The sequence below is a fragment of the Bacillus rossius genome, chromosome 5 (assembly GCF_032445375.1).
Source record: "Bacillus rossius redtenbacheri isolate Brsri chromosome 5, Brsri_v3, whole genome shotgun sequence".
In the NCBI taxonomy this organism is placed as follows: Eukaryota; Metazoa; Arthropoda; class Insecta; order Phasmatodea; family Bacillidae; genus Bacillus; species Bacillus rossius.
Genome location: NC_086333.1, coordinates 59,416,224 through 59,552,788, shown reverse-complemented (window position 1 = coordinate 59,552,788; position 136,565 = coordinate 59,416,224). Strand labels below are relative to the sequence as shown.

Below are 136,565 nucleotides of genomic sequence, written 5' to 3'. Positions count from 1 at the left end.
GCAACAATTTTTAAAAATGAATAAATAAAAAAAAAAAAGCCAAACACACACAAATTAAAGATAACTTTAGATTTGGAATAATTTTTTTAACGTCACTCCTTTAAAACAAGATATTTTTGACTTATAAACATCTTGACCCTCGGTATACAGCATTTGGTAAGAGTATTTATGTGAAAATGGAATGGAAGTTGATGAATGGAAATGTGACACGAAGACGGACTCACGTATAGGAATGTAAATACTCTATGTATATACGGTAGTTACTTTCGTAATTATTAGGGTACATACCAAATGTATCCGTGCGCCAAATAAAACTTTATGATAGTGAAACTAACCTGCAATATATTTGGTAAACTAAAATAATCATAGTAAACAGTAATCCCAAGCAAGTTTTAAATTGCATAAGAAAACTGCCAATATGCTGTTGATAATACAAAGTCTCCATCCCTAACTCTAGCTGTCTCGACAGCACCGTGGTAGAATATGTGGTTGATAAATACAAGGGGGTAAGTTATGACGTGGTTTAAACCTCACCACCAGAAAAAACTTTTTTTCTCTTCCTTTTTTTAATAACAGATTACTGGATTATAACAAATTATGCTTTAAGCAAATATATGCGAATAATTTTTATTTGTTTATCTTATTTCTAAAATATTATTAATTACATAGCTCAGTCCAGTGGATTGATTGTTCCATACTAGAAACTAGATAGACCTATATCCTTATTTTTACTTAAAATAATATGAATTACGATTACTAGGTAATGAATGTCCATGAAATCACATAGGTATTTAAAAAAAAAAAAACACTTTATATAACAGTTCAACTATCCTTTTAATAATTTATAATCATCTAAAGTATGGAGAAACTTTATAATCTTAACTGTTTAGTGAATTTTAACCAATGGGGCAGTATTTTAATAAAATTCCTTATTGAAAATGGGGTCCAAAGCTAGGTTTTAGTATTTTTTCAAGTCTTTTTCACTTTTTTCGTAGTCGTTTCATTATGGATACAATAGTTGACCTAGCTGTTCCGGCAATGAATTCTAGTGACGGGTGCGGAACTCCGTGTGATTCGTGTCAAGAAATGTATTTGAAAATACTATTTACGTGTATGTATTCATCACAATCTTCAGTTTCCAAAGATTTCTACGTTAAATTTTGTGTCTTGAGTTCCGTATTATACGTTTATTTGCAATATTTGCAACATGAATTTGCTCGTTACCGAGGTTAGATGTTGCAAGTATGGAAAGACTTGCTCAATTTTTTTAGATAGTTTCAGAGTCACTGAATAATTAATGGTTCATTTAACACAAATTTTTACATCAAGTTTTGTGCAACTTTTTGAAGAAAAAAAAATCTTTTTAATCCCAAACATTGAAGAGATCATATGCCATTTTATTCATACCAACTAAGCAATCGAAATACCTAACTTAATGCCAACAAACATAAACTGTAAGTAAAAGAGAAATAAAGTACTGTAAAATGTCTGCCATATTTATCATTTTCTTGTTTGTCACAAAAATGGAAGTGTTATTAAAGAGAAACTTTACAACCAAAGACTCCTACAATCCAGAAAACATATGCATACATTTCAGACTTCAAAAACAAATCCAAAATAGAAAGGCCTTAATTATGATGCTTCTAAATGATTAATAGAGGTAGTATTTATAAATTATATTTTGAATATAAGTGGATTAGTTTTTAACTGTAATAAAATCCACTATACCTAGGGACCCTGAAAAATGGTAAATAAAAACTACCAATAGCGGTGCAAAAAAACTAGTGAAAGCGGTGTAAAAACCCCTGGTAAGAGCGGTATAAAAAAACCAGTAGAAGCGGTGTAAAAAGTCAAAATTTTTAATAAAGCGGTAAATAAAATTTGTTTCACTTAACACGTAGTACATTTATGTAAGGGGGGGGGGGGGAGGAGAGAATACAGGAAAAGTGAAAATAACTTAACTGTTAAATTTTAACTTTCATTATGAGATAATATTTAAAACATCTTGCTATTTTAAACACTTGAACATTTACACATTTAAAATTGTAATATTAATATAAACCCTTGTTGGGAAGTTGCAAAATTTGCACATCAATATTTGATTCTTTGCATCAAATACATAAAATCCGTCAGTTGCAAATTGATACAATTTTCGGCATGATTTAAATGCTTGTAACACGTTTAGATATGGCGAATTGCAATTGTATAAAAGTTGTTTAAATTACATGCTTCATTCGAGGGCAAAGTACTAGCTAAATTACTGTTTCAGATAAATGTGTGAATATATAAATTCAAGAGTAACACTTAAATCCACTTTTCAATCTAAAAAAATATATGAAAAGTGTGTATTCAACAATAAGCAGCATCAAAACAAACAAGCCCGGAGTTTCTGAGCCAAAGATAAATGTTTCTCCGAACGTCTCAGAGAAGACGAGATAAAGTGTGTAAGTTTTCTTCACAATACATCAAGGACGTCATTTTGTATGGAAGGACGCCATGTTGGTAAAATTATTGTTTTTTTTTTTTTTTGTAAATTACCGTAATTCGGTATTGACTTCAGATATATTGTGAATGTTCTAGAAAATTAAGACTTTTTTTCCGTATAAATGGGGTTTGAAAGAAAAAAGTAAAGATTCACAGCGAAAAATTAAAAAATTCAACATGGCGTCGCAATGATAAAGTGTTTATGTACTTTCTTTTCTATGGCTTGTTATGGCCGTTAGGAAACCAGTTGGCCAACGAAAGAAAACAAAACAGTTGTGTTATTGTTAGGTTAATAAACGTAATAAACCCGTTTCTTGAACCCGAGGGCGGTAAATTATGAAGTTACTTATATTATCAAATTATAAAGTGAAAAAATGATTTGCCTAGGCGTCGTTCTGTAAAATATTTTCGTGTAGTGTGGAGTTTTATCTTTGACTTGTAAACATATTCTTGCGCAAATCTTAAAAATAGTGATTTTAAATGGACTATTTTGTGCAAAATTTCGTGAAATAGAGGAATTTAGCCCTATTTCGCGCAAAGCGAGAAAAATGGCAAATTTCGTGAAATTTCGCGGAATTTCGCGACGCATAAACGGTTTGTAAGACAATAAAAATAACATAAATTGTTGGTATGTTGACCCTATATGCTTGTATAAAAATTTCGTGAATAAACCATTCGCGAAATAAAAGGGTCCCTAACTATACCTAAAACTTTTGATTTTTTTTTTTTTTTTTAATTAGAACGGCACCTTGTTAAATTGAAATACTTGTACATTTTGCTGACTTCTTCAACAATAACCACACCACAAGTTTACCAAAAAATGCTTACAAAAATGCAATTTATTCAAAGCAACTACAAAGACAATTCATCACACTGTTTGCAAAACTTTCCACAAAAAGTACAACTATTTTAGTAAACCAGTATAGTGTGAATACTATTAATACTGCAGTTGATGTCACAATTTGCAGACCAAAACATTTGGTAATAACCACTCTCTCATACTCACATTTTTTTGACTGCAATAGAAATAATCTTAGAAATGTACCACAAGTAAAGTAAGAGCAGAAGATAATTTTTAAAAATCTACGACATAAATGGACATCAAAGTCAACCCATCTCTAATCTTTAACAAAGAGAGTAACATCTAAATTTTAATGTTGTAAATATTTTAAAATGCAAATCTGGAAAGAAAATAAATTAGACCTAGAAATAAACAATCTGAACATCTTTTTTTAACATTTCATTAGCATAAGTGTGATTTGCATATAACACACATTCACTCATTCAAAATCTAATGTTCAAATGGTGTGCAGAGAATGTGAACAAGTAAAAATATCCCAACATAACATAGAATGTAGTAAGCCAACATAGAACTTGCATGTGAAAAACTGTAGCACACTACATGTACTTAAAAGGAGAAAGTATGCTACATTTTTAACCTTCGTGCATGGCTTAGAGATTTAGCAGCATCCAAGTTGTAGAATGCATATGCAAAATATGCATAGCAGCTTGGTGGTGAACTAAGATTTTGTTTATTTCTAATATGACTGAAAATAAGCTAATTTATTTTAAGATACTAAGCAACAAAAGCCCTTGAAAACATGATTGAATACATCAAAACTTAAATACATACGGTAAAACCTTTTTTCGGTGCCAGTTCTTGGAATAACTTCAGCTTGTTACTAATGCCCGTACATTGCTTACATTTTGCCTAACACAACATTTATAAGTATGTAAAACAGTCCAAATAGAAATCATCTCATAACAAAGGAGCATCACATGAAATTTACATCTCTTACAAATTGTACGTGTCGCAACTTTGCCAAACAGGCTGGCGGTGGTATGTTATTCCTGAAAGGGGCGATGAGATTGGGTAGAGTGAACGGGATAGCATTACTTGTCCCAGTTTCCATCCCCGTTCACTCCTCTTCAAAATTCAATTCAGGGTGTCAACACAGATCTAGAAAAATATTAAGACAATCCAGCCTCTCACATACCATGCACTAAAACACCTTCTGGAAAAAAAAAGTGTTCAAATTCTGGTTGATGGCTTACTGGAGCATGACATTACACCTCAAATTACTATCACTGAAGAATTTCCAAGACTTTTCCAGGTTTTGAAGAAAATTCCCTTAGCAATTTCAACTTCCCTTAATCCTCTATTATGTGAATCCCTGCAATTGTACTGTTAATGATAGATTTTATTTATTTTAACTTCAGTCTTTCATGCAATAGTAAAAGAGTGTTTTAAACAATTGAAATGATTAAATCTTTATTTTGACTAAATGATGTATAGTATTTCATACTGGTAGCTCTGTTCTATTTGCATAATTATACGAAAATTGGCCTGTTATAAATTGAGGCCCTAAATCATGTCTAATTTCCCAATGTAGTTCTCGAACCCTTAAGAGTTGGAAACTCTTGTTCTAGACCTTTTAATAATTAGATTGGCATTATTGAAGTGCAGAGACATTAGGAACCTTAGTTCAATTAAATGACAAATAAGGAAAATTAGGCTGATGAATGTGAATACCCTGTTTTACTAAACATCAAAGTATAAGTCTAATATCTTTAATAGTTTTCAGACAACAGAAACATTATTCATAAAGATAACTAAAAAATTATAGAAATCAGGTAATTAAAGCCTCAAACACTGGGTTTTGTACCACCTGTAATGTCTTCAGCACTTACAAAGTTCCAAATCTGTTGTCACTAGTTGGTTGTTTGCTGGCTTTATGTAACTGAAGTTACTCCCTATATTTGGATACATATTTCATAACTCATTTTATGAAATATGAACATATAAGATGCACTTACAACAATGTATTTTTTTTCTTCAATATGTATATATTTTTTAGTTTAAAAAGTACATTAATTTCAATTAGTCCAAAATCTTTGTATAAAGTTACGTATCACACAAAATAATTTCTACAGATTTGCCAGAATACAAATATTTTTTCAAAGCAAAACAAAAATGCCAGTATACACAAAGATCAATATAAAAACACACAACAGCATTTCACATGCAAACCCACCATACTATCAAAAAAATTTAATAACGTACTAAGTTTTTACAAGAGTTTTTTTTTCGTACACATGTTTTTGCTACCTGGATCTAATGTACATTTATGACACTTCAATACTTCAGTTGGCATTGAGTACAAAGTACTTCCCCTTTCTTTGTGTTGTTTACATTACTTATCCTTGGTTATTTCTTATATAGTTTCAATGCATAAAAAAAATCTCAAAAATTTATAAAATGAAGATTTCAAAACAATCACAGTACACAAAAAAACTAACTTTGGTGCATGAATTGTACTAAAACAGTTTTTTCCCCCTATCTGACAGCTGTCCTGAGTCAGGGTAACTTGATTCGACAGAACATACACACTAACTCTTAGGTGCAGATATTTACCATCTGTTAAATTTAAAACTAAATCTAAAAAAAATTCCCAAAAACACAACCATCACAATAAGCTACACTACAAACTACACAAAAACAAAGTAACACATTTGAAGTACAAAAACATAAAAAATGGAAACACTTGTATTTGTACTTATAAATAAAAATTCTCACTAACTACAAAGAAATAGGTAGCTTCCAAAATCACTCAACACCTATGCAGTCCAAGAGGTTTTAAATGCCTGCTAGTTAATTTATATGAGACAATAAACTTCAGAAAATATTACACAGTTTTCAATTTTTCTTGGAGTGGGCGCAAGGGAAAAAAAGTTGTTTAAAAATTTCAAATGTATGAAACTATGAACACACAGTAAAAGATATAGAAAATAAGAATGTAAAAATATTTAAATAAAAAAAATAGTAAAGTATTTTTGCCTGAAATCATAGGCACAGTTTAAAGAGACTGAAATAATATTTTATAATAAAATAAAGAAAATTTAACGTATGTAGTTACCAACTCATGAGACATTAAAACCAAGAAAATGGCAAGAATACAACATAACATAAATAAACCGTCCATAACTTATTTCCTTACAAAAAACGTATAAAATTTTTTTTAAAACATACTAAAAATAATGATGTGGACATTTCCAATTACAGTATATACATATGCAAAATCCACACAAAGTACTTAGCTCCCTGTTCATCCAATGTTGGCTATCAGCACAGTAAAAAACAACTACGTTTGCATTAGACCAGAGACGTCTGTCCCTTCCCCGTGAGCCTGCCAGATAACCCAGTCGATACAGGCAGGCAATCTCATGCAGGGCAGTGGAATGTATTGTGGAACACCCAGCACAAACTTCAGAACATATTTCTCTACGGATGTGTCCAAGTAATGAACATGCAGCTTTAATCAAAAGGTAACTATTTTAATGCCAAGGGCACACAAGTATACAGCCACGAATAAACATACCATTTCCTTTGAAAGCCAAAATCCTCTTTATCAACCAACTAAATAATAAAATATTAATTTTCAGTGGTCCTTTTTCGAGTCTTTACAGATAATTATTATTATTACCCCTCAAAACACCCCTTTGCCAAAGGCCGCATCAGCAGCTGAGCAAGAATCCTCACTACTACATACTCGGAAGGCCAACTAGGACGTTGAGAGGGAGGGGGCAAACCGCCAAGGCCCGGTTGAATTTCCAAGATTGCTAATACAATTCATAAGAAACCTTACAAGTTATGCAATATGCGTAGATCACATTTACAGTTATGGCCATGGTAAGATCTACTGGTTTTTAAATTTTTTTTTTAATTGTGCATTTAAAAAAGTTGTAGGCCTACATTAAATAATAGGGAGGGGGCTCGACAAAATTATCTGACCCCAGGCCCTTAGAATTCTCACACTGGCCCTGAGGCCAACCACCATGACAGAAATCCTTCAAAATAAACTTGCAAAAGGCCCTTTTGGCTTAAGAGACCTTTAAGGTAAATGTTTTTAAAAACAGCCAATGGTAAAGGGGTAAAAATTCCAATGAATAAAACATTTTAAAAATAAATTTACTCTGTAGCTTTTACATAAAATTGAACACATTTCAAGCCCTATTTTTCAATCTATATTTTCAAATTTCACCATACTCTGATTATTAATTTTCATAAAACAGTTTTAGCTCACCAGTGTCTGGGATACATGTGGAATACCTATATTTTTAAAATGGCATTACTAAGTTGTTTTTATTAATCATAATTGTGATAATAATGACAAAGCAATTATTATTTCCACTGCTAATTATTAATCAATCATAAACTATTCATGAGGTAAAATGGTAAATTGTATGGTCGAAGCAAAATAATCATGCAAATGGTTACTTACCTAATTTCTACCAGATATGTGTATTAACTAAAATAAAAATAAAAAAACTTTCATTTTACACTGGTTCACAATACACACAAAAAATTTTAATTTTCAATGAGGACTTATCCTGAGAACACAGTGCAACACCAACAAAGAATCGACTGGGTTATCACTAAAGAAAGATGAGATCAAATCACATCTAAACTTACAAAACAGTTGTCCACAATACCTTGCAAAAACTACACATGCTTTCTCGCACTCACTCATACACCACAGGAAATTCAAACACTTAAACAAAAAAAAAAAAGATTCAATACTCGGATTAACATCACATGGAACAGAAAAAATTCAGTCTTGAGTCTTCGGAAGAAGACTAAAAGTATAGCGAGAAAATGTGTTTTTTAAAAAAGTGAGCGGTCTTGGCAGTGCAGGAGCCGGCCAGGGTTCCCGTCGACTTCACGGCGTGAACTCCGGGAGCTTGTTGATCCGCTCGCACTCTTGCTCCGTGTGGTCCCGGACGACGAACAAACTGTGCCCCATCCCCAAGGTCACCTGCATCACGTAGACACCTTCCAGGGCCTTCACCTCCATCGGCGTCGTCGACGACTTGTGTATCTCCCCGAAACCCTGCCGGCAAACCGCCCGTCACACACTCTGCCGCACACAACCTCAATATTCGACACACCGAATTGAACAAACACCTTTGCTGGTTTATGCTGATTGTCATAATGTAAGCACACAAAAAAACAAGCCACTATCAACTGATTTCAATTGTTACATGCTCGAACACCAAAGAATTCCATTTATGTATTCATCACTGTTGTCAATTCCTGAGGTTTTTACAATGCCAACCAGCATTAATCAGAAATGATATGTTCACAATATGTATTATGTTCAATCTATCTACGCAAATGCAAGAATCGCAGTTATTCAACTCCTAAATTTAGTAATGAGGGATTGTTTGATACTATGAGTTGCAAATACCACCAGATATTTAACACATCAAATATACAAGCAGTTAAAAGTTGATAACATGTCCATACAGGATGTCTACTGGATGGTAAAAATACCATTTTTTATTGCATTATTGCCACCATATTATACTGAAATCAAGTTTGAAAAGTAGGAGTGCAATGTTTATGCGAAAAAAGCATCAAACAAAACCTATAAATGGAAAATACAATTATGTAATAATTATAGTATACAAAAGCACACAAAATTTATTTAAATTAATTAAGTCACGCAACAAAAATATTTTTTTCAACTTTAAATACAAAAACAAAAATCATGACCTGAACGTGATCCGGAACTAACGCATGACTATCATCGTAGTACACACTACGAAAGAGTGCAGGCTATCAAATGTAGTTAACTCAGCCCAAGACAGTATGCGCACGTTGCATGCAATTGGCGAGCTATTGATATCGATATTTGACTACGTCCGCACAATCTATATGGGAATCAACATAACCAAACACGAATTATGACAACTAGCACTGGCTACATTTTCTTAAGTGGTAAACAGTGGCAATGAAGATGAACAGATAAAGGTTACAAAGTTTGAAAACGTCTTTAAAAGACCATTTACGCATCAGACATCGTATTTCTGTTAATTAAATAAGAGTAATATTCAAACAGTAGATATCAACTTTCAAAAACAATGTTTTATACGGGAAAACTACCTACACAAAGCTTTCTGAATTTAACAGCGGTACCAAAAACATCATTCAACATTTATGCGAGAATTTTTTCTCTTAACATCACTCTTAACTAGTGGTGCACCGATGCGGATACCAATGAATCGTAATCAGCGATTATGGGTACTTTCCGATAAATTGTAATCGGCGATTATCTTAACGATTACTTTGCCGATTATCTACGTCCCGGCGTAATTAAGTAGGTTTTTACCATGTAATATTTTGTTACACATTTTAGGACGAAATACGGTAATATTTGTATATACAGTAAAAGTCTGTTATAACGTAAATTTATAACTGCGCCAAAAGTTTATGTTATAGCAAATTTTCGTTGTAGCCAAAATTTAAAAAAAAAATCTTATTTTTGTAGCATTTTTAAAATATATTATTTTCTCGCTTGTTTTTACTATGGAAATTCACAACAAAAGTAAAAGAAATATACATAAAACTTACTAAAATAACATTTTTAAGCTATATCAGCACTTGCCGACTGCGAAATATGAGACTGCGTGGCCGTGATAAGGCCGTCACGCACATCGTGGCTAAGCGCACAGCTGTTTGTTTACATGGTGACGGGCGGGCGGGGTCACGCAAGGTCATGCCAGCCGCTTCCTGTCGCTTTGACCGCAGCTGGTTTGCTGGAGACACGTGCGCTAAGTTGATGATATCAGGTGCATATTTGCGGAGTTTTGAATACAAAAAAAAAAAAATTTAAAAATTTCTAATTACGTTGGACAACCATACAAATTATATAAAAATAATTTTTCAGACAATTGGTCAGTAACACAAAAATAATCACTCGTACAGACCCTTGGAAAATAACACAAAATTAAAAATCACTTTTTAAAAAACGAATTAATTTTCGTTTGCCTTGATTTCACTAGACTTTCGGGCAAAATAAACGACTGGACCTCTTGGAAGTTCATCAAATCTTTCATCGAAGCATTTGTATGCTGATAAAAACAACCGATAGTGTTAAGTGCCTCCATCATTGACGTTTTCGACGGAACAGATACGTCACTTGGTTCGTCGTCATTATTGTCATTATCTTCCAGACGCCGCTTCATTTTGATTAGAAGAGACGAGCTAGACAAGTTCCGTGTTCGTCAACTCCCCGCACGCTTACGATGTGTGAGACAAGTTATGCTCATTTACAGAGCTGTAGCAAACAGTATGTATTCGTTACTGAGTATCGGGTGCGCCATCTAGTAACGAGTAACGAAACGTTACACACGGCTGCATCTCGTTACTCACATTTTTCGTATGTTTTACGCATGCGCGCGCATATTCGATGAATTTGCGTTACAAAGAACGATGTTTGTTTATTAAGTAAAGTATAATTTGGAAATTCGTCGTCCAAGTTTTTTACTGTTTATTAAAGGTATTGTGTGTGTAGGCAAAGTTTGAGATAGGAACAGAAACAACGTAAGAAAGTATTTTTTACAAATTAGAAATATGTATGTTTTTGTTTTTTATAATCTCGTATTGTCACGTTTTTTTTTGTTATCTTAAAAGAGATAATATTAAAAAGCCGCTCTAATGAGATTTGATTGTTTCTTGGTTAACAAAAAATATTAATTATCAAATATTGTTAATTGTTTATATTCTATTTATTATTATTTACGCGACCCGCAACGTCATACTGTACACGTAAGCAATACGACTGGATTCGTTGCTGCAACATAACATAGCACGTTATGCAGTATCAGAAGTAACGAGTAACTTAACAATACGATAGTAACGAGTACTAATTGTTATAGTAACGAATATATACGGGTACACTTTTTTTCGTTACTTTTACACCTCTACTCATTTACGGGCTACAGTCGGCGTGATTCTAAATAAGTAATGCTCACAGCGGGGCCCTGTCTTGCTTTCGTCGCCGCGAGGCAAGCTATGCTCGCTGTGGGGCCCCACCTTGTGCAGTGTTGCCAAGACGGCCACATCATGTGCGTTGTTCATTTACCGGACGCGTGGAATTGTGCGAAGCTGTTTTTAATTTATTAAGGAAATTGTAGATGTTTTCTCATTGTTTTAGAGCAAAATTACAGGTGTGTATTCTATCGCTATAGCGAAAATGAGCCCACGCTGCATTCGTTATTTCCGAAATTTTTATCCTACACAGCATATGCAAAACTGACGGTGCCGAAGGCAATTATCGTTATAGCGGACTTTACGTTATAGACCGTATTCGCTACAACGGACTTTCACTGTATTACAAAATTCATATAACTCCATCATATCATGATTACAGATATTTCGTTAAGTTTAATAAATCTCATGGCCTCGAACAATAAAAAATACATTTTTCCTACACGTTTACAGTCAAACCTCTATCTATCGTTTTTCAGGGGACCAACAAAAAAATTCAGTAGATGCGGACATTCAATAGATGTGGACTTCACTCTTAAGAATTTTTAAAAAATAATATTTAACTTCAAAATTAGTGTCAGAAATATGTCAGTTACTTGTCATTAAAGTTAAATCAGTTGAAAAATAAATAAAAATGGAAGTATTTTACTTAATTCAATTTACACTTGCAAAAAAAAACATAAGCACAATAAATCTACATGGAAATTAAAGTCGTTTTCAATATCCTGAAGTCTGAAATATGTTTACTCATGTCATCAAATGTAGAGCTGTCCTGAAGAAGCCGATTTAGCCAATATTTAATTGAATCGGCATTTCTGCCGACTTCCGATATGCTTGTTAATTTTCGGCCGATATTACTGAAAAACGAGAGAGACTGCCATAACCTAAAAATCCACGAGTACCCTTTTCAGTTTTCGTAGTAGTACTGCATTATTTCAGATCGCATTATTTCTTCGCAACATGTGCCAAACGTACATATAAAAATTTAACATCCTTTTTTTCAATAATGTTCTTTAATTTTAATATGTCATAAATAAATACATTACCGTCACGGTAAATAGACATTTCGGTTGTAACGGTAACTGTAGTGCAAATGTGGTAGCTTTCGTGCTTCTGTAGTAATTATGGTATCGACAAAGAATCTTTAGTTCTTTTTATGGTAATTATCTTAGGATAACAATTGGGTTTGCACTGTAGTTATGGTACATCATCCATATTTATTCGTACGTTGTTGTTCATTTGTCTTTTCTTCATATTTACGTGCGCCATTACTTGGCTGCAGATTTAAGGTGATATTTACTACTGTATACTATCATTACTGTTTTTATGACGGTTTCTTTCTAAGAAATGGTTATTTCTGCAAAATATTTATGGTTAAACGATCATCTATTATAATTTATAGTGACGGGACCACATATTTTGAACGAACAATGCGGACAAAACGATAATTCGAACATCGGTACAAGCGGACTTTTTTAACCTTAGTTGTATGGCAATTTTGCCGGGACCGTAGAAAGTATACGATAAACACGGACAATCGATACATGCGAGTTCGATAGATAGAGGTTTGACTGTATTTACATTTCGTCTTTTGTTTAGTGGCCTTGTACATTACCTATAGCCAGAGACGTAAAATAGATGGCACGCAATCAAAATAACAAGCAGTTGCAGTGGATTCTATGACAATCAATCTTTTAGAGTTGTAGTAGCGGTTCAAAATCGTGGTCCCGATACCTTCTAGAGTTTATCACTGCGTTTTACAAACTCGTTATGGGCGTCTTTGGTAACATTATCCGTTGTTGTGTTATTTGTATGTGACGTGAAAAGTGAAAAAGTATTTATAATTTTATATATTCAGTCAACATAAATAAAATCACATGTGCTAGAAAAGTTTTGAGTCATTTTTATATAATTATAGCGAGATGGCGAGTAGGGAGAAAGAAAGTGAAGTGTGGAAACTATTTTCTATAAACTCAAGTGAACAAAATAAAGCAACATGTTTACATTTTTAAACGGTAATTTCTCGATGCAACCTTATGTGATAGTCGATAATAATGCTAGTTTTCCGCAACAAAAACTTACCCATTGTAAATTACAATTATTAGACTGTAGTTCAAGTTGTTTACAATAACAAATATAAATAGAAGTTAATTTAATTTACACTTTGCAATGATTTAATATTGTATTTTATATATTTTTATACTGTTATTATAACTGTATTCTCAATTTTACCTAAATTCACATGGGAATAAAAATTTTTGTGTGCATTATTACACTTAAAAACATTTGTTCATTATAATCGGTAACTGAATCGGTATCTGCCTATTATTGCTCTCATAATCGGTAATAAAATTGGTAAAGTCATATCGGTGCACCTTTACTCTTAACATTAAAAATAGCACAAGCCGACGAGAAAATAGAAGCGATGAGTTAATACTTTTGTAATACTTAGTAGTGATGGGTCAATTCCTGTTTTTTCCCGGTTCTCAGTTCGGTACCGGTTCTTAAAAATCGGTTCTCAGTCCTCGGTTCTGACTTAAAAAATAAAATAAACATTATTCACTAATTATCAATGAGGTGTTTCAAGAAATAAACTATTAAATGTTTTGGCTAAAAAGACTGTATCCAGACTTACATCTTCAACAATTTACTGTTTATAACACTGAAAATAATAATTTGTTTGTATTGTTCTGTCCTCCATGTTTTTATTGTATGCTTACAAAGAAATGCATTGGCATAATTCAGTCTTTAATGAGGCTATCAAAGCAAATTAAAAGGTTTAGTATACAGTAGAATCCCGCTGATGCGACCTCAAGGTTCCCGGAAAAACGGACTTGACTTCATACGTGACGTGATTAGTGTTGTGCGAGATCTCGAACCTCGAGAAAAATTTCGAGAAATATTGCATTCTCGAACAGCGAGCGAGAAAAATAATTTCTCGAAAAAAAACGAGAATTTTTTTTGGTACCGGTAACAACTCAATTTGGTATGGAAACTAAATTTGATATCGATAGTTGTATTTTTATATGTTGAACATTACACACACACTGCCATTATTTTAGTTAAAATGTTCTAAAAATACCAAACGCGTCTGCCTGTTTGGATGAAAAATGATTTGGCGGAACACAAAGCAAACATGATGCAATCATTAAGAGATATTAGACTAGCCGATAGTCAACCAACCAAAACCTTTATCAATAACCAAAACTGTGAATAAAAACTGTCATATGAAATTCCAATTTATCCTGAAAGAAAAACTGCCGTATTTAATTTTTTAATTACGTAAGCGTAATACATAATAAAATACGTTTGAACCTAACCTACAAAATTGGTTTTGTTTACATACACGTTATTACGGTAAAGTTATTAAAAGCATTACCTTTAATTTAGTCATAATATTTTGTTGGGTAATGTTTAATAGCATACTGAAATGTTGATTATTACGGCAAAATACAAAATTTACTTTTTAACGAACAAAAGGAAATGGTGGTTATGCTGCCAGACCAAGTCTGCTTCGCTGTTCCGTTTCTTATTTCATTCCAATAAAAGACTGCGCAAGTAATGTGATTATTAAATGGACTGGAATGTAAAGGAATGGATTGAACACGCAGAACAATTCACGCCCTTGTAGTACGTAAAACTACGTGAATGTGTGTGTTCAAACCAACGACCTAGAGATATATAGACCAGGGGGGGGGGACACTTCATAGGGCAAGGCAATCGCATTTTTCCAGTTGCTATACAGTTTTATCCAACATCTGAGCACGAAAATTATAATCAAAATACCACGTTCATTAAATAAATATTACATTTGTTTTAACATTTTATCAAATTTATGGCATAAATTGGTATTGTTGAAATGAAAATAATATATTTACTTAAAAGAAAATAAACAAATTTTCGTTGGCATGTTGAACCACTTGTTTATCCAACAACACCATAATTAATGGGGTCGGAGTTGAATTAAGCAATATTAGGTTTAATAAAAAACTTTCTAAGGAAATTTTGTTTCAATCATGTTGAAATAGTAATCTTGTTAAATAATATCAATGATTTCATGAACTACTTTATAAATCACTGTTGACTGTTATGAAACATGCCTGATTCGGCTACGTGTTGTGTTAACTACTGGTACAACAAGAGAAGAGATAATAATTAATTTTACTTTAAGTTTCCGCTTGACGAAACTAGGTATGTGTAAATTATTAAAACGAAACAAAATAAAAGTTTTGTGTAATTAAAATAGTGATGAGTATTTTGTTTTCATGCCCTACAGAATTTCCTCTTTTTAGGCTGTGTGTAGTCGCACGTTGAGGACAAGCACACAATACATTAATACCTAGGTACTGTTCTAAATGTCAATGAGTCTCAAATTCTGCTCAAACTTGCTACTTATATACTTTAATTAGTCTAAATGTTTTGTAGGAATTTTATTTTTTGGTCGAGAGGGAGGTGTGGGTAAAAATTTTGTATTGCGTATCCAAGTCTATCCCTTGATACTAATGGCATTATCCTGTGGTAATGATTCTTGCTGTTTTAACATTAATTAAAACAGCAAGCATCATGTGCCACCGGATAAATCATACATGATCATGCCAACAGGATCAAGGGATAAACTTGGATACGTGATACGGAACAATTACCGAGGTGAGGGTTGCGATAAAATGAAGTGTCTTTTAAATTTTTATGTTATAATTAAGGTTTTTTTTCCTTAACAATTGCTATACACCTGTCTTCAAGAAGTGAAGATACGAGAATGATTTATACTTTCACCTAATCCATAAAGAATTGATGCCATTGGTAACAGCTTCATTTCAGTTTTTGTGGGAAAATTGTACAACTTAGGCAGTTAAATTTGCCAGAAATACACATTGCCTGTGTTAATGATTAAATACTTCTGCACGTTTTTTTATGCATTAGTTTTGTTTGCGATTTGTAATGCAATTCGGTAGGTACCTACAAAAATCCTAACCTTAACTTCAATCAACGTGATTCTACTAGAACAGAAATTGTTTCTTGGACATTAAAAAATGCAGCAATTTAATATAATCCAAAAATATGTTACATGTTATGCATTTTAATAAATGTTATGATACGTAAACAAAACATTTTTAACCGAAATGAGGTTAAGGCAAACACTGTTCCAAAGGTAAGAAATTTACTTATTGTTTTAAAAATATTGCTCTTCTAAATCATTTTATGTTACGTTTACCGATATTTAGTTAAATGATTTGCTTATAAGGGAAAAAAAACAATAAAATCCATTTTTTATAAATATTAATGCATGCACGAAAAAAGTCACAAGCTCGCCAACATTCAGTTGAAGCTGCAAATTTCCCTACTATTCAAATTAGTGTTTTAAGCATATTAACTGCAAATTGTACTTTCTACGAACAATGTTGTATTTAAATTAAAATTTACTTATAATTTGAAACGTAAGTCTTACTCCAGAAGGTACTTTATCTCGGTTTTAAGCCATTGCAACTTCGTTTTAATGTTTGTCAAGTTTGCGTTTTTGTATAGCAACTAGAGCATTTCTGAATAAAAAAAACGCAGAACTGCAATAGCATTGAGTGTCCACTCTGTACTAGTACTTTATTTACTCTATGATATAGACTGCTAGTAGGGGGCCATCTTTGATTCCAATTGAATTTGACAGAATGGTGGGCAAACAGTGCTTTCTTAGCAGACGACGTACGTTGACAGCAGAAAAGTAGCAGTGTACTAAGTTAATTATGTAATATTACGGGATGAATTATGTTCATTATGTAAAATTACGTGACACAACTAAAACTCGTAATGAACGAATACGACTACAATAATAACAAACACACACAAATTATTTAAAAGTGGTCATTATTCCATTGCAGTCGATTATTTTAAATTAATAGTACTTAGTGATGAGATAAATTCCATGTACTGTATCAAATTACCTACACGAAATACATATATAATAGGTTCAATAACTGATCTACATATTGGTCACAAACGTTGTGTCGAAGAAGGGTTAGCTATTTTCTAGCGCATTTAATGTCGTATTTACACATCGCGCTACGATGAAACTGTATTTAAAATTATATTTCACTCGTTCCATCTTTAAGTATTAACCGCAAAAACTGAAAAATTACGGAAAACCTACAATTTTAGGGAATTTACTAGCAACTCGCATCTTTCTCCCATAAGAACCAATGCTTTTACAGCCATGTTTTGCCCACCATTCTGTCAAATCAGCTCTCTGTCTCTCTCGCTCGGATTGTAGTTCCCCAGTATGCCGTCGACAGCAGCAATTGGCGCTGAAAGCAGGGTGATAAGCAGTCTATATATCTCTAGGTCGTTGGTTCAAACCCGTTGAAAAGGCAGAATAAATAGTATGTTCATCCCATTTCCTTTTCCACCTTTGTTTCACTCAGTCGTAAGACGTCACGAGTAATGAATCCCGCCAAAGCCTCCCTAGTATCAATTTCTTTGTTTTCATTACAGTACCAGAGTTTCCCGTTTACGCGAGCTACTCTGCGGGTATGAATAAATAATGTGACGCCTGTAAAATGTTATTAGGAATATGAGAATAATTTTCTAATACTGCTTTATCTCTAACTGCGGCGTAACCAAGTGGAAAAAAAAGTGTTGCGGGAATATAACAGTTTAACAGAAGTAAACTTCGTTGTCAAATTAAACTTTGATTTTACGGTAAAATGGAAGATGTGGACATATAAGTATGGCAGTATTACACAAAAAGTGGCGATACGTCAACGGGAACCACAATTAACATGTTAGCTACTAGACTTTTACCTAAGTGAGTGAATGTTTATTTATAATCTAGTGTAGGCTTACATAACGTGTTTGGGTCATGTCAGTTGTGCACAGGCAACTAAATTGACATTCTATATGATAAAAAACAGTTTTATGTACAGAACAATATATTTTGAAAGTGATATATAGAGTAAATCTTGATTTTTTAAAAATTTCTCATTCTCGTCTCATTTCTCGCGAGAAAAATATTTTCTTTCTCGAAAATTTCTCGAGGCCTAAATCTCATTCTCGCACAACCCTAGACGTGATGCTTACCTCTCCCATCCCCTGCTAATTCTACAAGGCTCATCCCTCCCAGAGCCACAAACCATGTAAAAACACCCTCCCCCCCTTTTCCATCGAACATTTCAACACATTCCCTCCCTTATTTCAACCTTCTGCGTGAGAAACTGTCAGCATCCTCCTCCCCTCCCACACCACGTGTGGCAAAAGCCAGGTTGTATAGTCCATTCTCGGTAAAATAAATATTTTTATGGGCTTATACGACTGTCCTTCGCCGTTAGTAAATGCTTTATAAGTTTAAGTTATTATGATATAATTTGTTTATTAGTCACACAGCAGTTTCTGCTGAAAAATCACTAATACCTCGAATTTTATTGAATAGAAAAATTTAGCAGGGCCGTAAATATATTTATTTTACTGCATAGTTACTTTTCCATCTGCATTCGAACGTGTTTTTTTTTCTCTTTTTTTTTTTACGCTGTGAAGGGTCGTGGAAAAGATAATTGCTTGAGCTGTCAAAATAAACATCGCTGACGGTAAGGGCGGGAGCACATCCTGTCGGTCTTCACTGTGATTATCTACTCCAAAAACATGTCACAGCATTTCAGGATAGCATTGTTCTTATATCTTTCGTTTATAGCCGAATGTTTTCTACCTGATCCACACAAGTTCCTTCGCCACATTTTGAACGAAAATAACAACCAGCCGGCTAGCATAGCCGAACTCGCGTGACGTGAATTCACTTAGCGTGAGTATTTATCGGAACCCATAACGAAAACCGCTGTAGATAAAAAAAATTATAACAGGCCTTTTTTATTCATAATTAAATTTACTGCTACTATTATTCTGTGCATTTTTTCAATACAAAGCACTGTTTTCGAGTTATAGTCTACAATTAAGACATTTTAAGAAGTCAGGAATATAACTTGAATGCAATTTTCTATATTCGGTTTTTACGAGTACTTTATGTTACAACAATTTATCACGCTATTATCAGCTCTCGTTGTAGCGGAGATTTACAGTACCCGTTAACTCTTTCGTGCACGGCGCGCCGGCCGTTCGCGTCTTTAAATTACCGGTGCGACCTATATGGGGGGAATCTTAAATACCAAATTCAAGACCTCAAATTATGGGTGCGACCTATATGCGATGGCAACCTATATGCGAGTAAATACGGCATTTATTAACACTGATACATAGCAATTCACTGGACAAGGTCTCCACAGAAATCTAGAAAAATTTCCCTGACTTTTCCAGTACCAAAATTGCAAATATCCCTGACAAATGTTTTTTTTTTTAATAATTAACATTTTTCAATATTTTGAATGAAATGAACACTCCAGCCTCCATCACCATCCCCATGGCTGGCATAGTTCAAACTGAACCTTGCAAACATAATATTTCTTTGTGCATGACTATGCACTAAAACACCATTTGGAAAAAAAAAAAAAAAATTTTAAAGTCTGCATGATGGCACACCAAAGCATGACACTTCCCCCCTCAAATTACTATCACCAAAGAATCTCCCTGACTTTCCCATGTTTCGAATTAAATTCCCCCGACTTTCACAGAACGTCCCGCTGGAACACACGCGGCAAGAGAGCGTCTCACCAGTTCCCCGTAGGTGGGGCTGGGCCCCCAGGCGATCACGCTGTCGTCCGCCGCGATCACGATGCTCGTGACCCCACAGCCGACACTGCGCACGTTCCAGCCGGCCAGGTCCTGCACCGGCTTGGGGTACATGTTGGCCTCCCCGGTGCGCTTCGTCTGCCCGAACAGGTACACCGCCCCTGCCGCAACAGGCCAACTCTCACCCATGCCGTTCAACAGGGTGTCCACAAGTACAGGACTGTAACAGAAGTTCTCTTAGAATTTTTTTTTGTATAATAAACCAAATTTATCTACTATTTGAATGCATATTTTTTATTTTTGTTTTAAAAAGCTAAAACCTCGTCAGAAATAATTTTACACATGCTTTTAAATGGACAGTCCCCCCGACTTTTTTTATTTAATGTGAAACTTCAAACTGAAGTGAGAGGTCAAATAAACAAAATGCACTTCAGCGAAAGGCTACTGGGAATTGAAATTCGTGATTCCAGCATCGTTTCCAGTTACTTTTTCAAGGTGAGTAGTTCATTTTCGTCACTTTTTCCTTGAATGTGACTTACTTTTTCCGGAAGACATTCTGTTCAAAGTGGAGAGATTACTTTCATTTCTGATATTTTAACATTTTATTGTAAATAACCCCAGTTTAAATATTAAAAATCAATGTTCACTATTACACAGAGAAAACTTGAAACAAGTGTTCTGATTATACTGGTGCAGATGGTAAATAAAATAAGCCAATTTTGTCATTTATTGATTTCATCATAAAATATTATCTACTAAAAAAACCAGCACAAAGAGAATGTAACATAAAAATATTTACCAAAATCATTGATAGCAAGGCTGAAAGACGCCCCGCAGTGAACAGACTTGACACCTTTCCCTTGCATGTCGAAGAACTTTATGAGCCGCGGGACCATCTCATCCTTCTGCTCTGCATGGCCCAGCCGGCCATAGCCACCGAAACCCCACGAGAACACTCTGCGCTTGGAGTCCACCGCAACCTACAGCACAGTCGCAAGTAGACTCCTCAGCGACCAACATCACCCTCAGAGAGTATACAGGATTGCTATTGTCATTCATCAAACAGTACATATTAAATCACTAAATATAGATTTTAAACGAGAACAAATTACACACATTCTTAAAGCCAATGGTTCATGTACAAGTTCAAAATTTACATCTAATTAAAAACAGTAATAAATAATTTTAAAAGCTCACAAAAATTAACCTCTTCAAATATATAATATCAGCAGACATTTCTGTACCTCAGAGTCAAAACAGCCTGATTCTCAATTTGGCAATTTATGTTTTATTGTAGGTTATGTCTTCAAAGTTGGTTTTCTATCGAATCATAACATTGTAATTCACTAGAATAAATTTTTATAAAGCATTTGGTTAGAGCTATACTAGCACAAATCAAAGGCTTTAGTTGAGCCAGACAATCATGTCCATTTACCATGTTATGGTTCTGTGGCTCTTGGAAAGTGCATCTGGAACTAAATAATAGTTTCTTCTTGCTTGAAAAATGTATGTATGGAGGTTGCTAGAAAATAACAGTATAATTTAAAAATACGATTTTTTCTTCTTCTGTTGAGTTTCCCAACTGTGCCATAGGCTCGTTTGGTTCTGAGGTACACACATACAGTAATTCAAATAACTAAAACTAAGAGTAAAACTGTAGCACATCCATGATGCAAAACAGAAAGCATCTTACCACGTGATTGGCCCCACACGAGAATTCTATTATCTCAACCACTTCGATGGGCGTCTTATGACCATCCTTGGTCTTCTCGACAAACATGACCACTTTCTTGGGTGTAGTCTCACAATGGAAACCAAGCTTCGTGCTTGTCACAAAGTACTTGCCATCAGTGTTGTGGCCTGCAAGGGAGACACACGACAATACTTATACGACTTGAATATCACAAAGGCATGATGCCATGTGGACAAATGCATTTCACAACACTTCTCAACCTGCAAACACTGGATAAATACAGTATTCACCAGAATAGAGACCAAGGTTTTAATTAATAAAATTCTCTCATAAAAACTGACCGCCATGGGATTGCACACCAATAAACTGGAGTAGACTTAAACATAAAAATAGCAAAATCTTGTAAACATACTTATGTTGGGTCAATTCCAAAAATATGCAGATTCTGATTCTAGCTTTGATTCTCTTATTTGGGAGTTGATTCATTGATTTTGATTCTGATTCCATTGATTCTATACTCTTCACAATTTACCTCTTGTCATACTATTCCTGATTTGTATACTCAGATACAAAAACTTGTTTCTTATTTACAAATGTACGGTAATCAAAAATAAATAATGATATTAATTGTTTACTAAACAACTATTGCTAATAATACTGTAAACACTTTATAAAGAAAGGGCACTATGATTTCACAAACAGAAATTTTCAGTGTTTTTATTCTGTAATAAAACTGTAATGAAACATTTGTATATACCTTTTAAAACATCAACAGAATCATGGAATTGTATGGCAATGAAACTTTTAATAAAATAATGCTTCGATAACACTTGAGTCCACAGAATTTGGTCAAATTATGAAAAATAAAGAGTTGCCCTGGTACTTAACAATTAAACTAATAAATAAAAAATACCCTGATCAATCTGTGAAAACATTGATAAATTAAAATAAAAATTTTCAAATCCTGATTAGTAGGCTTTTGTGGGGTTTCAGCTGATTAGTTCAATATAAGCCAATTAACAAGGTATCAGTTGATCAGTGGGGTATCAGTCAATCAACAAGGTATCGGACGATCAATGGGGTAACAGCATATTAGCAGGGTAACGGTTGATTAGTGGAGTATAGGCAGATTAGTGGGACATAGGCAGATTATTAGGGGTGTGCAAATACTTGAAATTGCAAATATTTGTGCGAATCAAATATTTGATTCAATTCACATTCAAAACCAATTTAGGTATTTGAAAATTTCAAATATTCGAAAGTTTTCGAATGTATTAAAATATTACTTTTGTTTGACAAAACGTGTGATACAATAATACTTAGGGATGGTGATTTTTCGTTTTCGCGAAATAGATGCGAAAATATGCTAAATTATATTTTTTCCGCTATAAAATGCGAAATCTAGACTATTCCGAGATAAATGCGAAATCAAGGTAAAAAACGTAGATTTGTCTTCACTCTACACAATTTATTTACAGATTGTATTTCGTTTCAGTTCAGTATCAAAAGAAAGCATCATTTATGGCGTATTCAGCACAAGTATCTTATTGTCACGTCATTCACAACACTATTGTTCGTAAATATTGAATGAAAAATGGCCATCCGTGCCTCGCGATGGTAAACAAAGCAAAGAACAACTAGCTGGAAGAGTGTCCGTCATCTTGCAGAGTACAAGTTTTTAGGCCGCCATATTGCGACATCTCTGCTTCGTCGCGCCCATTTTCTGTCTGTGTTTCACGTGAAAGCCGTGTTCTTGTGTAGTCTGTGGAAGGTGGTGTGTTTACAAATGTGTGCATACTCGTGAACGTGTTGTATACTGTTATTTATCGTGGTAAAAATGGGACGAAACGTAATTTCCATTCGCGATCACATAAATGAATACAAAAATGAACAGTTCTACAAAAGTGATACAAATATTTTAATGTGCAATTTATGTAATCGCCGTCTGGAGTGGAAAAAAAAGAAAGAAAAGATGTACTTGAAAAGCACATTAAATCTGAGGGACGTCAGGCTGCAAAAAAAAAAGATTCACCGAGAAATCGGATGAAGGAAAAAAATCGGTAAAACGGCAAGCAATGGTTTCTGGCATGATCAAAAACCAAAAAAAAAAAGTTTCAATAACATTATTTGTGCACTCTACATCAACTATGGCCATGAACACGGCTAAAAAATATTTATTATAATTTTAAGTATTCAATTTATTGCACTCATAAGTGCTAAAAAGTTGTTTGGAAACCTGCCAAGATAGGCTATCTTTGTAGTTGTGTTAGATCTTTATTTCTGTGGTTGTTAATAATTAATATGTGTATTATTTAATTCTTTTTAAAAAATATACTTTTCTTCAGTAATGTAAAATGAAAGAATTGACTAAATCTTGTTTTTAAAAATGCTACAAAATGCTAAATTTCAAATTAAAAATGCTAAATGTTATTATTGTTAATGCTATAAATCACCATCTCTAATAATACTGTATGTCGAACCTTGAGAAATCATTTTCCCCGAGAGACTTAATGGAAGAAAAAAAACTGTAAGCGGACCTTTACTTACATCAAATTTTAGGTTAGGTAAATGGGCATACTGAGAACTAGTGGTGCACCGATATGACTTTACCGATTACCGATTCGATTACTGATTATGAGAGCAATAATCGGCAGATACCGATTCAGTTACCGATTATAATGAAAAAATTTTTTTAGGTGTAAAATGCACACAAAATTTTTTATTCCCATGTGAATTTAATAACAAGATTAGGTAAAATTGAGAATACAGTTATAATAACAGTATAAAAATATATAAAATACACTATTAAGTCATTGCAAAGTGTAAATTAAATTCTATTTATATTTGATATTGTAAACAACTTGAACTACAGTCTAATAATTGTAATTTACAACGGGTAAGTTTTTGCTGCGGAAAACTAGCATTATTATCGACTATCACATAAGGTTGCATCAAGAAATTACCGTTTAACAATGTAAACATGCTGCTTTATTTTGTTCACTTGAGTAGATAGAAAAATGTTTCCACACTTCACTTTTTTTCTCCCTACTCGCCATCTCACTATAATTATATAAAAATGACTAAAAACCAACTCTAGCACATGTGATTTTATTTATGTTAACTGAATATATAAAATTATAAGTACTTTTTCATTTTTCACGTCACATACAAATAACAAACGGATAATGTTACCAAAGACGCCCATAACGAGTTTGTAAAACACAGTGATAAAAACTAGAAGGTATCGGGACCACGATTTTGAACCGCTACTACGACTCGAAAAGATTGATTGTCATAGAATCCACTGCAACTGTTTGTGGTATTTTGATTGCGTGCCATCTATTTTACTTCTCTGGCTATACGTAATGTACAAGGCCACTAAACAAAAGACGAAACGTAAATAAACGTGTAGGAAAAATGCATTTTTTATTGTTTGAGGCAATGAGATTTATTAAACGTAACGAAATATCTGTAATTATGATATGACGCAGTTAGATGAATTTTGTAATATATACAAATATTACCGTATTTCGTCCTAAAATGTGTAACAAAATATTACACGGTAAAAACCAACTTAATTACGCCGGGACGTAAATAATCGGCAAAGTAATCGTTAAGATAATCGCCGATTACGATTAATCGGTAAGTACCCATAATCGCCGATTACGATTCATCGGTATCCGCATCGGTGCACCACTACTGAGAACAGTTAAAGCCAATGTAGCGTGAAAATTATCATACATGCTTACGATTTTACTGCAAACCTTACGTATTGTGTAGCATAATTAATTTATTATATCCAGTTGTCCTTAGAACAATTTTTGGGCGAGCCATGTGCCATATAAAACTGTAAAACTATTTAAAACAATGCCAGCACATCAGCTTTCAATAATAACCTTTAAAAACTAATGCACACATACTCTTTGGTCACCAATCTATTAATTTTACTAATAAAAATGTAGAGAATTTTTTTTAACAATAGAAAAGTAAACACAGCTGCCATCATGGCTACAGCAAAAAAGAAAACGTGTCCGTTTGTGGTTATGGGCAGCAGAACGGCCCATGGCCAGAGAATTGTGTTGCTAAAATTGCTCCAGTGCAATCACTTTTTAAACAACTGAAAATGTTATGTAAATAATTAGATAAAATTAAAAAGACACGTTAAACAAAATTCATTAAAAATTATTTTGCCTTGACACGTATGATTCCAAATAGAGAACGGAATATTGACCATGCTTACGAGCAGTTGTAATAAACAACTCTTTGATATATCGATTGGTAATCGCTTGACTATTTATTGCGGAAAATAAAACTGATACATCGAAGATCTGTTTACTTTCATAAACTTTTTTTGCTGTTTATAATTTTCAGAAGAAGTGAAGTTCAGAACGTTGTTTTTCTGCTTCTGGGAACATTGTCACTTCCAAGAGGCAATGCCTGGATCCAGAACATGTAAAGGAATTGGTCTTTTTGCACTGCAATTTACGTAATGTTGATGGCAAGGTGTAGGCTTGGCTTTTGATGAAGACATTTCTGTATCACTGATTGTGTTTGATTACTAAAACATTAGAAGAGACATAAAAATTTACATGTTACTTGAGTAATAAAAATGTATATAAAGCTAAAGAACATTACTCTTTTAAACAACAATTTATAATACGCCAAATTTTGACTGTAATTATTCAGATTTATACTTAGAACTTAATAAGAAAATATTCGCAAATTATTCGCTATTCGCAAATAATTTCAATTATTTGATTCACATTTAATTTGCATTGAAAAAGTCACATTCGCACAGCCCTACAGATTATTGTAGTATGTATTAAAATTACTCCAGCATTTTTCTGCAGTTTCAAAAGGAAAATATGTCCAAAATGTTAAAAGGTTTTTAAAAAGGTTACGAACACATCAACAGGATGGTGGGATAAAAAAAAAAGCAACACGCCATCAAAGTACATAGGAGACCAGTACCTTACCCAATTGGCCGTATTCTGGACAGCCAAACGAGTGCAGGCTGCCTTTGCAGTCTAGAATCACGCTGAACTCCCCACCACAACTCACTTTTACGATGGGCGGGCCTTCATAACTTATCTGCGACACACACAAACACACATGGCATCATCCATGCAAAGATGCTACTTAGCATGTTTTACTCAATTAAAAGGATTAAGTAATTAAGGAACTGGACTCTAAATATTATAACTACAAGAGAGAAGAAATTAGTTTGGGATCAATTTCAAAAATATACAGATTCCAATTTAAATTTTCATCTTCATATTTGACATTAAATTCTTAATTTCAATTCTGATTCCATCATATTCCATACTTTTTAAGCAAATACATATCAAAATCCTACTGGTTTATGTACTTGGATATAAAAACCTTTTATATTACTTAGGGATGGGACGAATCCTGATTTCCTCGAATCCGAATCCTAACTCAAATCCTCGACTGGAATTGCCGAATTTCGAACCCAAACCCGAATCTTTTAACAGATGATGTCCACATATCTAATGTTAAGTGAGATGTATTCTGCTTGCACTAAAAGTCCCTTGACTTTATCACATGTAGTTTGGTACATTTCTGGTATAGCCTAAGTGTATATAAAGACAAAATTTTTTTTTTGAGAAATTTCAGTTTTCGTACAGATTAGCGGTTAGGATTTTTTCTATAAATAAGCTAGAGGTCTGCGAGCCTAAGAATTTTACTTTGAGCCGAGCTCGAGCTTTTGTGGTACAGTTACACTTTTGGGAAATTATTTTTATCTTAAACTTAGTATAATGTTTGAATAAAGTATTAAAATGAAGTGGGCTTATTAATTTTAGGTAACTATTTACAGTGTGTGTTTACATTTTGGACTGCTAGAAAAAAATAACATTTTTTTCCATTGAATCTTACCTGTTTCCATTGGTTCATTAGTAACTGATATCATCCAACTAACATAACCCAGTATATGTTTGTGTAAATGTAACATATCTTTGGGAAAATTTCATCCTTGCCAATTTTTCTGGAGTCCTTACTGAGCTTCAACAAACTTAGCAACAAAAATCATGTTGTTTGAAAAGTACTTTCACATTGTTTCAGCATTTCCACTTTTCAGCACAATAATTCTGAGAGAGATTTTCACAGAGTCTTATTAAATTCTGTTCTTTAATCTATCATACAGAACAATAATTTGTTCTGCACGTTCAGGAGTTAAATTAGCTCTACGATTGGAGATAGTGTTTCCAGCAGAAGAGAAGCGTCTCTCGCTGGCAACCTGCTTGGCTGGAATGCTTTAGTCAAATTGCTTAACCTCAAAATTAGTGTCATAAATATCTGTAACTGGTCATTAAAGTTTAATCAATTGAAAGTAATAAAAATAAAAGCATTTTACTTCATTCAAATTACACTTGCAAAAAAAACATACACACATAAACCTACATGAAAATTAAAGTTTTTTTCAATATCCTGAAGTCTGAAATATGTTTACACATGTCATTAAATGTAGAGCTGTATTGAAGAAGCCGATTTTGCCAATATTTAGTTGAATTGGCATTTCTGCAGACTTCCGATGCAATATGCTTGTTAATTTTTGGCCGATATTACTGAAAAACGAAAGAGACTGCCATAACCTAAAAATCCACGAGTACCATTTTCACTTTTCGTAGTAGTACTGCATTCTTTCACATCACATTATTTCTTAGCAACATGTGCCAACCGTACATATCAAAGTTTAACATCCTTTTTTTTTTTTTTTTTTTAACAATGTTCTTTAATTTAATATGTCATAAATAAATAATACATTACTATCACGGTAAATATACATCTCGGTTGTTACGGTAACTATAGTGCAAATATGGTAGCTATCATGCTTCTGAAGTAATTATGGTATTCTACAAAGAATCTTTAGTTCTTATTATGGTAATTATCTTAAAATAACTATTGGGTTTGTACTGTAGTTATGGTTAGGGCCCCACTTTCATGGTAAATAAAATTAACAGATTTCGTCATAAAAATATCTTGATTTCGTCATAAAAATAGTCTCATTTCGTCATAAAAAACTGCTCTCTAAAATCATGGAGAAAAATGTAAAAATACAAAACCAATACATAAAAATAGAAACCATACTACAATCATAATCCTTAAATTATACGAATGATTTTGAGTTCCATAAAAGTAATTTTAACATTATCAGAGTTTAAAAATCATTAAAAGAATAGGCCTACATGAATAAAAGACATGTTTCCAGAATTGACAATTCAGTCTCCTAAAGTATTTGGAATTTCTTATCTCCGCCGGGTTTAATGAAAAGAGGAAGTTAAAGAGCATAGAATAAAAGTATTTTCGAAATTTTTAATTTTTTTTTTTTTAATAAATATCGCCCAACTATGAAAATTAAAAAATTTGATATCTCCTTATAAAATTAAGTATTTGAAATTTCTTATCCCCGCCGGGTTTAATGAAAAGAGGAAGTTAAAGAGCATATAATAAAAGTATTTTCGGATTTTTAACATTTTTTTCGCAAATACCGCTTAACTACATATTTACCGCCTTCACTTTAAAATTCGAGTGCACGATCGAAAACAGTCACTACTTTAGGCTTTTTGAGCATACAAGGCTTACATTTACAAAAAATATCTTTCATACGAAAGCGTCACGATCTATGTAAACAATAACATAGACTTGCCTTTGTTCTTATTCTCCTCGTGACATGGCCGTAGTAGTAATCTGTGCAGCCAGAGATTAACTCACACGTTTTACAAAACATTTTTCGCAGGCGGTAATTTCATTTTAAGGTATCGATTCTCATATTAAATAAACCGTAAATGGGACCGAGTCGTATGGAAATGTTAAACTGATGAAATACAGGAAGAAAACTATGATTTTAAGCGTAAACGTGATAGCGAAGTATACAACTCGATTCTTGAATCGATACTTTCGAACTCAAAAAACGTCTCGCAAAAGTCGTATTTATACAGTTGGTACCGAAGCCATTATGTTTGTTTTGATACATGAACGAAGATGAAAAGTGGTTAATAAAGTAGTCTTTAGGTGGGAAATTTGTGTTTAGGAATCTGTACTGATTATTAAATGTTGTCTATGTTGTTATTAATTTAATTGACCTTTCCAGTCAAAAAATCGTGTACAAGTAAGCAGTTTTCGGGTCAATTTCGCGAAAAGGGTTTTTTGTGTGTAATTTCGTGTTTTAATTAAAATTGCTAACATTTCGCGTTATTTCGCTTTATTTCGCGGTTCGCGAAAATTTCAGTGCCCTAGTTATGGTACATCATCCATATTTCTTCGTATGCTGTTGTTCATTTGTCTTTTCTTCATATTTACGTGCGCCATTATTTGAGACAGGAAGTTTCAGAAAAAATTTTAACGGACTTTATATCACACATTTAATGGCGTAAATAATGAGACCTCGGGTAATTTAAACGCTTTATACGGAAAAACCTACCATGCGGAACCTCGTAAGCGAGTTTTACTGTTTTTTTTTTCCCGTAAATAGTAAAAAACCGAATCCTTTGACGAATCCTATATCAGACCCACTGAATCTTCGAATCCCTAGGATTCGGCGGATTCGGCGGATATTGGATTCGGTCGCCCCATCCCTAATATTACTATATAAATTTAACTACAAGTGATATTTATTCATTTATTACTACTCCCCCCCCCCCCCAATAATCAAAATTTATATGTGTACCCTATGAATTGAAATGTTGAAATGTAACAATTTTTGGTACCTCTAAAGTCAAAGTTTTATTTTGTACAAATCATGTGCCAGACATGTATTTTTCGGGAAAAGAAACATTTTCAAAATTAATTTTAAAATCTCTTATTTAAATTCTCCCATTAACAGTTTCGGATATTTCAATAACCATTAACAGAATTTTACACTCAACTAATTGCAAAAGACGAGATAATTAGTAAGTGCTTTACTGTATGTGCTACGAACCATCATCGGCATAACTGGGCACAATTGTGACTTGTTACATAGTGCAAATATTAAGGATGAATGGTTAAGTTAGGTATTCAAAATTGGTAATTTTGAATTATTTTACAATATTTTTAACAAAGCTAACACACCTAACCGAAAGTCCACACTATTTTTAAAGGCAAATTTAAAATTGAGCTAACCTAAACAACTTCCCACTCTATTTTTAAATATTTTCAACAAATGTAATGTAACCAAACTCAACCGACAATTTTCATTAACCTCTCGTAACCTCTCTTTAAAATGGTAAACTACTTTAAGAATCAAAGTGCCCTTTTAGAGAATGTTTGGGAAAAATATTAGGAAATAAAAAAAAAATTAAAAAACCATTTAAGATGTGCAAGCCAACATAACTGGTTAAAATAACACCACTTTAAGCTTTTTAAAAAAAAAAAAACACACACACACACTACTTTAATGTAAAAATAACATACTTTTAACTAAAAATAACACAACTTTATGTCATAAATTAAAAACACAAATGCATGTCTCTACACATTACTGCATATGCAAAGATAAAAAACATAGATGCATTGTGCAACATATCCATAAAACACACCATACACACTAAAACAGTCACACCACCCACGTACCCGGGTAGGAGTCAGTATTTGCTGCTGCTGGTTTCCCACGCCGCACTGACCTTGCTTGTTGTCCCCGAAGGCAAACACCGTGCCGCGATCTGCGCAGAAGCAAAAGCAACACAGGGTGTCAAAAAATATCTGGCCGAACAATTTCAGTACTTTTTCAGGGAATTTCAACAAAAAATTTCTTACAGTTTTTCTTTCTAGCACAAGATAATTTTTTTATATACAAGGTGTGATCCAGAAATTTCGTGAATAATTTTATTACAAACAAAGTAATAAACTTCCATCAAATTAGAACTAATATCCTTCAAAGTACTATACATGGCTAGCGATGCACTTATCTCAACGTTCATGATTGGAAGCATTTTCAGAAGGGCCTTCGGCTGCCCCGTCATGGCCCTCTCAATGTCGGGAAAGGTGTCAAAATGTTTTATTTTTAGAACTTTTTATTTTTGGGAATAGCCAGAAATGACACAGTGCTAATAAGGCGGATGTGAACGGACAGGAACATTTTTGTACTGCAAAAAAACTTACGGGTCAGAAGCGAAGTGTGGCTCGACGCATTGTCATGATGGAGGACGAAGCCATAAGCCCAGTTTTCTGTTCTTTCTTTCTTCTTTAATCATTTCGCCAACGTTGCAGTACGCACGTGTAATAATCAGAGTTTACAGTTGTTCCCCTCGGAACGAACTATGATCACATTATGCCCTAACTATAAAAAAAAAACCAATGAGCATGATCCTGAAGTTTGACTTTGACTGAAGTGCCTTCTTAGGGTGAGGAGAGCTGCTTATTTTCCACTGGGAACTCTGAATTTTCGACTCCATTTATAATTTTGGCCATGAAGACATCAAGACAATCCAATTCCGTGAAAACTTACACACGATTTTCTTTCTGTTTACCAGTAAAAATTAAAAAGTCTGGGAACAAATTTTTCACTCACTCATCTCACCTGCAAATTATCAGTTAAAAAGCTTTGCTCAAATCGCACAAGATTTTCAGTTCTTCGGCAAGCTCTTGATAGTTAATCGCCTGTCTGAACACACCATTCATGCCACTTTTTGCACATTTTTTCTGTTTTTTGAGGTTGATGGTTGTCCTGACCATTGCTCATCTTCAACGATTCATTTACGCTTTTAAATAGTTCATACCACTTATAAAGAGCCACTACATTATCACCAAACACTGATTTTAACATTTCATGAGCTTCTTTGGCACTTTTTTGCAACTTAAATCAAAGCAATGTTCGAAATCTGTGATGTGTGATAGACACGGCTCTGGAAGCTGACTGAAAAGTCACAGCTTTTTCAAACCTCACACTGACTATCTCAACGGATCAGGATATTGAGCTAGTTACTTCATTTTGATGTAGTATCAGCAGTTGCCGCTATAAAAATTAATTCATATTTTTTGATCACCCTAATAATAAACAAAACGAAGCATAATACGAAACAGATCTAAAATTCTAGAAATGTTTGACTGTTTCTTAGAAATCTAAAACCTTTTCAGAGATAATTTCTGCACAATATAGGTAAGTGGACAGTCTCCCACTATTCATATTTCATGTGTGAATATAAACTGAAGTGAAGAGTGAAACAACTAAACGAAAGTTAGCAAAAGGCAGATTGAAATTAAAGTTTCATGACTTCCAGCACTGTTACTGTTTAGTTCGTGACTTTTTCATTAATTTAGTGATCAGTTCTCCAGTTTAATTACTTTTTTTACTTTTGTGACTTTCTTTACCTGTAGACATCCTGATACAGTCCTAGCCATACTTACAACTACTGTTTGTGCTGACGTCAGCCGGGGCTACGCCCCATGAGCCTAGTCAGTCTCCGTTTCCTCAACATTCCTCTCCCCTTCCCCGGCATTTGTACCGCCATGTACGTAGTCGTGTGTTTGAATTGCGCGCCACGAACTACCACAAGAGGGCGCTTAGAAGCAGTGCGGCGATCCCTAAAATTGCTATGTTAATATTAATTGTAAGCCTTTTTGTTGTTTTCATCCATCTTCGCCCCAGTGCTGTGTAGTTTACTTGTGTTTCTTTAATTTAAATAAGTTACCTTAAATAACTATAGACGTTGCCCGGGCGGACCCGAACAGGCACGGACTTGGACGAGGATAGGAATGCTTTTATATGAATTATCATTAAATAAGTAAATAGTAACAAACTTTCCATTGTCACTAATTTTTATATATTTTTAATGTTTATCTGTAATTTACTCAACTTTCGCCGGGGCACGGAGTCGTAGAATACAGTAACGGTAATTGTGTTGGCGCGAAGGGCGCCATGTTGCCACCTGCGAGCGATGAGCTCAGCCCAGTCGATCTTCATCACTGACCGAGAGCAGACGCGCCAGCACCCCGGGGACTTCAACCTTTGTTCTGCACTGACCAAGTAATTCTGTCTCGTTAAGTATTTCTGAATCTCTTTCGCTCGTCATCCTCGGGGCAGCTCTCGGTCAGCGGACTGTTTAATTAATTAATTGTCTCAGTCGAGTTTCTTTCATCACCGTGTAATAAGTAAACTTTGCAGCATGGCCACGTGTGTGGACCATGCCTTCACCTAAACCGATTCGTGCCTCAGGCTTTTTTAACCGTGTAATGTGTAACGTGTAACGGGCGTGTAGAGAGACGTGTTAGTGAAATTAAATCTGGAGAATAAATATAAAGTGAGTACTTATTTAATCACGTGGTGAGTGAGTCTAGGAGTGTGGCGTGCCCGACGCCTAGAGCGGGCCAGGTCTGGGTAGCTAGGATAGAAAGGGCTGGTAACTCGTCCCCACTTGGGCTACGTCACGCCCTGAGTGAGAGACTCCGCCGGGTCCACGTGCCCTTCCACGTGGTGGCGCCCATAGTTAACATCTCGAAATCACCGGCAATGCGCGATCAGCCCTCAAATGGCGCCCAAGAACGTGGGGCGAGTTACATCTTCCGCGAAAACCAGACCTGTACGAGCGTGTGAGATAGGCGGTTGTTACGCGGAGCGCGCGGAACTAAAGTTCGCGCTGGAACTATTGTTCGCGCGGAGCGCATAGCGGGACTCTGGCGCGCCGGCCACGTGACCAGCCGGGCGCGCGCTTCCAGGAATTCGCTGCGAGCAGCCAGGTGGCCGCATTCCTCGCGACAACAGCAGCCGGGCCTGGTCAGTGTGTGTGTGTACCGCCATCCGCGTCGCGTCGCGTAGCGAAGGGAAGAGGGGCAATCGACCGGCCTCACCACCACACGACCATGTCGGACAACCACGGACTTGACAAAAATCCGGGCGCGATTAAGGCAAGTGAGTTGTTTCAAAAGAATAGCTTATATTGTGTTATGTGCGCGCGACCGCGCCAGGTGAGCGGGACGGCGATTTCTTCGTGGACGGACACGTGCGTGTGCGTAGGACAGTATGAAGCGCAGCCGAACCACGAGCAGGCAGAACGGGCGGATCAGTTTGAGGCGGGACACGGGAAGTGCACGGATGCGGAGTGTGAGGGCAAGACGCGGGAGGGAGGCTGGTGCCGGAACTGTCGCGCGTTCAAGCACACGGCGTGTTTCGCGAAGTCCGAAATAATCTCCTTTCAAGACGGGTGGTACACGTGCCAGTGGTGCCACCACGTGAGAATAGCGGGCCCGTCAGGCCGCAGCCCGGTGAGAGACGCCGCCGACACACCACGGAGCAGGGTACCTCTCATAGGACACGTGGAGCTACCGGAATTTGCGGGCAGAACCAGCGACGATCCGCGGAGATTTGTACACGCGTGTCGGGAACGCCTGAATCGCTACGGAGTGCCGGAGTGTGAGTGGGCGAACAGGGTGAGCACCGCGCTCAAAGGCGACGCCAAGACGTGGTGGCAGATCGTCCAGGAGTATGACATGCCGTGGACCGAGTTCGCGAGATTGTTCGAGGCCAGATTCGCGGACGTGAAGACAGAGATGAGAGTGCGGACGGAGCTGTATTGTCTCGAGCAAGGCGCGACGGAGGCGGCGGAGGCGTTTATCATGAAAAAAATACGTCTGTACAAGCGGCTGTTTCCCGGAGAAGAACCTACCGGAGTGCTGGAGCGGGTAGTTGAGCTGATGCGCCCGGAATTTCGCCCGTATTTACGCCCGATGACGCGGCGTCCGGCAGAGGAGTTCGTCCAACAGGCGCGCGTCTTAGAGCAGGACCTACGAGCTGTCAGACCGACCAGGATCCACGCCACCCTGAGCACCAAGCAGGAAGACACGACGCCCGCCGACACCAAGGCGCTGGTGCCCTACACGGCGCCCACCCGAGACCAAGCTAGGCGCGACGAACCCGGACCGAGCGGCCACGCGCAGCTGGCATGGCGGAGACGGACTACCGGCGGCAGCCCACCACCTCAGTGCCACACGTGTCCACCAGGCACGTTCCATTGGCACGAGAACTGCCCGGTGAGGAACAAGTTCCGGCCTGACTTCGCGGCGCAGCAGCCGTCGGGAAACGGACGGCAGGGGGCGGCGCGCTAAGACAGCCCACCTCCCCCGCCTCACCTAACAACAACAGACCTACGGCGGCGGGGCCTCTCCTGGGTCAAGTGGGAGCGGCGGAGGCCGACCTGTTGCGCATTCCGGTAGTTGTCAACGGGCGCGCAGTCCACGCGCTTGTTGACACCGCCGCCAGCCACAACTGTGTGGCGGCACGCGTGATTGGCCGTGACAACTTCGAGTACCACCCGGGCCAACTCCAGCTGGCTACCACGGGGGACGCCTGCTACACCCAGGGCGTCGCGACGCTGGAGGTGGACGTGCGGGACCAACGGTCCGTCACGACGGCGCTGGTGGTGGAGCAGTTACGTGATGACGTCATTCTGGGGCTACCCTGGCTCTACGAGCAGCACGCAGCCATCGACATCCGGGCCGGCTGCGTCCACGTCGGCACCCAGGGGCGGCGGACCATCCACGGGCTGGGTAAGCCTACTCCACCAGCAGTAAACCAGGTCAGTCTCGACGAGTTCCAGCACGGAGTTCCCCCCGAGTTTCGTGCTACCATCCAGCAGGTCCTCGATCATCAGTGTAATGTGTTTGCGTCCGCGGACCCGCTGAAACGTACCACCATAGCTGAGCATGCCATCCCGACCCATCCTCACGAGCCAATGTTTATCCCACCCGGTAGCTACGGCCACGTTGGTAAACAGACCATCCTAGACCAGGTTCAGGACATGTTGCATGACGGGATAATTGAGCCTAGCGAAAGTCCGTATAATTTCCAGGTCGTGTTGGCAGAAAAAAAAGACGGGAAACTACGCTTCTGTGTCAATTTCAAACCTATCAATAGAGTGACAATTAATGCCCCACCCCCCCTGCTGAACATAGCCGACACACTTTCAGGCCTGGGTAACGCCAAGATATTTTCTTCCCTCGACCTAAAATCTGGGTATTGGCAGGTGCCGATACGTCCGGCGGACCGACCCAAGACGGCGTTCACAGCCCCAGACGGGCGGAGATTTCAGTTTTGCGCGATGCCATTCGGCCTACAGGACGCCCCCGCTACCTTCCAAGGGATGATGACACGGGTCTTAGACAACTACTCGGGCAAGTTTGCGGCCGCGTATCTGGACGACATAATTGTTTGGTCTCAGACGTGGGAAGAACATGCGCATCATTTAGCATTAGTCTTGGAACGCCTGGCGAGCCATGGTCTGACATGCAATCGCGAAAAATGCCACCTGGGGACCACAGAACTAGATTTCCTGGGCTTAGTGGTTAACGCGGACGGAAACCGACCCACGGAAAAACAGCTGAGTGTAATTATCAACAAGGAGCCCCCACGCACGCGCAAGCAACTGCAAAAGTTCTTGGGGCTAGCTAACTGGCTGCGAGCCTTCGTCCCAGAGTTCTCGGTAGTAGCGGCGCCGATGACAGAACAGCTGTCACCCAAACGTCCGTTCAGGTGGACCGTGGAAGCCCAGAACGCTTTTGACGAGCTAAAACGCAGATTTCAACAGTGCCACTTACTCGCGCGGCTGGACCCAGGCAGACCCCTGATCGTACAAACAGACGCGAGCGAGAAGGGCATCGGGGCCATCCTGTTACAACTCGGCGACGACGGCGAGCCTCGGGTGATTGAATATGCAAGCGCCAAGTTCGGCGACGTCGAGCAGCGGTATAGCGTGAACGAGCGTGAGTGTCTAGGCGTAGTTTGGGCCCTCAGACGCTACCGCCCACACCTGGAGGGGCAGAAATTCGTACTGAGAACTGACAGCCAATGTCTCAAATGGCTGGCCACGATGCAGGGGCGACGTTCGAAGCTGACGCGTTGGGCCATGCTTCTACAGGCCTTAGATTTCGAAGTCGAGCATGTACCGGGAAAACAGAACGAACTAGCGGACGAGCTGTCGCGAGATCCGGACGTCACCGTCACAGCCTGTGACGATGCGGAGTGGGAGGAGCTTTTGCCACCACCCAGCGGGCGCATACCCAGGACCCCGCGCACCCCGACAACCCAAGCCGCACTGTGTGCCCTAAACCTTAACGTCACACCGACATTACAGCCAGGCGCGGAGCTTGATGACTTAGACGCCTACGTGCGAGCGGCCCAACTCACGGACACAGACACACAGGAGATCGTGCGCCGTTGCGGGAGCGGAGAATGTGAAGGCTACCGTGTATTGGACGGGACACTGCAGGCGCGACCTAAGGGGACAGCTGGCCAATGGCGGACGTTCGCGCCAGCCGCCACCCGCCGGGAGGTGTTTGACATGTATCACGTGAACAGGCTAGCCGGACACCCCGGCGCAGACCAGACGCGACGCGATCTGCGGGAACAGTTCTACTGGCCAGGGGTAAACAAGTTTGTACGGGACTGCGTGAGGAGATGTAAACATTGCCAGAGGCACAAGGCGCGCCGCACCGACGGGACAGCCCAGCAGGTACCCAGGCAGCCCACCGAGCCATTCCATACAGTCGCCATAGACCTAATGGGACCATATCCCCGCACGCCCCGAGGGAAAAGATTTTTGTTGGTGGTGACAGACTGCTACACGCGTTGGGTGGAGGCCTACCCCCTGGCGAACATCCGCGCCGGCACCATTGCACGCAGCCTGGAAACGGAGTTTTTTCCTAGGTGGGGGTACCCCCGGGTCCTGTTGTCGGACAATGCCACCCAATTTGTCGGGCGCCGGTGGGCGCAGCTGGGGAGAAAATGGCGGGTAATCCTACACACCACCCCCGTGTACCACCCCCGCGCGAACCCCACGGAACGACGCAACCAAGAGGTGAAGGTTCAACTGCGGTTGAGGCTCGCGGATGACCACGCCCAATGGGACACGCACATCCCGGACGTTCTGTACTGCATCCGGCGACGGGTGAACGCGGCAACCGGCGAAACACCAGCCACCATGGTCCAGGGGCGGAACCTCACCCTCCCCGGGGAATATCACGTGCGGCAACAACAAACGGACCCGGACGTAGAGAGCCCCGAAGGACGCCTGAGGCGATTGGCCGAGACGCACGATAGGGCGCGACGTAACCAGGCAGCTTACCAAGCACAACGCACACCCGAGACGACCCGCCCGCCCCCTGAACTGAAACCAGGCCAGCTGGTTTACGCGAGGCTCCACCCCCTCTCCTCCGGCCGACGCAACTTCTGCGCCGGCCTGGCGCCAAAGTGGTTTGGCCCGGTGGCGGTGGTCAAGGCGGGGCCCACGGCGGTCGTGATAAAGTTACCCTCAGGCCGGGCCGCGAAATATCACCGGGACGATGTGCGCTTGGCACAGGAAGAGACGGAGGCGGCGGACGAGGCGGAGACGGGGCAGGAAGAGACGGAGGCGGCGGACGAGGCGGAGACGGGGCAGGAAGAGACGGAGGCGGCGGACGGGGCGGAAGAGACGGAAACGAGACGTGACGGAGCAGGGACGCGGCAGGAAGAGACGGAGGCGGCGGACGAGGCGGAGACGGGGCAGGAAGAGACGGAGGCGGCGGGCGGGGCGGAAGAGACGGGAACGAGACGTGACGGAGCAGGGACGCGGCAGAGAGAGACGGAGGCGGCGGACGAGACAGACGGGAGGGCGGCCGCACAGCTGGTCACGTCCACCCCAACAGACGGGGGCGGGTTCAGAGGCTTCCCGGACCTGGGGGCGGGACAGGCGACGCCCCTCGCAGTCACAGATGTCCGGCCGAGGCGGCTGTTCGAAGACTCGGGGAGTGACGTCTCGCCTTTCAGGGGATTTCTCAGGGACACGCCCGGAGTGACGGAGGGCCAGTCGACATCCCAACCACTGATAAGGTGGCCGGAGGAAGTAGAGAGTAGGCCGGGTTCGCCGGACGAGCCATTATGGCCGCTGCATTACTCGTTGGCAGACTCCACGTTCAGGGTGACAGTAACCGAACCGCAGGAAGACGAAACACCGCGGGAAGAGAGGGGAGACCGGGCGTCACAAGACCCAGTTCCGGCTCCGCGATACACGCTACGACCCCGAGGGATCGCGAGGAAGCACAGCTGTTGTTGATAAGGGGGCGACCACGCCCACAGGCGACCCAGCGGAAACGTCGACATGACCGGCTATTCGAGGGGGGGGCAATTGACGTCAGCCGGGGCTACGCCCCATGAGCCTAGTCAGTCTCCGTTTCCTCAACATTCCTCTCCCCTTCCCCGGCATTTGTACCGCCATGTACGTAGTCGTGTGTTTGAATTGCGCGCCACGAACTACCACAAGAGGGCGCTTAGAAGCAGTGCGGCGATCCCTAAAATTGCTATGTTAATATTAATTGTAAGCCTTTTTGTTGTTTTCATCCATCTTCGCCCCAGTGCTGTGTAGTTTACTTGTGTTTCTTTAATTTAAATAAGTTACCTTAAATAACTATAGACGTTGCCCGGGCGGACCCGAACAGGCACGGACTTGGACGAGGATAGGAATGCTTTTATATGAATTATCATTAAATAAGTAAATAGTAACAAACTTTCCATTGTCACTAATTTTTATATATTTTTAATGTTTATCTGTAATTTACTCAACTTTCGCCGGGGCACGGAGTCGTAGAATACAGTAACGGTAATTGTGTTGGCGCGAAGGGCGCCATGTTGCCACCTGCGAGCGATGAGCTCAGCCCAGTCGATCTTCATCACTGACCGAGAGCAGACGCGCCAGCACCCCGGGGACTTCAACCTTTGTTCTGCACTGACCAAGTAATTCTGTCTCGTTAAGTATTTCTGAATCTCTTTCGCTCGTCATCCTCGGGGCAGCTCTCGGTCAGCGGACTGTTTAATTAATTAATTGTCTCAGTCGAGTTTCTTTCATCACCGTGTAATAAGTAAACTTTGCAGCATGGCCACGTGTGTGGACCATGCCTTCACCTAAACCGATTCGTGCCTCAGGCTTTTTTAACCGTGTAATGTGTAACGTGTAACGGGCGTGTAGAGAGACGTGTTAGTGAAATTAAATCTGGAGAATAAATATAAAGTGAGTACTTATTTAATCACGTGGTGAGTGAGTCTAGGAGTGTGGCGTGCCCGACGCCTAGAGCGGGCCAGGTCTGGGTAGCTAGGATAGAAAGGGCTGGTAACTCGTCCCCACTTGGGCTACGTCACGCCCTGAGTGAGAGACTCCGCCGGGTCCACGTGCCCTTCCACGTGGTGGCGCCCATAGTTAACATCTCGAAATCACCGGCAATGCGCGATCAGCCCTCAGTGCTGATGGCTCAACACACAACAAAGTAAAGAACTAATATGTAAAAATTCAAAGGGTTTATTTGTAAGATTATTTTTCAAACATTAGTTTTTATTTTTCCCCCCATACAAAAAAAACTTTAGCCTGTGATTATCTTAAAAACTTAGCACGGCCACAAGTCAATCAAAGAACGTTTGTACCAGTACGAAGAACTGCTCCCAATGCAATGCAACATCTGCAAACATTTTACAGCGTGTTGTCGGAAAAGCAGCCATCGGGAATGAAGCACAGCAAAAGAAAACTCAACCACGGTCCCGAGAATCGGGCACCTCACCAGTGAGAATGAGGGTGTGGTTCCGACCACACGCAGCACTCATGATGTTGTGTTCCTTCAGAGCTTCGATCAAGGTCGGGACGTCGCGTCGCTTGGTGTCTCCGTGCCCCAGCTGGCCCTTCTCGTTGCGACCTGGAACAACGATAACCATTCACGGAGACACCCTCACCTCAAATACATGTCTTCACAAAAAATTATGACGATAAGTAACTTAAGTCAGAGGTAGGTTAGGTTATGTCGGCTACATTAATGAAACGTAAATTTCAATTGAAGGGGCAAGTGGATGAAGGTGTTATGTTAAAAAAACTATTGTTTTGAGAAAAAGGCTCCGAAAGTAATTTGTTTGCTACTTGCTTATGTGTACATAGCACCTTTATCATGTTATTTTTGAAGTTGGAGGGAAGGTGTCTTTACCATTACATAGAAGGCATCATAACATCTTCATCCCTGGACTTAGTGCAATTTTTCAAAAAATGTAACATAACACCTTCAATTTTAACAAAGATTTTACGTACTAACATAAAACCAAACTTAACCAACCTTCAACTTAGTTACTATTCGACTTATTTCCCAAAAGTTGTGACTCTACACTTTTACCAAAATAGGTATTACAAATGTATCATTGTTTCTTAACATTTTCATTATTTCACAAAGCTTGAACCAAAATACATAGGAATTACATAGCTTTCTACCAAATAAAAGCTCATAGGTTTTCGATACCTTGCCACAGATGATACAGCATGAATCTGATAGCCATCACAACTTAATTGTATGAACAAAACTAATTGCCTTGAAAGACATCCTGATGATGTAAAGTCTACAAACATTGACAAAATAACAGATTAATATGACAGTATTATGTTTAACAGTTTGTTCAGTTACAGTGAAATGAAGCTGGTGTGCACATGGGTGTCTTCATGGTCACTTCACTTGAACCATAAAATAGACATACAACACACATATGCATACAATCATACACAAAGCAAGAGGCATACATAGAAGGGGGGGGGAGGGGGGAATGGGTAATACAGCACTGGAAATCATAAACAATCTACCATTTGAACCAAGAAAAGGAAATGACTGAAAGAAAACAACATGCAACATAGTTTTATCCAACACCCCCTACCCAAAATGAAACTGTATGTACGCTCCTGCACACAGCTATATGTACACACATAGAAGCATACACAATTTATTTTCTTTCTGATCAATACAAATTCTACAATTACATCACTTTAACAACTAATTATCGCAAAAAGTTATAGTAAATCTAATAAAAAACAATTCAGTAAATCTTAACCAAAAAAAAAAACTACTCATAACATCTACTAATTTTCAAAGGCCCAATGAATGAATAAATCTTACAATGAAAACAAGAGTAGGCTAATATTTCTGTTGTGTTTGCAACAACCCAGGTTACTTACCCTCTCCACGTCCTAAATAAGATATTAAAGATTTATAATATTTTACAATCAGAAATAATAATTGGTTAGAATTTCTATCAACATGTAAAGAACACCTGTTTGTTCTTTTAAGAGGTATTAGTGCATTTGCAACATGTTATATGAACCTAGGGTATATTTGAAGTAGCTTGGCTTCTGGATTGTAGCCGCGTCCAAGGCAAATGTCACCGACGTTTCGGTCGACATTGCAGTCGCCATCATCAGGGTAGAGTTACCTACTGTAGGCAGATGATGGCGAGTGTAGTCGACCGAAACATCGGTGATATATTCGCCTTGGACGCGGCTACAACCCAGAAGCCAAGGTTGGTTTACTTTACTATGAAATTGTCTTTTGAAGAATTTGATTACTCAATAAAGTTTTTATGTGCTTTCAAACTATTTTTGCCACTGTTATTTGTTTTAAGAATTACTAATGCAATACTTTTGCAATATGTATAAACATGAGAGACAGACAGATGTAGGTATTTGGTATGTGGGAAATTAGATCACATAATGCATCTTGTGAGTGAAACAAAGGATCATGGTCCATTTTCACGTCTGAAAAGTGTTTTATCATTAGTCCAAAATGTAAGCTGATCTGTTATTGGTTGTTGATGGCATCACGAGTGGAGTTCTTTGTCCCAGTGAACAAGAAGCTGTAGGCGTAGGTTGCTATGTTAGTTTGTACGTACTTGGGCAACTGCGAAAGTAGGTGTGATGAGTGGCAACTCTCCAAATTAATATATTAATATTGTGAAGTGAGGAATTTCACACCTGTGGTCCATGCCACACGGTTTTTAACCTTATTTATAACAGATAATTGGAATTCTGACCACAGGCACCTTCTAGTAAATCTGATGCCACGCTGAGCAGAAAGTGGTCTTTCTGCCATTTGCACCACGCTGGATTTTTGTCAACGAACTGTAAGTAAATACAGTGCGCAAGTGAGGAACCAATGTGTGTGAGAAGTTTGAGCAGCACATTTTTTTTTAAATGTAAATGTCGCAGAATTGCGACCATGTTTAATGTGTGATAAAGTAAAAAAATATATATATCTACAATATTTATTTTTGAATTCTTTTATTTTTGCAAAACCTTTTTCTAAGTAAACAGACTTCACTCTGGAAAATAATGTTAGTTAGTACACATGCACAGAATACCAAACATAGACAAATTCAACACAGAGATCCGAGGCCAAGCACAAATGAACCAAAGCTGTTATTAAGGTTTATGCCTCAATATATTTGGCAGTATCAAATTGGTATTCTTAGATAGTAAATTTAATAGGTTTATTTTGATGTAAGCTTCAACACGGAAATCAATGAGTAAGATCATAGAATTTGTATGGCTTCCCTTAAGACTGCAATGAAAACTATTATTAAAACACCAAACGGCTACTTAAACATACCAAAATTCTATAACTTAAAATTAAAATTTACTCACATCAAAAACTTTTCATAATGAGCAAGGTTTTCAACAAATATAAATACTAAACCAGCTATGAGCTAAACCAACAACTGTTGCCAACTTGTTGTGTCTGGCAAAATAAACATGTTCCAAAGAGGAAACTAATTTCTCCATTGAAATTTTTTAAATCCCTACTAATATTATGAATGAGAAAGTATGTTTGTTGATTCTTCCTTCTGTCACGCAGCAACGGAGCATTGGATCGACATGATTTTTTTGCATAGGGATAGTTTATGGGTCTGAGAGTGACAACTTTTTATTCCTGAAAAATTCACGGTTCCTGTGGAATAGATCTAGAGCATAATTTTGTAAATTACCTCTTCATGCCAAAATGGCTGAATCAAGTGCAATACAAACAGCCAGCGTTTCTCTATGTCTTTCACGTGGTCATATAGTAAGGTCTGGCAACTTCTTATCCTTCTCTTTGGCAAGACTCGTCCACTTAGTGGAGCTCGCGGCGGCCTAGCTAACTAACAGCTCTAATAACAGTTTATTTTTGAATTTCCTCAATAGATGGCGTTGCCTTGAATATAAAACGTGCTTTTGTTTGGTGTGTCCGTCACGTCTTGTCTAAGAGTTACCTGCCTTCCCACAAACTGAAAGTTGGCATCCCGTTTTTGCTGCTGCATAACCTTGATACACCAAGATTGGGCAATGGTTGTACATTACATAGCTCGTGAGAAACACACTAGAGTATCTAAAGGAGAGTGTGTGTTGATTACCCACATCCCAATAATTTACCATTACAATTTAAGAGGCTGCCATTCCTGCTAAAGTTAGCATTTGCAATGACAATAAGTCCCACTGCCAAACACTGAAATTGGCAGGATTCATTTGAGCACTCCATGCTTCTTGCATGATGAGCTCTATGTCGGTTGTTCCAGAGTACTAAGTGCCCAAAACTTAAACATACAGGTGGAATATAATAATTCATGCAATGGTGCCTACAGAAATAAATTGCATTTAATTAAGAGTGAGAAACAATATAAACTCTGCAACTCTACCATGTCAATGATGTGCAAAAATGCATTACAAATCATTCTTAACTATTTTTTTATATAATAATTAGTTTCCCTTCTATATTCATTCCTCTCTGGGTCCAATCCTTAAGTCCATGCAGACGAAGTTGCGGGCATAAGCATGTTATAAAATCAGATAGGTATTTAATGCATACAAAAAAAAAGCATACGAATAACCACTTTAAAAAAATGTCTTTCTTAAACTGTTTTGTTATAAATTAAATTATGCACCTGACAATTTTGTGTGTCTATTTCTAAAGTAAAAATGTTTGTAATTAATCACATGCTTTCTTAAAATGGTAAGATACCAGCAATACCCTGAAATCGCGCAAGCGAAACCGCGGGTTGGTGGCTCACAGATGAAATGAGTAATCATGGGAGGAGAACGAGGCTCCTACCGAAGCTCATGGCCTTGCCGGCCTCCGTGATGACGATGCTGTGCGAGCTCGTGCAGCCAGAGGCCACCAGTCGCACGCGCACCCCGTTCAGCGACCCCAGGCGGTGCGGCGACCAGAGGTTCCTGCCCGTGCCGCCCTTCACCCCTTTCGGGGGGGCCTTGCGGCCGATCAGGTCCCAGTTGGTGCCTCCGCTGATCAGCATCAGGCCACAGTCGTCCGACTTGGCCACCTGCGCAGCCAAACACCCTGTTCTCGCCTCCTGCATCACTAACTACAGCACATTTGGGGCACGGCCAAACTGAACACCAATATTGTTTTAACAGGAATAAAAAATTTAAAATGTTAACTGACATAGAACATGACACACTATTCCAGTATCAATACTCGGACCAAACAAAAATGCCGGTAGCACAGCAGCACCATCTGGCAGCCAAAATCCATAATCCATTGATACAGAATGCGCCGAACCATAAAAAGCTAGATTAAAAACCGTTCGCTGTAGACGACCATTTCAGGTTTCAATTGAACTTTCAGAGATCATTCACCAATGATGTAAATGAAAATATTTTTTTTAGAATATTGTTATCCTATTGAGTTTAGATATCATTTTTTAAATTCTGTAAACATTTTCCATCTGTAATCATTCAAGTTCTACAAGCCTTGAGTCTCTGCTGTTCCCTTATTTTAAAGAAAATTCCATGACATTCATTTTGAATTGCACTTGATTATGTTTTACAAAAGCACTTTTTTGTTAAATCCAAAATAATTTTTTATGTAACTATTAAAAAATGTAACGTATTTTATAAATAAAAAAAATAATGTTTCTTATAATTTTATAAACTTTTCATTGTGAAACACTCATAGAGTGGGATATTCAATGGGATCAAGAGCTATGGAGCATGCAGCGACAAACATTAAATCTGAGGGCACAGCTCGTGACCAGACAGCTTATCTGACCAGATGGGTGGCACTGCACACAGAACCCTGATACCCTGGCACAACAAGCCGACGCCACCATGCAGAGCCATACTGCCTCCCATGATGCAAAGGCACTGCTGAGACTTGTTACACTGCCCCGCCAAAGGTGGCCTCTTATCATACGCAGCTTGTCAGCATGTGATTATTAGTTACTTATGTACATATTTCAAGTGTATGTTATTTTTTGTGATTGTTCCGCATCATGCATCCACGTTAAACCCTTGATCCTGATGGCATGATCCTGTACACATTCATCCTGTAGCACGTGATTCTCACTGTTTCAATTCAGTCCACTGAAAAATCATGGCAAAAAAACCCAAAAACAAACAGATATCAGAATTGTGTAAATTTTTTCTTTAGTATTCAACTTAAAATCATAATTATTGTTAATTCACAAGTTTTTGATGTGTCCAGGATATTTCGGAGTACTATATTAAAACAGCAAGATGCAACTTTTACTGTTATTTTTTGTGTTCATATTTGAGAATTTTAATATTACAGCATTATAAAAAAAATAATCTAATTAAAAGTTAATGTCATGTTCCCATTTGTGATTGTGCTTGAGCAAATTTCTTCAGTTTGCATCACTCTAAGTGACCATCAGCAAGCAGTGATGATTTGCTGCTGACCAGCAAATCAACGGAAAAAACTTTACCAATACTGCCAGCAATGCTCTGCCCTACCGATCTGCAGTTACCTTTTGACCAGATACAGGCATAATCTCATTTCATGAACTGTTCTATTATGGAATGACCATTTTTGCTGTTACACCACAGTGTTTGGAACACCCAATGACGATCACTGAAACCTTCAGAAAGAACTGACTAAGATAGTGGTTAATAACAATCATCTCAGATTGACTTACTATGAGCAAACTTTATGTACAATATTAATGTAAACAGATGCAAAAATTATAGAATGTTTTAAAATATTAAAGTATTAAAAATTATACTTTTTATTATTAAAACCACCTGCTATGCGAAATACTCATATATTTTAGTTTAATACTTTTCCAACATTGTCTATAATAGACCTCTATTTTTATTAAGAGACATATTTATATTCTAAACTGTTTGGTATTATAATAAAATTTCAGTACAAATTTTTCAGTAACTATTAAAATTCAACAGACGAGCCAGCCGACCAGAGTCAACCACTTGCTCGCTGACACAAGTGATTGTCTCATACAAAATAGAAATAAATGCACCTGATATTTTTTCGACTCTGTTGGTGTCGGTTGCCACAAATAGAAAAAATAGGAAATTCAGCTCATGAGAGCGAGATTATGTAAGCCTAGCTTGTGTTAGTGCAATGGGTAATTGTTTCCAGTAGGGGCACCACTATGAATAAAAATTATTAAACACCCAAAAATATATTTATTCAGTTTATTGTTTTATTTCTAATCATTCTGTGGAGGCACATTGTGATATTTCAAGAACTTCATAATTATTAACCGTTTCAACATTCAACTGTGGAATGCGGATACCACCATTTTCTAGTCCTGGTAAATGCTGAATAATAATACTACTTTTCCAGCCACATGTGAAAGATGGTATTTTCGTGTTAAGGGTTGGTGTAAAATTTTTGTAATTAACTATACATTGTTACTATATATTGTTATGATTTTAATAATTTTTAAGTGGGAAGAACTGGGTTCGTATAGGGGTAGCCCAATTATTTTTTTTATTGCACAGTTTTATTGACTGCTAATGTTTACAACACTAATACATAATCTTACTTAAAGTGCCTACTAATCAATTACTCGCACTCAGTATCGAGTCCTTACACACCGCACACCTCGCTGGGCCGCAACCCTCGCGCAACTCTCGCCGCTGCACTCCTCATGGACCTCCGTCGCCGAACTCTCGTCGTACTCCTTCGCCGCAGTTGCACTTCCCTTTGCTGAGAATTCGCTCGACGCTTTGCTCGGAACTTCGCTCGGGACTCTCGCCGCATCCGCGACACTCTCGCCACCCAAAAAACTACCCTCGCCGAGGAGCTCACTCCAAATCGCCCAGCAACTTTCGCGGATGCCAACATCCACGCTTATATAGACCCTGGCGCTCTTATAGAAGTGACGAGCGCGGCTGGGGGGCCAGTTGCGTCATCCCGCGCCGACCGAAGCGGCGAGAAGGGCATCGGCAGCTCGCGCGAACGCCCGCGGAATTCCCAAAGGCTGTCCGGTGCCGAGGCAGGGTGTAGTGCAGGAGCGGAGAGGAGGGGTGGTAGCGACGACCCTTGTAATTTGGCCAGGCACGCGTGGCATGTTTTACGTTAATGGATGGCCGCCAACCAACTCCGAACGTAGCATCGCTGTCTGGTCTCTCGCGTTCGTAACATTATATATAAATATAATTTTTTGACAATGTAATTTATGTTGTGCTTTAATACATAGCCAAGACAGTTTTCCATAAGAGATTGAAACTGATTCTATTGTCGCTGCCCTACTGTTTTCTTGATAATAGCTGCAACTTGATCCCGCGGCTCACCAGAGATCCTTAGGAATATAGCGTAGCTTAGACTATGTACTTCCTAAAAGACAGGGTTTTTATTATCAGTACGTTACGACAGAGCCAATTCTGTTTTCCACCCAAATTGGTTTCCCATTTCAAGTAAAGACTGCTTAATGATCACTTGAAATTAAAAACAAATATTAGAGTGGAAACAGTCTTAGCCTGGCCATAACGTACTGACATTTAGGTCCCTGTTTTTTGAAAACAGTCTCGGCTACAATATGCTTCTAAGGATATCTGGAGAACCTCAGGATCAAATTGCAGCTAGTACCAAGAAAACAGTAGGGTGGCTAGAACAATCATGGCAATCTCTCATAAGAAACAAGTCTTAGCTACACTATTAAAGCACAACATAAATTTACATCACTATATTAAAATTACATATAATATTTAAAATAATATTACACCAACCCTAAAAAAAAAAATACCTTTTTTATCACATGTGGCTGGTCAACGTTTACCAGGACTCAAGCATGACGGCAGCTGTATTACTGCACAGGAGACCATTAAAATAGTTAATTGTGAATTTCTTTAACTATAACACTGCCCTCCACAGAATGATTAGAAATAAAACAGGAAACTCAATAAACCCTTAGGTAATACTTAGACATAGCAACTTTTTAAAACAAAAAAAAAAATTGAAAAACATGGTTTTCACACACTTCACAGAATTTACCCTGAAGGGATGGTTTCTTAATTTGTAATAGTTGGTGAAAAATAAGTTTGTAGCTTACCTTGCTATACCAGCATCAGACGTAACGGCTTCATGGAATGAAAAGTAAAATATGTTTTTCAAGTACTAGAGACATCACTAAATTTACCCTGAAAATGTGGTTTCTAAATTCCTACTGTTTGTGGGGGGAAGAGCCAAAATTTTACAGCTTACATTACAATACCTGTGTTTTTACACTTCCGCCGTCATTCATTGTTTACCTGCGATTGTGTATCTCTCTGTTTAGCACAATGATAGGCAACTATGGAGAATAAATAAATATGCTAATTCTTTTGTTTCATATATATTGAAGTTTATCCCTGGATCCTCCAGGTTTGATCCTGATAGCATGATCCTGTTGGCTTGATCCTGTGGTACATGATGCTTACTGTTTTAGTTCAGTACGTCAAAAGATCCTGTTGGCTTGATCCTGTGGTACATGATGCTTGCTGTTTTAATTCAGTACGTCAGAAGATCCTGTAGGTGATTCCACGTCAAATCAGCACACACATTCTACCTGACCCTCTTAGAGTTCAATGATTTCTGGTTTACAGCTTATGTACATTAAGTAAATAAAGAATTAATTTTTTGTCTGATTTTTTGAGTATTATTTAAAATTAATTTACAAAATAACACAAATTTTGCATGTTACTGATCTACAAAAATATTTTTCATTTGGTAACGGTTGATGTTAGAAAGCTCAAATTGTTCCCAGTTTAAAGCTTTTTTAATAGATTTTCATATGACATACAACTTGATAGGGGTTGCTTCATTAAAAATTATCAAAAAAAAATGATTAAAAGCTCCAAATTTTAATTTTCTGAAAAAGTGACAATATTAATTTTTTTTTTAAATTCCCAAAAATTGGTTATCTTATTATTTTATGTAGTAAATATAATTTTGGGATCATAATGGGTCATGAAATATAAGGCATAAATTTATGGTATACGTTAAAAACAGGCATTTAAAAGTACCAATTTTTAACCACTCTAATGTATGAATATTGATGTTTTAAGTACTCACATACAAAGACATATATAAAAATTTTAACTTTAACTTTTAATTAGGCTGCTAACCAGTTCTAACAGGCAGAATTTACATAAATAATGGTAGTAGGCTAACCTGAGACTATGTATAGTCTCTTTCATGGCTCTCTCACAGATTTTGGCAATAAAAAAAGAGAAAAATAATACATGCATCATCTAAGCGTGTTTGACATATTTGCCAGTGTTTATCAATGTTATGTATCATATGTGTCAAACATACATCACCATATCTTTAGAGCAGTTTTATGTCTGACTGCATTGTGTTTTTAAATTGGAAGCAAAAAAAAAGCACAAGAGAAGTGATTACTTAACCATTAGGTATGTGAAGTATGATGAACTAAATAACACCAGTCAAAAGTGACATAAGTAATGCAATCTGTAGGCAGAGAGAGTAGTTTAACTGAGCTGACTGGATGCAGATAGTATAAATTCCTCAACTTCAAGGGAAGTTAGACAGATATGGTAAATTATATTTCCTAACAGAATCATTTTACTTTGGAAGGTATATCGGTGGTAATATGAGTCACTCCATCTAGAAAGCCCCTCCCTAGATAACAAGCACAGATATGTGTGTCATCACCTCCACTAAAATTCTGAATGTGGCTTAGTCTGCTGCTAGCATTTGTCCCAAGTGATCAGTTTCTTAAAGTGGTTAATGTTGAAAGAGTATAATTTGGAAGGGTACAGTTTGGTGCTAATGTGAGGCTAACAGTTGGCTTGTTCTAATGAAAAAGTTCCAGGTACTTTAATATAATTGATTATAGACCCTGTTACCTATGAAGGTAACTTGTGTATAGGAATTTTACTAGCATTTTTCTTGACTGTTATATTTAAAAGACTTTAAGCCTAAAATGGAAACTGGTGATGTGTATGCTTTATCCAGAATTGCAAAAGTTTGTGACACTTGCAGAAAATAAATAGGTAAAATGAAAAACGTTAATTAAGTTTTTGACAATTTAGATCAAGGACCAACCAGGCCGTGTTTTCAAACTCTGCAACAGATCCGGATGTGTTCTTTCCTTCACAAGTTTTGAAAGCTCTCAACAGTTCTCTTCAAGAAATAGGAGAATCTCTGAGAATCTCCTGTTGACAGGATTAAAGTGGGATACACAAAATATTCAACAGAAAAGGTGAGGAAAATATTATTGAGTACAGGAGATTCCAACCATGATACTGAATTTGGAGATGATATAATTTTAGGAAACCTAAAAACTTGTTCCAAAGTTGCACTAGTAGAAATAAAATGCTTATGATACTAAATCTTTTGCCCATGGAAACTTGGAGTGTATGTAGAACAATGAGGGAGTTTAAAGCTTCACGTTACATGGTTTGCCAAGCCAAACAGCTTCTAAAAGAAAAGGTAATTTTATTAACTCCAAATTAAAGGCCTGGCAAAAGCCTCTCAAATGAGTCAATAAAAATAGTAAGGTGTTTTTATGAAAGGGATGAAGTCAGCAGGGCTATGTCTGGAATGAAAAACTGTGTTTCATTGAAAGGTTGTAATGGACAAAAGATTCACGTGCCTAGATGCCTGATACTTTATAATCTACAGGAGGCGTACTGCCTATTCAAAGAAAAATTTCCGTCCTTAAAGTTGGATTTTAAAAATTTGCTGAGTTACGGCCAAAAAACTGCATCATAGCTGGTCAGAGTAGTGCACATTCTGTATGTGTGTGTACACTCATCAGTACCTAACACCGATGATTGAAAACTCCAGATTACCTTAATTTACAAATGGGTAAATAAAATCCTTCAAGCACTGTCTAGCAAAAGTGATGTACAGCCCAGGAACTATTGACTGTTATTTGGGTGACTATGCATGCTGCCTTGGAACTGCAGTTCTCAAACAGCAACTGGAAAAAAAACATTTGAAGAGAACATAATTGAAACTGTAACTTATTGTCAGAGGATTTCTGTAGATAAGTGCAACTTAGAAACAACACAGAAAACTGTCTCAGACTTTGTCAATTCATTTTATGATTAAGTCTCACTCAGTTTTGCTATGCATTATTTCATTGCAAAGCAACAAAATTGATTCATGAATTACATAAAAGAATTTGTCACTTTCAAGAGTTGGCTGTGGACTTCTCAGAGAATTATTCATTTGTGGTTCAGGACGAAGCCCAGGGATATAAATGGACTAATGACCAATAAATTGTGCATCCATTTGTGGTGTATTACAAGGACTTTGAAGGGAAAATCAAAAACCTGAGCTTTGTTGTGATTTCTGACTGGAACATAACACTGTTGCTGCCTATCTGTTTAAGAAGAAACTTTTAAACTTTCCAAAGCAGACATTAAAGAGAACTCGCACAAATATATTCTATTTTTCAGATGGGTATGGTGCATAGTATAAAAACAAGAAGAACTCTCTAAACTTGTGCCACCACACGAAAGACTTTCTTATTGATGCAGAATGGCATTTTTCAGCATCAGCACATGGGAAAGGACCATGTGATGGTATTGGAGGCACCGTTAAGAGATTGGAAGCACGTCCAAGTCTTCAAAAGCCATGGGAAGACCAGATAATGACCCCAAGAAGACTCTTTGATTAGGCAAAAGAAAACATTTTGGGTATATACTTTTCCTTTGCTACATAAGAACAGTACACTGCAACAGAAGAATTCTTGACAAATATGTTAAGCTCTTCAAGTACCATTCCTGGTACCACGAAACTAAATGTTTTTATACCAATAAAGGGTAAAATGAAAGTTTTAGCAAAATCTTTTTCTTTTGCTGAAACCTGCATTGAGTATTCTATGGCATCTAAAGACATACTGGTTCTAAGTGAGATATCTGGTTACACAGTAGCAGTTTACAGCGACAGATGGTGGCTGGCTTATGTTTTGACAAAAGACGAAAAGGCAGATGGAGTCAAACTGACATTTTAACACCCTGCAGGACCATCTCCATCGTTCTCTTATTCCACAGCGTCTGACATTCTCTGGATTTCATCAGCAGACATTCTGTGCAAGGTTCACCCAGTCACTACAACCAGCCAAACATACAAATTTTCTGACAACGAAGCACAGAAAGCCACTCAGATTTTTCAATGATTCAAGGCACAATGAAGGCACTTCAATATTGAAACTCAGGTTCGCCTACTTTTATCAGTAATGTTAGTGCTACCTGTTAGAATTGGTTAGCAGCAAACATTTTTGCTATTTAATACCTGCTGTTAGTGTATACTACAGATTTATGCCTATCTCACGAACCCATTATGATCCCAAAATGATTTTTATTTCATAAAATAAGAATAGTACAACCAATTTTTTTTAATTAAATTTTTTTTTAAATTGTCACTTTTTGTGAAAACCAATTTTAGAGTTTTCATTCATATTTTTTTGGTATTTTCTAAAGAAACAACCCCAATCAAATTGTATGTCATATGAAAACCCTTTAAAATAGGACCAATTTGAGCTTTCTAACATTAACTGTTACAGAATGACAAATATTTTTGTAGATCAGAAACATGCAAAATTTGTTTTTTGTATTTTTTGTAAATTATTTTTAAAAAATCCACACACTCAAAAATATAATAAAATTAATTAATTTACTTCATGTACCTAAGCTATAAACCAAAAATCATTGAAATCTAAGAGGATCAGGTGAAATTTAAATTATAACTGTGCTAATTTGGTATGGAATGACCCCTATACATAAAATAAATACTGTCATATAATGAATTATGATCATAAGTTCAATAAAAAGGACTTTTTTTAACCTACAATCATAATTCTTAATTCTGTCATGTGCAGATTCTTCCGACAAACTGAACTAAAACAGTAAGCATCATATACCACAGGATCAAGCCAACAGGACCATGCCATCATGATTTTTTGACATACTTAACTAAAACAGCAAGCATCATGTATCACAGGAACAAGCCAACAGGATCATGCCACCAGGATCAAGCCTTCAAAATCCAGGGATAAACTGGAAACATGAAACACCAGCCGTATGAAACACAAAATATATGATGGCTGTAATAAAATAATTCCTTGGAAAGACTGCCAAATTCAATGTGTCAGCCAATTCAGTGCACAGAACGTATTCCTCAAAGAAAAAGAACGTTAACAATTCTATTCAAATTTTTGCCTCCCATTTGACTCGTCCGTTAGGTGACTAAAAATAGTACATACTTAAAATGCAATGTAAAAAAACAGACATTTCGTAATACTATCATTTATTCTCATAAAACAAACCAGAATTATAAGCATTAAAAATTCCTTCCAAATGCAATACAATTATTATTTACAAATTTCATTACTACAACTCCACCTACATTGACTAAAATTCTCTAAACAAAATTTTTTAAAAAACCCACACTGGTAAATAATGCAAGACAGCGATTGAGTGGATAAAAAGGTATTCTAATGTAAGCTGTAAACTGTTATTTTTTCACAAACCAGTAGGAATTATGGAATCTTCCTTTTTAAGGTTAATTCAGGAATGTCTGAATTATATGAAAAACACATATTTAATTTTTCACGGGTAAACAATAAATTGTGGCAGCACCGTAGAAACACAGGTATTGTAATGTAAGATATAAAAATTTATTTTTTTCACAAACATTTGTCATTCTAAAAAGCCACTCTGTCAAAGTATTACCAATCATTTTTTGGATATTGATATATTTTCTTTAAAATGGTGCCCTTACACTAACCATGTTTAGATCATAATAATGCCAATAAATATTAGCAAAATAAATTGCCATATTACCATTTACAGACAGTAAGCACTGCACACTGTCAGCTAATTATTTCAGGACTTTGAATACTATAACTACACATTTTCATTCAAAAATCACTGTCAATCCAAATAAGCAATTTAATTTTATATATCTTCAAGTCCCAGTCACATGAAAACCTATGTTCAGTAATTCAATTTTTCACAAAAGTAAAAATAAAAGGAAACAATAATGAAAGTTAAAGAAAATTTACAAAACCCGCATCACAGATATATCTCAAATATTCGCACTTTTAATAAGACCGTTATTGTTTCGTGATACGTATGCAATTGTATTTTAATGTAAAATATTAAAATTAAGTAAGCAGTTACGTATTTGTGATGCGAAACTGAACCATTGCCAAAATACATTATATTATTGAAAATATGAAATAAAAAAGAAAATTACACCAAATGAAATCTGGCGAAATATTTCGTATTTACTCACCGTTTCCTCATTAGCATTTTCTTCGGCCTCTGTCAACTCGTCCTGGCTACCGTTAGCATTTTTAGCAGAGGATGCTACTGAATTTTCACCATCATCCTCGTTTTCAACGGTCTTCTCTTCAATATCATCAACTTTTTGCTGTTTGTTCTGGGCCTCATTGTCAACATTCAGAGCTTTTCGCTTTGCAGACATATTTACACGCTAAAACTTTTAACATTAAGCACCTATAAACAGTTCTATCGATCGTCTTCTTTTAACCCACTTTATTGTCCTCGCTTTTTTAATTTACTTTTCAAAAAAAACTTGCTACACACAAAGAGGGAGAAAAAACATATACCAAAGAGTATGAAAATAAATTCTTTATAAATCTGTCATGTAGAGTAACAAAATATATAGAAAAGCATTTGCCTAATACGAAATATGCCAAAACAAATAAAGATGGTGTATTATTAACATGAAATGGTGAATTTAAAAACTCAAATATAAAGCGAGATGGGAATTATTTTATGTCTAAACAATTTGTTACATTTTATTTATTATGTTTGGTGTTTGTAAATAACTATACGACAAAATACAAAATATATATTATATAATACATCTTTAAAATATTTATATTTTATTCCATATTGCAATTAAGTCAATACTAGATTAAAAAAAAAACATTCGCACGCACATACAACTACCCTGCTCGCTCTATCGTAAAATCGTTCTCATTGCCTTAACTTCCCTAATTACAAAACACATTTCAATTTCCAACTTACAAACATTAAATTGCCATCGACCAAATATATAGCTCGGATCCTAGGATAAACCTAGTTTTATTTCTAATGTGTTAGAGATCTGCAATTTACCAAGGGAATAAAGGGGAATAGACCAGCCCAAATAAACATACATTACGTCCTTATTGTAATACAAGAGTAAACTCTTGTTTCTCACCTCTAGTATTCGCAAAATGTAAGTTCTTTATAATCAGTTCTCATTGGCCCCATGCCCGGCCTCAAATCAGTGAAGTTTAACCGAACTCACCTCTTCGCTTCAGTGTAATGTTAGTCACTGCGCGTTCACGGGCTTCGCCTGTTCATTTGTAGTTGATGGTGATGTCATCCCGACCATTGCCTCTAAGCCCATGCTCCGCACCGCTAGTACCAGATCCCGTTTTCAGAGCGCAGCCCTAGCCCAGCGGGAATGAGTCAGGCGAGCGCATCGGGCGTGACCCCACGAGACTCAAATAAACTTCAGGGCACGGAACCCCAGGTGCTCGACCCCATAAAACTATCGTACTAGGGACTTAAAGGGAACGAATAAATGAAATGTCGGAGTGGGCGCCACCCCGTGATATGGGCACATGGACCAGGCGGAGACTCCCTTCAGGGCGTGACGTGACCCGTGTAAGGATAGGCCCGGTTCCCTTAGCAAACGATATCGTACCAGTGGGCTCTTAAGGCGTCCCACACGCCTCGTGGTTCAGGTGCAGGGACACGTGGTCACTCGACTAAAAATTACAAGTTCGACATACTCCTTTTATTCCAGCAACGTTACAAACTCGTCTCCAGTCGTGCTACATCTACATTACCACATTATAACTGTTAATAATGCCAACGGCGGGAAAGAATCAGTTTATAGGCTGACCAGGTCACCTCGTGGCCTGGCCTCGTGAGTTTAAGATGCGGTTCGTGGTTAAACATTCGAAATGAACATAAATATTAATTAAAACGAGTCGGCCACCCGAAGTAGGCCTCGCAGATACAAAAAGGTTTTAAGAATTATGAAAAGTCCGGCGGATGTTAAGAGATCAGTTAATTGAAAAAATATGAATTTGCGTGGTGTTCACCAAGCATCCTACCCCGGGTGAAGAACGGAAGCGAATGAAAAGGCCAGGGCAGCATGGCGGCCGGAAAGCGCTGGATTTACCATTAGTCTCTCCTGTTATTTATTACCACATTGACGCCACTCCCGCTGCCTGTTTTTAGCTTTTATTTAATTATTAGTGTTGTAAAATATCTCAGGGGTTTTAACGGGGGTTCGGCCTCGTGGCTGCAGGCAGGAGTGCGTCTCGGAGTTTGAAAATGTTCAGAAATTACCTGGGCTGTTCAGGCCACCCAGGACGCCTTGTAAATGAATGGTAAACGATTTATAGGACACTGCACTTTATTCAGTATCGACACACTCATTCGTCCCAAGACTGGCCGCGTCCGTTGTCGGACCGCTATGACACGCGTATCTCTATACGTTGACGTCGTACCGACCATGGCCTTTAAGCCCGTGCTCCGCACCGCCAGTACCGTATCCCGTTTTCGGAGCGCGCCCCTTGCCCAGCCGGATTGAGTCAGGCGAGCACCTCGGGCGTGACCCCAATAGACAACAAACCAAATTAACAGTCACCGCGGCCACTGGCGTTAATTAAAATGCCCGTGAATGTCGGAATAGGAGAAGTCCCTCTAAAACAATTCACAGTGGGACAACATGGTAGTAAATTTACAGTCGCCAACTTGATGTCACATTTTAAATAATTAAATACATTAAAACTATTGTTAAGCCTTCAGCACCCAATTACCAGGTGCTACATTTTAATTGGGCACCTGAAACATGTTTTAACTGGTAATATAGTAAATTAAATTAATATAAGTTTTTTGACGCCGACTCACAAAGAAGAGAAAGTTTCTCTTCCTTGCGAGGCGGCCATGTCCGGCAGTCTCGAACCACTCCGCGCCGGGAACAGACGTGTGTCCGTGGGCAGCATCCAAGTTTCTTTCATTTTATTACTTTTTATTCTGTACTAAATCTTTAAATTTAAAACCTTTTGTTAATTCACCGCTGCCCACGTCGACTCGGCGCGTATTTTGCGGAGCCGGGTCTATCGCGACCGTCTTTAGTGTGATACCGCGATACGTATCGTAGCACAAAACGTACGGTACTGGCCGACTCCAGCGAAAGTGTTTTTACTTAAGGACGCCGTGCATATGCCTGCCGGCTGCACACACGTAAGTGTTTCGCCGAATTTAGGAGCCCGCTCATAGAGCACCCCCTGCACCCGTTAATGTTCGGCGCTGGCCGTCTCCAGCGAGCATCGACCCGCGTCCCGCGAGACTGCCGCGGTAACCATTAATGCCGCGTAGCATTATGTTTTTTCTGTGTTAATCGTGTAACGGCTAGACGTCGCCAAGTGTTGGTGAGAGTGTTTTGTAGCGGGACTAGATTAAAGGTAATTCTCACCAACTCGTGTATACTAATTTTCCGGAGTCTCCCGTCCTCCACACGGCCGAGCGGCCTTCACAGTCAAGAGAGAACCATTCAGGGTAGATTCAAGCCGTGTACCTGGCGGGGCACGCGGGGGCAGAGTACCCACGACCCAACATCAACGGCCTAGCAGTCCTATTGCCTGGCGCCCCTCCGGACAACAAGAGCACCGCGACGCCCGTAGCACCCGTCAGGTACCCCCCGGGCCTTTCACATAGGTCGGGTGACGGCAAAGTGACGGTTCGCGCGACCAAGATAGATTGCAAAGTTATATCGACAAGCTGAAACCGTGGCTTCTCGTCCCTATGAAAGGTTTAGCAGATAAACACGAAACTGTTATTGCCACAACTTAGGCTGGCACGTAAATATGTAGAAATAATTCTATACTCAGGATGGTTTGCAGTCTAGCCTGCAACGAAATGTTAACGTCTCTGAAAATTACGTGGGCACGCCGGCTGGAGACGTACACGTAAAAATCCCTTACAAATAAAAGTTAGTCACTTAAAATACACGTTACACTTTGCACTATGAGAACGGAGAAAGTTACAAGACGAAAGTTAGTCAGTGCTATTCTCAACACTTATTATGGAGGATCTACGGCGATAACGATTAATTGGCTAAACAGCCGAAAACTGTGTACCACTACTACGCGGTCCATAAACTGGACATGGAATTACGTATGAAAATAAAGTTCCCCGATGGGAAGAATTTAATAAATTAAGAGCCGCACGAAATATCGTGCGACTGGGTTGGGGTCGGCGCCGAGTTGATTAAAAGATTTACAAAAACTTACACTATTGCTGAAATGTTGAAGAGATGCTAAAGTTGATGACCCGACGTTCGCGGAGCGCCCGACCCCTTCGAGCTCCAAACGGTAACTGAGCGCGAGACCGCCCTGCAGCCTCGCGCCTAACCACGTGAAACGCGGGAAAACCGACCCGGCTAGTTTTGGACTTAAAGACAAGTTACAAAATATATGCTTATAAAACAATTAGACATAATTTCCCTTACATGAATCCTCTTTTAAATTGTTATTAATTTAGTTGTTTTAATTTGACAAATAATTATATATAATTAGTTAGGCGCATTGTCACACCCGGCTGGGCGCTGACGTCGCTTTGGTGTTCGTTGCGGCGCACTTTCACACACTCGGCGGACATCACGCTCGGGCGTGTTCGGCGCACTTAAGAGTAAGTGTTGTTGTGGCATAACGGCCTGTGCGAACCAGAGGGAGCACCGGTGGTCGGCGTCAAAATATTTAATTTAAAAAAAAACACTAAAAACTCAAAATTCTAGAATAAAATTATACAAAGGTTTCCTTAATTAATTATGTTGAGTATTAATTATTTTAATCAGGATTATGGTTCATACTGGTTGCGGGTAGTTACATTGCCTGCCGTGTGGGGCACTGTGCCGTCCTTACCAACTAGCATTGCAAACATAATCCTTAGGGAATATTATTTAAAGAAAAGACATATAGCAATTACGTAAACATTAAAATTGAATGAGAAAATAAAAGGGGTCGTGGCACAGACTCTACTCTCGCCTCTTGTCGGCAGCGCACACACACACCTGTACACAGGGCGCGAGGTTTAAAATAGAGGGTGGTGGTGGGAGGAGATGGGTGGCGACGGCGTGAGGCACATCGGGTTTAGGGAGGGCGTAGCCCCGGTCGACGTCAAAACAATTAAGGAAAATGACATTAGGACACAACTATTAATTCACAGGCATTAAACAAATGTGTCGTCGCTACTCCATGCGAGCACCGCATGCACGTAATAGACAATGAACCTCATTACCAGTCATCGCGGCCAATGGCCTTAATTAAAGTGCCCGTGACAATGATGGAGTCAGATTAGGAGAAATCCAACTAAAACAGTTCACAGTGAGACAATATGTTAATAAATTTACAGTCTCCAAATTGAATAATTAAAATAAATTAACTCATATAATTAAATACTATAAAACAGTTGTTAAGCCTTAAGCACCCAATTACCAGGTGCTACCTTTTAATTGAGCACCTGAAACACGTTTTTAGCTTATAATAGAGCAAATTAAGTTGATATAGGTTTTTGGCGCTGACTCACAAAGGAGGTGAAAGTTTCCCTCCCTTGCGAGGCGGCCATGTTCGGCAGCATCCAACCTCTCCGCGCCAGATCAAGACGTGTGTCCGTGAGCAGCCTTTAATTTTGTTCCACCGATCGTTCACTCTGTACTTGATTTAATAACAAAACCTTTTTAATTATTCATTGCTGCTCACGTAGACTCGGCGTGTATTTCGCGGACCCGGGCTTATCTCAACCGTTTCCTTGGTGATTTCGCACCGCGTCGCACACCACGCAATTTATGGCACTGGCCGACTCCAGCCAACTCATTTTCGTTAAGATCGCCGCGCATATGCCTCCCGGCTACCTCACGTAAATGTAGAATCGCATTTAGGACCACACTCATTGAGCCCTCCTAAGACAATTCACTTTCGGTGCTGGCCGCCTCCAGCGAACTAGTAATCACATCCCTGCGATACTGCCGCGGAAAATTCACAGTGTTATGTTAGTGTCGTGTTTTGTTTTGTATTGAGCGTGTGTTAGTGTAATTTTACTGAGTTGAGACTAGAATTAATACTGTAGGATAAAATCTAACATGGAAGAGTTCCTCAGATCGGAATGAATCTGATACAGAATTACTGTTCAGGTTAGATTAAAATAATTACCAAGAGTCCGTCCTCGTAGTGGCGTGGAGGCCACGAATGCTGGGCGTGGACGCGGCGGTACCGGGGCACGGAAAACTCACACGCGACCACGGCACGTCCCAGGAACTGATTCGTTATTAAATGTCACTGTACACGTTTGGCTCTATGCCGCCCCACATGGGCAAAGTTCAATTTCCTGGTGGAGGTATTACGGTGTGAAGAAGCGCGGGCACATTGGCGTGCTGCCCATAACAATAATAATTACGTATTAAAAGAAACGGTTCATGACTGAGCCACACATGCACAGTTAGTAAATGACCGCGCGACACTTCATACGGTCGATTCAGGGCCGGCCGTAGAGCGTATGAAAATGGATTGAAAAATTGGCTTATGGAAGCTACAAGTTGGTATTGGCGCGAAGATTGAAGGCTCCACATGCGCGGAGCTGCCGGCCCTGATGAGTGCTGTATGGCGACTGGCGACTCTCCCTGGCAACCCGGCCAGGGAGGTCTCGATTTCCCGCAGAAAGTTATGGAGCGTTGGAAGATGGCGACGGCCAGTTTTGTGACACAAAAGCATTTAATTCAACATGTATTAATTATTTAGGAATATTAAAGACATAAAAAGTTGATGTCGTCTCAAGTGCTCCTCCGGCTCGCTGAGGCCATTATTGCCCGTTGCTGCTTCAGGCTTGCGTGTGCGCTGGCGCCCATGCGTAAAAGTGTAACAAAGGTTTCGTTTATGTAATTAGGTGAGGGTGTAAATATCTATTTGTCTTGTTGTGTACCTGTAGATGTGTTTCCCGGGCGACTGAGTCGCGTCTCCCCGCCTGTGACCATGTGGCTCCACGCACTCGCACACGAAGGGAAGAGGGGGGATTCATGTGCGCGCGGCAAGGGGGGAGGCCGCTGAGATGTCGCGGAGCGTGGGTCGAGTCAGTCGCCTGAGTGGCATGAGAGAGTGTGGTCGCGAAGTTGTGAGTGAGAGTCGAACGGACACTGTCAGTCGTGTCACCGTTGTCACATCACGTCACCGTCAGTCACGTCACCATCGTTCGCGTCGGCAGTTAAGTCATAGTCTTTCGTGTCATCGTCATTCGCGTCACTGTCAGTCACGTCACAGTCGTTCGCATCGGCAGTTACATCACAGTCTTTCGTGTCATCATCATTCGCGTCACTGTCAGTCATGTCACCGTCAGTCACGTCACCGTCAGTCACGTCACCGTCGTTCGCGTCGGCAGTTACGTCAGTCTTTCGTGTCATCGTCATTCGCGTCACTGCCAGTCATGTCACCGTCATTCACGCCACTGTCAGTCGCGTCACTGTCGTGTCACCGCCAGTCAGGTCACTGGTAGTGTGTCGCGCTCAAAGTGCATGGAGCCGGGCCTCGCCCCGATGGACTGTCACAGAGGGGAGCCGTGACAGCCCATGTACAGTGTGTGACGTGTTCATTAAACCCGCCTTAACGTCATAAACTCTTTTATTTCACCCGAGTTAGGGTAGTTCCCTTGCCACGTGGCACGTACCCTCTCTACCGGAGCAGCTGGGCAGCGACTCCGAACCACGGGAATGGCCCTAACGTCGACAAAGTTTTAGTTATTTCTCTTAATGATAATTGCATGTGCACTATGTTCCGATTGCGCATCGCCATACCCGGCCAGGCGCGTCGCACAACACAGCCGGCTGTGACTAGCGTCACGCCGTTCGATGCACTTCCGTAACTCACTCTTCCTTGCACGCGCGGGCGTGTTCGTTACCTTCGTTCTAATCAGGTGTTGAGGACACATAACGGCATGTGTTCTCAGAGGGAGCACCGACAGGCGGCGTCTATTAATAAGTTGTGCTTATGTATGCCCAGAATTAGCAAAAGATATTAGTTTTTAACATAGATTATCGGCTCTAACAATATTGAGCCCGTTCCATAGGGGATTGGCTGTCTCCAATCAAAAAAACTCTTAAGACTGCTGCTAGGACCATTATTTGGCAGAAATAAGTCAATAATTAGCTTGAAAAAGTAAATATCTTAAGGAGCAATAATGCAACTTATCAGCATGCACCACATCTCTATAGTGTAAATTACATGTCAATAAAACTATGTATGTGTTTGAAAACCCTTCTACAATAAATTATCTGTTTTAATTAGTCATAGTCAGGAATCAACACAGAATGCTGACTTGGGACTGTGCAATCACAGAAAAATAGATTCTCTGACTTTAAACCTAGTGAGATTTTTTTGCCATCGACCCACGAATACAGAATTCAGTTAGATTTTGATCTAAACTTGGGCCTTTCCAGACAATTCCAGAAACTCAGCACTGTAACATCACTAGGCCTGCCCAGAGTTTTTACACCAAATCATACGTACACACATTATGTTTAGTCTAAAATCGAAATATATTCTGCTATAAATATTTTATTATTTGTTTTCCAACGAATGCTTACTTTATATTTATTAAATTTTGGACGTACACACTATCGTAAAATAGAGTTCTTGAGAATAATATATTAGCTTGATCTCACTCAATTTTTTTATTTAGACAGGATATGAAATAAATTTTAATGTCTTCACATGTGATACATATTTAATTTTTTTGTTTTTCGCAGTAATTTAAATGTACTCTACCCACAATTGTTTATTTTTATTTTTAGAAAAGTCGATAGTTTAAGCAAAATGGCTGCACGCATTAGTGAAGAATAAACATATTTACGTGTTTATTAGATAATTACTCAATCAATTGAGTAAATCATTTTTACGAGTAAATCTGCCATAACTTTATGTGATTTCGGATTTCACCTCTGAACGCTGCAACAAAATAAGACATTATTTACGTATACAGATTTTTCTGATAACTGATGTTAAATTACGGGCGCAGCTATGTGAAGATGTAAAAATGATTTAATAAAAGGCTACTTTATAACTGAGGCCGCAAGCGGTTTTATCAGCGCATTTCGTATTTATTTACGTGTGTTATAACGTTGTGAAACAAATTCGTGGCAATGTCTGTATCTGAAAACGGTTCTGTTATTACAAACGGAGACTGCAGCAGCAGCAGCGATGAAGACCGAGTATGTAGAGATTATATAAGAAATGTTTGCCGCCGGGGTAAGCGTTGCAAGTTTTTACACCCAGATGAAGTAACCGATAATGGTAACAGTAAGTGCGACTATGTTTTCTGCCATGATTTCCAGAACTCCAAATGCACACGTGTGAATTGCAGATTCGTTCACTGTTCACAAGATGACGAAGAATATTATAAAACAACGGGGGAGTTGCCATCACACGTTCTGGAGTCTCTCATCAGGAAGGGAATGGTTCCAAATATCCTGTTTGGAAGGCCGGGGGAAGCACCAGTGTGTAAAGACTATATTAACGGGGAATGTCGCAGGGGAGCTAAATGTAAGTTTCGGCACCTCTCGGTTAGGGATTATGAAAGAGAAATTGCATTTTGTGTTCGAAGCCCTCCTAGAACAAACACTACAGCTGTTCCTATCACCAGATGCAGGGAGATAAATGATTTTGATGGAACTTCAACCGATGCAAATATATCAGAGTTGAAGCGAAGGTACTCTGGGCCTGATGAAAGCCCAGAAATGAAACGCAGACAGCAAAGTTCCGAATTACAAATGGGCCAGCTATTTCGAGAGAACTGTCACATCGCAAATGGACACTACTTTCCCACACCTTTGACCCCTCATGTATTGTCACACGCAGAAGCTCGGGCTTTGATGGTTGAGGATGAAAATATGATGCTGCGCAAGAAGGTAGAGGTGTTGAAGAAGCAAGTGTCAGATCTCACGGCCACAAACGAATTCCTCCTGGATCAGAATGCCCAGCTGAGGATGGGTAGCAAGCGCACAGCTAGTGTAACGGCGGTCACAGTTCCAGCGGTCACGATAACCAACACGGGTGCCCCAACCATGCAAGTTCAGCCCATCACGGCTCAGATACAGCCCGCCCAAGCCCCAACCCCGCAGCAGATGGTGAACGCGGCAGTGGCAGCTGGAGCCCTGCGCACCGTGACGGCAAGCGTCGCCACCGTCCCTGTGTCAATAGCAGCGGTCGCAGGGGCCCCGGTGTCCATCGCTACCGTGTCCATGGCCCCGGTACAGATCCCACCCCCGGTCGTGACAATGGCACAGCAGACCTTGACAGTGGAGGGGCCACCACCCCCTCCCCCACCCGGCCCCCCACCACAGCAAGGCCAGCAACAAAACTCTCAGCAACCACCCTTGCCCATGTCGATCAGCGGGCCAACTGCATCCATGGTCTCGTACCCCATCATGACACAAGAGCTACGACCTGTACTTCAGAACAGCCTCTCTCATTAGTAGTTGAACTCATCACTTTTGCTGAGGAGTGTACATAATAGATTTATTATTTATCCTCTATGTGGCACTAAGTGATTGTTTTCTCTTTCAGGATTAATTGATGAAACATTGTACTGATAGCAAGCTGTATTTTTTTTGTTAGAATGTATATTTAGTATATTCCATTCACTATAGTTTATGGTTCTTTTTGAAAGTCAAGTCCTAAAATAGTTATGATTCGTATAACATCCACTTTTGTGGGGCCAAATGTGTTCTACAGGCCACTAGTTGATTAACATTTGCCTATAATTCGTGTTGATATGGATTATGCTACTAGTATACTCATAGGCTCAAGCATCTATGATTGCCCTACTTTTTATCATGACAAAATATCAGGCCAACTGCTGTGTAACACATAACAAATGTTTTGTGATTGCTTGTTGGAATTACAAATTTTTGGGGATTTAAATATAAGATTTATACTTATAAATTATTGTGACAGGGTCAGTTTCAAAATATTTTTTTAGTGTTTTGAAGTTAATTTAGATGAAAGTATGTACATTGGTATGGTTAAACTTAAATTTTGTGATTTAATTTGCCTTGAAAGCTTTGTGCTCTTTGGAATAAATTATGTTATGGTTGTGATAAACAATGAAGAGTAGGTTAGGATATTCTAGAAATTCATGCTAATTTGATAGATTTGGGTGTTGCCCTACTTCATTGTAAATGTGAAATTGTTTAATTTATTATGTTATGTGGGATGCACAGCAAGAGACATTTAAATTGCTCTAGATTGGTGTTGTTAGTTACTGTAGTTTGATGATGTGGATTGCAGTGGCTATCTTGAGTAGGCTATTGGGTGGGTTCAAAATTAACTTGTGCTAGTGTTCAGATCTGTCCGGCTTTCAACAAATGTTGCTCATTGTGACATGTAATTTAACCACAAGTGTTTTTAGCTTCAGTAGTTTCAGATTATGGTGATTTTTTTTTATGTGGCTTCATTTATAATTTACTGGTTGGAGTAAGTGGTTTAAGATTTTGCAGTGTATTGCATGAACTTTTGGATTAGTCCTTGAAACAATGAACAGATTGTACTCTACCAAGATATGACATGCACAAAGACTAGTTTTTGATCATCAAGTGCAGCATTATTGTGATAAAATGGATGGTGGCTTAATGATTAATTGATATATGAGGCAATGAGACTATAAGTGGAATTGCGATGTTAATAGGGATGGAATGCATCAATGGGGGAAACTGGAAGACCCAGAGAAAACTCACCAGCTGAAAGGCAACATTGCCATGTTTTCCATTAAGACAAATCCAGTTTTGACTCTCTTAGTACCTAATTTGAGTTTTTTTTGAATAAGTAACCACTGTGTTCTTGTCCTGTGATTAATAAACAAACATTTTGTAAGTTTAGCATTCAATATTGTTTATTACATACAACTACAAAGCAGATCTTATTTGCAAGTACTATTTAAATAAATTAATACAATAATAAGAGTGTATTGTCTTTGCGATACTGCTGAAAGTAGGCAACACACATGGTTTTTTAACGTATGCCAGGCATTGCAGCGAGTCAGGCGCAGCGTTATCACTGATGCACAAACACTTGTGTCTGCAGCAAAATGAGCATGGAAGAAGAACCACACACAAGCATTAAATGGCAGGATGAGATATATTTACAGCAGTGAATGTTGTACTAATCCGCAATACATTTCTAATGTTTTTCTTCATGAAATTTTGTGTATGTGTTAATGTGAATTTTGATTATGTGGTTAATAAACTTGATTTAGTCATGGTATGTCTGATGCACATAAGTTCACGTTACATCTTGTATTTCTAAATTATTCAGTGCAAAAGATTGCAAATATTGGAAGATTTTTGAGGGTCCTGCAAGGTTACATTGGCTATGAAGTATTCAATGAGTGTATTAGCTTACTCATCTCTCAAAACAAGATTATGTGTAGATGACACCTTTCCGTTCATCTTCATATGCAGAAATCCAAGTAATGCTTTTAAATATCTTTTGCTTAATAATATCACTCATCATATCCAACATATCTTAATGTGTATGCCATTTTAAAAATTACATTCTGCTAGAAAATAATACTAAATTCAATTTTTTTTCCTTCAGAAATTTGATTTTGGTTATAAATAAATGAAAACTTATCTAATGCTCTATAAAATCACAAGATATTAAGCCTTTCTGACACAATTTCTTGACCTTTCACAAGCCACTGTACTTGTAACCCCAAAAGTAGTAAATTTTTGGCTTCTATTATTGGGCATTATATTGCAGTGTGTGTGTGTGGAGAATAATAACTAAATAAATCTATAATAACTATATACCTCAATAACTAAACATTCTTTATTGTAATTTGAAGCAAAGGATGCAATCAATACATCAATTTTCATTCAACGATAATTACAATATTCAGATATAACCAAAGGCAGTGGAAAATAGCATTCATAATTCTTGTCTGTGACATTTTTTGTTTCAAGCATTAATCCCATATTAAGATTCATAGATTTCAACTAGCAATTTTGAGTGCATAGAGAGAGCACAAAAAATGCCACTGTTCAAAAGCGTGCCATACTGACAACTATCTCTTCTACTTACTTTTTTATTTGGATACCACCCACAGTTAAATATGACAAAAAGAATGAACTATGTTGCCTAAACCACGAGTCCCTTTGGTGTGCTGTCATCTTGTGTTTGTATTCGCCATCACAGATAATGTAAGTAGGTCTCTGCTCTGTGTTTACGAAGGGAATCATTCTAGTTGTCCAATGGGACTTCAAGCCCCGAGATAGAGCTCCACAGTCTTCATGATTGTTTGTTACAAGCCTCACGAGCTTGACGAACTAACACACGCTTCCTGCATGGAATAGACTTCTGTCATGTTAAATCCCAATAATCTACTGATGCGATTTTCCACCGACTGTAACAATATTTCTCAGTACCATTAGTCCACAAACTAGGGATTTTCAAATTTTTTAGCCACAATATGCAGTACAGCTTCAGTAGATCAGGGTTCTTGCAAACAGGGAAAACTCGGGAAATTTACGTTAAAAGGTATCTCAAAAACCTTGGGAACAAAGGGAAATGTACAAAATTGTATCAATATTATACACATACTATGCTGAATCTTAAATAAAAAATTGTGTGCAATTAATTATCAGTATTTTTGACGTTTTACTAACATTAATTCAACGTAGAGGATAGTTGTTGGAAGCACACTAATAGGGGCAAGATTTGTGATAAAACTAAAACAACATCACAAATCATGTCAATACAAGATATAACACAGTAATGAAAATCCTTACACCATCTATTTAACTAAAAACATGAAATCAATCAGCCTTTTGACAAAACCTAACTCAAATTACAAAAATATACTGTAAAATCATTAAATGCAATTTTTTTTAGTATGAATTTTGTACTAAAATGGATGATGTAAATGGATTGGAAAAAAAAAATTATAATAATATTGATCTTATGTCTTACATTAGAAACTACATTTCTACATTAATGATGGTGCACGTTTCAAACACACACTAATTTCCAATTAATTTTTTATTTTTCTTAGTTCTATTCTAGACTTGCTCATTACTAATGATTTTACTGTACAAGTGCATCAGGTGTCAATTAAAATGAGACTATTATGGGGAAGTAAGCATTTAAAAAATATTTCAGTTTTCCATTTGTTGAATAATACATTTTTTTAAACTGAACAAAGACAATACATAAAAATAAAAACAGTAACACCGAAAGCTCCTGTTTTAAAAACAAAATTGTCTTAGAAATAAAGACCATAAAATCTTTTCCCTAACTATCAAACATCCATACTCTTTGGGCAGATCACAATAGTGACGTAATGTTTCAAGTTTGAAAAAACAAATAATTTTTTCTTCTTTTTCAGACTGGCAGTGCTGGTTGATGGAAATGAGAACAGTGTACTTGTGCAGGAAACTATATATTTTGTGCAAGAAAACACTTTGTAGTAAATTATACATGTTTAAGTATGTTTATTTAAATGTGTTTTGATAATAATTAGTCTTGTAATACATCTGTTATGTTGTCAGATTGATAAGATAGAAAAAACTTTTAGGGAGAGTAGGGAAACTCATGGAAACTGGGTGAAGAAAGATTGTGGGAACCCTGGTAGTTTAGTTTCTGTTGTTTTGAGTTACAGTATGCAAATATTAAACCCATGTTTTTTTTAGACCATGATTCATGAACAATTTCTTTCATGACAGCGATATTTTCAAGAGACATAAGCAAGAGGATGCCTGGTAAATAAAATATCTACAGTAGCAAATTTTCTTTGGCTTCTTAGTAGGTTTCTGAACTGTTAAGTATGAGACTAATTCTATCCAAATGAAAATTACACAGATTTTTAACTCTTTCTCTACATATCTGGTGACATATCATTTCTGTAACAATCTTAGTGAGACAATAAAGCTAAATAAATTTTTTTTTTCTGACCCATTCATTACTCCATTTGACTACTGTACTAATTCACAAAGCTATTTTCCTTGCCACACCTTGCAGGATGTATGCATTTACACATGCAGGCAAACATACTTCTTCCTTGAGAGTCCCGACAAGCCAAGTGCACCGCTGCTAATACAATATATTACCTAAAAACCAAGCAACGATCAGTCTGCCCACTCACTGTGGTCTAAACATTGCCATAAAGTATGTAATTTTAAAAAAATGTAAACACAAACCCAAATCACTTTTTTTTTTTACAAGTAAGGATACTTTGATGAAGATCAGTTTGTTGCATTGTCAGTGCAGGAAGTAAACACATAAAGTATGTAATTTAAGCCATAAAGTATGTAATTTAAAAAAATGTACACACAAAACCCAAATCACTTTTTTTTTACATGTAAGGATAACTTTGATGAAGATCAGTTTGTTGCATCGTCAGTGCAGGAAGTAAACACAGACAAATGAATGAAAACCATTCTGCTAGAAAGATGTACACCTCGCTAAAGGCGTTAACGAAGCAGAACTCTTGATACAATTAGTCTAGTAAGCGAGAGCTTTCTTTCTTACGTAAAAACACCAACCCAGCTATTTGCAACTGCAGTATTTTTGTTTGTGTGTTTGCGACCACCACTAGGCAGACGGACGAGAAGTCGTGGCCTCGCACTAGCTCCCGCACTACCACTGGGACAGCTGCGTCTGACGCCACTGGTGGAGACGCACGCCCAGGAAGACCAGCGCGCATGCGAGACCCGCGCAGCACAGGCCGGAGAGAGCCCGCAGCTTCCAGTGGGCCCGGGAGGAGCGCAGCAGCGATATTATCCTCACCACCTGCTGCCGGGTGTCGTCCACCGTCCCGGAGTTCTCCACCACGAAGTGCGCCCGCTCGCACTTGGTCTCGAGCGGCATCTGCGCGGCGATGCGCAGCTTAGCGCGGGACTCCGACATGGAGTTGCGGTCCATCAGCCGCTGCAGCTGGAGGTCTACCTCGCTGCCATGCGACAAGCCACGACCGAGCTGAACGGCACGCTTAACTGACTAGAGCGAAAGGTCTTAAACCACTGGCATTGTATGGTTTGGTACTTTCTGTAATCGAGCTACAATCGAGTCAATCACATTCAGATTTTTTTTGGTTGGCTCCTGGCTGTTGACCTAGCCTGCCAGGACACATTACTGCACTGCGTTTTTAGTCAGCTCAGAGTTCATTGTTACTACAGGAGCACAATCCTTTATCCGAAATGGTCGGGACCAGCAGCATTCCGAATTTCGGAATTTTTCGGATTTCGGAATTATAATACAGGAGGCCTAGTAAAGCCAAGTTAGGTTATGTCAGATGTATTAAGGATTTCAGGCAACATAGTACAAAAAACAACAAAGTACATAACGCAAATAAACACTGCAGCATAAATAAATACCCGAAACAATCGCCAAAATAATTTGTTTTTAACAACTGATACTGTAAAACATCTGGAGAATGTTTATGGTGCGTCGTCATCGCCGCCGACGTCGCCGTCAACTCGTACGTCTCGTGATCGGCCGGGAGCAGGATTTTCCTTCTCCTGAGATGAAGCAGCACGAATGATGGCATTTTTAAATGCCTCTTGAAGTGTCATTTGTTTTGGTTTAGTTTCCGCAATAATTCCACCTTCTGAGTTATTGATAATGTTAAATGTTTTCGTTATTTTTCGCTACCACCCATCTTCATATCGGAATGCCTTTTTGCCATTGCCGTCTTCAAATATGGCAACACGTTCGCGTAACAACACGGTTAACTACTAAACGCGATAAAACAACTCCTATCGTAGCCAAGCAGCAAGCTGTAACTGGCGCTAGTTTGCCGGACAAATGGTAAACACAGCGCCTCAGCGTTGCCAAATTGCATGCTGCCTTGCTGACGCAGTGCTGCCAAGTCACTCGCTCGCACTAGTCACGCGATCGCGACTTGAGTTTGCCACACAACTGCGAACAATATCGCGGACATTGAAGTTTCGAAAATATTTTCGGATTTTAGAGCTGTTCGGATTTTGGAATTTCGGATAAAGGATGGTGCACCTGTATCAGTTTTATAGCGGGTTACATTTCACATTTCCACATTTGGTATTATTTTTTAACAAAACTATACTGACATTTAATGATTCTGTAAAATCGTGAACCTGGCATGGCCGCGGTCCCAAAAATGCTGGATTAGAGACCTTCCAATGTATAACATCTTACACCAAATCTATTAGTCACAAAAAAAAAAAGAGTTTCAATCCTATAAGGTTTTTCTACTATTTTTACACACATTTTTATGCTCAAAATTTCTCTACAGTAATATAGCATGCCATCATTAGGGATTTTTCAAGTTTTTTGATGGTCTGAGCGATAATTCTACATATAAGTAGGTCAGTGTTCGCAAAACACCTACAAATAACAAGAACTTCCATGACAGCATCATTGGACCAACAAGTATCTCCCTGTTAGAAGTTTCTCACGGTACTTAGATATTTAAACTCTTTAAAAGGTAAATTTTAAAATTTAGTTAAAAAGGTACATTGTATGTATTTATAGCCAGTGTTACACTTTTTTAATTTATTATGCAGAACATTTTCTTAAGAGGTTTTACTATTAAAAAACATGATCAATGAGTTACGAATTTCCTACACCAGAACAGGCTTTAAGAACAATTTAAAATTAGCAATGCTAATAATTAAGTAATATGTTTCAAAGGCACTATCTTGTACACTAATTTGTAGGATTTTACTTAAATGCACAAAAAATGTAGCGTATCAAAATTTACAGCTAAATTGATGGTTAGTTGATTTTATTTCTCTTGAAATTTCACTGATAAAAATGATTAAAATTTGCAGAGGTTGTACTACTATTCATGTCACCACATAGATGATACACCACTTACCAAGTTACGACAATTATCTTGTGCAAGTAGTCCAACATACTGCCCGACTCGAACAGCAATGGCAGGTCCATTACTATGAACTGGTGTCCTGAAATCCAATACAATCCATCACAATTACTGGGAAGAATTTATAAAACCTGCCTGAATTGCTTGTCAAGTTAATGGGTTTTAGTGTCACACAACTAGGGACATAGTTATAAATGTGTTTTTCAGGGGCCTCCAACACTTCTAAAATGACTGCAATAATAAAATAGTACATAAAATCGTGGCCAGGTCATGCAAAGTGAAATGCCTCCATCTTCCTCTGTCATGCCACCATCCCTACTCTTGCATCCATAACTATCTGCTCTCTCAACCTCCTCCTTTGTCTTCCTTAGGGCCATATTAAAATATTCAAATTGATTTATACTTATTAATACAGCTTAACAATTTATCTGCACTTCAGTATGGGAACATAAAGTTTGCAGACTAACTCAGTTATGCTGCAACAAAGAAAACCTGGTGTGGTACTATTTATTATTTTCTAAACAAACAGTTGACTACATACAGTAAAGTGAATCAATGTTTCTGTTTTGTTGTAAGAGTGGAAGAAGCAGATCCTTTTACTACAAACATTCTAACTACGAACATCCTGATATCAAACTGTGGTATCAGCAAATATTCAGCTATCAGCCAAGTCACAAGGTATCGATAAAGGTGTCGGAGACATCAGAAAAATTAGGTGCATAACTTTCATTTTTTTTTGGGTTGACATTTTTGTTTAAGCAAAATTCATATACTTTAACCAGTAAATGTAAATTTTGTAGAAGGGTAACTATGATGGTGGTATTGGGGTATAGGGAAAGGCCATCAGAAATGGAGGTATTGGGACAGTCCTATTTATTAAAATATTTATTTCAAAGTAAAGGCAACTTTGATGGCTTTTAACATTTCGGAGAGAGATCAAGCTGGTCAGGCCCACCTTTATGTCCTGCTTATACACACAAAGACACAAATGTAAGAAGGGTTTGTTAGCTACACTTGGATACAATGTCCCTTTATATGCTCGCACCTGCCATGCGCTCGAGCGTTTGGTCCAGTGATCAGAACCCCTGCCTGGTTAAAGAAAGGTCCCGGGTTCGATGCTCAGCCGTGTCCAAGTCAAATTATTTTTCTGGGTCGAGAACCGAGTGTTGGTTTATCCTCCATCTCCACACGGCGGGAGGGAACGACAAACCACAGCGGAATCACCCTGCCACAAGGACCGCAAGAGTGCTGAGGCTTCCACCACTGCGCTGCTAGCTACAGTCACCGCACACTCGGAAGGCCTCGTCAACTGATGATAAGTTAGCTTAGGATACAAAATACCATTACGACTGCAACAGAATCAATGTGAAACTCCCAAACATGTTCACATAGGCGAAATAAACATGGCAATTGTGCTGGAAGTCATATAATAAGTATACCATTAAAACAGCAATAATAAAACAAAAACTTTTCAACACAATCTACAAACTCATATTTCAAAGTACTTATTTCTTTTAGGCGATTCTGGAACATTTAAGAAACTTCTGGTATATTTTGAAAACTTAATGTTTTCTATAGATTCTTTATGTTATTTAATATCTAAAAATGATTGACTAAAGAATTTCTCATATTCTATGTAGTGAAAATGTTAATATTTAGTTAAAAAAAAAAAAATCATACTATGACTACTATGGTATTTTTAATTACTTTTTATCTACAAACACTAACTATTTATCCATCGTACTAATAAATGGTAGTATAAAAATATTTAGAAGGTTCACAATTAGTTTGAACAAATTTGTATGTGTACCTATATATATAAAAAAAAAAATCAATTTTAAAAAATTTAAACTTCAGGTTTTACATCCCCTTGCAGACATCTCATTAACAATTGTTTCAGCCAAAAGTTTTAGATAATGTTTAGGTTTTTTATAATAAATTGTTTAACATATTTAATATTATCCTACTAAGTAAAGGAGTTTCTGTCCAATCCTAGTTATTTCCACCCCTTGCAGTAATGGTTGGTTTATTTTAGGCAACAATTTAAGACAATATTTAGAAGATTTAAAATAAATACAAACAGATTGGATAGTGTACATAGTATAAAAGTATATAATTATTTTTAAATTTCAAACCCTATTTTTTTCACCCTTTGTAACAATAGTTGGTTGGATCAATAATTGTTTCAGACCAAAATTTTAGATGATATGATTTGAACTGATTTTATAGTTATAAATTTTTTTGTCCTGCAAACCCTGTTTTTTCCACCCCTAGCAGTTATGGTTAGTCGTACCAAAAATTTATTGTTAATAATGCATTTGGTATTACTCTAACAAGAATTAATAACTTCATATGGATGCAATATTTGTATTAAAGGATTAGTAGCGAATTTTCTGTTTTTCGAAAACACAATCCATATCTACTTCTATGGTCAGATTTTGCCAGGGACTGGAAGTAACGCGCTACTAGTAACGACGTTATTTGTAACAGTTACTTTTTATGGTAACGATCGTGGTAACGCAATATATTAAGTTTTCAGTAACTGTAACTGAATTACATTTTTCTGCCTTAAAGTAACGATAATTGTCGTTACTTCTTGCGTTACATTTTTTTAAATATGTTTCTTATTGAACGAACAATGATTTTTTGATTTTTCAATCCCAGAATGAAAATCCGGACAAGCATATTATTTGCGATGGTATTGCTTGTACTAGTAAAACTGCTGTTGGCTAGCCTGCGCTGGTATTTTGATTGTAATTTATTTAATATTTGCGACATGCGGGTTTAAGCTGGGTTTACGATTGATTTCCTTAAGAATTATAACTTAACATCGTGCGCACGATTAAGTCAAAACTACATTTTCGTTTATGATTGACATAGAAGTCGTTAATTCTAACTAATCACAGCACAAAACACATGGTCGGCCATTGTTCGAAATGGAGAAGCAGGTTTGAAATAGGTTATTGACAAATGGGATATCTATTTTTCGAAATGGATGATGATTACATATGACAAATATACGAATTCTAACCCAAAATACTGCCTCGCTCGGTCCAATAATAAGACAAAAACTTCGGTTGAAAGGTTCCGGTTTGTTGTGATTGGTCGCTTCCCTTAAGTCTTAACGAAATATATAAAATATAACCATTTCTGTTAAGTCTTAAGTCATCATATGGTTCGCACACGACCCTTAAAAATTCACACACGACAATCATAAACCATTCCACTAGTTTACATAGAGTCATATGGTAAGTACACAACTAAGTCTTAAGTCTTAATTCTTAATTTTCAATCGTAAACCCACCTTTACTACTGTGCTGTTTAATTAATTAACCAACCTGTGCACATGCGCGAAAGCAATGACAGAATCTAATGAAGCGAGAAGCCGAGAAAGCAGTCCAGAATTTTCGTTGCCGTGGCCTTCATATTCTAATTTTTTCAAAGTTCGGTCGAGTGATAAAAATAACCTTATTGTGAAGTGCTTGTTGTGTGGTGCTGCGAACAAATTTTGTAGTGTGAACTAATTACTTAATGTAATTTAAGACCTATTAAAATTTTTTCATTTTAAATAAACATATACCTTTACAAAACACAATAGCTTTTAATTATAACAATATTACGTATCAAATTTTTAGTTTTACACAAAGTAACTGTTAAAGTAACTTACAGTTACTTTTCTCAGAACTGTAACTGTAACTGGTTTATTTTCAGTAGTGTAACTTGTAGTTGTAACAGGGTTACATTTCCATTGCAGTATTTGTAACTGTGACTGAGTTACTTTTTAAAAGTAACTTTCCGGTCCCTGGATTTTGCCCAATAACAAACACGACTGAAAATTTCCATTACTTTATTTCCAGATTTGCACCACTGTGATGGCCACAATAGGAAGTCATCATTATCATTAACTGCTTCCAGCCTGTGGCCGGGTAAGCAACGTAAAATGCCTCCATCTTCCTCTGTTTCTCCACCATTTCTCATCCTTCACTTCAATCTTCTCCTCTCCTGCACTCCATTAACTATCTGCTCTTCCCATCTCCTCCTTGGTCTTCCTTGGGGTCTTTTTCCTGTGTACTTCAATCCCATGATTTTCATAGGCAGTCCATCCATACCATCTCATTCTTGCTTTTTCAATGATCTCATTCACGTCTTGTACTCCTGCTCTTGCTTGTACAATCTCGTTCCTGTTTTTGTCCCGCCTCGTAACTGCCAACATACTCCTCATAAACTTCATTCCTATTGCTCTGATCTTCCCAGCATCTCTCATGTGTACAGTCAAAGTTTCTGTCTGTTCCATATGTGACTATGGATACATCAAAGATGTTGTACAATATGAATTTTTTCTTCAAAATCTACTTCAAAACCATAGCAGCAATATTCACGTTGACGTGAATGTTAAGAGAGACCTTACATGGAGGAGGATAATTTGAATCTAACTTGTCAGTGTCTGTGATCATCATATGCTACAGGTTGAAACACAGCCATTGCTTTTCCCCTCATCAGAAGAGCATGAATGATTAGCCATTACTGTAGTTTAGAAACCAATGTAGTTCCTGTTTAATCCTAATGCATGGAGAGAATGTGAACCAACATTTTTGTTCAGAAGTATTTCCTAACCCATCCAGACACCTGAGACAGCTCTGGCTTAAGCCCAATTTCCAGCATGGCTCTGAATTCATGAAAACTGAGTTAAGTAGTACAAAGCATGCTGTAGTGTTGGTGGTCACATAGTCAAACAGAAATCCTAGGTTTCTTTGTTCAACAATAAATTTTCTATGGATGCCTAGGCTTGAAAATTAAGTTTTAAGTAAGTTGGGTGAGCTTCAAAAGTGATAATATTTTCAAGGACACTCCATTGTTTTTCAGATACATTGTAATTAACTTTCTGTAAATCTAAAAAGGGAGATATTCTTAATAGTATAAGTCACCTACACTTTTGACAGAAATCAAATAATTATTTAGTCCAAAAGTGCAGCAATGTTACCTTGGAAAAAGCATTTCACTGCTGCCCAGAACAGCTCGTTGTATATCTCGGGGTGAGTTATTGCATTCAGCTTTCTCCGCTTTTCCACGTCTTTGAAGATTAATTCCCCGAGGGCTTCTCTGTTCAACGAGCCATCGGCAGTGAACACTTCATCCCCAAATTCTTTTTTTATTTTATGCCAAGCTTTTTTTCCTGGTTCCACCACTAAAGGACAGACAACAAAACACACAACTAATTATTAAACTCTGCCAAATTTTAGGGATGAATGTTATAAATCTTGACATTATTTGGGGCTGGTTTTAATGTTTTAAGTATTAAATTACATATCACTATTACCAGTCATTTACTTTTAACTGTGAACAATATCTTAATTACTGTCCCAGCTTATAAAGTCCAAATATTTTTACCTTCAGATGTTGCAGTAAATATTTGGTTTATTGGGCTAAGAGCAATTTGAATTTTTGGAGAAGTCATTGTATTGATTTTTGCATATAAACTAAAATGGCAGCCTGGCAGTATACAATTATTTATAACTATATGATGAAGTGCGTTTGAAAATTTCTTGGGAACGACCAGTAATAGCATAAAATATGAAGTTAAAATTTTCAACCCAATGCAACTCTAATGTCTTTATTTTTATTTGGTGAAATCAGCTTTAAAGTAGCTGCTGTAAATGAAGAATTTGCAATGCTACCTTCACTCAGATTAAGTTAGAAAAGTTCTCTCATAAAAAAATTGCCTGCTGAAATTTGTAGCTTAGTGAACATAGTCAAGTTAGAAACATTAGTTGGGATAATAAGTTTTGCCTTTTTAACATCTTATAATAAGTGCACTGTTTACAGTGGTTCAAACTGCAATCATTTTTCTTTGATTAGATTTATTATTATTGATGAAGAAATATTTCAAATGTGTTTTTTGCTCTTTATCTTAGTTGACTATCCAGCAACAGAAATTTTTTTTAAAATATTTTATTGCAAATTGCTACATTACTGCTTCCCAAAATGAGTGAAGAGGGCATTACAATTTAACCTGAAGCATTTTTTCATAGCTTTAAATGATTTATCAAACTTCTTTATATATATATATGTATATATATATATATATGTATATATATATATATATGTATATATATATATATATATATATATATATATATATATATATATATCCTGTGGTTCATGATGCGTGCTGTTTTAATTTAGTATGTCTAAAGATCCTGGACATACAAAAAAAACTTGAATATCTCAATACAAACACATTATGTCTAGTCTATTTCTTTTATATACATTTTTTTTTATTATAAATCATTGTTATTTCACAAGTTTTTGTTATGTCCAGAATATTTCGACATACAAAACAGCTAGCATTTTGTACCATAGGATCAATATATACAGGATCATGACATTATGATCAAACTATATACTTAGATATGTGATATGGAACTTTTACCAAAAATTTGTTTATGCAAGTGCTGAGTTATAATGGGATTTATTCTGTTAATACTAATTTTTTCTTTAATATTACACAATGCCAACTACAACAAAATTATTTTTTCGACTGCTACAACTATCAAATACACAAAGGAACTGGGTTAAGTTTATTTCTGTTGTATCCAGGCCATTGTGCAAGTTTTGTGTTGTATAAGTGCTCATCATTATAACTATCCATGTGTTAATACAAAGTTGATTGTGTCCGTTACAAAATGTTTATTATAACGAACAACATTCTATTCAGAAAATGGTTTTAAATACTTAAAGTTTAGAAGAAATATTTGTATACATATTTTAAATTGTTGCCATAGTATTATCATTTTTTACACAATGACTTGTCCAAAATCTTTGTGCAAACCTGGACACATAAAAAAGAGCATATGGAAACTATTAACTAGAATACAGTAATTACATGGTTAGATGTTATTAAAAAAAGTTACCGACAAATTTTTATGTGGTGCAAATGATATTACCTTTTCGTGCCATAACATCGGCATCTAACACTGGAATTCCATACTCTCTAAATACTTCTGCTACCGTACTTTTCCCTGTGCCTATACCACCAGTCAAACCAACAATAAACATTTTTTTATTAGAACTAAATCAACTAGCCGGCAAATAAATCTTACTTCTAAAATATTACTCGTATATTTAACTACAACAGCTGATCAGCATGACGTACGAAAAATAGTTTACTGTTCAGGTTCACCAACGACATACATAAAAAGTAGGCATTAATATGAAATGAAATTTAAAAACATGAAGTTTTATTTAAAATAATAAAAACATTTCTTCATAAATATTACTTTTTTAAAAAAAATAATTTAGTTATTTAACTTTTCAGCGTTAAAAGTATTTTTTCCTATGTTTTAATATTAATAATTCTAATGTTGGTTATATGTTAAATAACATTTGTGTTGTGTTTTTAAAAACAAAGTGGTGAAAGTGAAACAACTTGAACATAATCATGAAAATGGAATGTCTTGAGTGGTGAAATAGTAATTGGGCACATAATCTATATAATAATGGTGGTCAGCAGGAATGTTAATTTTTAGAAGATACTTTTATTCTGAAATAAAAATGGCCTCAAGTAGTAAAATAAAGAGAGAAATTGTTCGACAGCCGCATCATGAACAGGCAGAACTTTGCACGACAAGAGCTAGATACAGACAAGGGAAAAAATTAACAGCCGTCAAGGTAGCTGGTTATATCAGTATCCTCCTAAAACTGAAGTGTAATGCGTAGTATGTATTGAAATGTCACATTTTGTGTGGTAACGTAACCCTGCTGCAATTGTGCACAAGTCCGGTGGCAAACAGTCCCCCTACCTTTCCTTTACCCACAGGAACTGCTGTCTTTTTCTTCTATAAAATATTTCAATTCCCTATCGTCCTTATCGCCATAGAGATTTTTCCCCTTTCTGTTCTCTATTTAAAAGTTCTGGAGTTTACCCTCCTGCTTTTATATTGCCCTCTCTCTACCCTGTGTCCCAGCTTGTCACCCTTCCACCCACTCAGTATCTGGTACATCCTGATCAACCTCTCTGTCTACCTTTCCTGTAGACTGTCCCACCCCAGTTCCTTCGTTCTATCTAATTAAATGGCCTCCACTTTCCCTTCACCCACCTAGCTGCCCACCTCTGCACTCCCTCTTATTCTCTCTCAAACAATGCTGCCACATACTCGAGCATGGGGTGCACCATGGTGGTGTAGGCCTTCTCCTTCAGCACAATACTTTCTCCCCTTAGTACCTGTCCCAGCATGCCCAAGGCCTGCCTGTTTTTCTCCACAACGTTCCTCGCCTGTTCCCCCTACCCCAGATTTCCTTGGAGTCCTAGCCCCAGATTCTTATAGGTACATTTCTGGGCAATTATTCCATGAAATGTATCCAATTGTATTTTAACATAAAATATTGAAATAAAGTAAGCAATTAAATGTGTTTGTAATGCAAAACTGATCTATAACCAAAGTATATTTGATTTTGAAAATATGAATTGTAAAAATTTAATATAAACTGGTTATGCAATAAGGAACAATCACACCTAGTCCTTAACCTGGAAAGAAAAATTTTTTACAAGTCAAAAATCTGAGACCTGACCAGAAATCAAACCCAGAAACTTTGCCCAACCAACCATAAGTGCTTACTGCTATGCAAAATGGCCAGATGTGCAGGTTTTTCTTTTAATATTTTTTTTCATTCTGTGGATAGAGTCTCACAAGGCATCGGGATATAGAACATATCAAGTCATACAATGTAAAATACGTGCATGTGCATCGCTGTTAATATATAAAAAATTAAAATACAGTCATTTTTAGCTTCTTAAAATGCAGTACATAGTACATTTCTGTAATAAATACTTTGTAGTGTATATTTATTAATGGTAAAATAAGTTTAGGTAACTGTTTTCATAAAGAAAATTTTGGCATATATAATAGACAAAAGGAGTTATTATAAAATGAGATATCAGGTCAACTAATAAACAACAGTTCTATTTCTCTTCTATAAAATTAAAGGAATTCTTAAGTTGTGTTGCATTGACAGTAAAATCAGATTTTTGTGTGTGATTCAGTTGCGTTTTAGGGCTCCAGAGAAAGTTAGCGTTGAATGCAGAGTATCTTGCAACAAATTCCGTTAAAGCAGAAAGCACATAGGTGTGTGTTATTAAGCAAGGCTGCCAAAGAGTTGGGCTGAGTTCTGCGAACTATGTTGAGAAAATGATAATTTGTTTCTCAGATTTCAGTATAGAAATCCAGGAATGAAACTTCATAAAATAATTTAATTTTTTGTTGAGAAAATGTTGCAATTGCTTATCAGATAAAATCAAGCGTTGTATCTGTAGGTATTCATTGGGGTGTAGCAGAGTCAGTGGTTTGCTTGAAAAATTTTTGTTTTGTATAAGTATTTTAAGTTCAGATTGATTTTAAGATTGGAAATTTTTTCTTAGCAAAAAACAAATTACGTTAAAACTTTTCGTATACTAAAAAGTTATAGGAATCTTTCTCTTTGATTTGCTGCTGTGCTACTAACCATTTGTGGAACTATAGGAAATCTTTAGTTTTTTAACTAATTCTAATTATTAACTTATTCTGAAAGCACACCTATGCAGTAGGTTGGACTCTAACACTTGTCTAGGCTGGCATGTTCAAAATAACACCATGCATCATTCCTCTCAGCGTATGGATTGAAAGTACAGTCTAATATGGTTCAAGTTTTTGATCCCGATTGCGTTAATGCCGTGCTGGAAGTGTTCTGCGTTGTCGCGTCGAAGGGCGGCAGGTAGCATTCCTTGACGCACCAGCTGTACGTGGCAGTGGCACCCTAGGTGTACACCATCAACAGCGAGTCCCAGCACCTGCTGGTTTGCGGGGTGCCGTCCCTGGGGCTGCAGGACGAGCTGCGACACCTGTGCTTGAGGTTCGGGGACGTCCGGTCCCTGGCCTTCGTCCCCGGCTATGCCGCGGAGGAGTTCACCGACGTCTTCCACCTGCAGTACAGCAGGATTCAGTCAGCCAGGTGGGCATGTCCATGCGTTTTCTTTTAAATATTTTTGGAGATTTGTATTTTTTTGACTGTAATTGTATTTGCGATATGTGTATGTTACTGTGTTGTAGCTAGAGATGAAAGTTAAGCAGTAGCGGATCCAGAGGGGGGGCTAAGGGGCTCAAGCCCCCTCCAAAAGCATCTGGGTCCCTATTGTTTTAGTGTTTGCCTCGATAAAGCCTAGCCTCAGCTGGGTCAAGCCCCTCCCAAACCAAAATCCTGGATCTGCCACTGAAGTTAAGTAATTCAAAATAAAATTTCTGGAAAAATATAACTACATCTTATTTCCAGGAAAATTTCCTTTTATTTCCATTACCAACTTTTGTTTTCATAATTTAAAAACGAGTTGATATAAGTTATATAATAATTTCTTTTCTGGATATTGTTAGCTACGCCTAATGTTTAACCACCCATTTTTTGTTGTTGTACCAGTTAGTTGGTAGAATAACACAAGTTCTATACAACTCTCAAGTGTTAAGTGAGCAATTAGGTGGAAAAGATGGACAAAATGTTTTACTTTGTTCAGTTTGTATAAAAAATTTGGATGAAATTTATTTGTGTATATTTCTGTTAAAGTAAAGCATATTTTCCAATTTTTCAGAAAAATTTGGTAAATGAGAGAATTTTCCTAAAAATTCTTTTCTTTAAAAGTAAAATCAGTAGTTGTAACCAAGTTATACTACATTTGGCATTATATTTCTGTTAGGAACATTTTGTGATACAGTATCAATCATGCCTTTGCAATTATGATTTTTTCACATGGATTTGGGCATACATATGTGGATCATGGGACAAAATAGGAGATTTTTTCAAAACATTTTGAAACACTAATGCTCATGTAATTTTTTAGTTTTTGCCATAGAACAGCTTAATATTCTTTATTAATGTTTCTTTAGTATTCTCTTTTAAACTGTTGGTGTTTGGCACCCACCCATCTCGGACAGAGGGGTGGAGACGTGGCGGATGTCTATCGGTTGCTTTGCTGGTGATTGGGTGGTTGCTTGCCCAGCGCCAGCTCTGTGGAAAAAGCAGCTTCTAACTCGTGAGGCGGAAGTGGACCGTCCGTCCGGCCCAGTGTGGCTCACCGAGGACGTCAACCATGCAGAGAACTCTGCAGCGAACTCTTTTGTGAACTATTAGTTGGACCACGTGTTGGGGCCCTTCAACATGCCCCTAAGCACACACACGTGTACGACAAAAAAATTGGAGGGCAGGAGGATTAAGGCGTAAATGAATACTTACAGTCCAGTGGTATTGCAGTTAGTCCTTTAATCATAGCACAGAGCACTAAGAAGTGCCGCTACAATATACACACATGGTACAAACGAGATCGAACATTAAAACAGAAATAACAAAGAGAGATTTTATTGGAGCGTCTCGCACCCATGTCTGGCCTCGGTGGTGGTCCGGGCGGGACTGGAGACCAGGACACCAGGATGCCACTCCCGCGCATGGAGCGGAAGTGACGTCACAAACACTGCTGCGACGTGCTGTGGACAGGGCTGGCACCCGGGTTTTAATTACGTGCATGGAGGTATGATGTCATGTTCAATAATAAGCATCAACTTATTTAATTAATTCAAAATATTGCATTAATAATATTATAATATCTATTATTAAAATAATAATTAATAAAAATTATATAATTAATTATAAAATAAATTACTTCGTAAGTTAATAGCATATTCATCAATTAGAATTAATGTGTGAATAATAGCAGCAATATTACTTAGAAAAATAATATGAATAATATCTATCTTTATATATTTTAATACAACTGTCCTTATAACAAAAAATATAATTTTTTTCAAAATATATCACATTAAATAACTAATATCAATTAATAATTAAAAAATAAAAAATAAATCTTAATATTATATTTATTATGTATTAGAGGATTACCACCTATAATAGGATTCATATCTAAATGATTAGTAATTCAATCAAATACTATATTAGACAAAGAATTAATATTAATAGGATTAAAGGTAATAATATTAATACAATTTATTATTATTATTATTTACAAATTAAATTTTCATTATTAATACTATCATATTTGCCTATTAAAGAGCACCCAGCAGACAGGGAAAAAAAAAAAAAAAAAAAAAAGTCAGGGAATTCAAAAGGTGTGTTAAATACCTGGAAAGCATAGGGAATCTGACAATAAACAAGGTTTAAAATCAGTGTAAGTAATTTTTCATTTCATATGTTTTATTATGTTTATTTAATCATAAATTTGGTTGGTGCTAAAAATCAGAATCTGATATTTAATAAATTTTAAAAATAAAAAATTAAATATAAGGAACAGATAAAATATAAGACAGATAAAATATAAAACAGATTAAATATAAGGAACCATTTTCTATTAATCTGAGGCTCAAACAAATATCCATACCTAGTCTTTGGCCTGATCAAAACTAATGATGTATTGTTTCAAAGTTTGATAAAAAAATTGTTTTCTTTTTCAGACTGACAATGTTCATGGAAATAACAACATTGCAAACTGTATAATGTTTTTATAGGCCTTTCTGCACATAATGTATGTTTTTTCAAATTTGGTTGTGATAATAAGGTGTATCTTAATATATGTGTTATATTCCTGGATAAACCCATAAGACAGGGAAAAAAGTTAGGTGACTCACAGAAAACGAGGGAAAAGTCAGGTAATGGTTTGTACTCCATGTGTGCACTTAAATGCACATGTGTGTGTGCATGCACATGTGTTTGTATAAAAAATGGACATATTGATTACATGTGTTACATTCATTATCGTACACAACCCGTAGCATGTGATTCGTTGCGAGAAATTAGACAAAAAACATTTTCAGCTTTCTTTAAGTCATTATTTAAGAAGATATATACAGTTAAAACTAACCTTTTTGGACACTCTTTCATTTGATATCACAAACTCTTTGCAGCTGAGCACTTTATAAATAAAGGAAAATGATATTGTCAACAATTTTTAATAGGTTAATGTCTGTTATTAGAAAGTTTGTGTGCCAATTTTTTGCTTAGCAGCGTTAGTTTTTAATTTCTTCGGGAAAAGTAGTTTCTATGTTTTTGCTTTATTTTCTTGGCAGGAATCACCTGCCAGGCTTAGTCAGTGTTGTTGGAAACTTCTGTACATATGTGTATACAAATGAATAGGTGTTTAATAATATTCTCTTTTATTGATGAAAGTGTATTATTCAAGATGACTATGTCTGAGCAGCGTTAAATGCCAATGTGAATGTGCAAGAATATATTGCACCATATATGCCTGAGTGACATTCATTACACTTTTTGGTAGGCATGACTACAATTACCACTGAATCAGCAGTAGAGGCACTTTGCACATTTAAATGTACACTTGTAAGTGGCACTGGCACACCACAAGTGGCGGTCATCCCACAAGTTGCTATAGGTCTGCTCTGGTGGCTTCGCATTGTGATGGTCAAGATTAATCTTAATTCTTAACTTAGCAGAAGAAACACGCTTGTGACCAAGCAAGTCCTGTTAAATCACAGTGAAAAATTTACATAATGACAAGTAAGAAAAAAGCTGAAGCGCAATTTATCAGTTGTTTTTCTATTTTGTGTAGTTTATTTTCTTTGTAGAAAATTTCCTGACAAATTGTTTTTAATGTCTCACTGCATAACATTTTAAAAAATAAACTAAGTACTCTTAGAGAAGCGGTGATCGAGTGGTTACTACACTCGCCTCCTACTAAGGTGGTCCGGGTTAGATTCCCAGCGGGATCGAACACGGACTTTTCACGAGTGTGAAACTTGACATACATTGTTGTGGCCTGTGGGGTTTCTCGGAGGACTTCAGTTTACCCCACCAGTTCATTCTGTCTCTGATCCACATCCCTATTTCATCTTACCTCACGCACTCTCCAGGCTTATCGTAGCAACAGGTCTGCTCCCTCGGGTAGGGCAGCCGACGCCTGTGAGTGTCAGCCACATTCCATCCATGCAGACCCTGCCTCAGGTAGGAAACTACTTGTTGGTTTTCATTTTATCACTCTTAAATATTATAAATTTATATTAAACTGTATGTTAAAGAAGAGTTTAAAATACATAATGTGTTACTTTGATACACCAAATCTTCATATCTAACAACATTAAGCATTACTTTAATGTAAAATGCTCAGATGTTAAGTTTTTTTCATCTCCCAAAGATTCGCCAAATTCAAGTAGTTTGTATTTTTTTTTTCATGCAATACTCAGTACTGTTATTTTGCTCATTCATTATACCTTTTTCATATTTTGTTGTTTGCATCTTTATCATCATGATTGGGTGTTGTGTTCTCTTGTTTTTTTTCAGGTATGCGAAACGTCAGCTGGACGGAAGATCTTTCTTTGGCGGCGTGCTGCATGTCTGTTACCTGCCGGAGATGGAGTCTGTGGAGGAGACTCGGACGAAACTCATTCAGCGACGCAGAGAGGTGGCAGCACGCGTGAAAGGCCACAAGGCTTCATCGCTGCAGATACAGAAGAATGGAGGTTTGTTGAAAGTTGAAATGTATGTGACATTGATGCAAGTGGGGTAACAGCTTATAGCTACCTACATTGTGAAGGCTGACTTTCTGGGCAGGGACATATTCTCTTTGTTCACTAAGATGTAACAGAGTTGTTCGTGCCTGTGTTTGTTCTCTGAAGCTTAGATTCATTTGAAAAATATTAATAAATTGTTTCATTATTGTTAAAGTTTTAAAGCTTTTGTTTTCAGTTTGGTTTTAGTGATTATTTGTTTGTTACTAAGCTATAATAATTTGGTGCATAGTATAAATATTTACTATGCTTAATGTATTTCTTCCATCAAGCTTACCTGAATTCTTAACTGTGTTATACAGAAATTTGTCAAACTATTCTTCTTGCTGGTACATATTTAATAAAAGAAAGTATATTTACCTACCTACTTAACCTGTTTGGTAAGTTCAGGTTATGATCCATGTAAAATTATTAAAATTATTTTAAACTATTATAACTTAAGTTTGTGTAAAAATGTGATAATAGGTTCAGTGTTCCATTTGTGTTTGCAAGGTGTTACATTTCTATGGAAACAGACCAGATTTCTATTTACGCAAAAATAATGTGACTCTGAATATAATGCGACCCCAAACTTCCTTGATTATGAGTTTACTAGCTGCATTACCAAGTGTTGCCCAGGCTGAACACAAGGTGATATATTTTCTGTAAGTTAAAGCAAAATGGATAGTGCTATATGACTGTGTGGTGGACATAGAGAAATAATACACGCTCACTGATAGTATTTTTGTTACCTACCTTCTATGATTTTCTATTATAAATCTGAATTTATCTCTTTTTCAGTCTCTTAATGATGGAATTTCATAATTATATGTAACCTTGGTCATATTCCAAGATATGAGCTAGCTGTGTGCCAAATTTCACTCAAATCTGTTTAGCGGTTCGGGCGTGAAAGAGTATAAAAAAAAAAATGATTGATTGCTCACACAAACTTACATCCCCTATTTCACCCCGTTCAAATTTTCTTTTTGCGACAAAGCGTAGCCTGTGTACTTCTCCAAGGTCAAATCTAAAATATTTTAATTATTAAATTTAGTCTATATTTACTGTCATCAGTAAATTTACATGATCATTTTTTAAATACCAAACTGCAGTTAAAATTTTTTAAAAATTTTTTATGACTATGGGGGAGAAGCTGTTCAGAAAGCATGGAAGGGGGGATGCATTCCCCAGCAGCCACAGTGAAGAGATGCAGAAATAACTGGTGACAAACTGCATTTGCACCTGTCACCTGTCACACCTGTGCAGAGGTTCAGGAAGCTCCGGACTAAAGTGGCATAAGTGATGCAGCTCATAGGCAGAGCATGTGGTTTTTTCCCCCAACTAAGTGGAGGTTTATTAGGGGGTAATTACAGCTGTCTAAAGTAACATAAGTGACACATTTAAGAGCTAGAGCCTGTACTTTTTCAACTAAGGTGTTCCCAGTGGCGAGATACAAGTTTGCGATATTAATGCGACCCCACTTTTAGTTTCCACAATTTTGATAAAAATCTTAGTATTATATTCAGGTAAGTATAGTATCTATATATATCAAATAGGATGTTGGTATGTATGACATTGATAAACTCAGACACAGACTGATCACCATGAAAGTGGGTACATCAAAGCTTTTTTTCATGGAGAAAGTTGTTAAGCTATCTATTTTTTTGTAACTTGCCCCTAGATGGTGTTGCAGTGCATCAACTTCTAAACTGTTCAACTGATCATCATGGGTAAACAGAAAATCATAGGTCATAGACATACAAACAGCAATTGTGTGTCATTTCTCTACGTCAACCACTCTTCTATCCATTTTGCTTTAACTCGCAGACAAAATATCACTCAGTGTTCAACCCGGTCAACACCGGATACTGCAGCTAGTATTATAGTAAAAGTGGTTGGAACAGACATTTCCTCATACTGAAAGAACGGTTAGCACCTAAAATCTCTCGGAAACGTGTTGCAGGTGGAAAGTCTGCACGCTAATTATAAACCTTGAGTGTAGGGGCAACAAGGCATGTGTTGTCCTGTGGAGCGGCGTGGTGCAGTGCAAAATCACGGAACTCTCATTCCAGAATATCCTGTTTTAAATCTTGTTCCAGCCACTTTGATTTCTGTTTTGTTGGTTTCTGGAAGTCACTCCAGGTACTTGGTGGGATGGTTTCTTATTATAAGTCAATTAATGATTCCTGTCCCGATACTCCAAGTCCTTGTTGTTTTTAAAGTGTCTTAATTACCTCAATGTTGACCAGATTTTAATACAGAAAAATGTATAACCACTTGTGCTTCCTTGTTCACGGACATTAATCAAACAAGTGTCTCATGGTGGTTGAGTGGTCAGATCACTTGCCTCCCACCAGGAGCTGCATCAATCTTTCATTTATGGAAACTTTCTTGTGTTAGGTCTGTGAAAAGCACACTTTGGAGTATTGGTGTATTAAATTGCTACTTACATAGTGCTCCAGCCTGGCTCAAAATTTCTGAGTGCTAGTTTTATGTAAAGGACAAGAAACTGAAGAAGAAACAATAATTTTTGCCACTCAGGAATAGGAAAAAAATAAAAACAAGGGGGGGGGGGATGTGTGACAGCCACCTCTCCCACAGACAGAGAAAGACCAGATGGCCACACAGTGGCATATTTTTTATGTCCCAATAAGCAGACATGCAGTACACAAACACTTCACTTGTGTTCAGAAATCTACTGAATCTAAATCTGTAGGCTGTCCTTACTGTGAAACGATTATCTGGAGATGATCACAGTCATTTTTGTAGCATCTCATTAATTTCTGGAAACACTTGTCAAATACCAAATAAAGGAAGTAAGGAATTTTAAACTTGGTATCATAACAATAAATTAAATTTACCATACTTAATTAATGTGTTACTGAAATAAGCAACAAAAATGTGCCCCAAATATTACGTTCAAATAGATTAGGTGATTTTTCTCGTTAACGATTACAGTTCTTACTAAATTTGACCAAATTAATTGGATTAAACTACTTTTAGACTAAATTTAGTATTATTTATAATATTTTAAAAAACATTCTCTAAATTACTTATTCTCACAAGTTATCAATTAGTTTGGGCAAGTGATTGAAAAATAGGTCATTGTGTGTGCTGTCCTGTAATAAACTAATAAACAATTACTTAACCCAACATTTGAGCATAAAAAACTCACTGTAAAACTAAATTTTACTTTTAATAATACAGAAAATGAAATTTTCCATCTCCATAAGTTTGACCTGTACGCAGAATTTCTTGGGGATGGATGGGGAGGATGGGGGTGGGCGAAAGAACCACTTTGCCTGCTGTTTGCTTTCAAATTGTTTCCATTTGTTGGTGGAAATAATAGATATTCTAAGATTTTGAGGAGGGGGGTGTATTAACCCCTCCCCAGTCCTTCCCTCCTGTATATGCCCCTGCCTCCCACTAAGTTAATCCCAGTTTGATTATAGATAGAAATTGAATTGGATCTTATGCAAGAGGGAAATGTGTCGGATGCTTCAGTGAGCTGGTGGGTTTTTCTGGGTTCTCCTGTTTCCTCCTTCTGTTCATTCAGTCAGTGCGCCATTCTCATCTCATCACCCCTCATTGCATTTAATGACTTAGGCTTGTATTCCTAGACACAAAAACAAGGGTTTAGGTGTTGAATATGCTACACCTACACCCTAATTGTATTCCTAGTGCACGATAAGACATGGCTTGTCCCTTAATTTTAGGGAACAAATTTTGGTGTCCTATCCGTTGCCTATCTGCATCCAAATTCTGCACATGCACATAGCTAATGCATTTTTTATGATTTAATGGTCATAACGAGAAATAATCGCAACTTAAAAAGTACATGAGAAAATTAAACACACAGTTCTGTTTTTGTGCTACAGTTCTGCCCTCTCTAGTATTTTTTCTGTAAAATTATCTATGGTTAGGAAACATGCGCTCGTTGAAACCAGTTTCTAGCCTCATGCAGGAAACAATTCATTAAAATGTTTGCTGATTTGTTTCTTTATTGAGATTAGGACATTTGGACATGTTCTGGAATACAGCCCTTGAGTTATGTTATTGTATCCCAACCAGGCAGTGCTTATTTGCTACCTTACCTGTACATCTTGCAGACCTGCCAACTCTCACGATTTTGGTGTGAGGCTCACGATTTTAAGGCCCATCTCACGCCCTCACGCCAAAATAGTGTTTCCTCACGATTTTTTGGGGCCCCAAGATTTTGTTTGTAAAAGATACAAAACAAGTTTTACGAAAGCTTACAGTAACGAGTTTCCATCAATACTCGAGTCACGTAAAGGAAGTAATTTTGCGTTTTGTAGCATGTGCCGTGCTGATTTTTCTATCTCGCATAGTGGAAGAGGAGACATTGTGAAACATGTCGCTACAAAAAACACAACTAACATGTGAAGTGTATTGCTTCCAATAAAAAAATTAATTTTGCTGTGAACAGTGATAATAGTGTTACACGAGCAGAATGTTATTTTACATCTTTTTTAGTTGCGGCCCTGCATGATCACTACACGACAGCGCTAAATTATGTTAAACTAAATTAAATCTGCAACCTATTATTTGTTGAAATAAATTTTGAAGCAGAGACCACGTAACATATGCACAGGTATGTCACTTAAATTTAAAGATTCTCATTTGTTGTTTTTTATATCTAACCTGTATTTATGGGCCTGGAAATTTTTATCGAGGACCTCATGATTTTTTTAATTTGAATGTTGGCAGGTCTGATCTTGGAGTACTGCCCTTAATGCCAGTGAAACGTTAATACATAATTCATTAATATTTTTAATTTGATTATCACTAAGGATAAGATTATATGGTGAATTGTACAGAAATAACACCAATTAGCATGTCAAAACATCGCATAACACAGAAATACAAGTTAATACACCATATCATATGGTACCAAAATGCAAGTTATATCATCAAAATAAGCAGCATTTAACCTAAGCTTATTTCAAATCACAAATTAAGTCATCTTTTAATGTTTGATATTCAAGGAATGACATTATTTCTGTACCAGGTTGATCAAGCCTCTCGTACTGAATCACTTTTGAGTTACAAATGCTCACCAATTTATTTTTATTGTTCTGAATGTTTCTGTTTTAGACAAACTCGTTTCATATTATTTTATCATAAAAATACAGCATGTCAACATTACACTATTTTGGGCAAATAAGTGTTTAAAAACAGAATTTATAATAATAAAAACAATTGCACTGAAATCTTAAGTTTTTAAAACTTAAATTTACTAAAAATTAACCCATAAAATCTTGTCTCTGTTAATCACGCAAAACCCTGTCGTTATCTCTTTAATTCTTGGTGGTGGTTGCAGGGGAGGCTAGTGCACCTCCGAAGACGTACCACCGCAGGAAGAAGCACCCGGCCCTGCCGGTAACCGCGGATAGGCTGGCAACACTTGGAGCCAGCGAGACGGGCCCTGCGTGCATCTGGAAGGGGATCCCAGTCGCGATAGACCCTCGCACCGCCACCCCAGCGCCGGAAGTGTCTCAGGTACGAAGCAAGTCCTGCTGCGTTGACACTTGAAGACCTCCAGACTGTTCGGTGGTCCAGCCGGCGGCCCCTGAAGGCATGACTGTCCGGAAATGTTGGCTTCCTGCTTTTTCAAGGCCTATTCTGAGGTTTTTTTGACTATATAGGCTGACCGAATTAGACCAACAAACCTGGCTGAAAATTCATCATGTCAAAATAGGTTCAAAACCTCAGTACTACTTATGGTCTAAAGTACTTCCCAAGGACGATATACGGCTTGGAAGTTGGAGATGAACAACATATTTTGATTGTAACAGAAAAAAATATTTTAGACAGAACACTAAGCATTTGAATTATGTTAATATGAATGAAGTTTTACAACCACTGCAGATTTTGTGGCTGTTGAAAATATATTTATTTTAACTTACTTGTGTACTTAATATGTATAATCAAAATATCTGTATACCCTGTGTCGGATTTATGCTCTGAAATTGGGATTTTGAGCATTACCCAATGTCAGTGTCGATGGCGGCTGCCATTAGGTGGTGTATATTGGGAATAAAGTACCTACTTATAATATTATGAAAAAATTAACTGTACAATATTTGGTGTATTGACAGAATAACCATGTAGAAAGAAAACAGATTACACACACAAATAGCAAAACAAGCATGAGAATGATATTGAAAAAAAAAAAAAAATTAGCTGTTATGACCCATAATTAGGTAATAATCCGGTCAGATACACTACTAAGTCATAAAATAAGTAGTATCCAACCAAACTTCTCTCAAGTTTACCATAATGATGATATATACTATGAAAATAATTAGTTATCAATACAGTTAAAAAAAAAATTTATCATTTCGTTAGTATCCTCGGTAACATATTTTTGCATGACTCGTCGGATGATCACTATTACATTTGCTCTCGGAGAGCAGCTCTTCCAGCTCCTGCTCGCTGAGGTAGAGCAGACAAAGCAAATGTAGGAAGATACCCAGTCTCCGTGTTCTTAAGAGGCTTTAAGTCGCTAAACCACGCGAATGGGATGAAAAATGAGTGCTCAGAATGTAAAATGAAGGCGTAGTGATATTTTATTCCTACTTTGAAAATTCTGAACTTTACGTTAAAAAGAATTGTACTGAAATTATGAAATAACTTCTAACCACTAAAGTTCCTCGTGAGTTATAATTAAGTAAAATGTAGGCAATGCTTACAGAAAAAAAATTGCGGTAGGATGTGTTGGGACGCTGCTGCCAGTTTTTAATGTGAATACGTCGTGTAAATAGGAAGTTCTAAATTACGTCCGCGATCTTAGATTTCTTCCTCTCCCTGCAGTGCGGACCGTTCAGCACCAATAAGTGGCGCCTTTTAGGACTCGTTGCAGGCTGTTCTTTCTTCTACTTGTCGCTTTTTGCCATTCCTATGCCATATGCCTCGAAATTGTAATTTTTTCGGACTATTCTTCGTAATTTCGTCTCACATTTGTTATATCGTAACCTTTTTTTTAAGCTTTTAAAAAGTGGTTAGTTGATCACTATTTTTTGAATAGAATTAATTTTTATTTGATTCAAATTGGTTAATGCGTGTGTCCAATATATGCTCTCAAAGTACATGAGTCACCCGGAATCAAACTTTTGAGGAGGAACTCGCCTATTACTCGAGTGACCTGTAAATACAAAAAAAGGGGGTTGTCTGTAAAGTCAGTTTACAGACAATAATTTTACGTGATAATGTCATAAGAAAACATTGATGAAAAATTGCATACTTTTTAATTTTCAAATATTATTTACAGTTTTTGCAAATTTATTTAAATAATTTGTTTAGATATAATCATGAACAATTAGTTAAAAAGCCCCCCTTAACCTGTTTGATATTATAGAAGATTTTTTCGCACGGTGGTTGGCCGGTTCTTGCACGCTCGGCTCAGGCGGAACGTGACAATTTTTCGTGCGTGCAGCCGGCGTTTATCAATTTATAAGACGTTATCACGTCAAAAATACCAAATTAAATACTCGCCAAAGTATTTGTATACATAAAATTTAATATTATTGAAAATTTTTATTCATAATCATTATTTGTTAAATATAAAACAAAGTGTGAATTCTAAATTTCTCAATAAATCATCTAGGTCTATACAAGTTCTTTTTTTTTTTTTTTTTTTTTTTTTTGTGAATGAGTTTGACATGGTTCAGGTAATATCTATTGACTATTGGTAACAAATAATTTGAAAAAAGATTTTATTTGAAATGTCGACTAAATATCAAATTATTCACGAATAGCTAATATTTTTTGATGACTCACAGTGCTTACATAGTGAAACATAGGAAAAAAATACTCATGGATAAAAAATAATGGGGTGAAAAATGCAGTAAACTGACATGGAGGGTGTAGCAGGTGTGCAGTATGAAAGAGTGAACGAAGTGCAGTGTGCGTGGAGACACAGCAGACAGGTGCCGGGGGGTAACTGTGTTTGCCCGCAGCCGTGCGGGCCGAGCCTTCCGGGCGACGCGTGGCGACGGGCGGGAGTGCGGGAGCGCAGGCTGGTGCCCCGCCCACCCCCCGCCTCCAAGCCGCCGCCCGCAGCCTTGCCCCCCGCGCCCGGCTCCTGTTCCGCCCTCGGGCCTTCTGGCGAGAGCGCCTTGCGCTTCGTGCCCCGCCCCGTCGCCATCAACAAGAGGATAGTGTTCCACTCCAAGCGGTGAGTTTCACACGTGTCAAAGCAGGCCGCACTGCATCTGGTCAACGTCAGTACGGTCTTCTATGTTTCGGCACAGTCTGTAATCTAGCACCAGTGGCGTTGCTCACGTTCAGATTTTTTTGGGTGGATTCTGACTGAGTTTGTTGATACTAGGCTTCACGATACAGGATATAAAATATATATTTCTCTAATTGAATTTTAACGTACAGTGAAACCTTTTTTATGTACAGTGTAAACTCTTTATAACATCACTCGATTTAACGACAAACTCCTTAAAACGTCGAAATTGCTTGATTTTGGATTGGTTTACCTTGTTTTCTATACAATAATACACTCTATATGGCGTCACGCTCACTCTATTTAACGACAACAATGCGGCATTATCAATCACTAAGCAGTACTTTCTAAGTTGCCGAAGTTGATAAGAACTGCAGCTGTGTACGTTCTTTTGGTTTGCTGTTTTGTTGTATTACTATCTAGAACGTGTTTACTTCGACTGACGTACCGGAGATTCTAAGAAATTTTGTCTTTTGCTTTTGTATGATGAACTTGCACATGACGAGTAAACGAAAATCTTTGTGTATTGACGAAAAAGTTTTATTAAGCACTTGATGCAACGAATCTACCAGAAAAATACTTTTTATATAATCAAGGTGATCCGGCAGTGTCTCAAGATATCTTTAAAATACATAAGAAAATACAATTAAAATATTGGAGCAGCAAAAAACATCAGACGAAGATAACAGACTATATACAATAAGTGTTGTTATTTGTATGAATATTAATGTTCTTGTGTAAAAAGTGTTCTATATTAGTAAATACATATTATTATAGAACAGTAAAATGATATCTTTTATTTCTCTCCATTTAACGACCACTCTCTATAACGCCGAAAAATGCTCAGTCCGTTAATTGTCATTATATAGAGTTTACACTGTACTTCGCTGGAGTCTAAGAAAATTTGATCCAAAATACATAGAAAGGTGTAATATGAAAGAAAAACAAACATTGCAATGCATGTTCTTAAACCAGAAAAATTGAGTTAAAAAATTGTTTTGTTGATCTAACTTATTATATACATAAAATCAGAATATTATAAATAATTTAAATTATAATCACATTATTTGTTACATTTAAAATTAATGTATGTATAATGTTGCTGAAAACAAATATAAATCATCTTAACATTGAATGTGTTAAATTATTTTCTTTATAACTTTTTTTGTGAGTCTCATTTGGTATATTTATTGGTAACAAATAATTTAACAAAAAAAAATCTATCTAAAATGTTGAAATGAGTATCAAACTGTTCCTGAGAATAGAGTATAAAATTATTCACGAATTGAGAGTATTTTTGGAACACTCGCAGACCTCTGTTATCGACACTGGTGGCTGGGTTGCTCTTGTACCGCAGAGCCTCGGAAGAACGCTCCGTGGCGGGCGACTGCACAGACCAGAGGAGAGCCGAACACCTGGACGGGATCGGAGAGACCTTGAACACCACGGTTGCCAGCGTGCGGGACAAGATGCAAGCCGTGGGTGTTTGTTTGTTTGTTCGTTTGTTTGTTGTCCGAGATGTGAGGGGGGAAATTTCCTGTTTGGAAAATTTTTTGGAAAAATATAACCAATTGTTTTTTTTTTCCCCAGGAAATTGTCCTGTTTTTATTACCATAGTAGATTAACATATTTTAAGATAGGTTTATATATACATATGCGTGCACACACACACACAGATATATATATGTGTGTGTATGTGTGTATGTATATAAATAATATGTCTTTCTGCAAATTGGTAAATTGGTTAAAAACATATTTTTTGATCTTATCAGTTGGTAGAATGTAGAAAGGGTCATATCCAACTCTCAGATGTCATGTGAGCCATCAGGTAGTGTAGAAAATGTATATAATGTATGTTTTATTAAATTACGTTTGTGTGAAAAAAAGTTGATAGAAAAATGTAATTTGTTGGAAAATTTGTCAGTTAATTTACTTTTCCGGAAAACTAACATCTCTAGTTGTTGCGTGTCTCTTTTGGCTCCGGCACCACTGGGGCTTTTGTCACCGCAGTTGTCGTTCTTGTTACAGGTGTCCGTCCCAAGCATGGAGGTTGTGTTGGAGAGAGACAATGCAATCAAGTTCGGGCTGTGACAATCCTCTCAGTGTGTCTGGAACTGTGTACAAGGATATACAATTATTACATTGCATATTCATCATCACTGCAGTATGTACTGTGTGCTACTGTTTGACATTCAGTGAAACATATCTGTCCACTCTCCATGATACACAAATACACGCTCTTGTGTTTTGCTCCTATTTTAATGTTTATCTGTCACTATATTTTCTTGAATTTTTTAAAAAAAAAAAAATATTTTTCACACTCCATTGAGAAGTACTTATCTTAATAAGTTTCATCCTATTTATGTTTAGTTGAATTTGACTTTTTGATAAATTTTTAAATACAGCTTTTACAAAGTTGAAATTTTGTTTTTGTATACTTTATTTATGTCATATTATTTCAAGTAGTATTGTATTTAAGTATTTACTTTTAGTTGGGTTGGACATATCACAGGAATTATTTTTCATGTATCCAATCAAAACATTTTTATATAAAGTTATGTTAGTTTTAATTTTTATAATTATAGTTTTACATTATTTTTTTCTCTTCCATTAACTACCTAGGGAAAATTAATTTTTAAGTATAATGTCCACATTTGAGAGTTTTTTTGTGTGTTATTTATTGTGTAGCTGTAAAAACTTGAGTAGAGTTACTGCATTCTTGCTCGGCTCCTTGAGTATATTCTGAAACAATAAGACAATTATCTGAGTTGTTATGTAGTATTCTGAATACTGAAGCTAAATGAATTTGACTTAATTAAAAAAGATTAAAAATTAATCATTAATTCTATATTATGACAATTAATAACTAAGCTCATTAAGTTTCTTAAGTAATCATAACAAAAATTGCTGGGATCAGATTAAAACATAATGTTGATAACTAGTATTTTTTTTTACAGAGACCAAGAAATACCTCAATAAAAAACGTTTTTTGGAAAAACAACCAATTAATAAATAAACAAAAAGCAAAAAATAAAAGTTTTACACACTCTATTAATATGTATTTAATGTTTTTTTCTGTTTATTGTAAATATGAACTTATTTTTTATTACTATGTAATTATTTCAATAATATCAATAATATTGAATAATAATACCAGATGGTGACTTGTAATTACTGTAGTAAACGTTGAGTTGTTAGCTTTCTGTTTGGAGCCAAAAATATGGCTGTTATGTTAAACATGACAGCACAAAAAGGGCCAAGTGGTCAGGACCTAAAGGCAGTCAAAGTTTGATCACTGATGTGGTCATATTCAAAAATGTCTTCAAGTGTTAAGTCTCGCAGCTATGCATTTGCACAAGGGCTGGAGATACGGGAGCATCAGGTCCACAGTGGACCTCAAACCACAGGGAGAGACTGGGCACTAAACTTGAGTCGTACCGGGGTGTTTCGATGTAAGTTGCGACACTAGCCCAGGGTTCGTGCACTTCTTTAATATCCTTGAAAAGTCCTTAATTTCTCTTTAATCAATAAGGACCCTTAAAAGTGCTTACATTTCACTAAGAATCCTTAAAACTCAATAAAGTCTGATAGTATGCAAGTAATGGATAAATGCCGGCATTTTAATGTTCTTTTATTTCCAACTTAATCCTTTGTGCATGTGTAATTGGCATATTTCGGACCAGGTGATTAGCTTTGTGTATAAAGACATTTTGAATTCATTTTATTAGTATTTTTAATCTCATATTTAAACTGAATACGTGTGTTTTACTGTCTTACTTTGAACTTGTAAACTAAATGTGAATGTGATCAAATTAAAAGTTACTGCTTTAAATTTCTTATAGAAAATTTTAAATTTTCTGTTATATAATATATTATGTATTCCAGAGATATTTATGGACAATAGGGGTGTATCTGTAATAACTGAAATAACCAAAAAAAATTAACTTTTGTGCGTTAACTATTTAATATTGTTATTTTAATGAAGGGGTTTTGTTATATTATAAATAGTTTTCTACCTGTTGATGATTAGGCAATGAAGTAAAGGGGTTCTGAACAGTCTCTTTAATTTTTGATTGCATGAGAGCACGAACCATGTAGCCATCCCTAGCTGTGTGAGCCACAGAGAGGACTCAGTTGGGAAATGTGGCAGACTTGCCGTGAGCCAGCGAGCTTGCTCTGGGTCGTCCCACTTCCCCTGAGAATGCATTTCCCTGGCTTCTCCATGTTACCATCTAGTTTATCAGTGTGGCAACAGTGGCCGGTATTTGCTCTGTACTGCAATCTAAGCGTGAGCTTCGAATATATATACTGTATAGAAGTCGCCAGCCCAGGTTAAAATTTCTAATACGGTTTTTGAGGTAGTTGGTTCATTCACCGCCGCAATCGCCACCATCTCTAGGGCATCGACTTGTGGTGGTCCCTAGCAGACAAGTGTCGAACTCTTCAAACCCCCTCCCGTCGAACGACCTCGAGCTGCAGTGAATGATAGGTGAGGGGGTGCAGGAGAATGACAGCTGGCGACAGTGCTGCGCTCTAACGTGTAAATAACAACCTAAGACGATACAGGGCGTTACGGCAGCGCACTGCAGCGGTGAAGTTCCCAAGCTGCTCATCATACGCTCATGAAAAACGTAGAGTAAATCCTATCCACTATGCAGTATATATATTCAAAGGCGTGAGGCAGACTTGGGTCAGCGTGACGTCAAGTTTGAAGAGTCTGCTGCCTGTGGTGACCCGGGGGACTCACTGGTCTTCAAGTAGTCCGCCACCACCTTGAACACCCGGAAGCTGGGCAGGCCGAAGAACAGCTTGGAGCCGTCGCGGTATGTGGACGAGATGGGCTCCACCTGCTCACGCACGTACCGCGCCACGCCTATCATGAACAGCACGCGGTTCTGGCTCTTGAGCACCTGGGCAGCCTCCACGGGGTCCGTCTGGCTCCTCCCGTCCGTCACCAGGACTGCGCGACACAGGGAACACTAGGTGACCACCCCCTTCTCTGGCACCTGAGTCGAGTTCAAGCCAATCATGGGTACGGGCAAGATTATGTGGTGAATTGCGATAAAACCTGAAACAACACTGATAAGCATGTCGGTTAACATAACATGAATCAACAAAATGCTACTAAAATCATTAAATTAATCAGAAGTCTAACAAAATTTAACTCAATTGGTAAACCAAATGTAGTACATATGTTAAATTCAACGAGAGTAATTTATTATGCATGAGGTTTGAACCAAAATTTACCATATAATAAATTGTAGGTTTTTTTTTTCATTCCTAACATTTCCTACATTTTTCAAACCCACAAAAAACTTGGCAATTTATTTTTATCCTGAAAAGATCTGGCTTAGTCACCTACAAAAAATTATTTGTTGTAAAATTCTATCTGGTATAGGTCAAAATGGCGTTCTAATAAAATAAGCATCAAGAAAGAAGTGTTTCTGTGTCATACTGGTTGACTAATATGTACTTAGTAATACGCTATGTTTAAGAATGAGTAAAATTTATAAAACATAAAACAGTAACACTGAAATTGTTAAAAAAATTAAACCATAATATATCTGGTTTCTAGTCATGGGCCTAATGGTATTTGTAGTAAGTGAAGTTTTGATTTCAAACTTTTAATTTACAAAAAAAAAAAAGTATTTAATTTTATGTTTTGTATGTTACTGCTGTATGAATTAATCTAACTTTAAAACTTACAGTCTATTTATTCTGTAAGAATAACTTTTCTTCAATTTGAAATATGTTTTGTAATGTGAAAATTAATTCCTGCGTATCTAGTTCAGAGCCTCTACAGTCAGGTTTTTAGGTTGAAAAAAGTAGTTCATGTATTATTTGAGATGAAAAGAAAAAAATGTTTCACTTGAAATAAATTTCTCCTCTGAATTTATTATACATGTATTATTGTACCCTTATTAACTACGTCTTTATGAAATTGATTAACAGTGTTTTACCAACGAAAAGTTTTAAGTGACTGCAGGAGATATTGCCAATCACATTTTTGAAGAAACATACGTGGTTTGTTCACACAATTTTTGTAATGTCTAGTTTCTAATCTGTGTTTGCATTATTTTTGCTGTTACAGTTCAATTTAAATGTAAGGAAGTTGTTGTTTGGTTAGGAATAGTGAGGAATTTGATTTAACATCAATGAATTCGGATATAACATCCTCCCCACCACCCATCCTAAATCCTTAAATATATAAATGGGAAGAATTTGAAATTTTAAAGCAAACAGCATTTACGTTAGTGCTACAGACACATAATTTTTATTTTATATTTTTTTTAAATTTTTGAGAATCTGGTTGTGCTTCTTCAATATAGTCTCACTTTAATTTTAGTTACTTGATTTAAACTGTGAATTAATTATGTGACAAGTTTTTCAAAGGTGGTACCTATGTTAAATTTTTTTTAATGATCTATGTCATTTGAATAGATTTTCTCAAATTTGATTCAAAAAACAATTTGAAACTAGTGAAATTTTTTTTTGAATTTGATTCGAATTCGATCCGAACTGAAAAAAATCACAGTTTGCAGATGTCTAATCACGCCCGACTGTCAGTGGGGGAACTGTGCGGACGTGCTGAGATTACAAATGAGCGTTGTCTTGTTGGGGGCGCGGGCGTCGGTCTCCGCCGCGGCCAGCCGCAGCACCCGGGCGATGTCGGTGCGGCCCGACGAGTAGCGCACCCCGCCCAGCCGCGACAGGAAGCGGCAGGTGGAGGTCTCGTCGAGGCCGATGTCAACGGCCGAGCGCCCGCTGAAGGACATCACGCCGGCCGACCGGTCCCGGGACAACCTGCGCGGGCAAACCCGGCGTGACCGGCCCGCAGCCTGATCTTCCCTGTACCACTGGAATAGTACCGGTACCTGTATTCAACCATCACCAGTACCCTTTAATATGCAGCGTGTTGACTCTACAGCCTGATCTTCCCTGTACCACCGGGATTAGAGTATACCTGTATTCAACCACCGGTACCTTTAAATATGCAGCGTGTTGACTCTACAGCCTGATCTTCCCTATACCACTGGAATTAAGAGTACCTGTATTCAACCATCACCAGTACCCGTTAATATGCACACTAACCAAAAATAATGATGTTTGATACAGAATCATCACAAATTTCAATAAGTATGAAAGTTATTTCTCTTTATCAGTTAAATAAAAAATATTAAAAGAATTCACTATCTCATTTAAATTATAAATTGTTGTGTATTCTATGCTGTTTAGTGTCGTCAAGTTATCTTGTCCTTGTGATTGTTTCTGCATGTGTTTGTTTTGTTTTGTGTTTTTGTTTTTAATGTACAATAGAACCCTGTTATAATGTTCCTGCTTATTTTGTTTTCCTGCTTACAGCGTCATATTTTAAGTCCCAACAATTTCCCCTTAAGGATATACTGCTAATAATATTTGCTTTATAAATTTCAATACGTAATTGCAAAAACAGTTTTAAAAACTTAACTGTTCCAACACCTAGCCCATCTGTAAAGTTTATATTTATACTTTATGTGTGTTTTTGTTTGCTATCAATGCTCTACGATAGATGTAGATTGTTCAAAAAGGACTGTAAGCAAAAACAAATTGTAAGTCTGCCATAACACTAGTGTTACATGTACATAACTAGTGCTACAGTACATAACATTCGCAGTTACGTGTCTCTTGGCACCCTTGTCTGTAAGAAAAAAATTACAAATCCTTCCATTTCTTGCCATTCTAGTGTTTTTTTGTTGTAGGAACGTAGTCCTACATATTTTAGCTAGCCAACTGTTCCGCAATGACAAGAATAAAAAACAATGTGTTTTCTATTGCTGATAAAGATTTTTTAATTTATATTCGTCACAAATTGTGAATCGTTTTACAGAAATGTTGCAGTGTGACTTTAAACACTCATAAAATACATAGAAGCTGGAAGCACAATGAAGTTGAAAAATGGTTGGCTTTGTTAAGCAAATTCGAGCATTGAGTGTATCCATCCTGGTTTTAAATTTAATTTTTTTTATAAAGCTTGATGAGTCAGTTGGTAAAAAGTTCAAACACTGAAAAGTGTTAAATTGATATTTCCTGCTTATAATGTTTTTCTGCATATAATGTTTTTTTTCCCTTATGTATTAGTGTTTCTGTTTTGAGTGTACCCTCTAAGCCTAGGTACCAGTTATATGAAGGCATGTAAAAATCATAAATAAATAAATAAATAAATAAATAAATAAATTATACTCAAAACTTTACAGTACAACATAAAATGGATGTATCAAATATAAAATATACACACAGCAGTATCCACTTAAGATTTAAAATAAAATAAAAAATAAGAAAAACCACACGCACACACACAAAACACACACACAACACAGCCCACCATGGAAGTTGATGATTACGGAATAAAACTTTCGCCCGTTTTGTCAGGTGAAAACAAAATACAAAGTTCAATAAATTGGTTTAGTGCAATTTAAAGGTGTAAATAAATACAATGAATATGTCAGAGCAGATTATCAAAACAATAAAACTCATTTTAAATCCTTGATTTTTTCAATTTCTTGCACGATGCTAAATTTTTACCATGAATGTACTCACAGTTGAATTCTAAGGATGACCATTTTTGAGGTTTACATTTTGTAAAACTTACAAAGTGTTAGGTTAGAAATAGGTACCACTTACTCAACAGTTAAAGTGTAGATAAAATAAGCAAGTAGGTACATAAAATTAGGCAGACACTGTTTTTGCAATTAGTTTTACTCTGATAGTGTTATTTAGTTTTTTAGTCAAACTAAAATGAAGTTAGTTTTGAGGATGATCATGATGTTGCAGTTCTTTAGTGCATAAACAAACTTACGGGAAGATGTTCACAAGCGCGCTGATGAAGTCCTTCTCAATTTGGAAATTAGATGTTTTCACACTTCGTGATTCGTCCAAGATGAACAGCAAAGCAGTATCTTGTATTTTAGTTTGATTGTGCTGGTGAAGTGTTTCGTTGATTTTATTTACTATTTCTTCTGCAATTTCTTGTGGTGCTGCAAGCAGTAAATTTGGTATTTTGTTAAAAATATAGTAAATAATAAATAGTACATTAAGTTAAAATAATAGAAATTATTGAGTGAATAAAAATAAATATTTCAAAGTGATTCTTTAACAACTTTATCTACTTTCCCAAAAAATTGGTATACATAACATAGATTTCTTAGAAAGTAAGTTGGATTTATTTAGGATTTTTAGGCTTAAACTTGTAATCAATTTTTTTTTTATTTATAAATTAATATTATTTTAATTTAGTAACACCAACTTACATATGTTAAAAATTTGAACATCTGGTTGCCATTTGAAATACCTTTGTGATGCTAAGTAGTTGTAAATAACTATTTTGCAGTTTTCCATAGTTACTGTTTACAAGTGACACATTCAAAAATCATCCTTGTCTCACAATTTTTGAGGCCGTACCTACTCATAATTTGTTACTTAAATACATAATTTTGTCTATAAGTGTCATCTATTTGGAGCTATCGCTGTTTTAGTCACAGCCCAAACAGTAAAAGTCTAAAACTTGCAACCTATTTGATCTTTCACATACTGCAGCTGAAGTTAAAGTAAATAAGAACACGGCCATGTTATCGCGCTCGTAAACAACTACTACTAACATGCTTAGGGAACAACAGATGCAATAGTGAAATGTTCCAGGAGATTCGTCTCCGTTTATATGATCCAACTGTGTTTCCGTGACACTGTAGAACGGACCTAAGTGTGATATTTGGAGGGGACTGTGTGATGGAATACTTGTGTCTCTTAGGCCTAAGCCTATCCATACGCATAATCCTGTAGGGTTTAGGCCCAGTACACAAGACATGTAAACGGTACAAATGACAACCAATGAGATTGAATTTCAAGGTTATGAAACATTAATTTAATTAAAAGTATATATATTTGGGAGGGCGGGGGGGTGTAATTACAGAACTGGAACATCCTTCACTAGACGAAGATTTTCTGACGAATCCAGCAACGCAGCAGACCTGTGGATCATCATGAAATTGGCCAAATAGAGACGTTTTCACGAAAACCTCACGTTGGTATCCCCTACTACTACTTACTAGATTTTTTGTCCATAAAAATAAGTGAGTGTATATTATCACCGCCATATTGGAAAGAGCGGATGTCCCATCGTGACCTGGCAACGACTCAGTTGTTTGGCTGCGCTCACACTGGCAGAGCTGTTGAAAGAATCTAAGGGCCTGGAGGACAATAATTTTGTCAGGTCCCCTCCTCATCACCTAAATGTACAAATTTTCAAATCCTACAATTTAAAACAAACGTTACTATGGACATAACCTTAAACACAGGATGTCCACAGTTTGGAAAGTCAGGGAATTCTTTTGCTAATTTGTCTTAAGGATTATTTTTATAAATGCTAACGATCGCTTCATAAGATCCAGTAAATTTTTTAAGGTTTTTCTTATATGAAATTATGAAAACCAGCACTTTAAAGTACACAATAAAAATAATTTAATTTTCCACTTCCCATTAATGCATCTATATTTCACAGAAACCTTCTCTCCCCTTACCACCACAAAAAAAAGGAAAATAAAAATTAGAAGTAAATTTTTAGTAAATATGCACATCTTTGGAGGCTGAGAACACGGAACGTGTTTTGGAGGAGTAAAACAGATTGACTGAGATGGTGGTGAAAATTACTTTGTGTTACTTAACTTGAACTTGGCTTGTTTTATAAATGTATATATATAATCTGCAGTTTGCCGAGCACGAGCTGCAAGGTGTCGCAGAGGCCCTGGGACACTCACTCCTGCAGGCGGGCACGAGGGAGAGTCCCCCGGTGCCGTGCCAGCCCCTGGCGGTACACGTGATCACCTCGCTGCCCACGGGCTGGCGGTCCCCCTCGCAGCGCAGGCGACACTCGTCCCCCTCGCGGCCGTCCGCGGCCTCGCACTCGGGCCGGCTCCACGAGCCCCCCGCCACCGCCGCCAGCCTGCCGCACACTGCGACAGCGGCCCCGCCAAACCCTCTGTCTGTTTGCCGAGGGCGAATCAGTAGTTAATGTTTCAGTAGTATGTAAATGGGCGTCCGGGCACAGGGTCCAGAATGAGGTGCCGAGCGCTATCTTGGAGTGTGACGTCACGGCGGCCATCTTGGATGTGTGTGACCGTGTCCTTTGACCTTGACCTTTGACATTCAAAATTTGCCAAAATTGTCCAAAATTCTTCAAAATTTCCATTTTTTTTTTGGGAAAAAATCCTGCCAAAAAATCTCAAAGAATTCCACAATTCAAAAATTAGAATTTCGAAAATCCTCAAAAGTAATTTTGCCTTAGAAAGAACCCAAATTCCTAAAAGCGGCTTAAAAATCCTAAGAGCTAGCCGCTTTAAGCCACCGAGGTCATGACCTTGAAAATTAGGATGCCATGGCAGCCATTTTTAATCATGACGTTACCGTTGCTATTTCCGTTACGTCTGCCATATTGAAAATCTTTATTAACTATCCGATTTTAATAAAAAAAATTTAATATTTATAAAAAAATTCAATTAATAAAATTTTAATAAAAAATATTCTCGTCGTGCGAAGAGCAAATATGAGATTAGAGTGGTAACCGTTACTTTATGTGGCGGACAAAAATAGATAAAGTTTTAATGCAAGTCTCTTGAGTGCTTTCAAGAATTTGCACAGGAAATTTTCATGTCTAAATATTATTCAGAGCAAACACACTTTAATCATTTTCACTCTTCTCAAAATACAGTTTAAAAACTAAACATTCGCTCTCAGCATATTTTTAAATGCTTTTAGTAAAAAGACCCCACTGGGATATTTTGAGCAGTTATTAAATATGATATTTTTCGGAAGCTCTGCACCTGTACATGTGCCTTAGTAGGCGGGGCCTTTAACTAAAAAAAAAAAAGTTTTTTTTTTTTAGATTCTGGACAGTCAAGGAAAGTAAGGATACGATAGGGAAGTTGAAAATAGCCAGGGAATGAACATTAAAACCCTTAAAAGTAATGGAAATTCCTCTAAGATAGGGACCGAAATAATTCGCGTTTTCCATGACCTCTAGAATAAACTTAACAGTCTTCTGTAAAATTGGGCAAATGTCTTCTCTTCATTGGTTGCTGACTGGTGAAACATCTCAGCTCGGTAGGCTGTTATTCGGTATTTCTTTAGTTAAGGGTTTCTGATTGGCCTTCTCCCCCCTTTCCCTGAAAACTGCGTGCCAATAGCGGAACTAGTTTAGCGTTATAATGTCCGAATTTTATCCTTTCGCGAAATAAAACCGCAAATTTTTCCGGTCCCTACTCTGTGATTGTAATTTTAGGGGGGGGGGGGGGGGATAGGCTTATCATGCTCCGGTATGTCATTACCCCGGATTTGAACCCATTTTTTCCTGATGGTATTTAATGTGCATAGTCACACACACTGTAAAATGGTGTATGAAAGGTTCTGTTGGAACTGGCACAGCTGTAGGGATGGTGGAGGCTGGATTGTCTTTATTTATTACAGAAAATTGCAAAATAGGTGAACTATTTAAATAAATTCATCAGGGAAGGTTGTAATTGGTGGAAAGTCATAGAAGAGTTAGGGAAACTTTTCTACATACTTGTGTGGACACTCTGTAATGGTAAACCACCAAGGACGGCGTACAGAGCATTGCCGCGCACAATTAAAATTGGGGAAATGGAGAATAAGAAAAAAAATAAAAAGCACAAAATAAAAAAGTATCAGTTCTCATGAATTGCCCGAAAAATGCATTATTTCGCTTAGTATTTTAGAGTTATACTTGCATTAAAATACTATTTTGATAATCTATTTTCAAATTTTTTCCGGGTTAGGATCCCCGGACCACCTGGTTGGACACAATCAAATTCAGAGTCCTAGGTAAGCAAACTGTTTTTTTAGGGAAGGGAGGGGGAAATTGTAAAAAAAAAAAAAACGCTTGTACACATCCAAGGGAACCCCCTGTAAACTCAGTTGCCGACGAAATCACTCGTGGAAGAGCGAGGCAGAGCAAATGTTGAGGGGTGGTGGAGAGGGGTGGTGGTGAGGGGTACTGGTGAGGGGTAAGGGGTGAGTGGTGAGGGGTGAATGGTGAGGGGAGAGGGGTGAGTGGTGATGGTGAGGGTGAGGGTGAGGGGTGATGGTGAGGGGTGATTGGTGATGGTGAGGAGTGAGGGGTGAGGTGTTAGGCGTGAGGGGTGAGTGATGAGGGGAGAGGGATTGTGCACTCACGCGCCTGGCAGCCTGCCCTGCGCGGACTCTCGCACACGCGGGCGCGCGCGCTGAAGTGCAGGCCGGGCGCGCAGGCGCGCAGGAAGGGCGCGCCGCGCACGCAGCGACAGAACAGGCTGCAGTCGGTGGGGTGCGCCAGGCGGCCGGCGTGGCTCGCGGGGCAGGTGGCCGGCGCGGGGCAGGTGAGGTTGCCCCCCACCTGCTCCGGGGCGGGCGGCGCGGGGGAGTCGTCGCACACCGCGGGGTCGGGCGCGCCGCACCTGCCATCAGTCGAGGCCCGAGTCTGATTGCAATCCGTGTCCTACGGTGGCACGGGATAGTTGCTGTTTCCCCGTTCCCGTTTAAAAAAAGAAGTGTGATTGGAGTCAACATGTGATAGAAGTGAAACTTCTTGCTTATTATATTATTAGGTATAGAAAACATAATTCTCTTTGGCTGTCTTTGCAGATTAAAAAAATAATTATGCCAGTATGCGAGTGCTAAATTATGCTATTGTGCAAGTATTATGCAAGTGTGCAAGCATGCAAATATGTATGCTAATATGCAAATGTGCAATTTTGCTGCGTCATTTCTACCTCTGCCCTGCCGTCTACTATTCTACCGGTTACCTCCACCACGTGCTTAACTATTCCCCTCATGCGATCGGAATTTTCGTAACAATCGAAAATTGTAGCCCCCTCAGCAAAGAAGTTTCACTTTAAAAAAAAAAAAATGAAGTAAACAGAGAATAACGGACGGGGTGGTAGAAAGCCAAGATGACTGAGACAAAAATATTTATCAGTGCCGTCCATTTGCGACCGGCGCTTTTCAAAGGCCGAACACAAATTCATTTTTGAAGTGCGCTTGGAATTCATTGATTAGGATGAGAGACTGCAGGTCCTGAACGGTAATTTTTCCATGGTTTCGGAAGGCCGGGAACTGTATTGAGTTTGGCTTGATCAAATGTATGCCATCTGTGCCAAAGTCTACCGGGAGTGAGCCTGTCCCTGTTTGATGTGCCGGAGATGTTGCCATCTCTGGTTATCAGAAACAGGATCCAACAGGCTCGCGGAAGTGGTGTACGGAGCGAATATACATAGCCACTCGACACTCATGGCAATCCTCTGCGTCCACGTGGCACCGATGGCGTTTACAAAGAGGACTGGCTCTGTCGGGTGCAACCCTAGTTCAGGCATCCTCGATAGTCTGATTGGATACCAGAAAGGGTGAATGGGCTGAATTTTCGGGCAATAGCAGATGCGTTTTAAACCTTTCTGGGGAGTTCAACTGCCGAGCCCTGGTGACCTCTGGGTCCCAGAAGCCTATCTCGTGGTGGAGAGACAAAGGCTACAATGGTAATGGAGAGGACGGAGGATGCTGTTGGTAGTTCAGGTGCACCCGGGCCGTATCGGCTGTAACCCGCTTGAGCGTTGGCAAGGAGTATAAGGAGGGGGTGTCTATCCTAGGCTTGTGGATGTGCTCCTGTGTCTGGCAGCTAGCGGTTGGCTCTAGCAGTTGGTCGCATACTGTCCGCAACCCACTAGTGTCACTACAAGCTGGTAGTAGCGCGGGACGATCCTTTGGAGTGAACGGATCCCTTCTGAGGTTTCCTCTGCCGGCCCAGGATCAGATGGGGTATGTTTCGAGGTGGTGCTCCTATCGCTTGGAGCAAGGATTCCCTAGCCCCGTGAAGAGCTGACATGGAGAGCTACGATACAGCTCCGGTACTAGCCTGGACATCTAGGGGAGGTTGGATAGGCCCCCACCGGACCACGGGTTTTCTGAGGGACTGAGGAGTTCCAGATTGAAGTGGTGTATCTGGGTAGGCACCAACAGCCCAAGGGTGTAGGGCACAGTCAACTGTCTGGTTAGCTGAGTGAGCAGGGGGGTTCCTGGTGATGGCGATACTGGGCTGGGTAGCCTCAGTCTCTCGTCATAGCCGGGCCCTGACCTCTTTCCTGATTGCAATTAGGAGGAGTGTACCTCCTTCTGGCTGTGGGATTCACCACCCGCATCCGATCTGGGCTCTGGCTTTCAGTGGCTGTGGTTATGGACAGATGCAGCTGGTCCGAGTAGGGTGTAAGGACTCGTGTAGCTGGTCAGTGTGGGCTGGAGGGGGTGGGTGCCGAAGGTCGCTCCTTCTGGCATAGGAACTCCCCAGAGGGCAATCCTGGTCCTTGTCCTCATTAAGATCTGGACTGTTAGAATCACTGGAGGCTTAAGGGCGCACATGCTGGGACCCAGTCCGAATCAAGGCCCGTCTACAATAGCAATGTCCTAAACTGTGTCCGAAGGACACTCGTCGCTGATTGGTCCACGTGCCCTCTGACGTCATACGTCAAGTGGGCGAAGGTCCGAACCTACCTGGTCCGAAGACATTCGTCAATTTGAACGTTTTGTCCCAACCCGTGTACTTCGGACACAGAAAAAGAACAGAACACTCACGATATTTGAATTTCCGGTTCCCGTTTGAATACGTGATGTTTGTTTTTGTTATTGAAGGAAATGGAAGGTACACACGAATACATTTCTGGCAGTGTGATATGAGTTAATTTTATAGCATTTACATTTGCCACTTTGCCTTACTGAATAAATATATAATATTGAACTCCCACAACTTTCATAAGTTCAATCTCAAACTATAAAGCATCAAAACAATAAACAAAAACATTTGATTTGGCACATTTACTGCGCTCTGGTAACAACTTTAGAAATCAATACATTCGGACATCGGATATCGCAATTGTGGACAGGGCAGTTTTCGGTGAGACAATGTGACGTCACTCACATTCGGATAATGACACGGACCACGCACAGGTTCGGATTATTGTAGACGGGCTCTTATTCATGCAGGCGAAGATGGCCTGATAACATGTACCAAAGTCGATACAAATATATGGAATGTCAGTATCGTAGACACCGCCTGCGGAGTACTGCGTTACGCATCCCGCAACACTGTACTGTTCGGCTCGTAGCCTGACGCCACGAGTCCGTGGGCATTGCTAAACAAATTTCTTTACCGAACAGACAAACAAACAAACAAACAAACAGAAAATAAATCGAGCTAATATTTCATTGTTATCCAGATCTGATCTATGTTCAAAGTTTCAAGTATGCGGCTCATCGGGAAGTTAAAAATCGATTGCAAAATTATAAAGAACAGACAGATGTGTTAATAATTATAAATAAATATTGCCGTTAAGTTCATTGAAGACATTTAATAAGTTCTTATTTAGTAGGGGGAAAAAAAACTTTAATTTACAGTTAAGTCTGATCCGTGCAGAAACACGGGCCTGCCTCACCCGCCGGTCGCCGGGTCGAAGTGCTGTCCCCGGGGGCAGCTGCGCGAGGTCTCCCTCCCCGCGTGGCACTCGAACATGCGGCCGCAGCTGGCCGGGTCGGGGTAGAAGGAGGGGCTCTGCTCCCGCCGCAGCGGGCAGTGGTTCACCCTGGTCGAGTTGCCGAGCAGCGACAACACGCCCGAGTGCTCCCCGTCCAGCTCCAGGGTCGCCAGCTCTGCGCGCACCGGCACACACGCCGTCAACCGGTCTGTCGCGACTGTCGCTTCATGTGCACCAAACATTCATTACAATTCATTTTATGTTGATATTGTGCAAATTAAAACTATTTTTATATATATATCTATGGCAAACAATTTTTTATATATTTATATAAATAAAATAACTCCTGAAAAACTTAATTGTCTAAAGTTATTTGGTTATTAAATAATATTCCTTGATGCGGATTCGATTCAACATACACCAGGATTGCAACTACTATATTGGCAGTGCAATTCATATGAAGGTGCTCAATTGAATATAATTCGCAACAGATAAGCCTAAGCCTTAGCATCTATTCGCGATCAAATTATTCCTATCAGTTTTAGTCTATAAGGTTCGTAGCAACACTGGTAGAGAATTGAAACTCGACCTTACTTACATACACTAAGGTACTTTAGGATGGTGATGACATCGGATGAAATCAAGATGGCGGTCTCCAGCAGAGATTAACAAGATGGCTGCCTCCGGCAGATGCTGGAGATGTTATAGTTACATGATAAGCAATGAAGTGGGGTGCTCGATTATAAGATGGTTAAAATTGATTTAAATTTTATTTAAAATATTTTTTAATTTTTTTTTAATTTTTGCCCGACTTTCTAAGTTAATAATTATGATTTTCAAAAATGACGGGCGTGATGTCATAATTAGGTGGAATGTTCTAGAAAGCAAAATGGTGGAATTTTCTAGAAAATAAAATGGCGAAATCCAAGATGGCCGCCGGAAGTGACGTAATCCAAGATGGCCGCCGCGTATCTCCGGATCCCCCATCCCCCACCCCTGTCCCAGAACATACTATACTTACCTACTCACGAACGCATTTTAACTGTGGAGAACGAGGTATCAGCTAAATTAATTAGCCAGCAACAACAATTACAACAAGTTACTGACAACATTGGCAGTGATGTAAATTCAATTCGTGAAAATACTGACAAGATTGTTAGGGAGGTAAATTCGTTCGAAGTAAGAATAGTGGATTTAGAAAAGGAAGCCCGAAATCATGGTGCTTTATGCATGGACAGAAATAGGGGGGCCCTACTGAATCTACTCACAGTCAGAAAAACACTAATGGCAGTGAGACTAACACTTCAGAGAACCTTAGAGTTGAAACTTCTAACTCCAATTCTACTACACAGCTAGCTTTGAATCCTGTCATAGCCTTACATCACCCAGCGAAGAAATGGCTCGACAACACTCCTACATACGCTGGTAAAACTAATGAAAATCCCAGGATGTTCTAAAACAATTTGAAGAATATGTTCAATTATTTAATTTGTCAGATGATGAGAAATTAAAATGTGTTAGTAGCTGTCTTAAGAATACAGCGTACTATTGGTGGGAACTTATAAATGAAACGGTACGAGACTACGATACTTTTCAGAGGTTATTCTTACTCGAATTTTGGAACAATAGGATCCAAGGAAATTTGCGAGTATAGTTGCTTACTGAAAAATTTGATCCTAGGAAAGGCAGAGACTTAGAAGCACACATAAGCGATATATATGCCAGAACTAGATATATGGATTACCCAATGGACAATCAGGAATTCATAGCGATTGTATTGAGACAGTTAGCCCTTACCCCTAAAGTATCAATTGCAACTATCAGGAAGACAATATATAAACATTACTGAATTCAGGGAGCAACTGCTTATGCATGATCGTTTAGAAAAATTAGATAGAACTAACATACATAGAGATACTAGCGATCGTAACCAAAATAATTACCCTCAACCACTTTACAAACCGTGGCAAAATAACAAAGGGGACAATCGTGGAAATCAACGTCAGATTAAATCTAACACGTTACGAGTACAAGATAATCAAACATATCGATGGAATAATCGATTTCAAGGGAAGTGGAACAACCGAAACAACAAATGGTGGAGACAAAACTGGAATGAATATGACCAAGCAGCCCAGAATAAATCTTGTTCTAACACGAATGTGACTAATGCTCAGGGAAATAGTAAGTTCAGTATACAAACTAGTGAACAAGATGGACGCCAATCAACACGGCTTGGTCACAATTGTGTTTCATATGATCAAACGCCTGGTTTGAATACTCAAACTTTTTACCCATCGACTTTGGTGGATAAAAATGAGTCGGTAAATACAAATCAATCACACTTGAGTAGTAACAAGGTTAATACTAGTATTGACAACTGGTATTCAAGAATCTATACGTCCAGAACTTGTATTAGGAATTAACGGTGTTCAGTTACCAGTACTCCTAGATAGCGGAGCTGAAATATTGTGCATTAGTTCAGACAGTGTTTCATGTATCAAGCAAACAGGAGTTACATTACCCATGTTACCTGTACCTTCTTTAAAGATTCTTGGTGTAACATCTCAATCCAGCCCAATTGTTAACCAACAAGCCTTGTTGTATATCACATGATTAGGCGAACCTAAACAAATTATTGCCTTAGTGGTAAAATGATTAGCGAAACCTGTAATTCTAAGGATAGATTTCCGAACCAAATTTCAAATCATGATGGATTTTGGAGGTTGGATGATTACAGCACCCGATCATAATACAACATCTGCTACTCCTATTAAGTGGCAAACAACGGATAAGTGTGTGTCACTAATTCGTAAAGAGACTATTTGGCTTAGTGTTTGTCATAATTCGGTCCAGGAACCAACTGCTTCAGAATCTGATTTTCGAGAGGCCATTAAAGACATAATTGCTTTAGATTCAGGTTCTAGAGAAAACATGATGAGAACATTTTGTCATAGCAGTAAACATAATTGTTGCATCATGAATCATACCGTCCACACTTCCATTGGAATGGCACCTTACGAAGTTTTAACAGGTAAAAGAGCGGAAGTAATACCCACGTCTTTATTACCAACTCTAGACCAAGATTTAACTCCACAAGATCGAAAGCAGACTAGTGAAGTTTTAAACGAACTATGTTCCTTAGTAAAATACCGATTGGTATTCGCAGCCGAAGAAAGGAAGAAACATCAAAAATCGAAGAAATTGAGCAAATTCAACATTGGTTTTTTAGTAACTTACGTACTAAAAAATACTAATCCAATCAGTAAGAGTTGGGAACATGTCACGAGAAAATTATTTCTACTTTACGATGGACCTTACAAAATTTCAGATATTGTACGAGATAATTGTTACAAATTAACGGATCTCGAAAACAATCAGTTCGTAGGCAATTTTAACACCATACAACTGCGAGCGTATTGTACTCGAGGAGCTCATGCAGAAATTGAATAATTACATATGCTTAGGCATTCATGTGGTATTTTTCAGTCAGTGCAAGTCAAGCCGTTAGTTGACCAACAAGTGTAAAGTATTGGAATTATTATTTTTTTGTTCTTAAATTGTGTATGTTCAAATTTATTTTACTGAAACACCATAAACTACGCAAGAAAAAATTGGCTATTTCCTAGATCATGTGTTGGTTTTGTACACTTGATAAATTTTTTTGTGTAAACAGTTGTTGGGTTATATGATTTGTAGCAGCCTGTTGTGCGCTATTTCATGTATTTGTAGCCAGGTTTGAATTTACCTGTGCCATGTTACTACTCATAGTAGAGTACTAATTTATTTTGTGCATCAGTTGCACTATGCTGAAGTGCATTTTTTGGGTGAAATAACCTGGAATTTTTCGTATAGCTTATGGTGTGCAATTAAGTATTTAATTATTTTATGAAATAATAATCTTACTGAATAATATTTTGTTTTATACTGACACTCGTAATGGCAAAATAGTAATCACTTGACTGACATGCATGTAATACTAGGTGTTTAGCATTTACTTTTCTCGTAGTAAGTTGTGTGAATAATGTTATTTATTTTGAGATTTGAAAGTTAACAGTTAACGAATTTGATTTATCATGAGTTAATTCATGTAATTTTATCTTCTATGAGAAATATTTGATATTTGTTGTAACAAGTATAGAGAGGTTATATTTAAATATTCAAATTGTTATTTATTATAATCATACTTTATTATATTTAAGATATCGATACTGTGTATTATTAAATTGTCAATTGCACCTAATGAAAATGCCCACACTATATTGTACTCAGGGGCGCAACAACAGGGCAAGGGTACTTTGCCCCCCCCTCCCCCCCCCTCTGTCACCTTGAAGTGGGGGCAAACATGGGCAAAGAAAGTGCTGTGTAATCGACTTTTAGATAGTAAAACTGCTTAAATAGCACCATTTTCCACCTTCAGATACAACTTTTCCCAGGGGAGGACCCCCGGACCCCCCGCTTCAATAGGGGGGATCGATGATTCTTTATAAAAAGGTATATTGCTTCCCCTTTGGAAATTTAGTTGTTGCGCCCCTGATTGTACTTGAACCTCTCGTCCGAGTGTGTTTGCTAGTTGTTACGAGTCCAATCAAGAAAGCATGGTTCTGAGTGGCAGTGGTTGTTGCGAGGGACGGTACCTGGGAGGCAGGCGGGCTGCAGCAGCGAGCGGAACACGCCGACTGTGGCGGCGAAGCGCAGGCGCGCCGGGCAGGGTCCCCGCAGCGCCTCGCACGTGCACGTGACGCGGCACTCGCGCAGCGGGGCTCCCCCGGGGCAGTCCTCTGGAGCCCCGGGGGCGGGGCAGTCGGCGCGCGCGGCCTCTGTGCAGCGGCCCAGGCGCGCGCTGTACAGGGACCCGTGCGGGCAGGTCACCTCCACCTCCACCTCCTCCCCCGCCGGGCAGCTGACCCCGCGCGAGCAGTCGGCCAGGTGGGGCGCCTCGGTCTGCCCCGCCCGCACGTCGCACATGCGCAGCGCCGCGGTGCGGTTCCTCACCGCCAGGCGCCCCAGCTTGCGGTCCGTCAGTGGGAAGCTGTTGGGCTCTGCCGACACACGGACAACTCACTTCCCCGAACGTGCTGCCGTCTGCGGCGGATTGGCGCACAACCCAAGTTCACAAAGACAAAACAGAAACAGTATTTTTTAATAAAAAAAACTCCCTGTTTTCAAGTCTTCTTCGCTTTTTACCGGAGCCGTTTCATTTTACAAAGTTTAAAATTTCGCTCTGCCCATCGAATGATTCAATACTCGATTTTTTTTCTTTTCCTAACCTAACTAAAACTAGGTGTATTTTGGAGGGATCCGGGTTAGGGAGGGACCTAGGTGCGTCTCAGGCCGAAGCCTGTACGCCTAGTCATGCTGGTATTAGCTATGCAGCCATGGCAGCGATTGGCGCCATGACTAACTCCCCTCACTCTTAAATCTAGACTATAACTAGAGATAGGTTGGGCCCAGGTAAAACCTGCATAGACACAGGGAAAACTCTGGGCACATTCATGCGGGATGCAAATTGGCATGCATTACATGTAGGAATTTACAGGAGACAGAGGATGGTCTGGATGAAGTGTTGGACAGAGTAGAAAAGAATCTTCCATGCGGGGGTTGGGCACTTGGACTCGTGGTCCGCTTTGCTTTTTATCCAGGACCGACGTAGTTGCTCCGGCAGCGAATTCTGGCGAAGGGGTGCGGAAACTACGCGTGATTCGCGTCCATAATAATGTAGTTGAAAACACAATTTTGCGTATATTTAGCACACCCGGCATTATTTTAAAACATCCTTCGTTAAAATTCGTGTTCGAGTATCGTATTGTTAGTGCATTTTGCAACACGAGGAAACATGAATTTTGTTCTTAACTGAAGTTAGCTGTTGCACATCACTGGCGAGTACTGAAAGACCCGCTCACTATTTTGCTTGGACCTACGCCATTTCTGATTACACCATATATCGTCGAAACCTTAATAATGGACAAAAAAATGTAGACTACACGTAAACACACAGAAAACAAGCGAAAATCTGCCCATGTCGTAAGTTAAAAAACGTAGGCAGCACAGATAATTCCGTGAAATAATTAATCAGAAATTAGTCAGAAGTTGACTGTTTTAGTATAGCATTTAAGTGCCATTCAACTAGAGTAAATAAGTTCAATTTACAATTTAGTATTTTTACGTGTATTTTTGTTAGAATAAAATGCTAAAAAATTGTGTACTTTTTTTTTTTACATTTATAGTATTAAAAGTAGGTAAAGGTATTTTAAGTAGTTTATGGTCGTACAAAGAGTTTTTATCTTAAATATTATATCATTTATTGATAGAGACAACTGTAATGGTGGGTTACTGATGTGATGTGAAGTGCAAGCCAGGATAAACATAGTGCAGGCCAGAAGTCTTGCGAGCTGTTCGAGCGAGTGGCTTGGAGTGTGAGCGGTAGAGGGACGGAAGGGGAATCAGGGGAAGGAATTGCGTATCAGAGGAGCGCAGCCAAAAAGGCTGAAAGAAAATATCCTCGAGCGCGGCTCTTTCATTCGAGTGCTATAACTTTTCGAAAAAAAAAATTGTTTTTACGAACAAAAGTCGGTACCTGTTTTAACCTTTTACGGACAAACTTCAGTAGGTACCTACAGGTTTCGACCGTATGCCATAGAGAAACCACAGTATTGAACAAGGAAAAATTAATGCACAAACATGCAGAAGGCAAGCCAAAAATTCAGTCGATGTCCAATGTTAAACACAACACAGATACAAGGGACAGTGGACTGACAACGACGAGACAGTAGTAACCAGAACAGAAAATCCAGAAAAGCAACAACATTGGATAAGACATAACGTCTGTGCTGTCGGGGCGACTGAATTGTTGGCCATTGGAAAGGCAGCCCTTCAGGATTTTTCTGACAGTGGTTTATTTGTACAGAGACCGAAAGGGCAGTCCATCCAATTTCTGAAAACACGCTCCTTTAAGAGTTAAAATAATCCTAAAAACTTGCCCCTTGGAAGGGCAGCCCATCAGGATTTTTCTGACAGTGGTGTTTTTGAAAGGTTGTCTGAATTGTTGACCCTTGGATGGGCAGCACATCAGGATTTTTCTGACAGTGGTGTTTTTGAAAGGTTGTCTGAATTGTTGCCCCTTGGAAGGGCAGCCCATCAGAATTTTTCTAACAGTAGTGTTTTTGAAAGGTTGTCTGAATTGTTGACCCTTGGAAGGGCATCCCATCAGGATTTTTCTGACAGTGGTTAGTTTGTAAAGTGACCTAACCTAACCACGGTCAGAAAAATCCTGAAGGGCTGCCCATCCAAGGGGCAACATTTCAGCTCCCCCGTGCTGTCCACGTTTTTGACACTGGACATGGACTGGACATGGGCTGTGCTCGCACCTTCCCTGCAGGCGGGGCGCAGCGCCAGGTCGATGAGGTCGACGTGCGCGCCGAACTGCAGGCTGTAGGGGCAGTGCCTGGCGCGGTCGGCGCGCAGGCAGGTGCAGCGGGAGTCGCAGCGCTGCGCCGGCGGCTCGGGTGCGCAGGCGCGGCAGCCGGCGCGGGAGGGTGGCAGGCACTCGGCGCGCGCGGGGCTGAAGTGTAGCCCAGGGGGGCAGCGGCCCGGGACCAGCTGCCCCGCCAGGCAGCGCCAGAAGGAGGCGCACTCGCGCGCGTGCGGCAGGAAGCTGGTGCGCTCCAGCGTGTCGTAGGGCGGGCACTGCTGCGCGGTGGCCAAAGCGACCAGCGCCACCAGCCAAGCCGCCTGTCTCATGGCGCGTCCGCGGCTTACTGACCACAACACAGGGGCGCAACAACTAAATTTCCAAAGGGGAAGGGGGGGCAATATACCTTTTTATAAAGAATCATCAATCCCCCCTCTTGAAGCGGGGGGTCCGGGGGTCCTCCCCCCCCCCCCCGGGAAAATTTGTATTTCAAAAGTGGAAAATGGTGCTATTTAAGCAGTTTTATTATCTAAAAAATTAATTACACAGCACTTTCTTTGACCCCGTTTGCCCCCACTTCAAGGTTTCAGAGGGGGGGGGGGATACCCTTGCGCCCCTTCCCCCACCTGTTGTTGCGCCCCTGCCACAACATACACACACACACACTCGCATTTTACAAACATATACATCTGAAACTTCGAGGAGCAACTGTTCTGGGTAACATGTCCAATTATTGTATTTAACGTTATGCATTAAAACAAAGCTATCAGTTGAACGTGTTTGTGATTTGAAACTGTGCAATTACCAATTTTTTTTATAATATTGAATTTATACATTATAAAATCTTTCATGTAAACTGGATATGAAAATAAATATTGTTCCTTGAAACGTATGCAATTTTATTTCAACGTAAAATATTCAAATGAAGTAAGCTGTTAAGTGTATTTGTGATACGAAACTGTATTATAACCAAAATATGTTTAATTTTTAATGTATGAATATTAAAACTTTGATATAAACTGGAAACATACCTAGTACCGCGGCGTAGCAAAGAACTACGATAGCCGAGTCGATGTTTCTAGTGATCCTCCCCGCCAATCATGGGGGTATTTTTTTTATAATATAATATTTTTTATGAGGAAACTTATCTGTACCTCGGAGGTAAATGACACAATTTTAAATATCGTTATTTTTCAGGAGAGTAAGTTTTCTAGCTATTTACTCGTAGGTCTTCTTTACCTCCGAACACAAAGCATAGAAGAAAGAACTTATGACTCCGAATGAAACTAGACATGCAGAGATTAGGAAAGGATCCAAATGGAGCATGAAGTTTGACTCGACAAGGGAGGGGGGGGGGGGGAGGGGGTGAAGCAAGGATGAGAGGGGGAAATCACTGTACTTCAGGTTCCAATATGGCGTCAATTTGTTTACAACTGTGTCAGCTGTATGAGCTGTAGGTTACATTACTTCATTCGTGTCTTATGTGAATGAAGTACGTCGAACCTAGAAGTTGTGATTAATTGAATTTCATCATACTTAAATTGTTTATTTTTAAATAAAATATCTTCAATAACTGGAAGAGAATCATAATCGTTCCGTATAACTTATCCAAGTTTACTCCTTGATCCTGTCAACATTGACCTTGTGGATCATGACGCTTGCTGTATGTGGAAAGATCATGCCCATAACAAAAACTTTATATAAAAATGAATAATGATCGTAAGTTAAATAAAAAATAACATTTATTTTGTGTTAACGATCATAATTAATTGTTGTATCACAAGTTTTTGTTATGAACAGGAACTTCAAACGTACTAAATTAAAACAGCAAGAGTCATGTACTACAGGATCACGTCCTCAGGATCAAGAAACAAAATTGGATACGTTACACGGAACTTTTTCCGAAGGAAGTTGTGTGTCGTCTCAATTAGAAACATGAAAGAATTTCGCTCGTGTTGTTTCATTAGTATTATAAAAAAAAATTTAGACTTATATTATATAATAACGTATCCACTGGTGATGTTCTTGTATAAAATACTTCCGAAAAGCTTAAATCACAGCCAATAGGCATAAGAGGCTGTGGCAAACATAAACATCCGCCATATTGGAACACGTATAACAGAAAAAAAAGAAGAAACGGCTTCACTTCTGACGGCTAATGTTCCGTTTGGATCCTTTCCTAATCTCTGTAGACATATTCCGAGACTATCAGTGCGTTACAGCACTCTAGCCTCCTCTATGACTGCTGGCACACAAATCACCGCAATTTTAAGCGGAAATAAACTCGTTGTGAATGAAATTGACAAATAAGCAGGGACCGGATTAATTCGCGTTTTCAACGACCTCTAGGATAAAATGAACAATCCTCCGTAAAATCAGGCAAATGTCGCATTTTCATTGGTTGATGACTGGTGAGACGTGTCAGCTCGATAGGCTGTTATTCGGTTTTTCTATAGTTGAAGGTTTCTGATTGGCCAGGAGTATTCCCTGAAAACTGCGAGCCAATAGCGGAACTAGCTTACCGTTATACGAGGCGTGTCCGGAAAGTAAGTACCGTTTGGTCATTAAAAAAATAATAAACTCATGAAAAAAAGATTTTATGGAAATTTTTAGTTTGCTGCATATCTACATCACATTTTCACATAGTCGCCATTCAGTTCCAAGCACTTTTCGCGACGCTCTACCGGTTTATTTAACCCCTCTGCATAGAAGTAAACCGCCTGGGAATGGAACGGACGCCTCGGCCATAGGCATCACGGACTTGTATATGCAATGCGTGTAGCCTAAGTACAGGCGCTCAATAAACATAAACGAAAAATAGTTTAAGCAATCTCTGTACTTAAGTCGAAAAATGATGGTTACTTTTTTTTTTTGGGGGGGGGGGGGTGATAAAAGGTGCTTAATTTTGGTTGATTTAATGAAACGTGAGTCAACGACTACAGAAAAAAGTACAAAATTTAGCATTGTCAATTGGTTTAATTTCGAAGCGGCGAACTTATATGCAGAGGGGTTAAATAAACTAGTAGAGAGTTGCGAAAAGTGCCTGGAACTGAATGGCGACTATGTTAAAATGTGATGTAGATATGCAGTAAACAAAAACTTTCAATAAAACCTTTTTTTCATGAGTTTATTATTTTTTTTTGATGACAAAAAGGTACTTACTTTCCGGACACGTACATGTTTGAATTTTATCCTTTTCGCGAAATGAAACCGCAAATTTTTCCGGTCCCTAAAAATAAGGCAATGGCTTGGTAATAGGATAAAATTCAAATATGTACACCTCTAAGTTGTTTCTGCTATTGGCACACAGTTTATAGGGAATATTCCTGGCAAATGAGAATCCCTCAACTAAAGAATTACATAATCATAGGCTACCCAGATGAGGCATATCACGAGTCGGCCACCAATGAACATGTGACGTTTGCCAGTGTGTACAGAGGATTGTGGTAATACATCCCAGAGGTAATTCAAAACACTAATTTCTCCGGTTCCTAGCAATAGTGCCCAGAATAGTTCGCGTTTTCAATTGACTCCAGGATAGACTCTACAGTGCTCTGCACACTCGGGTAAAGGTCGCTTGTTCATTGGCTGCCGACTGGTGAGACGTCTCAACTCAGTAGCCTGTGATTCAGTGATTCGTTAGTTGAGGGTTTTTCACTGGCCACAAGAACATATCCTATAAATAGAAGCATGCATATTTCGCGAAACGATTCCAAGACCAGTTGGAAGTTGAAACACTGTAGCATCGTGTGTGTTTTCTTGATTGGGTGAGTATATTTCCGATTTATGTCGATCGTTTCATAACCAATCACAATAACTCAGCGCGGAAGCAAACGCGTCCTGAGTGCCTCGGCCAAATAAGGCAACGACTTCTCTCGCAGATGGCAGCCAATCACAAATAATAAACCGCTGGTGCGGGTATACCTTTTTGCAGTCTATTAGGAGTTCAGATTTTTCCGCGAAAAATGCTTGCCCCTGCCTATAAACTGCGCCAATTTCAGAAGCAACTTAAGAGGTAAGAATATTTCAGTTTTATCCTATCGCACAATTATTCCACCAATATTTCCGGTCTCTACCAAGCAATGACTTCTCTTGTCGACGACCACCTATCACAGGGAAGAAACCTCTGCGCCACCCACACCGCAGCAACACGAAGACGCAGCGATCCGACAAGGGGCGTAGCTTCTGCGCGTGGCTAGTCTGTTTCAGGCTGCAGTGCAGTGTACATGGCGACCACTGTCGCCAGGTTGTTACCATCCTGCTTGTTGATTTTGTATACCATCTACAATTATAATAACTTTCCATTTTTTGAAATTTTGCTTTTTTTATTTTTTTAAGACTATAAAATATTATCTATCAATAGATGTCATTCTGAAATTTTTTAAAAAAATAATTCTAAACGCCAATTATTATTTCACAGGAGAAACTATTTGTTGCAGTCGGTCACTGTTAATATCAAGGCATTTCATAAAATTTTGTGTTGTTCTCAAAATAACTATATATATATATATATATATATATGTGTGTGTGTGTGTGTGTGTATTAAATTAAAAAAAATAAATAAATTTTGACGGTAAACAGTTGAAACAAATTTAGTTTTAGCTAAAACTTATTAGAAATAAAAAGACAAATTAATGAAATAAAACATGAAAAAGGAACTTCCAAAATTATTATTCCAAATATTTTATTGTGTTTCATTTACATTTGAGCGAATTTCTATTACATTATAAAATTTTGTGTTAAACGGTTTTTGCTATGTGGCGTATATCTCGCACCAGAGCACATCGAAACAAGGTCAGCGCCAATAGCAGAAATGGTGGATTGGAAAGAGAGAGAGAGATAGAGAGTTGGTAGTCTTTGAAATGCACACTGCAATCTAAGGCTGGGCGCACACAGAACGAGACAAGGCGTAACGTGACACGTCGCACTTTATCTTCCCCACACTTTGAAAAGCAAATAGTTATCGTGATACGCCTTCAAATATGGAATATATATAAATGTATTTCCCTGCATCCTACTCCATAATTAGGAAACAAATAATAATTAAATATGTTATAAGTAGAGACCGGAAAAATTCGCAAATTCATTTCGCGATAGGCTAAAATACAAATAGTTATATCTCAGTGCTGCCTCTGCCATTGGCTCACAACTCACCTGGATGACTCTGGGCCAATGAGAAACACCCGACCAAAGCTCTATCGAATCACAAGCTGCTACGTTGGGACGTCTCACAAGACAGCAGCCAAATGAGTGGGTGACATTTGACCGAGTGTACGTAGAACTATGGAGTTCATCCTAGAGGTCATTGAACCCGCGAATTTTTCCTGTCCCTAGTTATAAGTGAATATTTACTCAAACTAAAGTAACCATGAAAAACAAGTCTTCAACCAGTCAGCTGTAAACACGGTTTTGACAAATTGTTATTTTTCCTCCGCGTACTACGCGCAGAACCACTGCAGCCGTCGGACAGCCAGACCGCGACAGTATCTTGGCGTCGTGCCGGGCACGCGACTGGACTGGTTGGCGACGAGGTGTACCTGAGGCGGGAAACGACTAAAGTCGCCCCGAAACAACCAGCGCCACCCAAAACAATGCGGACAGCAATGTCCTAGCCCCCAAACCCCCCGCATGGTAGACTCTTTTCCACTCTGTCCAACTCTTCTTCCAGATCCATCCTTCTGTTTTCCCGTAAGCCTCCTGCTTGATACTAATGCATGAAATTTTGCATCCCGCATGTCAGAGCCCAGGGTTTTCCCTGTGTCTATGCAGGATTTACCTGGGCCCAACTTATCTAGTTTTAGTCTAGTATAGTCAGTGAGGGGAGTTAGTCATGGCGCCAATCGCTGCCATGGCTGGCCAATCCCCTCCTAGCACATGATGCATGCTACTCCTTCCGCATGGCTAATACCCTGCATGATTAGAGCGTATGGGCTTCGGCCTGAGACGCACTTAGTCTCCCTCCCTAACCCGGAACCCTCCCCAACACACTTAGATTTAATTTAGGTTAGGAAAAAAAAAAATTGTACCTGAGGCGGTCTGTCCCGGGGAGAGGAGGGTCTCCGCCGACACGGGCTCGCAGCTGCGCCTCGGGCGTCGCGCAGGGAACTGCGGGGAGCGAGTTGACCCCCCGCCCCGGCCGCAATTGGCGCCTCGGTCGCCGGGCGCCTCTCGCTTGTCTGCGCGCGCTTCCGGCCTCCAGACAAAGCCATGACGCCGCCGGCAGCGCTCGGCGTTGCGTTTGCGACGTACGAACATCGGGATATTGTCAACGTACCAGTGGCGTAGCCAGGATTTGTGTAAGGGGGGTGTTAAGAAGCATGCCCCCCCCCCCCCCCGTATTAAAGCGGGGGGTCCAGGGGTCCTCCCCCGGGAAAATTGGGATTTTAAGGTGTAAAATAGTGCTATTTTAGCAGTTTTCGGTTCTTAAATTTAAATATTTTAATGGTAAAAATATTATTAATTTTAATATGAAATTTGTTTGAGTGATGAATAAGAAATTAATTAAAGATTTGGTGCTAAGGGGGGGGGGGGGGGGGGGTTGAACAACTACGCCCCTGCTAACGTACCCACCAAACATACCAGAGCTTTAAACATATGTGTTAAAAAAAAGTAACTCGTTCAGTTGAAATTTAACATTCAGTTGTAAAATTCACCGTACACGAACACGTTTCAGAGAGTCCGCAGATAAATTTTAGTACACTGTAATTATTTTTTTTTACAGAACAGAAATATTCACGTAAATTTGTTCATTTACGTGAAAACAACTGCGTCACTACAAAATGATGTTTGCAGTAACACATTTATGCTTTTTTTTTTGTTGCTCCAGTACCTACAATAGATAAGGTTATTTGTAAAAACTTTCCCTGTATAGCTTTCCAGTGTTAAATGCGCACGTTATTAAGCATAATAAAACAAAATCCAGTTATTGAGTATTCGATTATCTTTTCCATGGTTAAAAAAATGTATGCTTGATTGAAAAATCAATAAAAATATATAAATTATGCACCAAATTACGTAAAAAAATACTGAGTATTATCTCTAACAAGTATTTCATTTATGCAAAAAAAACTTAGCCAGGTGTTGCACAAATTTACAATATCTTTCTTGTAGTAATACAAAATATTTATTGGCAACTGGTCTCCGAAGGAATATTTTGTAAAAGTACAGAAATTTTATTTCTGTGTACACCAAAACATTATTAATACAATAATAATAATATGCAATAGTGTAACCATCTTTGGGAAACAAAATACTGACATGGATTTCAGTGATATCGCGCCAACGACACGATGGAAATAAAGAATATTTATAATCGGGAATTCTGTCGCATCCGCCATTTTGTTGGCGCTGATTTCATAGATGTGTCGAACGTGATTGGTTGGAAATATTCGCGTCTCCACCATCGTGGTAAGGTGCGAAAGCAGTAAGATGAATATATGTTGAATAAAGACTACCCATTGCAGTCGTTACCATTGGGGAACTTCGGTATTTTATATTAAGTATTTCGTTTTATGATCCCTGTACTTCTAAACCATCGTCCAATCAAAAGTTTGTGGTGTGAGTGTATATATAAATAAATAAATAAATAAATAAATATATATATATATATATAATCAACACGATAACTTCAGTACTTTATATTATTTACGATTTAAATATTTGGTTTTGTTTGACATGACTATAGCACATAATTTAATTGACTGCCTTGTAATAAATGGTGAACGATTGCTATAAATAGTTTTTTCCTGTGAAATAATAATTGGTGTTTAGAATTTTTTTTTGGATATGTAACATCTTAGCTCTCGGTGTACGGCATTTGATAGGATTAATTTCGTGAATGGAACGGAAGTCATATGGAACGAGAATGTGTAACCACGGTGCTGCCATCTGCGGCGGATGGCGCTAACCAAAGTTCAAAAAGCCAAAAGGAAACTTTATAGTGTTAACTGTTTAATGAATTTTAACAAGATGGGCAGTATTTTAATGAAATTTCTCGTCGAAAGCAGGAGTCTAGTATTTTTGCAAGTCTTTTTTCGCTTTTATTGGAGTCGTTTCCCTTAAATAGTTTAAAATTTCGGTCTGCAAAACGAATGATTCAATACTCAACTTAGCTGCTCCGGCAGAGAATTCTGGCGGTGGGTGCGGAAACTATGTGTGTGTTGCTCGCAATTATTTTAAAGAATTCTACGCTAAATTTCGTGTCCGGGTTTCGCGTTATAAGCGTATTTGCAACACGAGAACACAATGAATTTGCTCGTTACCGAATTAAGATGTTACAGATCTCTGGCGAGTACTGAAAGACTCGCTAATAATTTTTTTTTAAATTTCGGACTGACTACAAATGTGATAACACCTCATTTATAATTAATTAAAGGTCTTAAGCAAATTTTAAAATTAAAAAAATATATTCATTTAAACTTATTATAATAATTGACTATGGTGTGCAAAATAAGAGTTTTAAAGTTAAAAGCCGGGTAGTACCAGTCTAGCAACAGTGGGCGTCGATATTTCTGCGCTGCGAGCTAAAGGTGAGCCACTCTCCAGGGGCCTCTAGGAAATGGAGCGTATCGCCTGTACTGTCAATAAAAGGCCATCCCATTAGCCTCCCGTGTGGGGCGGCGGGGCGTCGCCCCAGGAAGGAGGACGCGGCGCGACCTCGACGCCAGTTCGTGCGTCTGATAACTTCAACGCTGCGAGGCACCGGCTGGGGCTAGTTCGCGAGTGTATCAGTGACGTAACGAATGTTAGAATATTTCTTGACATTCGCATTCACGTTCGCAACATTCATGCGTTTATTTTGCGAATATGAATTATCAGAAAAAAAAAATATTTTTAAAAAATTTAAAATGATATTAACTAAGACAAAAACATAAATTTCTTAGCATTTCTATAAGAGTTTTTTTCTCCTTATTAAAAACGATAACTTGATTTTTTTTCCCCAATAAGGTAACTATGAAAGAAAATATTTTATGAGCCTTTACTTTAACATTAGGTAATAACTAGGTAAAAAAAGCGTTAGACTTAGTATTATAAATAAAAAATAATAATTAGAAAATGTCAGTTCCGCCAAGAATTCGTACCAACCCAGAATTTTAAAACTGAAATTCGCATTCACCAATGCCTAAAAACTGACATTCGTTACACCACTAGAATATAAGTACATTCGGAAGTCACCAATCTGCAACAAGGTTTGCTCACGTCCGTGGTTTCTGCCTTGCGAGTGGCGGTCGCTTTCAAGAAAAGCCACCAGCCTCACTTGACAACGCCATTCAAAGCGCGTTTGTTTCCGCGCGACCAAGCCATCGAACATGTTCTGAGCGTCATGGCCTTTGTTTGCCATGAATGTTGCAAAACGTTCCACGGAGCCATCTTTCTCCATATACCTCAATACAAGGGTTAGTTGGTAGTAGTATATAATAGGGCAAGCTGGGACAGGCGTCAGGCGCGAGGAGCGAGGAGCCGACCGCCATATTGGATTGTGACGTCACGGCGGCCATCTTGTATGAGTGTAACGGGACACAGCGTAACGGGACAAGTTTGACCTTGACCTTTGACCCTCAAAATCCGCCAAAATTGGGCAAAAATTGCCCAAAACCCCACAAAATTCGTCAAAATTTACATTTCTGTGAAAAAAATTCCGCCAAAAATTCTCAAAAAATTCCACAATTTAAAAATCAGGATTTCGAAAATCCTCAAAAGTCGTTTTGTCCTAGAAAGAACCCAAATTCCTAAAAGCGGCTTAAAACTCCTAAGAGCTAGCCGCTCTAAGCCGCAGAGGTCATGACCTTGAAAATTAGGATGCCATGACAGCCATTTTGAATGATGACGTCACCGTTACAATTTCCTTTACGGCCGCTATCTTTAACTTTTTTATTTATTATCCGATTTAAACGAAATTTTTTTTAAAATTTATAAAAAAATTCACTTAATAAAAATTTAATAAAATATTAATAAAAAAATTACTTTTACGACACGGAGCTCGGAGCCCTCGGTTCGAACCCGGTGAGGGCAAAAAAATAAAAATGGCGACCGATCCTTCCCCCCGTGGTGACTTTTGGCAGACTGACTCCCACCACTTTTTTTCAAAGCATATATATCGTCACCTAGTATGACATCATGTCCGCCATCTTGTCTTCGTTGCTGGAGACCACCATATTGTTTTCGTCGGCGAGAGTGCACTGACGCCATGTTAGTTTAGTTCTTATCCGCTAGAGTGCAGTAATCATTTAGTACTGTGACACCCACCATCTTGAAATTTGGCCGCCATCTTGGAATCGTGTAATTATTTAGCTAGAAATTCGGGAAAAGTTCCAAAATACATTAAATAAATCACTCATTAACTTACATATTGATTCGATCGATTCCTGTCCTCGGTTCGATACCCGATCGATGCAATAATGTTTAATTTTATGTAAAAAATAATAATTTCAATAAACCATGTTCAACATTCGTAAAGAGACTTTAAATCATCTACTACCATCATCCTATCAGACAACAAGACCACCATATTGGAAATTCGTAATTGTAATGCTAGAGATTCGGGAAAAAGTTCAAAAATCATTAAATAAATTTGTAATCCATATAATGATTGATTGGATCGACTTAGGTCCTTGGTTCAATCCCTGGCCGATACAAAACAACTTTAATTTAAAAAAATACTAAAAAAGTGTTAGGTTTGAGAAAATAAAAACACCACAAGTTCTTTTAAAAAAAATTTATTACATAAATTCAATACACTACTACAAGTACAAAAAAAAACACTGACAAATTACTAAAGCCTTTTGGATTCCTCGATTCAAACAGTCTTCTTATTGTACGGACTAAGCCTTTTACATGACTTTAAATGTCTATCCGATCCGGTCATCACCGCAGCCAGAGACGGACTGAAGTTCATATCACTTATATAGTCTCATTAGCCGGTACAACACATGAGTCAAATCAATAACCATGTTCATTATACGTCTCGGAGCATTTTTTATAATGACGATGTAAGCTATCGAGACGTGAAATTAGTTTATTGCACTTATTGCACTGAAATTGTATTCTTTGAACATTATAAGAACAACCGCTTCTTTCATGTCTGCGAGCATTTGAGGTGATAGTAAATGATACACCACAGTATTTGCACTGATGCGAAGTACGCTCTTCATTAATTGAAGTATTCAATGCTGATGAAACTTCAGCTAATGGTGGAACAGCACATATCGAAGTCTCCTCCAGTGTTGTCAGAGGCGTTGCCAACGGGATCTGCTCCAACATCGTCGGCGCCGACGTCATGGTTCCCGTAGTCGATGGTACATCCTCCATCGAGTACGACGTTAAAGTCGGCAAAGATGCCATCGAAGTCTCAAGAACAAGCAATTACACGTCTTATGCACCAGAAGAAACAAACTAGGTGATCCGTACACCGTCGACGTCAGTAACAAAACTGAGCGTCCTGCTGTCTAGGACTCGCTTATATACATGCACCGTATGGAATAATACGCTAGTCAAACCAAGAACATTTTACTAAAATACTAGAGTCAAAACAACATTAAAAAAATAGAAGCACCATCAAAAAAAAAAGGAAGCACACTTGGAAGCACCTTCAAAAAAGGAAAAAAAAAATTGGAAGCACCATCAAAAAAAGGAAGCACACTTGGAAGCACCTTCAAAAAAGGAAAAAAAAATTGGAAGCACCGACTACGAAAAGGCAGCACATTTGGAAGCACCGACTACTTAAAGGCAGCACATTTGGCAGCACCGACAACGAAAAGGCAGCACATTTGGCAGCACCGACAACGAAAAGGCAGCACATTTGGAAGCACCGACAACGCAAAGGCAGCACATTTGGAAGCACCGACTACGAAAAGGCAGCACATTTGGAAGCACCGCCTACGAAAAGGCAGCACATTTGGAAGCACCGACAAAGAAAAGGCAGCACATTTGGAAGCACCGACAACGAAAAGGCAGCACATTTGGAAGCACCGACTACGAAAAGGCAGCACATTTGGAAGCACCGACAACGAAAAGGCAGCACATTTGGCAGCACCGACAACGAAAAGACAGCACATTTGGCAGCACCGACAACGAAAAGGCAGCACATTTGGAAGCACCGACAACGCAAAGGCAGCACATTTGGAAGCACCGACTACGAAAAGGCAGCACATTTGGAAGCACCGCCTACGAAAAGGCAGCACATTTGGAAGCACCGACAACGAAAAGGCAGCACATTTGGAAGCACCGACAACGAAAAGGCAGCACATTTGGAAGCACCGCCTACGAAAAGGCAGCACATTTGGAAGCACCGACAACGAAAAGGCAGCACATTTGGAAGCACCGACAACGAAAAGGCAGCACATTTGGAAGCACCGACTACGAAAAGGCAGCACATTTGGAAGCACCGACAACGAAAAGGCAGCACATTTGGCAGCACCGACAACGAAAAGACAGCACATTTGGCAGCACCGACAACGAAAAGGCAGCACATTTGGAAGCACCGACAACGCAAAGGCAGCACATTTGGAAGCACCGACTACGAAAAGGCAGCACATTTGGAAGCACCGCCTACGAAAAGGCAGCACATTTGGAAGCACCAACAACGAAAAGGCAGCACATTTGGAAGCACCGACAACGAAAAGGCAGCACATTTGGAAGCACCGACTACGAAAAGGCAGCACATTTGGAAGCACCGACAACGAAAAGGCAGCACATTTGGAAGCACCGACAACGAAAAGGCAGCACATTTGGAAGCACCGACTACGAAAAGGCAGCACATTTGGAAGCACCGACTACGAAAAGGCAGCACATTTGGAAGCACCGACTACGAAAAGACAGCACATTTGGAAGCACCGACAACGAAAAGGCAGCACATTTGGAAGCACCGACAACGAAAAGGCAGCACATTTGGAAGCACCATCATCGAAAAGGCAGCACATTTGGTAGCTCCATCAACAAAAAAAAAAAGGCAACAAGGAAGCACAAGTTACTAGATCTAAGTCTTAGAAATCAGAATACAAGAAATAAAAACATTAAATTCTTATAATTTAAATTGTTTATTTTATTGCTTTACATTATACAAATGCAAGTAAAACAAGCCATTATTGTATGTAGCCAGCATTCCTCAGTTCCTTGAGTATGAAGGATATTTCTTTGATGCACGAATAGTTTCCTGCACAAAGCGAACCATGTAGAAGTCTTAACCGGTCAACCAATATGTTTGGATCTTTCCATGATGTGTAATCAATCTCTTCTACCACCATCTTCCTTGCACCTTTATAAATATTATGATCTCTGGTGTCTTCCGTTTTACCACCAACCTCAGGGTAACTTTCATGTTTGAGACGGTGATCATCACAAGCTTGATCAGATTTATTTAATATATCACGTCGTTTCCACCGTTTCGGTCTCAGGACACCGCCACATTCTTCGATCTTGGCAGCTTTAGGTGCTTCATCATAGTCTATGTCTTTGTCAACAGCCTCAGAGTCACTGTAACAATCACCGTAGAAGGAATCGTCTTCACCCAATTTTCCGTAATATTTCGATGTTGATGATGTTGAAGCGTCTTCATCGTCTTCATGTTTCCTTTTTAGGAGTCCATCATTTTTACAAAGTAGGAAAGATCTACTTGAATTCGGCTGGAATATATTCTCACTTTTCACGTTAAGGATTCTTCCATTGTCTTCATTCTTCCGTAAATCATCAACCTCCTTCAATTTAAGTTCTTTGTCGAGATCGGAAGAGCCAAGAAAATTATTGTGGTAATGCAGATCACTCTTCCTTAGGATGGTAGATTCATCGTTGTCCTCTAGCTTGTACGCAGGCTTGGCGCTACAAGTTCTTCCATGTCTTTTTAGGCTCTCTCTCCGCGTAAACGACTTGCTACATCGTACACAACTTATCATATTGCGCAGTGGATTTTTAACACAGTCATTCTTCTCGTGTTGTCTTTTATTCTTTCTCAAGATAAAATCTTTACTGCAAAACTTACACCTATGTTCTTTCGATACAGCGTCAGATCCCAAATCAGAATTAATATTATGCCATGAGACATCTGTGGAGCACCAACATGCAAGACGAACTTCCTTTTCCTTGGAGTCTAGCGAAGCCATCCTTCTTTTGCGATCGTTAGTGAGCATCCCGCATCCCGCATAAAATAACTAAATATTATTTACCTGCAAGCAACATGTGGCGACATCTGTTGTTGAAAAGCAGAACTACATGCATAAAGTACTTTTGCAGGAGATATATTAATTCTCGCTGATGAAATATGAAAAAATTTCTATTTAAGTATTGAATCTAATTTAAAACACACAATTGGTATCTGGTATTAGTCTCAGTAACTAATATGAATTCTGATTTGGGATCTGACGCTGTATCGAAAGAACATAGGTGTAAGTTTTGCAGTAAAGATTTTATCTTGAGAAAGAATAAAAGACAACACGAGAAGAATGACTGTGTTAAAAATCCACTGCGCAATATGATAAGTTGTGTACGATGTAGCAAGTCGTTTACGCGGAGAGAGAGCCTAAAAAGACATGGAAGAACTTGTAGCGCCAAGCCTTCGTACAAGCTAGAGGACAACGATGAATCTACCATCCTAAGGAAGAGTGATCTGCATTACCACAATAATTTTCTTGGCTCTTCCGATCTCGACAAAGAACTTAAATTGAAGGAGGTTGATGATTTACGGAAGAATGAAGACAATGGAAGAATCCTTAACGTGAAAAGTGAGAATATATTCCAGCCGAATTCAAGTAGATCTTTCCTACTTTGTAAAAATGATGGACTCCTAAAAAGGAAGCATGAAGACGATGAAGACGCTTCAACATCATCAACATCGAAATATTACGGAAAATTGGGTGAAGACGATTCCTTCTACGGTGATTGTTACAGTGACTCTGAGGCTGTTGACAAAGACATAGACTATGATGAAGCACCTAAAGCTGCCAAGATCGAAGAATGTGGCGGTGTCCTGAGACCGAAACGGTGGAAACGACGTGATATATTAAATAAATCTGATCAAGCTTGTGATGATCACCGTCTCAAACATGAAAGTTACCCTGAGGTTGGTGGTAAAACGGAAGACACCAGAGATCATAATATTTATAAAGGTGCAAGGAAGATGGTGGTAGAAGAGATTGATTACACATCATGGAAAGATCCAAACATATTGGTTGACCGGTTAAGACTTCTACATGGTTCGCTTTGTGCAGGAAACTATTCGTGCATCAAAGAAATATCCTTCATACTCAAGGAACTGAGGAATGCTGGCTACATACAATAATGGCTTGTTTTACTTGCATTTGTATAATGTAAAGCAATAAAATAAACAATTTAAATTATAAGAATTTAATGTTTTTATTTCTTGTATTCTGATTTCTAAGACTTAGATCTCGTAACTTGTGCTTCCTTGTTGCCTTTTTTTTTTTGTTGATGGAGCTTCCAAATGTGCTGCCTTTTCGATGATGGTGCTTCCAAATGTGCTGCCTTTTCGTTGTCGGTGCTTCCAAATGTGCTGCCTTTTCGTTGTCGGTGCTTCCAAATGTGCTGTCTTTTCGTAGTCGGTGCTTCCAAATGTGCTGCCTTTTCGTAGTCGGTGCTTCCAAATGTGCTGCCTTTTCGATGATGGTGCTTCCAAATGTGCTGCCTTTTCGTTGTCGGTGCTTCCAAATGTGCTGCCTTTTCGTTGTCGGTGCTTCCAAATGTGCTGCCTTTTCGTAGTCGGTGCTTCCAAATGTGCTGCCTTTTCGTTGTCGGTGCTTCCAAATGTGCTGCCTTTTCGTTGTCGGTGCTTCCAAATGTGCTGCCTTTTCGTAGGCGGTGCTTCCAAATGTGCTGCCTTTTCGTAGTCGGTGCTTCCAAATGTGCTGCCTTTGCGTTGTCGGTGCTTCCAAATGTGCTGCCTTTTCGTTGTCGGTGCTGCCAAATGTGCTGTCTTTTCGTTGTCGGTGCTGCCAAATGTGCTGCCTTTTCGTTGTCGGTGCTTCCAAATGTGCTGCCTTTTCGTAGTCGGTGCTTCCAAATGTGCTGCCTTTTCGTTGTCGGTGCTTCCAAATGTGCTGCCTTTTCGTTGTCGGTGCTTCCAAATGTGCTGCCTTTTCGTAGGCGGTGCTTCCAAATGTGCTGCCTTTTCGTTGTCGGTGCTTCCAAATGTGCTGCCTTTTCGTTGTCGGTGCTTCCAAATGTGCTGCCTTTTCGTAGGCGGTGCTTCCAAATGTGCTGCCTTTTCGTAGTCGGTGCTTCCAAATGTGCTGCCTTTGCGTTGTCGGTGCTTCCA

General features: G+C 38.4%; 5 protein-coding genes across 7 annotated transcripts; 2 read left to right on the top strand and 3 right to left on the bottom strand.

Annotated features, from left to right (window-relative positions):
- Window positions 1-3,293: 3,293 nt before the first annotated feature.
- Window positions 3,294-56,281, bottom strand: LOC134531852 (protein RCC2 homolog). Of its 3 annotated transcripts, XM_063367841.1 has the most exons (11): window positions 55,935-56,025; window positions 52,481-52,611; window positions 50,102-50,189; window positions 45,510-45,738; window positions 41,184-41,315; window positions 31,245-31,333; window positions 26,648-26,762; window positions 21,672-21,838; window positions 20,778-20,958; window positions 19,961-20,139; window positions 3,294-8,375 (listed from the first exon to the last, which is right to left on the bottom strand). In XM_063367841.1, exons 4-11 carry the CDS (start codon window positions 45,709-45,711, stop codon window positions 8,205-8,207), a joined length of 1,236 nt encoding a protein of 411 aa, XP_063223911.1. In that variant the 5' UTR covers window positions 45,712-45,738; window positions 50,102-50,189; window positions 52,481-52,611; window positions 55,935-56,025; the 3' UTR covers window positions 3,294-8,204. The 3 variants fall into 3 exon arrangements, with proteins under 3 accessions (XP_063223911.1, XP_063223912.1, XP_063223910.1); XM_063367842.1 differs by lacking the exon at window positions 52,481-52,611 and having other exon boundaries at window positions 55,935-56,024; XM_063367840.1 differs by lacking the exons at window positions 50,102-50,189; window positions 52,481-52,611 and having other exon boundaries at window positions 55,935-56,281.
- An 8,575-nt stretch (window positions 56,282-64,856) lies between these two features.
- LOC134531850 (zinc finger CCCH domain-containing protein 10-like) lies at window positions 64,857-67,974 on the top strand. Its single transcript, XM_063367837.1, has one exon. The coding sequence runs from the start codon at window positions 64,857-64,859 to the stop codon at window positions 66,186-66,188; it is 1,332 nt and encodes a 443-aa protein (XP_063223907.1). The 3' UTR covers window positions 66,189-67,974.
- Window positions 67,975-68,519: 545 nt separating this feature from the next.
- LOC134531849 (dephospho-CoA kinase) lies at window positions 68,520-80,742 on the bottom strand. The gene is made up of 4 exons (XM_063367836.1): window positions 80,515-80,742; window positions 78,552-78,755; window positions 73,565-73,652; window positions 68,520-71,659 (listed from the first exon to the last, which is right to left on the bottom strand). Exons 1-4 carry the CDS (start codon window positions 80,624-80,626, stop codon window positions 71,347-71,349), a joined length of 717 nt encoding a protein of 238 aa, XP_063223906.1. The 5' UTR covers window positions 80,627-80,742; the 3' UTR covers window positions 68,520-71,346.
- Window positions 80,743-80,975: 233 nt separating this feature from the next.
- On the top strand, window positions 80,976-98,748 carry LOC134531848 (RNA-binding protein 48). The gene is made up of 7 exons (XM_063367834.1): window positions 80,976-81,238; window positions 83,364-83,554; window positions 87,893-88,071; window positions 93,440-93,618; window positions 96,078-96,295; window positions 97,710-97,830; window positions 98,381-98,748. Exons 1-7 carry the CDS (start codon window positions 81,083-81,085, stop codon window positions 98,441-98,443), a joined length of 1,107 nt encoding a protein of 368 aa, XP_063223904.1. The 5' UTR covers window positions 80,976-81,082; the 3' UTR covers window positions 98,444-98,748.
- A 164-nt stretch (window positions 98,749-98,912) lies between these two features.
- On the bottom strand, window positions 98,913-126,397 carry LOC134531847 (uncharacterized). The gene is made up of 10 exons (XM_063367833.1): window positions 126,331-126,397; window positions 120,261-120,650; window positions 117,531-117,935; window positions 112,855-113,068; window positions 109,574-109,833; window positions 107,143-107,337; window positions 105,189-105,366; window positions 102,951-103,156; window positions 101,100-101,312; window positions 98,913-99,094 (listed from the first exon to the last, which is right to left on the bottom strand). Exons 2-10 carry the CDS (start codon window positions 120,631-120,633, stop codon window positions 99,030-99,032), a joined length of 2,109 nt encoding a protein of 702 aa, XP_063223903.1. The 5' UTR covers window positions 120,634-120,650; window positions 126,331-126,397; the 3' UTR covers window positions 98,913-99,029.
- Window positions 126,398-136,565: the final 10,168 nt, after the last annotated feature.

What these genes read in the sequence shown, in the direction of transcription:
- LOC134531848 (XM_063367834.1), top strand. Translation starts at nt 81,083, where the DNA reads ATGTTAATTTTTAGAAGATACTTTTATTCTGAAATAAAAATGGCCTCA. An exon ending in AAAAATTAACAGCCGTCAAG is followed by an intron (nt 81,239 to 83,363) that starts GTAGCTGGTTAT and finishes GTGGCACCCTAG; the next exon opens with GTGTACACCATCAACAGCGA. An exon ending in ATAGTGTTCCACTCCAAGCG is followed by an intron (nt 96,296 to 97,709) that starts GTGAGTTTCACA and finishes CTTGTACCGCAG; the next exon opens with AGCCTCGGAAGAACGCTCCG.
- LOC134531850 (XM_063367837.1), top strand. Translation starts at nt 64,857, where the DNA reads ATGTCTGTATCTGAAAACGGTTCTGTTATTACAAACGGAGACTGCAGC.
- LOC134531849 (XM_063367836.1), bottom strand. Translation starts at nt 80,626, where the DNA reads ATGTTTATTGTTGGTTTGACTGGTGGTATAGGCACAGGGAAAAGTACG. An exon ending in CGATGTTATGGCACGAAAAG is followed by an intron (nt 78,756 to 80,514) that starts GTAATATCATTT and finishes TCTGTCCTTTAG; the next exon opens with TGGTGGAACCAGGAAAAAAA. An exon ending in AGTGAAATGCTTTTTCCAAG is followed by an intron (nt 73,653 to 78,551) that starts GTAACATTGCTG and finishes ATTGGATTTCAG; the next exon opens with GACACCAGTTCATAGTAATG.
- LOC134531847 (XM_063367833.1), bottom strand. Translation starts at nt 120,633, where the DNA reads ATGAGACAGGCGGCTTGGCTGGTGGCGCTGGTCGCTTTGGCCACCGCG. An exon ending in CAACAAGACAACGCTCATTT is followed by an intron (nt 101,313 to 102,950) that starts GTAATCTCAGCA and finishes TGTGTCGCGCAG; the next exon opens with TCCTGGTGACGGACGGGAGG. An exon ending in GGCGGACTACTTGAAGACCA is followed by an intron (nt 99,095 to 101,099) that starts GTGAGTCCCCCG and finishes TTATTGTTTCAG; the next exon opens with AATATACTCAAGGAGCCGAG.
- LOC134531852 (XM_063367840.1), bottom strand. Translation starts at nt 56,126, where the DNA reads ATGTCTGCAAAGCGAAAAGCTCTGAATGTTGACAATGAGGCCCAGAAC. An exon ending in CCACACCCTCATTCTCACTG is followed by an intron (nt 31,334 to 41,183) that starts GTGAGGTGCCCG and finishes GCTTCTGCGCAG; the next exon opens with ATCGCGGCACGGTGTTTGCC. An exon ending in CGTGTGGGGCCAATCACGTG is followed by an intron (nt 20,959 to 21,671) that starts GTAAGATGCTTT and finishes ACTGTGCTGTAG; the next exon opens with GTTGCGGTGGACTCCAAGCG.